The sequence below is a fragment of the Episyrphus balteatus genome, chromosome 2 (genome assembly GCF_945859705.1).
Source record: "Episyrphus balteatus chromosome 2, idEpiBalt1.1, whole genome shotgun sequence".
In the NCBI taxonomy this organism is placed as follows: domain Eukaryota; kingdom Metazoa; phylum Arthropoda; class Insecta; order Diptera; family Syrphidae; genus Episyrphus; species Episyrphus balteatus.
In genome coordinates this window covers 61,547,310-61,669,205 of record NC_079135.1, presented here as the reverse complement: position 1 = coordinate 61,669,205, position 121,896 = coordinate 61,547,310, and the positions used below count along the sequence as shown (strand labels likewise).

At 33.5% G+C, this 121,896-nt stretch overlaps 2 protein-coding genes across 2 annotated transcripts; both read left to right on the top strand.

Moving 5' to 3' along the window:
- The first annotated feature begins 349 nt into the window (after positions 1-349).
- On the top strand, positions 350-46,374 carry LOC129912758 (pyruvate dehydrogenase E1 component subunit alpha, mitochondrial-like). The gene is made up of 6 exons (XM_055991156.1): positions 350-538; positions 592-654; positions 36,295-36,484; positions 36,553-36,927; positions 36,983-37,305; positions 46,134-46,374. The coding sequence occupies exons 1-6, from the start codon at positions 485-487 to the stop codon at positions 46,317-46,319; spliced, it is 1,191 nt and encodes a 396-aa protein (XP_055847131.1). The 5' UTR covers positions 350-484; the 3' UTR covers positions 46,320-46,374.
- A 7,520-nt stretch (positions 46,375-53,894) lies between these two features.
- LOC129909466 (uncharacterized) lies at positions 53,895-55,024 on the top strand. Its single transcript, XM_055986546.1, has 3 exons — positions 53,895-53,956; positions 54,295-54,509; positions 54,552-55,024. The coding sequence occupies exons 1-3, from the start codon at positions 53,895-53,897 to the stop codon at positions 55,022-55,024; spliced, it is 750 nt and encodes a 249-aa protein (XP_055842521.1).
- The last annotated feature ends 66,872 nt before the right edge of the window (positions 55,025-121,896 follow it).

Below are 121,896 nucleotides of genomic sequence, written 5' to 3'. Positions count from 1 at the left end.
GGACACGAACACAACGATAAGTTCACGACATTCACCACACCTCGCAGCTTGTAGGCAAACGTCAGTTGACCACCGAGTTTCCAGTCTTGGTATTTTTTGTTTATGCGTTTGCCTACAAGCTGCGAGGTGTGGTGAATGTCGTGAACTTATCGTTTTTTCGTATCCGACGTGTGGTGAATGTCGTGAATCTATAAATGTGTGCGTGTTAACGTCATTTACCAACGTGGCGGCTTTCACATATATAAATACAGACAACACTGTACACAACAGAGTTTTGGGGGAAAGACGTACGAAAGTTTCCAGTCTTGGTATTTTTTGTTTATGGTATATATACTCCAGGACTGTGTGTACGTATTAATGATTTGACATTGACAGCAAGGTTTTCGATAGCCTCTGTAATACTTCTTCAAAGCAATCATTTCTTTAACAGTAAAGTGATCCGAATCAACTTAGAATAACTTGATTAAATATAACTCAATTAAATATGTACCGCGTTATAAGCACTGAATTACCAATAATTCTACGGAACCTAAAACCAGTGCGTAGGAAAAAGAAATTTTAAATATGCTCTAATAATTATTTTTTTCTTAGTCTAGGGCTGCCGTTATAAACCAAGCGAACAATTATGCAACCGAGGCTACGGTGGAAGTTAAAGTAAGAAAGTTGTACACTAAATTAATTTTAAGAATTCATCAATAATAGTCTAGGTACTATTTTAAATTCTGAGTGTTTAAATTGTGTCTTGTAAAGTAAATATGTGATAATTTCATGTCTCGTCAACTTGTGTTGCGTAAAGCCTAGTAGACCGCTGATGCCATGCCAAACGAAAAATTCCATACAAACTCGTCTGTTTTAATTACGCTGATGCATTAAAATTTTCAAAATTATTAACTCAATTAATGACTACTCACAGCTTTAGGAACATCTACATAGATTTAGGGAATGGTGCAATTTAAACAGACTTTTTTTTAATAATGACAAATGTAAAACTATGTTTTTTACACGCAAAAAAACAATTATAACTTATAATTATATATTAGATTCTTCTTCTCTCTGTAAGCTTTCCGAGTTCTCTGATTTATGAGTTATTCTGGGCACTAAGTTGACGTTTACTGCCCATTATAACTTTATAGTCAAAAAAGCTAATACAATTCTAGGTTTTATCAAACGATTTCCTCGTGATTTCCGTGATCCCTATGTCCTCAAGCTTCTTCATATTTTTTTTGTTAGACCTGTACTTGAATACGGCTGCGTAATATGGGCTCCTTACTATTTTGTTCATATAAATAGACTCAAAGGTATACACAGGAGGTTTTTGCGTTTTTGCCTTCGTTTTCTTCGATGGTCCCAAAGATCCATACACCCACCCTATTCTCACAGACTCTTATAAATCTCCCTTCACTTTTACAACATAGAAAATATCTTCAGCTTTGTTTTATTGTCAAATTAATCAATGGTTCAATAATATGTTCATCAACACTGTGTCGTCTAAATTTCAGGTATAGTCAAAATAGCATAAGAAGACAGTTGGGCCATTCCGCTAGGGACGATCTTCGCCAAAATTTCTAAATTTGTAATTTTTTTTGTAATAATAACAAGGAAAATAACTGTATTTAATAAAAACAAGCAAAAATGAGTCTAAATTTAACAGAAACATTTGTTTCTTTGCGCTTGGGCAGGCTTTAATGCAAAAGAGTCGTTAAAAACCGCTAATCATGGCAGGTGATATAGGTTTAAAATTTCCATTACCAAAAGCTTGTGGTTAAACTTACTTGTTAGACATGTGGCGCCACATGTAAGGTATTTATTTGTATACAAGAAAATAATGTTTTGTTGGTGTATTCCTTACCGTTACTTACTTTCGGTTGCTTAGCTTCGAATTTAAATTCCTCTTTGTATTTTTTCATTGTATTCTTTTTCTTGTTTATTTTTTATGTTTTAAGATTATTGATTTAACGTCATTCGACATATGTAAGTAAAAAATCAAAAGTGTTTGAAAATTAAAAGACTTTTATGTTTTTGTACTTAGGTCTAAAAACGCAGGGCTGATTTTGTTGCACCCGCGATAGCACTTTGCACCTTTCCTAGCGACGATTTACTTATTTAATTAAAATTTTACAGCTTAATTAAAAATTAAACAGCATTAAATGTACCCTCTCATGTTATAGTTTAATTAAAATATCTTTGTATTTGTTTGTAAATAAGCTCCGAATGCGTAAAAATGTTGCACCCGCGATAATGGAATCGCCCAGTTGCCTTTATGTCCGATTTTAAGCAGAACAAACTAAACTTTAAGTCAATTGATTTCAGTCTTCAATAAATATTACTTTTTAATCTCATCTGTAAACGACAATGTCAAAAACAAAACATTTAAAGAAAACTTTTTTAACATATCATAGTTATTATTTCACATTCTGAATAAAATGACTGGTGCTCTGTCATTTCCCCTATGCCTCAATACCCCAATATTGGTTAAGCGACAAATAGAAACCAAGATATACGGTTTTTTAACTTACCATATCAGTTCTCTTCTTGGAGAGTTTTGAATTCAAAATAACAAACAAAAAATTAAACAGAAAAGTCTCCAAAACAAAGCCGCTTAAAAGGCTTATATCTTATGTTCTATTGATCGCATCGTCAATATTGATGTCTTCAGGCTTAGGGGAAACGCCAGAGTATCAGTTCCTGTATATACAATTTGAAATAGTGTGAATTAAGCCTACTTATATGAATTGGAAAACTAATATTTTTCAACCCCCTGAAAACAATATAAGGCCGCGATTTAAAGCTGCCAGACTTTTGAATTCGTTTTTGAACGCATAAGGCTACAAAATTGCATACTCACATTTTGGTTATACTTCCACTCCCAAAATTTGCTGTGGGCTCTTAGACTAATATAAAAATCTTAAAAAATCGAAAATAGTTGAGCGTTTATTATTTTATTAATTCAGTTGAAATGAAAGAAATAAGCAAAGTTTATGTAAAACATATCGTCGGTCTCATAAAAGTCCAATAAATGAAGCTAAAAAAAGGGGGTTACCCTACAAAAGGTCCGGTAGTTCTAAATTTTTGATATGTTGTTAGGTATGGTTAGTAGATAAAAAAACCAAATTTCCACAACCACACCCCCTCCCTTCAGCATCACCGAAAAACGATAAAAATCTGGCACTTTTTTCACTTTTATGCCCATAACTTTCTTCTGGTGCATTTTATTGAAAAAAAGTTGTTGGTTGGACTTGTAAAAAACATAATTTCCTACGAAAATGACCTTGGTAGTATTTTTATACAACCAAAAACAACGAAGTTATGAAGCTTCCAAAAACATAAAATTTTGGATTTTGCAATATTTTCAGTTTCTTGTCACTTAACAGTGCTATAACTCTTTAACAATTGACTTTTACGCAAAAGTCTTCATAATCAATCTTATAGACAATTTAATTACCCAAAATAAAATGTAAACCACCTGATTTTGTGAATCAAATAACCGAGTTAGGGCTAAAATAGTAAAAAAGTATTTTTGATAGTTTTCGATACTTTTCGAATTATCCATTAAATGAAGGATTTGTATCCCGCAAAAGGTCGGGTGGTTCTTATTTTATAATCAGGTTTTAATGGTAGATTGAAAAAAAAAATCATAGCCACGCCCCCTCCGCCCCCTTAACCATACTCCAAAAACCAATTCTGCATTTTTTCAGTTTTATGAAGTTTCATACATGAGTTGATGAGTTGACAAGAACGATTGAAGGACGTTCAGCCTTATTGCTACATAGAATAGGGTGGTCCTTAGGAACAAAAAATTGGGGACGCCCCCTAGAATGGTTCCAAATCAGGAAAAAAAAGCCCTAATTTTTTCAAATTTGTATTCCTAACCCTTCCTGACCATATTTCATTAAGAAGTTTATATCAAAAATCCGCCATTTACCCAACACTGGGCACAGAATATCGCCTCGGAAGGGTCAGAGATAAAAATTTGAAAGAAATAGTGTATTTTTTTCCTGATTTGGAACCAATCTTGGGGGCGTCGCACTCAATTTTCGAAAAAGAGTAAAATAAGGACCACCTTAATATACAACTATCAATCGATAGTTGATACAAATTAAAATTTAATATCTTATTACTTAATTAAAAAAAGTTTTGAAAGCAGAGAATGGTCCTAGTCGTTATAAAGAAATCTAATTAGAAAATTCCAGTTGACCAGTTTTCCTATAATTTTGGTTTAAAAATCCCATATTTCAGTATATATCAACAATCGATTGACAGTTGTAAATCACAATACGGGTGATTATAAAATTGATAATAGACCAGTCAAATCCTGTTTGCCTAAGAAGTAGTGAGAAGGTTAAAAGGTTGAGAGTAGTCAAAGCAGCTGCAGGCACAGTTTTGGAAATCATTCTGTCTAAAGTTTACAATACAGATGAGCACCCATCCTTTTTTTTTTTGAAACTGTAATACTGAAGAATAAGAGTGGACCTTTGGATAAATGGAAAAGGAAATGTTTGGCCTTATCCCATGCTGTTATAGCTGCTGCTCGCCCCCGATCCTTACTTTCCCCCCTTCTAACGGGAATAAGTGTATGTATAGGAAGGTCCTAAGCTTCTCATTGATATGATTACATCCCTTGGCTTTACATCAAATCACCACGAGGCGCAGCTACTTGAATCTTCTACTGTTATGCAACCACAACCACCCCTGATTCAACTCAAACGTACGGATACTTTCTTCCAGTTGCGCCAGAATTAGTATCTAAAGCAGGTACCATAGAGCTTCAAAGATTTTTGAGGAAGACATCGACTTACTATACCTAGGGCCGAGAACGTGTACCTTCGAAAACGTGGGAGGATCAATTTTTCTGATGAATTCTCATTTTTCACATTCAATTCTATGGAGAACGTCTTACTCATTCATGCCATAAGTGAATGTGCAACCACCTCAAACATCTTTGGTTTTGGAAAAAAACAAATTTTGCAAAATGTTTCAAAAACCCCTCTGCACTGCAGAGCTGCAGAGAAATTAAGGACCCAAATACCAGAGTTCAGAAAATATCGGAGGGGGAAGAACATATCTTGTTGGCTTTTTATGGAGAGGACAGTGGTCAATCTCTAAGCTCTCTTCGATATTTCAAATTTATGACCAGTTCAACAAAATTTAATTTGTGCAAACTACCGCCTACAACAGATGCAGCACACTTTCATTTCCTCCTTACTTATCACCAGATCATGGCGTGGATGGGTATTGAGAAAAATCCTCTGGAATGGGGCTAGACGAGAGGATGCCACGTATTGCAACCCATTAAAACTGTGCAAGATCCTGCTCCCCAAAAATTGATGAAAGCTGTTTCATGCAAATACCTATGTGTCTAGATGCATGGGAGCTGGCAGATGCAGGAAAGAGGGACTTAAATGTTCACATTCTGTAAGTTTTGCTGTGGAAAATCCTGTCAAAATCGTCCACATGAATTTTTTATGAAGATGACGACGAAGAAGATCAGATATCATCGATCAATTTGAAGAAAAATTCAACGAAGCCAACTTTTCTCATAATTCACCATCTTCAACTCCACCTATTACTCCTATATTTCCCCACCTGCTACCCCTGCCCCTCATACCCCAATCCTTTTACCTTCGTCCACTCATAGCCCACCACTTTATAAGCGCATGAGATATTAAACTAGGTTATTAAGAAATATGACTTTTATTAAATAAAAATACTTACTATTACCTGGTTCTTATCAAAAGATAAAAGTTGTATTCATGAAAATGAATTCCCTGAAAAAGGATTTTTGGATAAAAATTAAAAATTAGGAAGTTATAGCGCTGTAAACAGGTAAGAAACTGAAAATAAAGAAAATTGCAAATTGTAACTTTTTTGAAAAATTCTTAGTTTGGTGGATAGGATGTGCAAGTTGTAGAAAATTTTGTGTTCTACAATTTTGCACATTAATTTTTCACATTTAAATGACCAGAAGGAAGATATGGGCATAAAACTGAAAAAATGCAGAATTGGTTTTTGGAGTATGGTTAAGGGGGCGGAGGGGGCGTGGCTATGAATTTTTTTTCAATCTACCATTAAAACCTGATTAAATATAAAATAAGAACCACCCGACCTTTTGTGGGATACAAATCCTTCATTTAATTGATAATTCAAAAAGTATCGAAAACTATCAAAAATACTTTTTTACTATTTTAGCCCTAACTCGGTTATTTGATTCACAAAATCAAAGTGGTTTACATTTTATTTTGGGTAATTAAATTGTCTATAAGATTGATTATGAAGACTTTTGCGTAAAAGTCAATTGTTAAAGAGTTATAGCACTGTTAAGTGACAAGAAACTGAAAATATTGCAAAATCCAAAATTTTATGTTTTTGGAAGCTTCATAAACTTCGTTGTTTTTGGTTGTATAAAAATACTACCAAGGTCATTTTCGTAGGAAATTATGTTTTCTACAAGTCCAACCAACAACTTTTTTTCAATAAAATGCACCAGAAGAAAGTTATGGGCATAAAAGTGAAAAAAGTGCCAGATTTTTATCGTTTTTCGGTGATGCTGAAGGGAGGGGGCGTGGTTGTGGAAATTTGGTTTTTTTATCTACTAACCATACCTAACAACATATCAAAAATTTAGAACTACCGGACCTTTTGTAGGGTAAAACTCCTTTATTTACTGGACTATAAGGAAACCTCGTAACTCCACTTTTTATCGAAAATGACTTTTGAATGCCATTTTTTAGAAAATATGTCAGCCGAGCAACCCAGAAAATTTGAAATCGTTCCTAAAACTCTAAATAGACCTAAATTCAAATTTTGCACAGCACGTTACTCCCCAACTACTCTGTAGTCTCCCTACTCTTTCGTCTCTCCTGTAAAATTTTGATTTTGGGAGTTACAAGGTTTCCTTATGAGGCCGACGATATTGAGGTTTCATGAAAACAAGAATTAGACTTAAGGGCTTATATCTAGTTGTAAGTGCGAAAAAACTTTCTTTTCTATGGATTTTTTGTGAAGAGGCATTTAATTATATAAACATAAAGAATACATGTACATGTACATATAGTAAATTTAATGTATTAAAAGAATTCGCTTTGTATTTAAAAAAAATATTGGGTTCCGATGTATTTGTAGTAGATCTCCTAGACGAACTCCAAAAAAAGGTGTTTGGCGGTGAGCAAGATATTTCTGATCCAAATCACCTAAAATTTAAAAAAACCAAAAGATTCATTTCCAGGATAGACGAATGCAGGTAATGAACGAAGGAATAATCAAAATCTTTATTTTTGACAAAATTTACACTTTAAAGTGCCTTAAAAAATCGAATTATTGTCAAAAACCTTACCTGGCAAAAGTATCTAAAAAAATTGTGTAAAAATTTCAAGTCGATCACTCCAGCCGTTTCGGAGAAATTTTGCTCACCGACTTTGAAAACTCAGGTAACAAACATAAAAAAGAAATAAACCATTTAAGAAGTTGACAGCAAATTTTTGGGGGTGGAAGTACAGTATATGGCCACATGATTATGACCGATGAAAATTTTGACAAATTTGTTAAGTTAAAAACTAATTTAATTTTATTTTTTCTGTACAGTTATTATTATTACGGCTTTCTACTGTAACGCTAAAAGTGTCACGTCCTTCCTAAATAAGAAAAATTAAAGAATAAACAGGCTTGGTAATTTTCCGGGGATGAATTCCACAAATAACGCTCTTGCTGCAGAAAACCTTTTACCAGCTGTTGGAAAAGCTTAGTGGCTGAATCATTAAAAGCATGGGACAACAACTCATTCAGGTAAAAACAGAGTTCCCGAAAGAATAAAGGCATTTTGCAACAAAAGGAAAACACACGAAATATTGAAAAAATCGTCATCGATTTTTTTTGACTTTGTCTATTAAAAAAAATCGTAGTGTCATAATGTTTTATACAGTGCTGCACAGAAAAACTTAAATAAAAATTAGTTTTTAGCTTTAAAGTTTAAGAATTAGTGACAATTGAACATTTTCATCGGTCATAATCATGTGGCCACCTACTGTATAACCAAAATGAGAGTACATATGCAGTTTTATAGCCTTATGGGTTATAAAAACGAATTTAAATGTCTGGCAGTTTTAAGTCGCGGCTTTATATTGTTTTCAAGGGGTTCAAACTCAAAAAAACACACCTGATGTTGTGCTTGTGTACCGAATTCAAAAATAAAACTAGTTAAGAAGTCCCATCACTATCCCAGCACACACACAAACCCACACATGGTTTTTCATTTTCAGAATATGCATGCAGCTGCATAGTATATAGCTGCTATCTTAAACTCTTTCTTTTTCATACCAATACTAATAGTTGTTACTTGCATATTTTCATTAGTAAGCTTGGTTTCTTCATAATGTTTTAAGCTTTCTTTTATAAGAATCGCCGATCCACCTCTTGCCTTGTCAGCTGGATGTGGAGCGTGGTAACATGAATAGTGTTCTATTACATTATCTAGACTTTGCCCATTGGAGAAATGAGTCCCGGACACCAGGCAAATATCTATATGTTCTAGATCTAAAAAGATTTTTAATTCGGATAAGTGTTGTAAAAGACCGTTTGCATTCCATGTAGCGATTTTTAGTGTTCTCACCATCATTTTTTTTTAAAAGCGACTTTTTCGCTTAACTGTTTGATATTCAAATCCTGTTTATCAATTCTTTGGAGAATGAGTTGTAGCATTTCTTTTATGGAAGTCTCTTCATTCTTCCGCACATTTTTTAGAATCTGAGAATAGGCTTTATTTTCATCGCTTTTACTTTGAACAATTTTTTTGGGCGGTTCATTCTTAGTATTGTTTTCAGCAGTTAAATCGGTATTTACTGTTTTTCTGGGTTTGTCTCTAGCAGATGTATTTTTGCTTCTGAACTCTTGGAATTTTTTGGCAACTGGGCAGCCTCTATAGCTTGCCGGGTGATTACCCTGACAGTTCACACATTTTGCTTTCTGATCTTTGCTCATCGGACAATTTTTAGTTGCATGTTTTCCTTCGCACTTTACACAAGCAAACTCGCGGTTGCAGTATTTTTGGGTATGACCAAAAGCTTGGCAACGTTTGCACTGCGGAACAACTTTAGATTTTCGGAGTGGTTCAATTTTAACAGCTATGCCCAAGATTGATCTTACTTTATAAATCTCCTCGACACTTTGTTTACTGTCAAAAGTTAGCATGAATAAAGGTAATAACCTTTTACTTGACGTGGATTCTCCAGAGGAGTTTTTAATTGTCTCATTTTTAAATAGATTGACTGCATCAAGGGCTTGGAAGCCTTTTTGTACAAGATCTTCCACTATTTCCACGGGAGAGCACGAGGAATGAAGACCTCTGGCTACTACTTTTATTGGCCTTGTAGCTTTGTTCTCATATGAGTGCCTTTGAATTTGGTGTTTGCTCAGTTCTTCAGTGACAGATCTATACTCGTCGGCTTCTTCGACTGTGACTTTCCAGTTGTCTTTGTTGTACGATGTGTATTTACAAGCTTTTTTAGTACAATTTTCTATTATTTTCTTAAGGTCTCCAAAAATTGGAAATCCTGAGATCATAATTGGTGGTGGTGTAATTTTTTTGCTGCCTTTAGCGTGAGAATTTGATTTAACAACAGCTACCACATTATTCGTTTCATTAGTTTCTGTAAACAATTCTTTATTATTTTCGGTTTTCGAGCTTTTCTGATTTCTTAAACAAATCTCAGGACTCCCGTTTGGTTTACGTTTCTTTGTGATACGTTTATTTTTCTTTTTTTCAGTTCCAAACAAGAGCTCTTCTTCATCAGTTTGATATTCACGCTCAATATATTTTGGACTTAACTGAAGCGTGGACTCTGAATCTTTCTTGTCAAGTAAGGAACTTTATCTTCGAGTTTTTTCACTTGCAGCTGAAGACTTTGAACTAGAACTTCAAGTTGTTTTCTTGTCGCTGTTTCCATTTGCCATTCTTCAAAGTAGTTCTTTGATTTTGATTGATCTATCTCTTTGTTTTCGATGGAATTCTGTTGATCTGTAATGTCGATCTCTTCATTTTTCTTGGTCCCTTTTTCGCTGATGTGTTTAACATCAATAGTATTGTTTGGGGTTGTCGATGATGTAACCCCTGAAGTAAATTTGTTTGGAGGAGTTCTTTGCATCTTTGAACTCCGTCTCTCAATATTTATAAGCAATAATTGGTCCTCCCCAGAATCCATAGGACCGACCTCTAAAGAGAGTGGATTTACCAGTTTAACTGGATTGCCACCTGGGGTATTTAATCTAGTCGTTTTGTTCATTGCCATAATTTTTTTAACTTTGTTTTCGTACCATAAATAGGTCAGTTACTTCTATCCATAGTTTATATTCAGCCGCCCCACAGGGTACAGACGCTGACAAGTGTGCCGCACAATATGTGTCAGACGCTCATGGATTTAATTGTGAGCTGGTGCATTCAGAGCAATATTTCTGTTCTTTTGCTCCTAGTTCCTGAAAAGATAACTCATTTTTCATTATTTTTAATGCAAGATTTAAGTCATTTTTATTTAATTTTATTTTTTACTTTAAGTCTGCATTAAAAATATATTGTTTTAAAGAAATGGCGAAATTTTAGAAAACCTAAGCTGTTGGCCTTAACAGATTTCAATGCGAGATCGAAATGTGGAACATTCAAAATATATGTGGAAAACACTTAAAATTCTAATATTATTATACATATACATTTTATTTTAACCCTTTGTTTTCCGGTGGTTACAATAAGAAACCACCTTTTAAACTTTATTTTTTTACTTTCTATCCCAATTAAATATATCAGCAATTACCTAGCTCAGAAGTTAACTAATATAATGAATGAAAAAACAACAAATATGTATTTTACAACTGCATTTTATTTTTTTTTTATTAAAAAAACATAGCAGGTTCAACCCCCAATGGGTGCCCTTTTTGTTTTTTTGTTTCAGTCAATTTTACTCTGTGCTTCTATTGTTGATAAAATTATTATATATTATCTTATAACTTTAAACGAGCTAAAATTGTTTATATATATATATATATATATATAAATATATATAAAATTGGGATCTCGGAAACGGCTCTAACGATTTCGATGAAATTTTCAGGGTTTGTTCATCTAAGCGAGTAAAAAGTTTTGGAAGTATTTTTGGAAAAATCCGCCCACTGCCACGCCCACTTTTTTAACATATAAGTTTTTTCGGGAACGGCTCTAACGATTTCGGTGAAATTTTCAGGGTTTGTTTATATAAGCGAGTAAAAAGTTTTGGAATTTTTTTTTTGAAAAATCCGCCCACTGCCACGCCCACTTTTTTAACATATAAGTTTTTTCGGAAACGGCTCTAACGATTTCGATGAAATTTTCAGGGTTTGTTTGTATAAGCGATTAAAAAGTTTTGGAAGTATTTTTGGAAAAATCCGCCCACTGCCACGCCCACTTTTTTAACATATAAGTTTTTTCGGGAACGGCTCTAACGATTTCGATGAAATTTTCAGGGTTTGTTTATCTAAGAAAGTAAAAAGTTTTGGAAGTTTTTTTTTGGAAAAATCCGCCCACTGCCAAGCCCACTTTTTAAACATAGAATTTTTTTTTGGTAACAACTTTAAAGATTTCGATGAAATTTTGAGGGTTTGGTCTTCTAGGTAAATACAACATTTTGGAAGTATTTTCTCTTATATTAGTTTTTTTTTTAGCGAAGACAGATTCAACGATTTCAATAAATTTTTGAGGGATGGTTCCATGTGTTACGCATTGTTCTTTTTCTTTTTGTTACAATAACTAAACAAAATTTTTTAGATCATGACTTTTTTGATCATGTATTGAAACTTTTAAGTAATTTGTTAATTTGGTATCACTAATTATCTTTGTTTTACGTTTTTTTTTTCATTTTAATGCGACTATTGTTAACGTATAAGAATAAAATAACTCACAAAAAGCAACACCGTTGACCTAATGTCAATCTTATAATATACAGGGTGTCCCAAAAGTAATGGATCAAACGAAATATGCTAATTGGTGAACTTAAGGGCTCTCATAATTTGGTAACTTGTTCATCCCAAATCCTTACGGTTTTCGATTTAATGCAATTCTTGTAAAATTTCGAAAAATGAAAAATCCCTACTTGGCAACAGTACTCTGCTTCTTGCGCCCATTATTGATTTTTGTTTTTTAAAATTCTTTTACGACATTGTCAAATAATTAGGAACAATTAATTAATCAAAATATTTTTTATTCCATAAGCCATTTCGCTGCAAATTAACTAACAGTTTCAAGTTTTATAAAAAAATCTATTTCTAACTTTTATTTGCGACCAACACCGCAAAAAAAATTTTTCGGTGTGAGAATGGTTTATTATTTTAAAAAGTTGCCCTCTTATTGTAGTTTTCAAAAAAGTATAAAAGTTTCCAAAGTTGCAGTTAGATCGCAAAATATTACACATTGAATTCAACAAAACAGGGTTTTTCAGTTGGTTGTTTTTTGTTCTGAAAAACCCTGTTTTCTTGAATTAAAATAATAATATTTTGCGATTATTGATTAATGGCCGCAGGAAGCAGAATATTGTTGCCAAGTAGGGATTTTTCGAAATTTCACAAGAATTGCATTTAATCGAAACCCGTAAGGATTCGGGATGAACAAGGTTCCAAATTCTGAGAGCCCTTAAGTTCCCCAATCAGCATATTTCGTTTGATCTATTACTTTTGGTACACCCTGTATACCTAAGTAAAAAAAAGAAAGGAGTAAAGCATCCACTGATACAGAAAAAAAACAGGGATAAAAATAGTATTTCTTCATACAAGGCTAAACTTGAAAAAAAGCATAACTTTATATTCACCATCCAAAACTTTCTGACCCGAAAACTAAAGTTTGAACAAAAAGAGATCTCATTGCTGTAAGCATTTTCGATAATGCAGATTCCTGTAACCCTTCTATTCATTGCTGATCGTATATTCAAACTTAAATAAACTGGATTATAAAGTGGGAATGTGGTGTTTTGTAACCCGCGAAAAAACTGGTCATTGCAAACTCAAACCCACTCCAAAAAATTGCTGTTTACATTTGAATTTTTTCACTGAAAGTTATAACATTTAAGGATACCGAGCAAAGCTCGGTCACCCAGGTACTTATATGTTATACGAGAAGCATTTCGATTAGATACCTTTCTATAACATATAAAGTTTCATTTTAATTCGAGTTTGCACTTTAGCTCTTTTTGAGGTAAGTACTGAAAATTTAAATTGATGACAATATTTCTTTTTATTAGTAAACTAAACAAGTTTAGCATCTGAGTTATGTGTAACAACACTACCTTTAATTGTATACATAAAAATAATCCCATCTGTTTGGGAGCTAGAGCTAATTTTCTTCGAAAAACAGTGAAAAAACAGAAATTTTTAATACTTTGAGCGAGTGTCGGCACCATTTAGACTTATCGAAATTTTGGCTATCTAAAAATCTGCAAAAACGGAACATTTTATGGGGTTCCCCCGAAAAAAATTCGACATACAATTTTTTCTATGGGAGTTGCGGTCACTCTAGTCGGGACTGTCCCGGCGAAATCGGGACGTCTGGCAGTCCTACATTATTCGACCATACGAACAGCCTACACTATGTAATTTTTCGGGTGTATTTTCAGTGTCGCACCGTGCTATTGATTGAAATTACTTGATTTGAAATTTAAAATTAATGTCGTTTTCTTTCACTCCAATGAGAGTACCCTTTTAGTACTTATGTCGTTTTCTTTCACTCCAATGAGAGTACCCTTTTAGTACTTATTTTTGCACTTTTGAAGGTTTTGTGTTCTTTGACGCCACAAAAGTGTAAAAAAAAAATTACTCCGGAGTAATTTTAGTACTACGGAGTACCCCGGATTTACTCCACATTTTTAGTCAGATTTACACCGATTTGCACACACACTTATGAATTTGAAGTTTGACATTTTAAAATTTTGTTTGAAACGTGAAAAATGCGAAAAGTTTTTTTTTTTTAAACTCTTTTGTTATTAACAAAAACAACCCTTATAAATATATTTTCTACTGTATTATATTCCGCCATATATATTTCTTCCATTTTTTCGTTAATTCTTCGCTTTTTCCAAAATGAAATTGAAAACCGAATAAAAAAAATTTTCAGCCAGTGTTCTTCATCAATAAAAAAAAATCCTGTGCCATATAACAAAAAAATCCCATTTTTTTCTGCGTTGATGGGATATTTTTATTTTACAATTTATAAAATCGAACTAAGGGTGTGTGTACATTAGGGTGAAAAACCGATCAGAAGCATAATGAAAAATATACCAAAAGTAAAACTAAGTCCGCTTCTACACCAACGATATTATTATGCTTCATATTTTTTTGAATATTATTTTTTTTTCGATTCATAAAATGTTTTCCCTATCACTATTTTTTTCAAGGAAATTATCCATTTTAGCCTTGTCACACACACAATTACAAAAAAAAAATTACTCTCATTATGTTCTTTCACTCCAGAAAAAGGATTAAAAATTTAGAGTACTCCTTAATAGAGTGAAAGAAAACGACATTATTTTTGCACTTTTGAAGGTTTTGTGTTCTTTGACGCCACAAAAGTGTAAAAAAAAAATTACTCCGGAGTAATTTTAGTACTACGGAGTACCCCGGATTTACTCCACATTTTTAGTCAGATTTACACCGATTTGCACACACACTTATGAATTTGAAGTTTGACATTTTAAAAATTTGTTTGAAAAGAGAAAAATGCGAAAAGTTTTTCTTTAAAATTCTTTTGTTATTAACAAGAACAACCATTATGAATATATATATGAATATTATGAATATATATATTATATTATATTCCGCCATATATATTTCTTCCATCATTTCGTTAATTCTTCACTTTTTCCAAATGAAATTGAAAACCGAATAAAACAGCCAGTGTTCTTTATCAATAAAAAAAAATCCTGTGCCAGATAAAAAAAAAATCCCATTTTTTTTCTGCGATGATGGGATATTTTTATTTTACAATGATCAAACTATGGGTGTATAGTCTGCTTTTACATGAAGACGCAAGAGTCAAGATTCAATGAAGAGTAAGGGAGAAAGAAAGTTCGAAAAAGAGGGATGGAAGATTTTTTACCCTGTGAGTCTCCCGTCGAAAATTTTGAGACTCATTTTGACGTCTCTCTTTGATCTTGTTCTTTTTTTTGCTGTTTTGCTTTAATTGATTTCGTCGGTGGCAGAGTTCGCTTCGTCGGATGTATATTATTTGGGTGTATACTAACTTTTATTAATTTATTTAAATGTTTTTGTTGCACATAGAGCCCCCTGATGTTGTTTTTTGTATATTTTGGTGCTTTTTTTTAAATAAAAATAGATACGAAAACGAGAACAAGATAAAATAAAAAAAATAGCTGTCAAATTTGCGTCTTATAAAAATTACTACGTGTAGAAGCGCGCGACTTACCGAAGGGAAAATCAAAAGGAAATTCGTAGATAATTTCTGCGCCTTGCGTCTTAATGTAAAAGCAGACATATCAATTAGGCTGAAAAAAACCGATCAGAAATATAATGAAAAATATACTAAAAGTAAAACTAAGTCCGCTTCTACACGAAGACGCAAAGTGTGAGACGCACATAAGAGCAAGGGAGAAATAACGTTCGAAAAAAAGGGAAGGAAGATTTTCTACCGTGAGTCTCCGGTAAAAAATTTTGTGACTCTTTTTGACGTTTCTCTTTGATCTTGTTCTTTTTTTGCTGTTCTGCTTTATTTTATTTCGTCGGTCGTGGAGTCTGCTTCGTCGGTTGTGTATTATTTGCGTGTAAGTAACGTTTTTAATTTATTCAAAAGTTTTCGTTGCACATAGACCCTACTGGAGTTGTTTTTTTTTTTTGTTGTATATTTTGGTGTTTTTTTTTTTTTTTAAATTAAAATACATAGTCCAGGGGCGTACACTCCCTTGGGGCAAGCGGGGCGGTGCCCCGGGGCCCCCGACCGACCCCAGGGCCCCCACTGGAGACAATGCAGAGAAGGAAACTGTTAGCATAAATTGAGTTACGAAGTAACCAGGGAGACAAATTATGTTATTCAGTGTAATGTATAATGCATTGGTAGCCACACAATATACATATGTTTATTGATTTTAAAAAAAGTGAGAAAAAATAAACTGCTTTTTTAAAAGAAAAATTATAATTTTATCTTAGGGCCCCAAAAAATATTACTTGAAAATCTTTGCCAACACAAATAATACATTAGGGGCCCCAAAAAAGCAAAAAAATATTATTTGAGGATCCTCAAAAGTGGTTCAAAACAATCAAATGGAAAATTAAATATAAATTCAGGGGCCCAAACATAAATACATCAGGGCCCAAACATAAATACATCAGGGCCCAAAATAAAAACATAACGTTATTGGTGGCATTCCGAATATTACTTCAGAACAGAGGCCCCAATACCTATTAATTCTTGGCTCCAAAAAATATATATTATATTTTATTGGCCTCTAAGCACTTAGTTTTGAGGCTCAAAAAATAATTTTTCAGGGGGCCCAAAATAAAAAAAATTATGTCTGATGATGGAAAATAAAATACGTATTTATTACTTCAGAACAGAGGCCCCAAGAACTATCAATTCTAAGCTAAAAAAAAATTTATTTTAGGGGTCTCTAAATATTTAGTTTTGGGGGCCCCTAGTACAAGTGTTTACTACTTTTATGAGAGACATTTTAAGTTAGTATAGCAAAGTGCATTACGAACATATTAAAACATTAAAATAAACCTAAAAATAAAAAATAAGCCATACAAAAAAAAAAGTATGGCGTATACGTAATTTTTTTTTTGTAACTAAGGGGCCCCAAAATTTAGTCTTACCCCGGGGCCCCGGCAACTCAACGTACGCCACTGACATAGTCTGCTTCCACACGAAAACGTAGACGCACAAGATACACAGAATACGACGTGAAGAAGCGCGCGACGCACCGAAGCGAAAATCAAAAGGAAATTTGAAGATAATTTCTGCGCTTGGAGTCTTCGTGTAGAAGCAGACAACGAACGCTTTTTATGCTTCTATGTTATGAATATTATTTTTTTTTTTTCAATTCATAAAATTTTTCCCTAGGGCTATTATCACTATTTTTTCAAGGAAATTAAAAATTTTTGCCTTGTCACACACACAATTACAAAAAAATAAATTACTCTAATTATGTTCTTTCACTCCAGAAAAAGGAGTAAAAATTTAGAGTACTCCTTAATAGAGTGAAAGAAAACGACATAAGTGTATAGTTCTGGCTTTTGAAAAAGGTATCTTAAAGTTGTAAGTGTTGCCGTTGTTTTAAAATATTTGTTTTTATCATTTTTAGTTCTTTTTTAGAAAATTGCCCATCCCTCCTAAATGGGGGGGGGGGGAGATAGACCCCTCTCCCATAGTAAAAAATGCTTGTATATGACTGTTCCACATAATTCCGTTACTACACTGCAAAAAAAATTTGATAATAACAGCTATCAGATTAACATTTTTGAGTGACAAAAGTCGTCTAACAATTAAAATATCAATTTTGATATTATTATCATATCATTTTTCTTTAAAATCAAACAAAACATTACTGAAAGTGAATATTCTTTATAAAATAGTGATGATATTATTTTTTTCTATTATAGCAGGTAATATAATTGTTTTGTTATTTTCTCCCAAACTATGTGCAGTAATATTGCCGATCAAATTTTATCAGTAAATCATACATTTTACTTCGAAAAAACACAAAGTACACATTAAGAGTTTTGTATTTAATATTTTTCAATAATTTGGAATGCGAAATTGATATGAAAAATTGATATTAAAATATCAAAAAAAAATTTCAAGAATGTGATATTTAAATATCATCCTGATAATAAAAATATTGTTTTAATATTTTAAATATCATAAAACACATTTTAAAGAGCATTTTTTGCTGATATTTAAAAAAAGTAAATTTGATATTTAAAAAATGTTAAATTAAATTTGGTTTTTTTGTTGGTGTATTTTTAACCGCCTTAGTTATCGTACTCTTGCCTTTTTGAAAAATTAGTTCAAAGCAGCTTTAAGTACTAAGCAGTAGATAAATATTCTCAAAGGAACGCAGCTAATATAATTACAAAATACGAACAATGAATATATACAAATACATTGGAACGGATTCCAATAGACAATTAAAGCTAAAGGGAAATATTGTGTTTTGTGTGCTTTTGGAGTTAAAATTCAATTATAACGGGCCTAGCGAACTGAGGAACTTTCAGGACTTTTCACAGATTGTATAACAAAAATCATCCTGTTACAAATTTTTATCATGGGGTCCATGGCACAGTAATTCTTGGGCCCTTTTCCGATGGTTTTTCAATATCATAATCTCTTTTTAAGTTAAGTTAGAAATTTGTGTAGGTAACTTACTAAAGACTAATCGGCTATAATCTGTGTCCTATCATGTCATTTTATAAATGTAAGCTAAAAGTTTTGAAATAACTATAATAAATATTGCAGTGATATTTCAACAAAAAAATTATAGCAACTTGATGCTTCACAGATAATTTCGATTAACGATAAGTTATTAGAAAATATTAATATGCCGACTTTTCACGAGTTGATTTGAGCCACATGATATGTCTCATGGCTAAAGTCGACTAGGACTCTAGTATGGGGATTGCCACTTTGGTCGCTTGCGGCTTACGTTCACACGACTCGACTGACGCCGAAAAGCTTCGCCGCACGGCGAAAATCGACTCGTGATAAGTCGGCATTACGGTTTCATTATAAAACTGGAGAGAGAAATCATACGAAAAAGTTTTAATTTTGATTCTATTATTATAACCCAGGCAAATTAGTCAAAATATGGGCATGCAATCACTTTTTTTCACGTTACAATATTTTTTTCATGCTAAACACAGGTTGTCCTTATCATAAAAGTTAACTTGTTTAGATGATAGGAGGTCGGGAGCAGCCGCCATCTTGGAAAAGAGATTCGTATCGTTTTTATTGAATAGCTCCATTGTTGTTCAAATAAACAAAAAATGACAAAGTTAAGATTTATTAACAATAAAGTTATCTAAAAAATGATATACAAACCAATTCCTTGAGTTGATTAAATCTAATATCAATTTGAGTAACTTTTCTGCGTGCACAATCTCAGATTTTTCTGACGTATCCTCTAATTGCAACATGAAGATCTTGAATGGCACCATCTCGTTACTAAACTGTGGTTCGATGTCGTTGGAATAATATTCGAATAGACTAGTAATAGTAATATTTTTTTTTTAAGAAGAGATTTACAGTTTAAATATTAAGGTTGAAGCACATGGGAAGAAGTACTTTTTTTTAAATTGTTATATAAATATGATGAATTTTGATTTTGTAAAAAGAACTTTTGGTATTAAAACGTGATATATTTTGAGCTGACTGTTTTCCCATTTTCTGGGTTGATTTTTCCTTTTCCCTAGTCAAAAATCCCGAAAAAACGGGAAAAAATCCCTCAATCTGTCATCGCTGGGTTGGGCCCTGCAGGATGAAATGGGAGTCATAATTCATTATAAACACATACATACATATATACAATAGCCCTGTTATATTGAAGGTGATAGTTTACTCGTGAGTAGAAATCTAGTACAACAACTACACATTCCTATCTCCTCGAGTAGAAGATTGTGTTATTTATAGTACTAGATCTACTCATGACTAACCACCTCCAATGGAACGGGGCTAATGTTTTAATGATTTGCAAACGTTTTTTTATTCTTCTTTTTTTTTGTTGTTCTTTTTTCTTATTTTTACAAATACAAATGTAATGCTGTTTTTAATTGAAGGTACTACTCCAAGAAATTTTGTTCGTTGTCAGGGCGAGGGGCCCCTAGGCAGCTGCCTAGGTTGCCTTGAGGCTAATGCAGCACTGGCAGCACCCACGAAAAAGTGACGCCATTTTCTTGCGTTCCACCAGAAAATTTTTAGCTTTCAGATGGTATAAAATTAATTATAGGTTATAATATAAAAAAAATGGCTTTAATGATGTTAGGAGAAAAAAAGTTAGATTTTTTCACTTTTTTTTCATGAAAATGATTGTTTTCAATAAATTATTTTTATACCTCTGTCGCATTGTAAAAATGTAAGTATGGCTTTATTCTTTACAAGAAATATTAAACTTTAATCGCGTAATTTTTTTGTCATGATGACAAAAAGTTATTCCGTTTTTCTACAAAACAAACAGGGTGTCCCGGGATGAGATAAGAAAACTTTGAGGGATGATTCTTGGGTATTTTCTAAGAAAAAAATAGTTCTACAGTAACCTCTCTATCTGCAAAGTTGCGCTACCCTTCAGCGATGATTTAAGAAAACGCTTACTTTGGTATGCCTTTACTCATGTTAATGTTAATAACTCCGTTATTACTTACGATAAACACTTCACTAATGTCTTGATTTTTAGAAGAAATGCTATTGTTTGTACCTGTCTTTAAAAAATATTAAAATCTTTTTTAGTTGCTCAGATATTAATTTTTAAATTGAATTATTTTTTTCTTACCCATGATAAATTTTGACTTTGGGGCCGATTTTCTTCGATAAATGTGTTATAAACATAGTGTTTTATAAATTTATTTTTATGAAGAAAACAATAATGAACAAAAATGTTCACAAGTTTGCCAGAAAACTCATAGATTTTATGATATTTAGGAAAACCTGCACCAGGTAAATTCTCTAAAAAATGTGTTTTTTTTTTTGCTTAGGTCAAAAATGGGTACGAATTAAAAATTTATTTTTGAATTTTAAGTTTATTTCTGTTTAAGACCTAGTAACAACAATTATTTAAAAAGTTTTTCTTGATTTTGTGTGCTTGATGGAGCCGGTTTTTTTGGATTTTATTCCTAATATTAATTGATATAGGTTCTCCAATATGATTTACCAGATACAATCCAGGATATTTCACTAAAAGCCTTATGCGTTCTTATAACGAATTTAATAGCCTGGCAGCTTTAAATCGCGGCATTGTATGGGTTTCGGGAGGTTAAATATCGCGAGTTTTTCAATTAATGTGAGTAGACTAAATTAACATAAATTCCCATTCTGAATATGAAAATGACTGATGCTATGTCATTTCCTCTGAATACCTCAATCTTGGCGATGGGACAAATAGAACTCAAGTTATAAGCTTTTTAAGGGGGGAAAACCCTCTGGACGACAGCTTTTTCAATAATTTTTTATGAAAAACTGAAAACACTTATTAAACTTTTTAAAAGAACAAGATATTACTGTCATTATTAAGTATTGATACAAATTTTTTCAAATCAAAAAATAACAAAATGGCGGCTCTAGAGCCCTTCAAAGTTGGCGCCTCTAGTTTGCGCCGTGCAACACCCAGGTCCAAGAAACCATCTTATATCAAAAGGGAATTTTTTTTCCGTTAGATGATATTAATACGCATTGCATGAACCTAAAATTATTTTTTTAAAATGAAAAATTAAAAATTAGAAATAAAAAAAAACGAAAAAAAAGGTGTTTTTCTTACAAAGAAGTGGTTAAAAAAAATATTTACTGTACAAATTAAAATCAACTTTTAGGTTCATGCAATGGCCAATGATTCAAGAAGTAATTTGCTTTAAATTTCAAGTCGATAACTTCATTAGTTTTTGAGTTACGTTGCACGGCGCGGAAAAAAATGTGTTTCGAGAAAAATGCGTTTATAGTTTTCGTTTTTGTACTGTGGTAGGCTCGGAACGCATGGGTTTCGGGACTATCTGGGGTCTTTAGAGGCATCATTCAAGGCTAAGACCAAAAAAATAGGTTGATAAATGAAACTTTTAGGGAAAAAAATAATAATGCAAAAATAAAAAAAATCCAAGGGGTTTTCCCCCCTTAAACTAACCATATCAGCTTTATTTCTGGAGAGTTCTGAATTAAAAAAAAAAAAAAAAAAAACAAACAAAAAATTAAAAAGAAAAGTTGTAAGACCAGGTTTTCGTCCTTGATGTTTGTGGGTGTGACTACACACTATTGTGTAGTATCAGTTCTCAAATTATCTGTCACAAATCTAGAAATCGCAGCTTTGTTTATTTATTCTGAGGCGCTTATACTGTCCGAAGACCGTAGTAAACGTTGAACAGATAAACGAACAAAGGTATTAAGCAAAAGAAAATTGAATCACCAACAAAGATGTATGAAAAGCGTTTTGTTGTATTTTCAAATATAAATATAAACAATTTTGTTAATAAAATAATTGAGAAATTTAAATTACGTTAAATGAAATGAGTTGGCAACCATAAACTGCGTTGAACTACTTTTTGTAAAATATTTAGGTGCTTTAAAGAAAACGTCGTAAATAATAAAAAAATAATTAAACGATTCAAGGTTGGCTTATAATTAAAGCCCCTCCCCCTAGTGTGATACTTTTTTGAGAACGTTAGCGCTAGGCAACCTTTGCTCAATGAAATATCAAACAAGAGTGATTTGTTTTGAATCAACCTCTGCCTTTTATATGATTTTTTTTGAAATAATTTTAAATCAATGAAATATATGATTAGGATTACAAACATAAATAATTTTAAAGTGATTAAACACGAAGTATTAATTTAGAATATTGAACATTTAAATGAGAATTATATGAATTAACAGTAAATGGATGTCTTATACAGTCTCCAAAACAAAGTCTTAATAGACAACTCATATCTTTATTTCTATTGATCGCATCGTCAAGATTGATGTCTTCAGACTTAAGAGAAATCACAGAGCATCAGTCCAAAGATCATATAACTAGTAAAGATGTCGCACGTAGAACAAATTCCTGTGCTTGAAATTTTCTACCATCAGATTTTACCCATAGGTCCAAAACATGTATCCAAGAATTAAATTGTTGAGAAACATTTTTAAATTTTTCGATGACTGCGTAGAAAAGAGAGGGTTGATTTTTATAGATGAATTTATTTAATGGGAGGAAGCGAGATAGTAGTTAAATGTTGATACGAATAAGGAAAAGTATAAAAAAATACATTTGTCTGCGAGAATGTACTTATGAATTATTTTTTTTTCTTAAATTATTCAGGAAACTCATAACAACACATGATTCAAAATAATAATTTGAATAAGAACAATTTTAGATATATATATGACAAGAGTGTATGAGCAAAATTGTCTGAAAATGAATTTCAACCCTCAAATTGTCAATAGAATAAAGCAGAAATCCTTCGCAACATTAAAAAAAAAGTTCTTATAATGAGTGGGAAAGAGAGAGTTATTTTTAACACATTTCTTAAATGTGAAGGACCGAGATGTAAGTTGAATAGAAACAAAAATGAAAACAAAAAGGATCGTTTTGTCGTGTGGGTATATACATAAACAAAAAATATTTTTTTGTTTATGGGTATATATTTTTTTTTCACAACTGGATTGCTTCGCACAAGCAGGGCGAAGACGAGATGGCTAGTTTTAAAGATTGATGAAAAAAAGAAGAAAAACAACTTTTGCAAGTGACTGGTGTGCTGGTGGGTAGGTATACGTGTAAGCAGAAGAAGGTTGATAAGTTTTTTTTTTTTATTTTAATTTTATTTTCGATGGAAATTAGATATTTAGGTATTTTTTTAAGTGGAGGGTGGTTTTCTATTTCCATATTTTTGTTTCCTTTTTGATTAATCGCAAGGCACAGGCGCATTGCTTTTAGGTGTAGGTACACACGTAATATGTAGGTAGGTCGGTTTTTTTTCCTTTGCGACAGCAATCGTCCTTGAAAAATGTAGTTCATTTTATTTTGGTTGGAAAAAGAAATTCAAACAAGTGGTAGGTAGGTAGTAGACCAGTGCCAATAATTTTTGAAAATAAAAAAATTATAAGCAGCATATGGGTGGTTGGAAAATTTAGGATAAATGGTATATGAAAGGGGAAAAGGTACCAGCGTTACCATTTTATCGGTAAAATTTCACAAAAACGAAAAAAAAAATTAATTTTTCGTTTAACACCAAAATAACAAAACAAAAAATTCACTCATTTAAAACACAGCCCGACCCCAAGCAAGAGTAAACTATTTTCCTGTTGAAATGTTAAAATGCATGTCAAAATATTGACATTAACTGTTTTCCTTCATACACAAAATAAAAAACAAACAGCCACCAACACCACGACAACACATAATTCTTTTTTTCATTTTAAAAGCTTGAAAAAGCATAAATCCTGAAAGCTCTTTCAGAAAAATAATAGAAAAAGGAGTAGTTTATGAAGGAAGTTTACCAATGGTAACTCTTATGTATTGTAAATACTTTTAATAAAAAAGTTTTATCATTGAGTTTCATTCTGCCACAGATCGTGTGGCAGATCGGTCATAGGAGGGTGTACTTCGCTTAGTAAAGAAATTACAACAACAATGCCATGGCACGTCTGTGGTTTTCTTGTGTGTTTCAGGGGCATATTTTTCGTGAATTGCTTTTTGTCAGTCGTTAGGTCCCACTGATTTTGAAAAAGCTCTCCCATAAGGCCTGTACTGCCAATTTTTATCGGACAGAGTATACCTACCTACCACTTGTTTGAATTTCTTTTTCCAACCAAAATAAAATGAACTACATTTTTCAAGGACGATTGCTGTCGCAAAGGAAAAAAAACCTACCTACCTACATATTACGTGTGTACCTACACCTAAAAGCAATGCGCCTGTGCCTTGCGATTAATCAAAAAGGAAACAAAAATATAGAAATAGAAAACCACCCTCCACTTAAAAAAATACCTAAATATCTAATTACCATCGAAAAAAATTTAAAACCAAAAAAAAAAAAAACTTATCAACCTTCTTCTGCTTACACATATACCTACCAGAGATCCAAATGAGTATGTTCGAACCTGTTCGAACAATTTCAATTTTTTAAAATGATCGTTCGCGCTCGATCGTTTTCTCTCTATACTCGTAAATCATCTTACTCATAAACAAAAATACTCACAAACAAAACCATACAAATTGTTTGAACTCATGAGTATACTCGATCCTCAATACCCACGAACAAAATTACTCGTAAACAGATCTACTGTTCATAAACACTAGGCTTTACTCGAAATGATCGAAAGTGATCGAAGTGTTCGAACGTGATCGAAAATTCATGAACAGTTTGAACAATGAAAAGAACCACTCCCAATTTCTACGTCCTATAGGTACCTGTTGCATATGTTTTTTTTCTTTATTTAGGTTTTTAATTTTTGGTTTTAGAAAGGGACTGAGTAAATAAAAAAGTAATTAGTCGTTAGGTAACAATACAAATAGGGTAGTGGGGAATTCCCAGTTAATTTGTGAAGGTAGGTGCGTAGTAGAAACGTATCCCTAAGAAATATGCAATAATGCGATTTGGGATGATTGTTTTTAAAACAAATTACTATTTTTTCGGGTAGGTATATTGGGGAAATTACAAATCAGCATGAAAGGGTTAAAGAGAAAGTTATGAATGAAATATTTTAGTTCAAAAGCTGATTTCTTGCGAGAACAATATTTAAATAGTAATCTTCTGAGTTCATTTAAAAAAGTAATAGTTTTATAAAAAACAATGGAAGAACAAAGTATTAGCTTAAATCTAATATAAATAATAATATATTTTCTATTTGCGACAAAAGAAACTGTCGAAGTAAGGTATGGGGGACTTTTGGCGAAATAAAAAATCAAAATGGTGATACTATACCAAACTTTGTGGCATATTTTTTCGGATTTTATGAATGAAAATACAACAACGAGCGTGAACTCTATTGATATTGAAATAGAAAGATACATTCAGTTTAATTCGAAAAGCCCTGTGGGTATTCTTCAATGGTGTTGTGAAAATGCATTTTCACATGCAGAAACATAATTACAGAAAAACCATCGAGGTTGAACCTAGAAACTGTAAATAATTTGATGATTGCGAATTCAAACTTGAAGATAAATCCAATTTAAATATTTTTTTTTTTCATTATAAATAAATATAAATTTTTGTATCTAGCATTAAAAAATTTTTCTTTTTTTTCTGTATTTAATTAAATTTTATTCTAATATGTTTTTCTTCATTTCATTATCTTGTCAAATTAATTAATTTAAATAAAACAAATGTAACTTGCTTTTGTGTACCAAACTGATTCTCTTTTATTTATGCTACAAGAAAAACCACCCTCGAACACTATGAACAATTTCCTATCCAGTTCGAGTAATTTCGATCATATTGATCATAAACATTTTGTTCACGATCATTTTACTCGATTTTACTCGAACAGAAAAATGATCGTTTGAACTCGTTTGAAATGTAGGATTACTTACGAGTCATCATACTCCTAAACAGGAAAGCTCGAACATATTTGAGTTGTGTTGATTCTGTTTGTTCGAGATCGTTTTTTTCGAGTAAGTACTCGATGTTCGTAAACAATACTCGACTCGTTTGGTTCTCTGATACCTACCCACCAGCACACCAGTCACTTGCAAAAGTTGTTTTTCTTCTTTTTTTCATCAATCTTTAAAACTAGCCATCTCGTCTTCGCCCTGCTTGTGCGAAGCAATCCAGTTGTGAAAAAAAATATATACCCACACGACAAAACGATCCTTTTTGTTTTCATTTTTGTTTCTATTCAACTTACATCTCGGTCCTTCGCATTTAAGAAATGTGTTAAAAATAACTCTCTCTTTCCCACTCATTATAAGAACTTTTTTTTAATGTTGCGAAGGATTTCTGCTTTATTATGATTTGGACCTATTGACAATTTGAGGGTTGAAATTCATTTTCAGACAATTTTGCTCATACACTCTTGTCATATATATATCTAAAATTTTTTTATTCAAATTATTATTTTGAATCATGTGTTGTTATGAGTTTCCTGAATAATTTAAGAAAAAAAAATAATTCGTAAGTACATTCTCGCAGACAAATGTATTTTTTTTATTCTTTTCCTTATTCGTATCAACATTTAACTACTATCTCGCTTCCTCCCATTAAATAAATTCATCTATAAAAATCAACCCTCTCTTTTCTACGCAGTCATCGAAAAATTTAAAAATGTTTCTCAACAATTTAATTCTTGGATACATGGACCTTGGGTAAAATCTGATGGTAGAAAATTTCAAGCACAGGAATTTGTTCTACGTGCGACATCTTTACTAGTTATATGATCTTTGATCAGTCCGATATTTAACCTACCGAAAACCATATAATGCCGCAGTTTAAAGCTGCCAGACTTTTTAATTCGTTATTAGAACGCATAACGCTATAAAACTGCACATTTTGGTTATACCTCCACTCCCAAAATTTGCTGTGGGCTCTTAGGCTCATTTCACACATACCCGGCGACCTGCTATCCGGCCCGGATACCCGGTTTTGTCAACAAATGAGTATGCCGGTCGGCTGCAGCTGCAGAACAAGGGATGAAACAAAAATTTTCCTTGTAGGTTTCACTTCCACTTGATCTTGATATACCTAAATAGAAAAAAAACAACCCCTATCTTACCTCACAATACGAACTGACATCAAAATATAAAAACACAAAACAACCCCTTTCTTGACTACAGCGCATGAGAAGAAAACCAGAACGGAAGCAAAGATAAGAGAAATATATATTTCTCCTGTCTGTAATTGTAGTAAGAGCAGTTGGTTTCGTTCCGGTAGCCGAACCGTGTACCCGGTTTCGGCCTAAGGCCCATTTCACACGTCACCGAGAACCGTATAAACGGATAAACACATTTTTTAGAGATTTTACCTGGTGCAGGTTTTCCCAAATATCATAAAACCTATAAGTTTCCTGGCAACATTTTTGTTCGTTATTGTTTTCTTCATAAGAATAAATTTATAAAACACTATTAGTCGTATTTATTAGATTTTTGTCTACTTATACACTACATAACTTTTTTCAAATTGTTGGAAATATGCTTTATTTAATAAAAATAATAATCACATTATTCGCGGTTAGGACAATCTACTCTTTTGTATAAGTTTGACAGCTATCAGACAATAATAAAAAAGGTTTTTGATCACATTTTCCAAATTTAAACAGTTGTATAAAGTTATACAAAGTTTATAAATAAGGTTGTATGTTTATAACACATTTTTCGAAGAAAATGCAGGTACTGCCGGTCATTAAGAAGCTTTCGTTCCTCGAGATATTTCTTTAGTTGAAAATTAATCAACGTTTACATGACCTTGGAAAGAAGGGATGTAAGTGCAATCGGTCGGTAATTTGAGGGTGAGGAAGATTCGCCTTTTTTAGGGACAGGCTGGACAAATGCTGTTTTCCATCCACTTGGGAAGAGACCAGTAGAGTAGGACAGATGAAAAAGCTTACGCAGCGGTTTTGCCAGCGTAGAAGAACACCTCTTCAGAACGATGGGGGGGATACTATCCGGGCCAGCGGATTTGTGTATGTCAAGATCTTTGAGAACTCTTGCTGCTCTACGAGAGCGAAAGAAGATTCGTCCCATGAGTCCGTTACGCGCTCAAGTACTGGCGGAGTCATGACACTATCTGGCAATGTGGAGTTGGCAGCGAACTGCCTCGCAAGTAGGTTAGCTTTCTCCAGAGAGCTAACAAAGGGAGTGTCATTGAAGACGAGCGTAAGAACTGATGACGAGGTAGTATTGCGTATGTTTTTTTACAAATGACCAAAAATTTTTACTACCTTTGGGACATTGTAGTATTTTTTGTCTTAATTCTTCATCATGCAAAAATTTGGTTCGTCGAATATGGGCGTTGCTGGCCTTTCTAGCTTGTTTGAACTTTTTTCGGTTTTCCTCAGTGGAATTGGCTTTATAACATCGAAAGCTTGCCTCGAACTTTTTTCTTTAACTGGGTTTGTTTGGCACGAGAAATTCGCTGATATGACACAATGGTCTGATGTGCCTAGAGGCGATAATACACTAACAGTGTATTTATCAGGGTCAGAGGTAAGAAACAAGTCTAGAGTGTTTTCAGCTCGACCATTAACGTCCGATATTCGAGTCGACAAGATGAGTTAGGTGGTTTACCTCAGCAAAGATCTCGGCATACCTTCCTTCGGGTGTTGTCTGACCAGAATTGTGTACATTGAAATCGCCCGTAATAACGATTTCAGTGCGAGGATAAAGGGTAACAATCCTTTGAATGGATTCGGACAGAGCATCAAGTTCGTTAGAAGTTGAATTATTGTCCAGATTGGGGCTCCGATAAATAAAACAAGTATGAATGATGCGCTTATTAACCGTGAATTTAAACCACATGAAATTAAAATATGTGTTTGTACATGGACCGTATTGTGGTTGAAGTTGGTATGCGACATCGTTTCTAATATAAACGGCGAGACCATGGTGGGAAAAGAATAATGGCACTAAGCTATACCCAAATAGATTAAATTCAGAACAGTCTGTATTTTCAACTATTTGTGTTTCACTCAGTGCCAAAACAGCTGGCCTGTTTTGTACAGTGTAAATATACACGTCACAGAAATTAGATCTTAGCCCACGAACGTTGCACAGTGGCCCGTTTTGACTTTTTTGCTTGCAAAATTAATCGCCACAATTTTTTTTTTTTTATTGAAGGAAATTTCCAAGGCTATAAAAATTGTGAGTTTCAAAAAAAAAACTTTAAATGGTGTTTCAGAATTAGGTGTTAAAGTAAGAAGTTTTAGATAAGGTGATAAACACTATGGTATATTGATATACAATCGTCAAAATCAATTTCTGAAGTAATCTAAGTGATGTGACTCAGTGGGGAAAAAGAACCAATTCGAGTGAAACAGTGGGGAAAAAAGTATTTTTTTTTTTTTGAATTTGTATGCAATTTTTTATTTTTCTTTGTACAAGAGTACATTTATAGTGTATTTCAGTGATATATTACAAGTCAAATAGTGGAAAAGGGTAAAAGTAACAAATTAACATATAAACAACACTAGATTTCTTGAAAACTATCATCTAAGTCCAGGGAAATTTTTAATAAACTCATCATTTCTGGAGAGTATTGTTCTTTCAGATCTTTTTGGGTTCTTACATGCCTTAAGGAAGAAATAAGTGGATCCGATGAGGTTGCAAGCATGTTAAATAGGTCTTCATTCTGCCGAATCCTTGAAACTTTGCACGTGTTTTGATATCTGTACTTCTTGTAGTCTTTATTTTTGCACTCTTGGGCTTCTTCTGACAGTTCTCCAAGTGGTAGTGATTGATATTCGATGATATTTTGACTATGCACCAATATTTTGTGAAGAGTAGGTGTGAGTAGTTTTTCAGGATAATTTTGTTTTAGAAGCTCTGCTGTTCTCTTAGTATACTCTCCAAATTTAACTGCATTCACTACTTCCCTACAATTCAAAACATTCAGTATTATTTTCAGCCTCATAATAACTTCTCCATTGAATCCAGTTATTCGAGCGGTTGCATCTGATTGTTCAAAAAATCTCCTTGAAGTGTTTCCATCATTAGTATTTCCATAGCCTTGCTTTGGTTTATCCAAATCAAGTCCAAGCTCATCTCGAAAACGCGTTTGGATCGCTTGTTTTCTTCTCTTTTCCATCTCCTTGGTGCCAATAGATTCATCATAGTTTTTGTTTTTTTGTGAATGTTGAGCACTCATCGACTGGTTTTCTTGGCCTTCCTACTGATAACCTTGATGTAGTTGGAAGATCACCCGTTTCTTCTGTTTGTCCGGTATTAATATGCAGAGATAAAAAAAGCAATTTATCATTCTTTCTGAAGTTATGTTTCGATCTATTGGCTGCGATCCATTTTTTTCTAATGTTGTAATAAAATACTTTTAATGTATGTTCAATTTTCAACAAATTTGCATCTGGTAGTTGGTATTCACTCACTACGGCAGAAATAAATTCTTCACAAGTCCTAATGTTGACAAAAATTTCAAACAAATTGTTATGCGATATATCCATTTTAAATATTTTTTTGAACTATGCGACTGCTCTTTTAAACTTTAAATGGTAATTTCATCTTAACGAATTAGAAAATTCGTTAATCCGGTAAAAAGCTCTTATCAAATTAAAGTACCTGAATGGAATTTAATGATATTAATTAAAAGTTTTATTAGACGTTTAAAAGAAATAAGCTATAAAACCCTTTCAAACAAATTAGGTAGTAAATATACATAAAATATGTTTTTCCTTTTAAATAAAAGTCATGTTATTGGAATCCATCACATACAAAACAAAGAACTCTAATTTTCCAAAATTTTATTTTTACACATGAGAAAAAAAAGTCGAAAAAATGACTGACTTTATCAAATCGCTCTAGCTCAGTTGGATGCAAAATGACGCAGCTGAGCTTTTGGATTTTTATTAAGAAATATATAAGGATTTTGAATCAGCTGAGCTTGGTTTGATTACGTAGGAATCTTTTTTTTCTATGAAATTTGAAGTCGAAAAAGTTTGCAAAAAACGGTGTTTCAAAAAACATTAAATTAAATAACTAAAAAATAAATTTTTTATTTTTTTTTTTCAATTGTTGGTTTAAATAATTATACAGCATATGAAAAAAAATAAAAATCAAAACGTTTTAGAAGTCCTTTTCCTAGTTTAAACACTCAAAGTTAAGAAAAAAAATAAAAAAACACATTTTTTTTTTCATAATAAAAAATTATTAACTTTGGCCTGCTCTATAAGGCACACAAATAACCCAAATTGAAAATTTTTTTCGAATACTCGAGCTCCAAACATTTGTGAATGCACTGATCTAAAAAGTTTTTCATTATAGACCCACCCGAAAAATGAAATGGCATAATCGACCCTGAATTCATAAACCATTAAAAATAACTCAAAACTATTTAAAATCTATTCGAACAATTACCTATAATGATTCACTTGTCTAAATCCCAATTGAAACTTCACAAAACAAATTGTCAGTAGTGTTATGCCTTAATGACAATTTGAACTGATCCGCCCCTGTTGGCTATTTAGTAAGACAATCAATAATCTATCCGAGTTAGATTGATAACAACTGTGATTATGTACGAAGGGTTTCTTCCCACAATACCACAGCTGCTATGCAAAACTAATTGCGAAAGAAGATGGGAAGGGAAATGAAAGGATTACTCACTGTGCTCATTGCCAATTTGCTTATCGCGACAAACATTTTTTTTTATCACTAAAACCGGTTGATGTTTGATTTTTGTTGCTGTTAATGCAGTGGTTGGTGTTGTTGTTGGTGTTTTGAGTGATGATGTGATGAAATGATGATTTGCATGCACTAGTTTATTAGGCATTTGTTGTTATTGTTTTTCTATTTTTTTATATATATGCAGCACTCGGGCGATATAGGTATTCACGCAAATTTATGTATAGGGTGTCCCAAAAGTTAACGTCGAAACGAAAACGGTAGATAGGGTAGGTGGTGACAGTTATCAGAAAAATAATAACAAAAATCGCATCCATATATTTTGTGAGTTATGGGCATTTGAAAAAAAGTAAAAAAAAATGGTCACGCTGTGACGGTTTTTCATGTGCCGTGACTACAAATCTTAATTTTTCTCATTGTTTTCTTTTGTTACGGAACCTTAAATAGCCCTGCATTCAAAAATTTCAACTCAGCTGCATCAGTTTTAAAGCAAATATTGCCCAACTTAGTACTGAAAATTTTACATGACTCTAATTAAATGAACCGTAGTGTAAAAAAATGCACTACGATGTTTCGGCATGTTATCTTAAAAGTTGGTGTGTTCAATTCTCTTTTCAAAATGGTATAACATTGTTGGGAATATTCCATAAATAACCGAGATAAAATTTATTTTCTTAAGAAATCCGACTTTTTTACTAGGTAATTTTTTCAAATTATATAAGTTTTCGTATTCTGAAAGGTTCTGAAAGGGTACAAAACTTAAATAATATGGAAAAATTACCTAGTAAAAAAGTCGCTTTAACACAATGTTCCATTTAGAATCTCACAAGTTTTTATATTTGCGAAGGTGGTGAATCGCGGTGAGATACATCAAAGCGTGACCGTGTCAGATAGTTATACTAAATAATTTAGTGAGAAAAATATAACTTTTTTCTTGTTAAAAAAAATATAAGAACTTACAGGAATGTAAATAAAACTTTGTTTCAAAATTTGAAAGCGATTGGCAAAGAACTTTTCGAGATTTGCTATTAAAAGCAAATAAACATGAGACAGGGGCGTATACAGGTTTGCTTCTTTGGGGGGGTCATGCCAATTTTTTTTTTTTTTTTTTTTAAAGTTTTGATAGCAGGCATAAACCTGAAAATGGGCTTTTTGAATTGTTTAATACATTAAAATTTGTGTGTCTTGCATTTCGAATCGAAAAGTTCCGAATGTAGTTCTAAAAATAACCAAACAAAAACGGTATGAGATTCGTTTAAGTTTAGCGTTAAGCCTTAAAGCCTAGAACGCTGCTGATGTGAAACGAAATTTTTGGTCGGTCTCCACGAGGACAACGAAATGCTTGCGAAATCTGGACCGAAAAATACTCAAAAATTGCAAAACATAAATGAAAAAAAAAGCAAACACGCATCGCAGAAAGACATGCAATGACAAAATGAACAACAAAAACAAACAAAAAAACTCAAAATGTCATTTTTCCACACACAATGAATGTCCCCGGCAATTGTTTGTGTGCTAAAAAGAAGTTTAGACTTTCAATTTCGTTGTGCCGAACAGCGTACTACAGAACGAAAAGTTGAACGAAATTTTTGGTTTACCATTTCGTTGTTTCATTTTTGTATGGGATTTTTCGTTTCTTATCAGCAGCGTACTAGGCTTTAATTTTGACCAATTGAGGCTATCCTCTCCTAAAAATAAAATGTACTGTACGAGTACTTCGATTGAATAATTTGCCTTAAAACAACTGTTCATTGTTTTCCGCTAGCCCATAAAGTTAATATAAAAATCGTTTTTACTTTATAACAGTTTTAATTTTTGAATTAAAAGTCTTCCTAACCTCAGGCAAACGAATCGCAAAGTTTTGTAAAAAAAATTGCATTGAAAATATAATTTTTTTTAAATTTTGTTTTAAAATTGTATGGGAATTTAAAATACCTCTATTAAAATAGTAAAGACAAAAAAAATAATTTTGGCGATATTTTGGAATTCGTCCGTTTTAGGTATTAATCAGCGGTTTACAACATAAAAAACATTCAGTTGTATTTATTAGATTAAGCCCTGCTTTTTCAATCGTCAGATAGACTATCAGAAGAATAAATGTCACTATAAAAAAAACTTTTATTCCTAGGAATAAGTTCTAACTTAGGTTTATCTAACTATTCAAAAAATTAGCCCTAAGTGATATTTAATAATAATATTTAAATTGCCTTAGATAAGGTTGCTTACATTGCTTCTATAATTGGCTGGCCATTGATGATTAACAAATCGATAGTTGTTTCAAAAAATGCAACAGATCTAGCAAATTTAGTATGTACAAAATACTGTTATATTCTGTAAGCAAACAAAATTCACCAAATTTTATCAGACGAATGTATTGAACTGGAACATTGCAAAAAACTAAAAAGATTTTAGAAATGATATCCTTCTTTAACATTTTGCCGATGACGAATTTTATCAACAGAATTGACCTCCACACAGCAAGGCCACAGACAGCTTCCCTATTTAAAACATATTTTATTCACTTCATCATATAAAAAAATAGAAGATATGGCTGCTTCTTTTATTTGCTGGTAAGCAGTGTCTTGCCCTTAAGATATTATTTTTGTGTACCTACTAGATTCAATTTCTTTTAAAAAGCTTTGAAAATAATACTTATCCGGATTTTGTTTCCATACAAAACTCTACAGCTCAACTAATATTATCGAACGAATCAAAATAATCCTAATCCAGCATAGCGTTCGCTAAAAATATGACCACATCCCCAAAATATGGTAAAATAGTTTGTTTGAATACCAAAAATTTTGTTTACTTTTAATTTTCGTTCATGTTCTAAAACTTCAACATTTTGAAAATAATCTTACTCAAGAGATTTCAGTATCACATAACAAATTCTTTTTTAAGTTCTGAGTTCTTGGGGGGGGTCATGACCCCGTGACCCCCCCCTTGTATACGCCGTTGACATGAGATATACCAAACACGTTGATTTCAACTTAAGATTTCTCAAAGAAGAAAAGAGATATTTAAAAGATTAAAACGGATTTAGAAAGACATGATTTAGTTTTTTTAGAAACCGTTACAAATGTATTTATAACAAACAACCAAACGCTAAGAAATAACCTCGAAAACTGGTAAAAAGTGGCATTTTCGATTTTCTAACGGGATTATCTCAAAAACGTGATGTGATAGAATTTGTTTGACTTCGGATTCGAGCTCAGCACATCAAAACTCTATGGAAAAGTATACCTTGGTTTCTGTAACAAAAAAAAGTTTAATTTTGTTGATCAGTGTTATTAGATGGCTCATGTACATCCTCATAGGTGCGACTAAGTAAAATCTGATTTAAGAATAAAGTTTATTAAATTAATGTAAAGTTAGGAAAAGGACTTAAAACATGTTTCAATATTCCCTAGATTGCAGAACTATTACAATTCTTTGCTTGCATAACACAGCCACACACAAAAATATAAAAGTTCTGGCCTGGGGTTGCGACTAGGTTTTCCATATAGTTTTTAGGTCGCTGAAACCGAATCCGAAGTCCGTTTTGCCCCATCACGTCAGGTTTTCGAGATAACCTAAAAAAATGTCACGAAAACAAAAAATTTTTTTCTCTGATCTGGATATGCGAATATGTTAATCATATAGTTTTTGGACCGCTGAATCCAGATTCGAAGTCAATTTCGCCCTATCACGTCAGGTTTCTGAGATATCCTCAAAAAAATGTCAAAACCAAAAAAACTAAATTTCTTATCTGAGGTTGCGACTAAGTTTTTCATATAGTTTTTGGGTTGCTAGAATCCGAAGTTTTTTTTGCCGTATCACGTCAAAAAAAAAGTTCTTATCTGACATCTTTTGAGAATATCTCAAAAACCTGACGTGATACGGCAAAATAAACTTCGGATTCGGTTTTAGCAACCCAAAAACTATATGAAAAACCTAGTCGTAACCCCAGATAAGAAATTTTGTTTTTTTGGTTTTGACATTTTTTTGAAGATATCTCAGAAACCTGACGTGATAGAGCAAAATTGACTTCAAATCTGGATTCAGCGATCTAAAAACTATATGATTAACATATTCGCACATCCAGATCAGAGAAAAAAATATTTTTTTTTCGTGACATTTTTTGAGGTTATCTCGAAAACCTGACGTGTTGGGGCAAAACGGACTTCGGATTCGGTTTCAGCGACCCAAAAACTATATGGAAAACCTAGTCGCAACCCCAGGCCAGAACTTTTATATTTTTTTTGTGTGGCTGTGTAATTAATTTGGAATGTATTTAAACTGAAATCATTTTGAATATTTTTAATGAGTATATTTTGTTTTACTATAGCCTTATAAATTACATCGACTAGACAATGGACCAAGTACTACGGTAACTGTAACAAGGGATCAGGCGAAACAGTACTACACTCAACTACAAACTATCCGTCGTATTGAAACATCTGCTGGAAACTTATACAAGGAAAAAATTATTCGAGGTTTCTGTCATTTATACTCTGGCCAGGAGGCATGTGCTGTTGGTAAATGATTTTCAAGTTACATTTCTCAATATTTTACCTTGTATTCTGTTTTAAAATAAATCGAACAGGCATGAGGGCAGCGATGCGTGATGTTGATAACATTATTTCGGCTTACCGTGTTCACGGGTGGACTTACTTAATGGGTGTGTCACCACTTGGTGTTTTAGCTGAACTAACAGGAAACCAAAGTGGATGTGCTCGGGGAAAAGGAGGTTCCATGCACATGTATGCTCCAAATTTTTATGGTGGTAATGGTATTGTTGGAGCTCAAGTCCCACTTGGTGCTGGAGTTGCCCTTGCCTGTAAATATAAAGGAAACGGTGGTATGTGCTTAGCGTTGTACGGTGATGGAGCTGCCAATCAAGGCCAAGTATTCGAAGCCTACAACATGGCTTATCTTATGAAATTGCCCTGCATTTTCGTTTGTGAAAATAATGGATACGGTAATAATAAGGCTTCAGTATTATGAATAGCATTTTCTTAATTTCTTTCACAAAGGTATGGGTACCAGTGCCGAGCGTGCTTCCTGTAACACCGACTACTACACTCGAGGTGATGCTCTTCCCGGTATCTGGGTAGATGGAATGGACGTACTAGCTGTAAGAAGCGCAACAGAATTTGCCATTGAATATGTGAACAATGAGGGTCCATTGGTAATGGAAGTTTGCACTTATCGTTATTCTGGCCATTCAATGTCCGATCCCGGTACCAGCTACCGTACACGTGAAGAAATCCAGGAAGTTCGTCAAAAACGTGACCCCATCACATCATTCAAAGATCGGTGCATCGAATTAGGTTTAATGACGGCCGAAGAAATCAAGGTTAAATGATAATTCTAATGTTTTAAGTTTTTAGTTCTGATTTTTCGAAAACAAAATTCTTATCACAAATGCGACTAAACATCACAGATACCAACTAAATCATTGCATATGTACAATTTGTTTGTTTTGCTTGCTTACTTGCGTTTTTTCGCATTTATTCAAAAAAGAAAAACACTTTATTTGCGTCACTTTAATAGAAATAGGATTGCACTAAAAATTGTACTATCACTGATGAAAGTGAACAAAGTGCTTAAAATTATTGTTATGAATGTATGTATCTTAAAAATTAACAAAATAACGTTAACATTAAAATCGGTCATTTCAAAAGCCACTTAAGTCACACCGTACAAATTTTAAAGGTGTCATTAAAAACCTTCATTCGCAGCTAAAATGAGATAAGGATTTTTTTTTTAGATGAATATTGTATGGGCATATAGCAAGCACTTTAGCAAACAGGAGGTCCGTTCCATACTCAGTCTGATACTAGCGAATTAAATATTTTTTGGTATCGAGTCTGTTCTCAACTTTAAAAATTTTGCTAGCATTACATCTCTGATCTCTCTATCAAACGTCAAACTGTTCACTTTGAAGACACTGACATTTGATACTCTATGTCGTTTTCCTTCACTTCACTTTGAAGAAGATTTTGTGTTCCTCCATGCCACAAAAGTGTAAACAAAAATTACTTTGGAGCAATTTTAGTATTACGGAGTACTCCGGATCATTGGGCGCATTCACAAACCTAGGTGCTACGTAGTCGACTCGTTATGATTGGCTGAAAACAACTACAAATTTAATTAAAATTTCCCCTCCGACGTAGGTTAAAAATTTTCAGCTTCAAAGCTGGTTGACAGTTCTCAGTCAACTGTTTGACGGAAACAAATTCTATTTGAATTTTAAATTTGGTGGAATTGATGAAAAAAGCATATAAAATAAAGTTAATTGTACAGTATGTGAATATAAATCAGGAAATTGAGGAATTTATAAAGAAAAAAAGCTATTTAAACCACTCAAAACACATTTTTTTTATTGCATCTTTCACCTAGCTTTGTAGTGCAAATTCGCATTCAAAAAGTTAGTTGAAATTCGACTACGTAGCCGCTAGGTTTGTGAATGCGCCCATTTTAAGTGATAAATGCGAAAAGTGTTTCTTTCAAATTTTGTTGTTATTTAGAAAACCACCATTAGGAATAAATTTTCTATTATATTATATTCCGCCAAATTTCTTTCTTTCATTATTTTCGTTAATTCTTCGGTTTTAAAAACTTTTCCTAAAATCAAAATGAAAACCGAATAAAGGAATTTTTCCTGTGCCAGATAAAAAAATTCCATTTTTTCTCCGCAGATGGGATATTTTAATTTTAAAGTTATAAAATCAAACTAAGGGTGTGTGTCACTTAGGCTGAACAAACCCGATCAGCAGCATAATGAAAAATATAACAAAAGTAAAACTTATCAACGAACGCTTATAATGTAAGGATAAAGGGTATTCAAATTAAAAAGTTTTTAAAATTTAAAAACTATTTCTTTAAGCCTAGAACGCACATCACTCTAAATTTTAGCTGACATTCTTTTTATCCGTTCTTTTTGACTTATTTTTCGTACACTCAATTGTTACAGATAAAAAATGTATCGTTGAAAACAAATGTGTGATTTTCTAACTGAATCTGCGCACAACTCAGCTGAATTTTTTAAATATATGTTAGCTCGGCCAAACTTTTGAGATAGTTTTGTATGAGAACTAAAATGTAGGTCGATCTGCATACTAGGGCTAAGAAAATAACGAGGATAAATAAAAATTGTTGAAAGTATTAACATGAATTCTTTCTTAGGTCACCTAAAAAATTTTTGCAGAGTTAGTAGTGACAAACAGGAAAGCGTTTTTGTATGAAAAACGTTGACGCTATGGTTTTTTTAGACCCTATGTAATTAAAATTTATTTATCTTTGATACTGTCTTAATATACGAAATCAAAATTTTAAATAATGCATTTGGATGAAATAATAGCCCTCTTAAAAGTAAAAAAAAATATTATTAACTTCAATCCCAACACCCACAATAATAATAATAATAATTCTTCTCATAGTATTTTAGAATCTGTCCCTAAACCGAAAACGATATTTATCTCCCGTCTTTTACCGGCTACATTGTCTAAGGATATAGTCGAACACTTAATTGCCGCCAAATCCATTCCAAATGCTTCAAGTATCAAATGTTCTAAAATAAGTAAGCCCGATAGTTTTGTTTCTTCGTTTAAAATCACTGCACCTAGTGCATTTTTGATTCAATAATTACCAGCCCTTGACCATGTAACACTTTAGTAAATGAATTTATTGTCCCATCCAAACAGAAATCAATTAAGAAACCTAAAAATAATAAAACTTCAAAACGTAAGAGGGCTTCGCAGTAAAACAACTCAAATTTATAATAACTCTCAAGCTTTTCCATATGACCTTTTCGCCTTCACTGAAACTTGCTTGACCGCTACTGTTTTAGATACAGAACTTTTCGACAAAGAGTTCTTAGTTTACAGGAAAGATCGTCATGTCGACGTTAAGAGCCCGATTGGAGGTGGAGTTCTCATAGCTGTTCGAAATAATTTCTGTTCATCCCTTGTAACATTTCCCTTTAAACTTAACATTGAACTAATTTGCATTAAAATACTAGTAAAATCAAGACATCTATTTGTTTTAAATGTTTATATCCCACCCAAAACTTCCCCTTCTACTTTTGCCGAACTTTCAATAGCACTAGATTTTGTTTATGGAATTGGTGATCTAGACAGTTCAATTCTTTTATTAGGTGATTTTAACCTCCCTAATATAGACTGGGTCCCATCCGAAGACGAATCCTACTTTGAAGCTTCTTTGACTTCATCTCAACAGGAGCTTCATTTGTTGGACAATATTATCTCTACAGACTTACAGCAAATAAGCTGTATCAAAAATTTTAGAAATCGAATACTCGATTTAGTTTTTTCATCTGAAGCTGTTAATACGGTAGTGACAGAAGCTTCCACTGCCATATCTAACATAGACATTTACCACCCTCCCCTTGAATTTTTTTTGGATTTGGGCGATCATTTACTTGAAAATAGTAATCCTCAAGACACTTTGTATGCCTTTGACTTTCGTAAGGCTAATTATCAGCAGCTTTCCGACATTCTCAATACATCTGGTATTGAAAACTTACCCACTTCGGACGACATTGAGATAACTGTTTCTCACTTTTACCGTGTTTTAAACAATTGTATAAGCGAAATAGTCCCACAAAAAAGATCGAAATATTCTAACATTTCTCATCCTTGGTATACAAAAGAGCTAAAGATTCTTCGAAATAAGAGAAACAAAGCTTGGAAAAATTATGTAAGAACTATTTGCCCAAGAAATAAAGAAATTTTTATGTCACTTTTTGAAGAGTTTAAAACCCTCTCTAATAACTTATATGCAGATTATCTTAGTTCTATGGAAAGTAGTCTCAAGCAAGATCCTAAATATTTTTGGAAATTTGTTAATATGAAAAAGAAATCAGATCCAGTCAATTTCAGTTATAAAAACAACATCTTAAAGGGTACTTCAGATATTTGCGAAGCTTTTGCGACTAACTTCTGTCAATCTTTCATTGACATATCCGCCAATGTGGACGTAGATTACTTCCGTTATTTAGAAAATTGCCCACAAGTTACATTTAATAATATACAAGTTACATTTAATAATATACATGAAGATTATTCTGTCGGACCAGACGGTATTCCTGCAGCAGTTTTGAAAAATTATAAATCAATTTTATCTCTTCCACTTAAACTTATTTTTGAATTATCTCTCAAGTTAGGTAAATTTGCTAGCATTTGGAAACAAGCGTTTATTACTCCTGTTTTTAAAAAAGGAGATAAATCCAATATAGTCAATTACACTGCCGTGCTAAGCAAAAAGGGCGCATATCCACTTTTGTAGTTTTTAGTAAATTGAATTTTATTGTTTCTGGTTTTCGCACCTTTAAATTAAATATTTTAAAAAAATTTAAAAGAATATGGAAAAACCTACGCCCTATTTTAATAAGTAAAACACATGAAGAGTGCAAATATGCACTTTTGGCCAAATGAAAAGATTCCGAAAAATTGCCATAATCTTGTAATTAACTTAAACCAATAAAATAAAAGATGTTTCATAACATTTCATTAGCAAAAATAGACATTAATTCATAATTAAAAAACAAAATAACTTAAAAAAAAAAAAAAACAAAAAAACATCAAAAATAATAATTCAACATAAAACATACTTATTAATTTACTAAAAATGGTTTAGCATTTTACTAAATAGTTTAAATTTTTTCGCTAATGTATCTCAGTCATTTTCCAAACAAAACGGAAAGTTATTTGTTAAATTTGACCAATTTTTTGGGTAGCAATTTAATTAAAGTACCTGATACCCAGCTGTGATATAAGTGTCATATTTGAATTTTGCCGTCTCCGGGATTTTTGCAATAGGAGCAAAAGGGAAGCAAATTATACATTATGTTTTAGAATAGTTAAATTGAATAAATACCCCTGATGAAGTAAGGAAGCACTTACGAAACGTTGGGAAAATAATGGGATAAATTTGTTTTTATTCGCATTTTCTTTATGTGGACCAAAACAGCCTAACAACAGTGGAATAAAACGGAAAGTGTTTTCCAGGCGGAATATAGCCGCTTAAACACACACTCTTGAAGTATTCGTCGTTAGGGTAGTAAGCCCCAAAAATGTAGCTATTTGAAGAGGCCATCGCTCTTGAAACGTGGCCACGAACAAGCTTCAGCATAAAGTTATCAATTCTATTTATGTTGGCCCTATTGTATAAAACCTCATTGGAATAGTAATGCGTGTAATCAGATTCGGGTGTTCTGTGCAAACCAAGGCAACGTCTAAGACACTGCCTATCAAACACCCGAAACTTTTCCATTTGAGATGGAGCAACTTTGAACCACACAGGGCATCCATAGACAATCATCGGCCGGATGAGGGCCATGTAGCAAATCACCTTAACCCTGGTGTCAAGCCGACTGCTATAAAACAGCCGTTTCGTCAGGGCAAAAGCTCCCCTAGCCCTAGCCAGAGCAGCATCCATATGTCTATTGAAACGTCATCTACCCATTCCTCTGTGCCATGGCCACCTGCACTTCTTCGTTATATTTTTGAATATTTTTTCTATATACAGAATCTAGCTTATTACGAATGTCGACATTTCCTAACACAGACAAACTCATTTCATTTTGTAAATGTATTTGCGAAGAATCAAGTTTTTATACTTTTTCTCTCAAATGTGTCAAATCCTTGATTCCCGTTTCCGTCCAAATTGGTTCTCCACCAAAAATAATGCAAGGAAAGCAAAACAATGCATTAAGACGTTCACATCCACACAACCATTTCTTTCTATTATACTTTATACATTTCACTTTTAAAACATCTTGTTTTAATTTTAAAAAAGGCCTTGGTGGACCGGCCAATTTTTTATCAACTTTATTTTTTAAAGTTTTACTATATTGTCTTTAATATAATCAATATTCACTTTGACTCTTATTTCACATCAACCAAAGCTAAAATAAAAAAAGAATAATAACTAAATAAAAACAAACACTATTCTATTCAACTCGTTACAGTTACAGCGAAACTACTGCTTCATACAGATAATGAGAAATCATCCCTCAAAAGTCAAGTTGCAACTTGCAACTCGTTGCCACAGGCCACACGCCACACAAGTAAAATATCAATCGGTTGCTCAAACTCAAAGTAATATTCGCTTCGCTCGTGCAGGCTCATTTCTTGGTATATTTCAATGAAATATCTTTTGTTTCACGTGTGACGTGTGAGGAATATTTTCCTGTAACCCCCCATACAAGTTATATAAGCAGTCCTCGTGCGCCCGTCGGTCGGTGCGTACGAGAATATTTACTTTTTAAGGGTAAATAAGTCTTGGTTGTTTGGTAAAGCTTTTCAATTGTTTCGTTATAATTGAAATTGTATGTTGTATGTATTTGTATATATAAAATTCGCACTACCTGTAAAACGATAAGTATTACTAAAGCATTATCTTCAGCTATTTTGTGGAAAACGTTATATTCTATGCCAGGCATGTCAAACTCAATGGTTATAAGGGGCCAAAACAGCGAGATAAAAATTTGTGTGGGCCGCAGAACATGTTAAGCTACAATTTTTATATGTAAAACAATTTTGTAAAAAAAAACAGCAAAAATGATGAAACTATTTTTTTTCATTTACCATTTTTTTCTCAGACCAAAGTTAGTTATTCAGGATTTTATAGGTAACTCATTCTTCTTAGGGCCATTTTCTTCACTATTGCTCAACTTGAAGCAAACTCTAGAGTTGGCGAACTTGAGAGTTGACTTCAACTCGAAGGTTGAAACACAAGTTGAACATTTGTTTTCTTCACTATTTTTTCTCAACTCTCGAGTTTTAGAAACAGAAGTTGGCCAACTTCCAGTTTGAAAAATATCTCTGGGATATTTGTGACATTTAACACAAAGACTTTCATTAAAATTTGAAAATCAATCGTTTATGTCATTTAAAACGAAGTTTCGGATTTTTTTTAGTTCGAAACGTCAAATTTATTTTAAAATTAAAAAATAAAATAGTATAAAATCGGTGTTTAGAATGCATTTTTCTTTGTTTTTTTTTCCTATAAATTAATTTTAAACAAATCTATTTTTTCTTGTGTTAATATGTGTGTGCCGTTCAATAATTTTGAAGTGATTTAAAGCAAAATCGGTGGTAAATGTTTATCATAATTTTGTATTGAATCAGAACTGTCTGCTTATGGAAAAATACATATATTTTTACTAATTTGATTTCAAGTGCATTATTCAGGGATTTAAATAAAAGTGGAAGTAAACCCTTGGATGTACATAAATAATATGTATGTATGTACTATGTATGCACGTTTCTTTTAAAAAATCAAAATTCCTTGGAGCCATTTTATTAGCTATTTTTTAGTTAAATTTCCAATTTTCCATAAATAATGTTTCCTATCAGCGTAAAATAATGTTTGAAATAAAATTTATAGAAAAAAACATGACATTTGATATAAAATCTAAAGTTTGCTATCACAACTTCTGCTTTTTCGGAAGTTGAGAAAACCAGAAGTTGATCAACTCGAGAGTTGAGAATCGAAAGTTGAAACTGTCAACTTTTAGTGAAGAAAAACAAAATCTCAAGTTGAGAATAAAAATCCTCAAGTTGAGTTCAACTTCTAGTGAAGAAAATGGCTCTTAATGACTGAAATAACTGCTCGACAGGTACCTACTGTGAAATTTGCAAACGATTTTATATGTCAGTTTTCAAGTGCACAAAAATACTTATAAAATCGGGTATTTCAACGAATTTAAAACTTACTTCGGAGTCAAATTAGAAATCTTTTTCCTCCATTTTCACTTGATTAGGCATTAAATCTATGTTTATCGAACAAATCGAAAAAAATCAAACGAACTTGTCTTTCAAGAAATATTCTGCAAGCCTTTTTCGTATTCAATTTTATAGTTTAGATTGTTTGCGTAGTATTTTTGATACGTCAAATCCTAGTTTATATTCTAATGTTCCAAAAGAGCTAGGTTGCATTTGAATGCACATTTGCATTTGAATGTTGCATTTGTTCACATATTCGTTATATTATGAATTTTCCTCGCAGTTTTGAGATTAACTCTGATAAGTTTTTTTTGCTACATATAGGTAGGTATCATGAATTATAAACTGTGCAACCATTTTAGATAGCAAGACATGCTGGTTTAAAGACTTTTATAATTAAAAACTAAAAAATTCCAAAGCCCTAGAATCGTTGGTAGGTTAACTCAGAATATTCGCTTCCTAGTTCACTTTAAGAAATCACATAACTTACCATGATTTAACCCACGAGATCTTATAAAATTTGTTATTTTTGTTTGTTTTGTCCCATATTTATTTGTTGATTAGGAAAAAAAGGAGGTGCATGAGCATGTGTGTCGAAAGCTGTGAACATAAAATCTTAATTATAATCTAGAACTCAAAATTAATAAAAATGTGGACTGGGCCGCAAAGTTATTCGTTGTGGGCCGCATGCGGCCTGCGGGCCGCAAGTTTGACATGCCTGTTCTATGCTATGAGTTAAAAAAACCTATATTTTCGACATTAAGACTTGACTAACTTTTTATGCACACATGTGACTTTAGCGACTTTTACTTTAATCGGCATTAAAATGCTCTGCACCAATTTTCAGCTTTATGCGAATTATTTCTGGGTTTGCCCTTTTTTATGTTTATTTTGTCTGGATTATTTTTTAAAGTTAGTGTTTTTATGAATATTTCAACTTATGTTTCGATTTTGTCAGCGATTCTGAAGAACTTAATAATCCACTTATAAAAGCAAAAATTCATAACAATTTGACCAGTTTTCAAAAACATGATTAAAAAGAAAACTTATTTATTTTTTTAATCCAGAAATGAATTTTTTGGAAATCATATTAAAATTTTATAAAAGCTTTTGTATAAAGAAATTTCATTGAAAGTGAACAAGTAGGTTCAATAATAATAATTTTTGAAAAAAAGTTCAAAAATTCGATACATATCAAGTTTATACATAGTGAATCGAACCGTCCGTTTAGCTTTAGCTTCATATGTAGGTGAAGTTGCTCTACCCACTTTTTCGCATTTTCCATCACCGTTATGTAATCTTTGATTGCTATGTTAACGAATGTATAACATGATATTTATGGTTTTATGATTTACCTTCAATTGTATTTTTTAATTTTCGGAAAATATCTCACACTTTATCTTTTTTTCAATGTTCACCTCAAATTCTACAGGAAATCGATAGTAAGGTCCGCAAAGAAGTTGATGCTGCCACTGCTGCTGCCAAAGCAGACAAAGAAATTCCACTAGAGGAACTCTGGACCGATGTGTATTCAAAGAACCTTGAACCAAAGATTCGGGACATTATTGGTTACACTTTGCAACATAAGGTACTGGGAAAAGGAGGAGTAAATAAATAAACATTTTTTCTGAATTATCTAATGTAAATAAATAAAAAATAAAACCAGAAATTAATCTGTGTGTTAATTAATGTTAAACAAAGATACCATGAAAGGTTCTTATCAGTGTGGCGTGTCCAGGAAAGTCCACTATTGTTGTTGTGATTATCGACCAAATATTCACATAATTGCAGATCATGGAAAAAACCCAGGAACATCAAATGGATACCCATCACCTATTCATCGGTTTCAATGTTTTATAACTTGAAAAATATAGATTGTTGTTTTTATTTTTCGTATGTTTCCATATAGTACAGGTAAAATAGTACATAAAATCAAGAAATAAAAAAAATTGTTCCACTCATGAAACTTGGCAAAAAGTTTGCTTTTGGGATAAGAACCAAGTACAAAAAAAGTCTATAAAAAAAAGTTGGGTGGAAGGGTGTTTTTTCGCGGACAAGAGGGAGGAGCTGAAGGTCAAAAATATACTGAAAAAAATTGTTTGTTGAATATCATCATATGATACATGTTTTCAAGGTATTTTTTGATGCTGAATCTAATGACATAAAAATAAAGTAAATACGATTGCTCTAAGAAAAGTTATTTCCGTTTAAAAACCAGGGTTCTTGTTTTTTGACCTCAACAGGTAAAATGTAAACGAAAAACATGCTACATTGACAAAATTCGGGATGAAGGTTTAAGATAAAACAGGGACAAAGGATTCATAAAGTTTTTAAAAATATTTTGGGTGAAAGGGTGTTTTTTTGATAGGTTAAGTTGTGTGTGAGAAAGGTATCATAACAGCTAACTTATATTTTACTAATTTTTAAATCTTGGTGAAATAGTTTTGGTTGGTATAAGAATTAAGAATCTATAAAAAGTAAAAAATTATTTTGAGTGAAAGGGTGTTTTTTTTCAAGAAATGATGAAATTCGGAATTATTACCACAAAAACTGGGAACAAATTTTTACACCAATGAAAATTGGTAAAAAAGTTTCATTTATAACAGAAAGCAAGAACTCAAAAAGTCTATACAAATATTTTAGGGTAAAGGGTGTTTTTTTTTGGGAAATAGGGAAAAATCCGCGATAAGTCCGATAAAATCAATGGTATAAATGGTACCCTTACGAAATTCATTAAATATGTTCTCTTTCCCATGGGAACTACGAATAATGTAAGTCTATAAATTTTGTTTATGTGAAAGGGTGTTTTTTTAGAAGTAAAGAAATTATGGGTATATTTGAAAAAGTGTGAAATACTAGAGTAATATTAGTGGTACCCTATTGAAATTTAGCAATTATGTTACTTTTAAGATAAGAAACAAGAATCTTAAGTGTCTATAAAAATATCATGGTTAACAGGGTGTTTTTTTTGAGTGAAAACAAAAATGATGGGTCACCCCAATGAAATTTGGTAAAAACATTGATTTTGGGATAGAAAGCAAGAATAAAGAGCTTTCATAAAAAAAAATTTTGGTGAACGGGTGTTTTTTTCGAAGAGACTGTAAAATCTGTAATTGGTCCCAAAAAGCCAATGATTCATTTATTTATGGGTTTGATGACAAATTAAACATTTATAAATAAGTTCTTACACGTTTTACGCGAATCATTGGCTTTTTGGGACCAATTACAGATTTTACAGTCTCTTCGAAAAAAACACCCTTTCACCAAAATTTTTTTTATGAAAACTCTTTATTCTTGCTTTATATCACAAAATCAATGTTTTTACCAAATTTCATTAGGGTGACCCATCATTTTTGTTTTCACTCAAAAAAACACCCTGTTAACCATGATATTTTTATAGACACTTAAGATTCTTGTTTCTTATCTTAAAAGTAACATAATTGCTAAATTTCAATAGGGTACCACTAATTTTACTCTAGTATTTCACACTTTTTCAAATATACCCATATTTTCTTTACTTCTAAAAAAAACACCCTTTCACATAAACAAAATTTATAGACTTACATTATTCGTAGTTCCCATGTTAAAGAGAACATATTTAATGAATTTCGTAAAGGTACCATTTATACCATTGATTTTATCGGACTTATCGCGGATTTTTCCCTATTTCCCAAAAAAACACCCTTTAACCTAAAATATTTGTATAGACTTTTTGAGTTCTTGCTTTCTGTTATAAATGAAACATTTTTACCAATTTTCATTGGTGTAACAATTTGTTCCCAGTTTTTGTGGTAATAATTCCGAATTTCATCATTTCTTGAAAAAAAAACACCCTTTCACTCAAAATAATTTTTTACTTTTTATAGATTTTTAATTCTTATACCAACCAAAACTATTTCACCCAAGTTTTAAAAATTAATAAAATATAAGTTAGCTGTTATGATAGCTTTCTCACACACAACTTAACCTGTCAAAAAACACCCTTTCACTCAAAATATTTTTAAAAACTTTATGAATCCCTTGTCCCTGTTTTATCTTAAACCTTCATCCCGAATTTTGTCAATGTAGCATGTTTTTCACATGGGTTTCGGTTACATTTTACCTGTTGAGGTCAAAAAACAAGAACCCTGGTTTTTAATCGGAAATAACTTTTCTTAGAGCAATCGTATTGACTTTATTTTTATGTCATTAGATTCAGCATCAAAAAATACCTTGAAAACATGTGTCATATGATGATATTCAACAAACAATTTTTTTCAGTATATTTTTGACCTTCAGTTCCTCCCTCTTGTCCGCGAAAAAACACCCTTCCACCCAACTTTTTTTTATAGACTTTTTTTTGTACTTGGTTCTTATCCCAAAAGCAAACTTTTTGCCAAGTTTCATGAGTGGAACAGTTTTTGTTTTTATAAAAGCCTATTTTACCTGTACTAATACTTTATGTTAGGCTTCTATTTTCCATCAATTATCAATTCCATTATTTAGCCTAGTCAAAATAGACTTTTAGTTCCGAATAATTCAGACAAAGCTAGAAAGTCGAACAAGTTTTAGCATCGATTAAAGATCAAAAAAATTAATTTCGGCCAAGCTGCTGTTTGGTCAAAATGATCAGTCAGAAGTAGTAAAATTTTACTACTTTGAATGACAGGAGGTGTATAATAGTCCCCAGTTTCAAAAGTTTTTTTAAAACGGTTATTGCAAATATGGTTAAATGCATATATTATGTATTTTTATATACATATCGTCACCCTAGTATTGAAGTGCCGTATACGCCATTTTTACATTTTTGGGAAATCGCATTTAAATGTTCGGAAGATAATTGCGAAAGAACTAACTGCTGGTATTTTTTGATATTTTAGTATGATATGTAATTAAAATATGTCTTTTATATACCTGTTATTGGACATCTGTAATTCGTTTAGTTTTCCAAATATTTAAATTTTTGTCCAAAATGAGTTTGCCGTATACGCCATGAAAATCAAAAGTTTCTTTTATTTATATACGCACATACGTAAAAAAAACATAACGTACGTCAAAACAATTCTCAAAATTTTCTTGCATTGCATGAAAAATTTGACGTAAATGCCAAAATTTCTTGTTTTTGTCAAAACAATAGTTAATATCTCGGCAACGAAAAAAGATAGAAAAAAACGGATAGCAGATTTGAAAAGAGCAACTTCGAAAACATACGACTGCATACCTAGTTAAAAAAAATGCAATTTGGCGTATACGGCACTCCAATACTAGGGCGACGATATATGTATTTTATACACTCAGTCGCAAAAGTAAGTATACACCCCTAACTTAGTTTAACCAAGGCCGTTTAAAATAAATTGCACGACTTGGGTCGCACGTACTTGCTCTTATGCTTAAAGTAACTATAATGTTAAAGCTTTTTATTCAAGAAATTTAAAATTTGGTATTTTGAAGAAATTTCATAAGTAGGTAGTATTAATTAAACTCCGTTATAAAATATCTTAAAAAAAAAAAACAAATATGCCATTTTATTTCTTGTAAAGGTATTTTTAGAAAAAAAAATTCGAAAATTGTAGGAGCCGTTTTTAAAAAAAATAATTTTTTATATATAAAATTTTTTTAACATTTTTCAAAAAAAAAGTTGGTATGCCATTTTGAAGAAATAATTAATTTACACATAAAAACTAAATTTCAAAATTTTTCATTGATCCGTTTTCAAAAAATTGATTTTCCAAAAAAAAGTTTTGAAATATTTTTAAAAAAACCAAAAATGGGTTTTTTGAAAATTTTCTAAAATTTTAATATTTTCTTTACTTACACACTTTTGTATAAAAATTTTCATTTCAATCGGGTTAATATTGGACGAGATATTCAGAAACGAAAAAAACCGTTCTATGACAGGTACCGTTAATAACGGTACAAAAAATATTTTTTTTATTTCAAAAGTTGGCTCTTATGTGTAGTACTACACACAAAAATTTTAATCAAAATCGTTAGAGCCGTTTTTGAAAAAAATTAACTTTTCTATTTCCGTTATATGGCAGGTACCGTTAGTTTTGGTCATAAAAAAAAAATTTCAATTTCCCCTCTAGGGAATCACCAAAAACTGCTAACTACCAAGTTTGAAGAAAATCACTTCACTCGTTTAGGCTGCAGCTCCAGATAGAGACAGACAGACAGACAGAATTGCCGGACCCACTTTTTTGGCATTCTCCATCATCGTAATGTCATGTAAAATTGTTATCTCGAGTTCGATTTTTTTTACGAATCCTAAACTTGCCCTATAGTACCTATATCGCAAGTAAAAATCTAACACATTTTCGAAAAAAATTAAATGTGGTGTTATTTCATTAATCATATTTACAAAAAAAAGTCAAATAAAAAATACTAGATGTAAAACTGACAAAAAGCTAAACACAGTACAAAATTTATATCACAAAAGTAAGTATACAGAGAAAAAAAATATGAAAATCGATATTTAAAGTTAAAATTCCAATTTTTTTTGGGAATTAATCAAGCCTATTACCGAAGACGCAGTGATTTACTCCCCTGGAATCTACTCGATCCGCAACCCCATCAAATTTCAATCCGTGAACTCCCCGGGATAAACTGTATTTTCGTGTAGCAGCTATACATAATATTATCATAGATTTATTTAACTATTTAAAATTTTCATTTCACTCAGTTTCAAATCAATATTTATTTATCAATGTATTCGAATCACTCTATTCAAATTGACTATCGTAGTAAGCTTTGAAATTTCATTTCATTATTGAGAATTTTACCTTTATTATTCGCTCTTAGATTTTCATAGAATAATCTTGTTTTCTTTAAAATTAATAAATAATTTGTTTATGTTTTTTGATACGCTTTCGTCTTTTAATTTTTTAACCTGAATTTTATCGAATGGGTGTTGGTCAAGTTTGAATCAAGACCCATTATACATATTGGTGACCCCTACGTTGAAAAAAGTACGCATAGCAAGAAAATAGAAACATTGTTGAATTTCTCGAAAGTTCTACAGAAAATAATGTAAATGCCAGATGATGTCCAGGACAGACAAAACGTTAGCGGCGAATTGCATCGTGTTTCTATCAAGCCATCACCATTTTTGCAAGACCAAACCGACCTATTTTTTATTCAGATGGAGGCGCAGTTCAACATTGCTAATATCAAATGCGACATAATAAATATCACTACTTCATTAGATCAAAATGTCAGTGATTCACTTAGAAATCCACAAGAAATCCACAAGAAATCCACAAGAAATCCACAAGAAACTGACAAAAGTGATAATAGCAGAATTTACTGACTGATCAAAAGAAGTTGCGTAAATTGATAAGCAGTGTTGAGCTTGGTGACTTGGATCCATCTTAGCTTCTGAAAAAAATGAAAGAACTTGCGAAAAACCAACTTTCCGATGATGTACTCAAAACATTGTGGTTGGAAAGACTTCCGGACAACATAAGAGCTGTTGTTCAGGCGATCTAACGACGCTTTCCAAGCAAGCTGACACGATGGCTGAAATGCAGAGCATCTTAAACAGTTCAGCAGTTGGAAGCCAATCTGAAATTTTATCAAGAATCGATGCTCTTCAAAAACAAGTCGAAGAACTAAGAACATCAACATCGACTGCCGGCGAGGGCTTGGCCTCGAAAGAGGCTAAGTCGCCAATGAAAAAAGTTAGCTCGGCGGAAAAGAAAAAAACCGCTGACAAAAAGAAAATGAAAGGTGAGTCGACCTCAGCCTCCAGAAAGACTTCAAAGTGCAAAACTGGAAGCCGGCGAACAACCACCAATCCAAACCCTGCTACCTTGGGTAGCGTTAACCCTACTTCGCACTCGAAGGAATTAGCTCCCACCAGTGGAAGTACGGCTGTCTCTTACAGTACTACTGACACCCCAAACACTAATGTAGATAATTCTACGGGCCCTGAAGGGGATGCTATGACTGAAAAACGGACCGTCTCTTACGAATCCACCCTCAGTCAAAGCAAACCCCTTCAGAACACATTGTTTACTCCACTCCCTGACGGAAGTAAGGCTGTCTCTTATAGTCATGCTTCCGCCGAGGAACATAGTAACAGAATTGCTACTCCAAATACAGAAATAGTTAACTCTGTGGGTCCGGAAGGGGCTGTTTTGACCAGTAATACGTCTGTCTCTTACAGTCTCACCTCTAGTCAAGGCAGACCTCTTCCTGACTCTAAAAGTGCTCAAATCCCCAGCGGCAGTGTCTCTTATAGTCCCACCTCCGCTGGAGAGGAAAGCAAAAGAGCGTCCCGTAATGACATAAGGAACGCAAAGGGGATCTATAGAGCATTAAGTTTGATACCTATAGCCGAACGTTCCCCAGAGCAATCCAGCAAGTTAGAATGGGCTAAAGCTATTCTCAGTAAAAGATTGACCAGCAGCTACTTAACGTCAAAGCGACAAAGGTCTGTTGAAGATTCCGTCTCGGAATCTAAAAGACAAAAAGTGCATAATTCCAGCACTCACACTAGGAAAGACCTGTCCTTTAGTGACGTTCTTAAGGACAAGTCTATCCTCGCAGTTATCGATAAAAGTAATGTCGATGGCATGATCTCTTTTGACCGTGGGACGATGGTCTCAAACAAACTGCAGATCTCCTACTGGACTCTCATGATGGAGAACCCGGGTGAGCCTGCAGCTGTTTCGGACGCAGGCTGGTACCAAGGCAGCGTCAAGCTCGTCGCATTCGGTGACAAGAGATCATGCGATCTATATAAGCTTGCTATCAGCAGACTAGAGGGGCTATGGCCTGATGCCAAGCACTAGGTCTGCAAGGAAGACATTCCTTGCAGACCTAGAGCTCGCATCAGTATCCCAGCTGAACTAGCCTGGAAAGATACTGTCCTTAAAATGATCCAGTTTGGAAATCCATCCCTACCCACTCACGACTGGAAAGTCGCAAAGCTGGAGGAACCAACGGGCCCTTATAGTTCGGCAATAATTGTCATCAATAAGGAGCCACGAACCAAAGTCAGATAAGGTTTGGATGGACTTCCACAACCTTAAGGATCTACAAAAAAGATGAGGAGAGTGCAAAAGCTGCACCTCCAGCACTTCCGGCACCTTAGGTCCCCTTTTCGGAAGGGGATATTGCCTTAAATATCGACCCTCCATCAATGGAGGTTGATACGCAGGTAATCTCCCCAACTGAGGTGGTCCCCTCGGGCTCTAAACCGCTAGCCATAATGGCTCCAATCTCAGATAGTTGCGATGGAAACAGAGGACTATCTCAACAGGATTCTACTCAGTGAAGATGAACTCCTACGTTCATCTTCTGGGTCAGAATCCGAAGAAGACCTCGACCTGACGGTGGTGGGGGCTGATCTAACTAACAGTAGCATTCATGTTCCAGTTGGTGCAGATTAACCTTCACCACTCCAAGCAGGCTTCGGCCTCCCTTCTTCTCCGAATCCACAAGAATGGGGAAGACGTGGTGCTGGTCCAGGAACCATGGATCTGCAAGTCCATGGTTCAGGGACTCAGGACTCCTGGGTATAACTTGCTACATGCATCGGACAAAGGTGACCCCAGATCATGCATATTAGCAAGAAGTAACACTAATGTATATTTACTCCCTAATTACAGCGATCGAGATGTAACCGCAGTCAGATTGCAAACTGACCAAGGAACAATCTGGATCGCGTCGGCATATCTCGGCCATGACCACCTCGGCCCTCTCCCTTGTGATAAACTTCGGAGACTCATAGCTGACGGTGAACGGCAAAAGATCTGCCTCATGATTGGTTGCGATGCAAACGCCCATCACACGGTCTGGGGAAGTACCGACATAAATGATAGAGGTGAGTCACTTTTTGATTTTATTTTGAGTACTAACCTGATAGAAAGTAATACTGGCAATGAACCAACATTCGTTACCAGAAAAACGACAAGAAGTACTAGACATTACTCTTGTCTCCAATTCGATTCATCAAAGGATATTGAATTGGAAAGTATCATAGATCATAGATACATCCAATTTAGTATTAATGATGTAACTACTAAACAGTTAGCATTTCGAAACTATCGCAAAACTAACTGGCAAAAATACAGGGAAACTCTGAAAAGCTTACTTAAACCCGAATTTCTAAGTTATCCCTCAAACACAATCGATCTCGACAACAAAGTCAATGATCTCACTTCTGCCCTTAACCTATCAATGAATAACTCCTGCCAACTCATACAAGTAAGAGGAAAGCAGAAGCCACACTGGTGGAACTCAGGGCTAGAACCGCATAGAAAAGGTTGTAGAAAACTTTTCAATCTCGCCAAATCCACTAGAGATGTTCAGACTGGGACCCATACAAAGAATCCCTGAAAGTCTACAAAAAACAGCTAAGAAAATGTAAAACATCTTCTTGGAAAAATTTCTGTGAAAAAATAGAAGACTCTTCAGAGGCCTCTAGATTAAGAAAAATTCTCTCAACAAACCCTTTAATGCCCAGTGCCTTGAAAACAAATAACGGGGCCTGGACCAACCCCTGTGAAGAATCACTCAATTTGCTACTAGATACTCACTTTCCAAGTAGCTTAAACATTATAAACAAAGTCGACTCATTAGGGCCAGACACAAATTCAAAAAACAAACTCGGTACTTTCTCCACTCCTGTGGAACTTAGTGGAACTACTAGTCAATCTAGAAGTAGATGGATTCAAAGTGATTGCATACGCTGACGACGTCGCCATTGCTGTATCAGGAAAACATCTCCATACTATAATAGAACTAATGCAAACTGCTCTCAATAAGCTTAGTAGCTTGGGCAACAAACAACAAAAAACAGAACTTGTTCTCTTTACAAAGAAATATAAAATTCCACAACTAGACCCCCCTCTATTAATGGTGTTCCACTTACTTTCGCCAGCGAAGCCAAATACCTGGGTCTTATTTTGGATAGCAAATTAAACTAGAAAACCAACATACAAGAAAGAATAAGAAAAGTCACAGTGGCACTCTTTTCTTGCAAAAAAGCTATAGGGAATAAATGGGGACTGTCCCCTAAAATAACTCACTGGCTATACACTGCGGTCATCAGACCTATTCTCACTTACGGGTTAGCAGTTTGGTGGACTGCTCTGGAAAAAGTAACATATCGCTACAAGTTAAGCAAACTCCAACGTTCAGCCTGCATGTGCATGTGCTTATTGTCTCTAAGCAGATTGCATATCAGCTCTGTAATAGGTGTCTTAACAGGACACTATCTCATAGGTAGACACGCCATAAGACGGCGTAGTCTCTAACGCAGAAGTTGCCTTGATGAGGAAGAACTGGTTTAATTAGTTAAGAATTTCCTTGCAAAATCATGGTATCACAACGGACCAATAAGTCGTCTAAGTGTGTCATTCGTTTTCCTGACAGCCATTTCTACCTAACCTAACCTAAGAACAACAAGACCAGGTGGAAGCAGAAAGCATGACTCACAAAAGAGAGATTTAAGCAAAAGTCGCAATAAGTCTAAACCACTCTTCCACTTTGTCACTATCATTTCAGGTTCGACAAGGATGCAAAAAAATGCGTTGAACCTTGCCAATTCAAAAAATGCGACCTCTCGGAAAACTAAAGGAGGCTCTGTCATCGGAAGCGACACTGCATACAGCTGACACAAATGATAGCCGTCGCTTATTTATCCGAGATCGAAAAACAAATAAGGATATCTCGTAGACACAGGTTGCAGACTTTTCGGTCTTACCTCCCACCAAACGTGACAAACCAGACAACAGATATTCCTTATTTAATGCCAATGGAACTGCAATCAAAAATCATTCAAATCGACTTTGGACTTAGAAGAAAAATGGATTGGATGTTTATTGTTGCGGATGTCACTCGACCAATAAGGAAAGAAGGAAAATAGTTTTTATAGAAACCGTTACTAACAATTTTGCTTATATTAAAGAATAAGGTCCGAAGTAGGCAAAAAAACGTTTTTTTGCATTTTCTAACGGTAATATTTCAAAAACGGAAGCTGATCAATTTTTTCTGACTTTGGATTCGAATTCAGCACACCGAAAACCGTCAGAAAAGTATATTTTTGTTTAGGCAACAGAACCCTTGTTAACCAGTGTAATCGGAGCAGATTTTATTCACGAACAGTGCCGGTTTAAGCACTACCGGCGCCCCTGGGCAAGATTGCAAGTGGCGCCTCTAAAAAAAAAATCATCTAAAAACAATTTTTTAAAATCACGAAAAAAAGCAATAGCAGATTATGTCTTACCTCTCATATACTTGTTAATGCATTTATTAAAAATGTGCAGTGTATTAACTTAAAAAGGTTAACTTTAAAAAAAAATTAATTATTCATGTCATTTAGGCTCAATTGACAAGACTACCTTTATCTTTGACTTTTTTGTTTAAACACATTTAAAGATTAGGTACAGTTGGTTTTATTTGAACAATATTTTTTCAAAAACTTTTTCAACTAGGTACATTAATGTCGTTTTCGATTGGAATCACTCAATGATTCACTCATTCTGAAATCCAATAAAAAACTTTGAATCGCTTCCACCCAATTCTAAAATTTAATATCTGTATTGGTGAAAAATCAAATATTTTGTTTTTGTTTTTTTACTAGGAGAATAAAAAAACTTGCAGCACGCTTCTTAATGATTCCAGGCGCTTCCGGACTGCCAATCGAAAACAACATACCTTTATAAGTATAAGGTTTGTTCGTTGTGAGCTCTAGGGCACTCTGGGTCGCTCCGAATTCGTTGTCAATCTTTTTTTGTAGCTCCTTTTTCAACCAGAGTTATTTCCTCTGTGTTCGATGTTCGCTGATGAAACTAAAGCTCTGAGGTGTTCGATGTAAAATGAAAACCCGAGAAACTTTTCACAGTTAATTGAAATGACTTACGAGTGCCCTGGAGGGGGGAGAGGGTTTTCTGGATTTTGGGCTTTCTGGATTTTTAATTTTGGGATTCTGTCCGTCTCCCTTCTCTTTCCTTATTCATTATTATAGGGGCACCTTTGAAAAAATTAAATTGGTAGGAGGAATATTAGGATTGCTTTAGTCTTTCAAAAGAAATTGGGGCGCCTTGTTCTTCAAAGATGAACGAAGATTTTGGACACCATTGTCCTTCCGGAAGCCAAATAAATTAACCCAAAATTGGGGGGCGCCTTCATTCTTCAAAAAGTTTAGGACAAACAATACGAGCGCCGTTGAAAATGTAAAATAGAAACAAATTGGGGCGCCTTTGTGAATGTAAAAAAAAATAAAACATCGATTGGAAAGACTTCGTTATTTATATAACTTTTGTAAAAGTTCGGGGCGCCTGCGGCGCCCCTCAATTCTTGCGCCCCTGGGCGACGGCCCAGGCTGCCCCCCCCCCCTAAAACCGGCTCTGTTCACGAATTTGGTCTGCTAGTTGATCTACGAAGAAAAAAGCTCATCGACACAACAACAAGACTTGGGGTAAGTGCAATTGCATGTAATAAAAAAATCGAACAAATTTTTACCTTTGTACAAAATTTGCCACAAAATATTAAGTCGTTGGTAGAACAATACAAAGAGTTAACACAACCATTCAAAGCTTCAATTTCTCCGTCATAAACAACACTTAGGCATCACATAATAACAACAGGTCCACCAATTTTTTCGAAACCTCGCCGATTAAATTTTGAAATGTGCAATATAGCGAAAGCCGAATTCAATTACATGTTGAAACATAACATCTGCCAACCAAGTAGTAGTCAATGGGCTACATTCCTTCACATGGCTCCCAAAAAAAAAAAAAGGTGAATGGCGACCATGTAGTGATTATCGCCGCCTAAACGCAGTTACCATACCTGACCGGTATCCTATTATTTTTTAGCTGTTTTCGTGTTTACATAAACATAATGCATGCAAGCAGTATGCCCTCTTGCAACGCCCCTGCTGGGACAGGAAACAATTAATTGAAACAATTTGATTTAAAAATTAGAATCAAGTGTACAATTCTCGCTTTTGAAAAAGGTATTGCTCATAACCGTAAGTGTTGCTTTTTTTTCTAATAATTTTATACCTACCTAACATACCACAAAACATATTTATTGAGAACGCTAAAGATAAGTATTATTTTAATTTATATTAGCATTTTTTAAGAATTATTGTATTCTTAAGTCTTGAAAAAGTGTGTAACAAGCGAAACGCCGATGAAAATATAAAAAAAAATTCGAACTTAGACCTAGAACCAACGAAGAAGTTAACTTATTCAACTTTATGAACGACAGTATAAAAATCGTAGATTTCAGGAATATTTTATTACTAATTATTATAACAAAAACCAACATAATAAAAATTTAAATTTTCACATTTAAAAGGCCTGCGTGATTTTGATATTTTTTTTAAAATTCCTTCCATATTTCAATAGATTGTCCAAAAGTCATTTTGACCGAGAGCCCCCAGCAAATTTTGGGAGTTGGAAAACTCGTGATATTTAATCTCTCGAAAGCATACATATAAGGCTGCGATTTAAAGCTGCCAGACTTTTGAATTTGTTATTAGAACTGCATACTTACATTTTTGTTATCACTCCACTCCCAAAATTTACTGCGGGCTCTTACGGCCATATTATTCACTAGTTTAAAAAATACATCTGGATGTAAAGAAATTGAAATGTCAAAAATAAATCCATATCCATAATATTCACTATCACACAGAAAAAAATAGTCATTTTTAATTATTTTTTAACTATTTTCATAGTTAAAATCGGGATAACTATTTTGGATTTGGATTTATTTTTGACATTTGACAATTTTACATCCAGATGTATTTTTTAAACTAGTGAATAATATGGCCGTTAGACTATTTGTTTTTAATCAAAAGTGATTGTAGCCATTTTTTAAAAATTAATTTGATGTTTATGGACTTTTTAAGAAAGATAGCAATTAGCAATTGCAAGTTTAATTTGACTTTAAAGAAATAAAATGCACGACTGGGTCGCACGAACTTGCTCTAAGAGTTAAAGTTGCTTAAATTTTTAAGACTTTTTATATAGAAATTAGGAAAATGTAGTTACCTACTATACAGGGTGTCCCAAAAGTTAAAGTAGATAGGGTAGGTGGTGACAGTTATCAGAAAAATAATAAAAAAAATCGCAACCATAAGTTTTGTGAGTTATGGGTATTTGAAAAAAAGTCGAAAAAATGGTCATCCTGTCACGGTTTTTCATGTGCCGCGACTACAAATCTTAATTTTTCTCATTTTTTCTTTTGTTACAGATCCTTGAATAACCCTGCTACCAAAAGCAGCTTTAACTCATATTCATCAGTTTTGAAGCAAATATTACGATGTTTCGGCAAGTTACCTTAAAAGTCGGTGTGTTCAATTCTCTTTTCAAAATGGTATAACATTGTTGAGAATATTCCATAAATAACCGAGATAAAATTTATTTTCTTAAGAAATCCGGCTCTTTTACTAGATAATTTTTCCATATTTTTTAAGTTTTGTACCCTTTCAGAACCTTTCAGAATACAAAAAATTAAATAATATGGAAAAATTACCTCGATTTTTCAAAAAATTTTTTTTTTTTAAATCCAAAAATTATTTTTTTTTTAAATTTTTGGCTTATATTTTGCGGGTTGCAATGGTGCAGTGGATGTAGTACTTGACTGCTAACCTGAAGGTTGTGGGTTCGAGCCCTACCTCAGGCAGCATTCTTTTCTTAATCCCCCAGCTTGGAAGCCACCCGTGGGACTATATGAGATAATAATCATCTTATTCTCAATTCACTGTACCAACAAAAAATCTTTCCTATCTTTCTATTCCTTCTAACTAGGTCTTACAGGCATATAGTTAAATTATTATTATTATTATTATTTCACATGAAAAAAATTATACACTTGTTTTATTCGTAAGTCCTATGGGAAAGACAACATTTTTAATAAATTTCGTAAGGGTACCATTTATACCACTGATTTTATCGCACTTAACGCGGATTTTTCCTTATTTCCCAAAAAAACACCCTTTAACCTAAAATATTTGTATAGACTGCTTAGATTCTTGGTTTCTGTTATAAATGAAACATTTTTACCAATTTTCATTGGTGGAACAATTTTTTCCCAGTTTTTGTGGTAATATTTCCGAATTTCATCATTTCTTAAAAAAAAACAACCTTTCACTCAAAATAATTGTGCACACTTTAAAATATTCTTAATTGTTATTAGAAACAAAACTTTTTCACCAAGTTTTAAAAATTAGTAAAATTTAAGTCAGCTGTCATGCATAACTCAACCCATCAAAAAAACACCCTTTCACCAAAAATATTTTTAAGAACTTTAGAATTCCTTGTCCCTGCTTTATCTAAAACCTTCATCCCGAATTTCATCAGTGTAACATGTTTTTCACATGGGTTTCGGTTATATTTTACCCGTTGAGGTAAAGACTGCTTAGATTCTTGGTTTCTGTTATAAATGAAACATTTTTACCAATTTTCATTGGTGGAACAATTTTTTCCCAGTTTTTGTGGTAATATTTCCGAATTTCATCATTTCTTAAAAAAAAACAACCTTTCACTCAAAATAATTGTGCACACTTTAAAATATTCTTAATTGTTATTAGAAACAAAACTTTTTCACCAAGTTTTAAAAATTAGTAAAATTTAAGTCAGCTGTCATGCATAACTCAACCCATCAAAAAAACACCCTTTCACCAAAAATATTTTTAAGAACTTTAGAATTCCTTGTCCCTGCTTTATCTAAAACCTTCATCCCGAATTTCATCAGTGTAACATGTTTTTCACATGGGTTTCGGTTATATTTTACCCGTTGAGGTAAAAAAACAAACACCCTTGTTTTTAATCCGCAATAACTTTTCTTAGACCAATCGTATTGAGTTTATTTTTATGTCATTAGATTCAGCATCAAAAAATAGATTAAAAACATGTGTCATATGACGATATTTCACAAACAATTTTGTTAACTATATTTTTGACCTTCCCCCTCTCCCTCTTGTCCGCGAAAAAACACCCTTCCACACTTTTATAGACTTTTTTATCCTTGGTTCTTATCCCAAAAGCAAACTTTTTGCCAAGTTTCATGAGTGTAACAATATTTTCTTTTTTAAATGCTTATTTTACCTTACTAACTGTAATCAGTAATAAAATTAGGTACATTTTTTTTTATTACGGAACCATAATAAAAAAGAAATATTTTGAAAAAATATTTAAAAACACAAAATTAACATAAAAATAATTCATAATTTAATAAAAATTGGAGCATAATTTGTTATAGGTAAGGAGTCTTAGAATACAATCGAAAAAAATAATACCTAATAATGGGTGTTCCGCTATAAGATAAGGATAAGATAAGGGAAATTAAAATGATTTCTGGGTAAATTCTAAGAGAAAAATTGTTTTACAGCGATGATTTAAGAAAACATTAACATTGTGCACCTATATCCATGTTATTGATAATTTTATTGTCAATAATAATGGTAAGAACTAGGTAAAGCTCTTTATATTTAGAGGAAATATTATTCCTTGTAGGTGCGTTTACAAAATGTTGATATCTTTTTTGGTTGGCCAGATATACATTTTACAAGGCTGTTTATTTTTTCTTGCCCATGATAATTTATTAATTTGACGCTAATTTTCTTCGAGAAAAGCGTGATTAACATAGTGTTTTATTAATTTTAAATAATAATAAACAAAAAGTGGTTAACAAGTAAACCAGAAAACTCATATGTACATTTTAAGATACTTGGAAGAAGAAAAAATACTTAAAATTATTTTTATTTTAAGTTGAGCCCACTTTCGTTACTGGGCGAAACACTTTGGATTTGGGGTCACATGAATTTTAAAATTGAATACTTGGAAGATCTCCACCAGTTTAAATATTAAAAATATGTGTTTTTGGTTTAAGTCTTAAAATGCTATAAGAATAAAACATTTATCATAATATGTATTAATTTAAATGCAGTTACAACAGTTAAGGGTCCCCTCCTTGATTTTTTATGCAGGTTAGATCCCGTTTTACTACAGTCATTCATTTAAAAATTGACTAATGAAGAGTATTCTTTGGATAGGAAGAAATGGACCTATGGGTCCTATGGACCTATTCAAAATCTACAAACCCAACCTCCCAACCTGTATTGACTCTTTTTTAAAGTGATATGAATGAAAGGCATTTACTGAAAATTCAACAAGATTTATTCTTGTAGGTACTTAAACGTTCTACAAATAAGTCCGATGCATCAAATTGATTGCTTTAACCGTTTAGAAGATATTCGTATCCAAACCAATGCCCACTGATTTCAATAGCTTTCTTATAACCCGTTTGCATTGCGATTGGGATACGAATATCTTCTAAACGGTTGAAGCAATCATTTGATGCCAAGGACTTATTTGTAGAACATTTAAGCCCCTACAAGAATCCTTCTTGCTAATATGAAAATAATGAATTTTCAGTGAATTGGAAAATGTTTAAATGTAAAAAATGTTTTTATTATTTTTTTTAACTTTGACCTCGAATATCTTTAGAATGGTTAGATTAATGAAAAAAGTTAATAAGATCTTTCTTGTGGAACAATATATTTTCTACAAGAATATGTCATGCTCGTTGATTATTATAATTTTTCAATTTTTTACAAAATTAAGAACAAAAAACGAATTTTTAAAGATTTACTCGATTTTTGGACCTCAAATATCTATTATGCCTTTTTTGTAGAGCGTTCAATTTCCTACAAGAATATGTACTTAAGGAAACTTGCTAAAAAGCCAAATAATAAAAAAATCATTTTTTATTTTTATTTTTATTTTTTAAGAAGCTTAATGTAAAAATAATGTAATGGAAAATTATGAAGCGGAGGACCTTCCTATTAATGTAAAGAGCTCATATTTGGTATGTATATTCTAGAGGTGTCTAGTAATTTTTTTTAAAGTCGCTAAAGCAGCCAAAGCAGCGGAACAACAACAATAATAGCAGCTTCTACAACAGCAAATGCAAGTCCCACAACCCCAGCGACAACAACAACAGCAGAAACAGCGGCAACAACAACAATTGCCTGTACAAGTTGCACAACAACAACAACAGCTGCCTGCACAATTGCCAGAGCAGCACCAAGAACAGCCACAACAGCAACAACAACAACAACATCAGTCAGTACAGCAAAGTACACAACAACAACAAGCATCAGAGGCAAATAAGCCAAGTGGAAGCAAGCGGCAGGTGCACCCAACTGCCGCAGGCCCAGGAGCAGCAACTAGGGAAAGTACACCAGCAGCAGCCACAGACAGCCAAAGTAAGGAAGGAAAATGTGCCACCCATTAATGTGTTCAGGATGGACCTAGAGGACACTATAAAGTTATGTAAGTCGGCCATAGGCGAACATTTTTTTTATTAAAAGACTTATTAATAGTAGACATGCTATCCACTGCAACACAGTGGAAGATCATAAAAAAATTAAATTTGTACTAAAAGAAGCCACCATTGAGTATTTCAATTTTACCCCTAAGTTGGAGAAAATCCAAACGGTCCTCCTAAAGTGCATAGATTCCTGCACGGAACCCCAGGCGCTCTATGATGAGCTCTGCCGCAAAGCGAGTGGTGATCTCGAGTTCATCAGCGTCAAGCCATTCCAAACGGCTTTGTCCAGGCGGGAGAAAAGGAAACTGCCGATATTTTTAGTGCAGCTCTCGCCCAAAAGCAAACTGGATAGTTTGAGGAATATCACCGTCCTCAACTACCAGGTTGTCACTTGGGATAAATTACAAAGGCGCGGTGACACGCTTCAATGCGTGCGCTGCCAAAGGATTGGCCATGCCACAGCCAACTGCGAAATGCGCGCTGTGTCAAGTGTGGAGAGAACCACAATAAGGGGGAATGTAAACTCGGGGAGGGGTCGAAGACAAGGCCCAGCTAAAATGAACAGTCTGCGGAAGCGTCGGGCACCCTGCTAATTATCGGGGCTGTCCGAGGTTTCAGCAAATGAAGCAGCAGAAAACGGCAAAGCAGGCTGTCGTTGAAAAACGTCCAGAAGGACGTGCTCCGATTGTCAACCCAAGCATCTCTTTCGCCCAAATGGCGTGAAGAGCAATGCCATAGGCGACACAGAAGCCATCAAAGGTGTCCCAACAGGCCTCCGTGCCTAAAGCAACGGCGGCAGAATCAGAGGTTTTGACCTTGTTACTGAGCATTCAAGCACAGTTAACAGGGCTTCAAAGCCAGATAAGGGAGCAGACAGGACGCAACCTAGGTCGTAATGGGCGCGCTGTCAGACAGGCCCCTTAGGATCCTACCTGACCCCCTCGTCGGGTCTCCACCTTGACGTTGGTGAGGGGGCTTACGCTCAAACCTCAAACGGGCTAGTAACGGTCTCTAGTTCTCGAGCAGTTTCCCAGCTACCAGCTAGGGTTTGGGCAAACTAAGAGAGGCCCACCCCTATGAATATATGGAAGAATTTTACAAAATGAATACAACCATAGCGGGGATATACGCTAAACGGTCGGTAGAAGTCACGGCTGCCGGCATAGGCTTTGCCAGTGACAACATTTTTTTTTTATATTAACTTTTACTTTATAATTTACCTGCTAATATTTCTAAAACTTTTTCTTTTCTCTTTTTCTTTTTTCCTTTTTTTGTTTTCTTTTCTTTCTCTTTATTTTCTTCAAGAACTAAAAACTAAAAACTAGAACACACAATGGAGAACACCAAGAACCTTCAGCTTACTGAGGAGGAGGAGAATTTTCTTCGCCATCCGTTCTCAAACCTTGACATGGAGGACGGAGCTAGTGCGATAGACGTCGATGATTGCTCCAGGAAGATATCATCGGTCGCGAGCTCCAACTTTTCGAACTCGTCAAGGCGGAGCAGAGTCTCCACCTGTAGGAGGACCATCCAGAGATTGGGAAAACTGGACTGGGACCAGATGTCCGATGCGGACAGGATGAGGTTGTACAATGCTCGTGCCTTTATGGACAGTTAGGGCTTGGGAAAAGCTAAGCTTGTACTAAATCCCCCCTCTTCAAAAGGTCCGAGTAAAAAGACCGTGATGGGACCACCTGCTCCCCATGTTTCAAAACAAGGGAAAGAGGACATCCCATCTACGTCGAGTGCTATCGCCTCGATCGTCTGGAAAGGAAAAAACGGACCTGATCGTGAGGACACACGTCGTTGCGTCTGATATCTCATCAGCCAAAACAGTCCTATCGTCTAGTGGTGCGAATGGTGAAGCAGATGGGAAAGACACAACTGTCGAGGGAATGGATAAAATGGGCTGCAAGGATAACTTGGTAGACCGTAGCCCACAGGTTACCCAAAACACCACCATCGAATCTGAAACCGTAAACCGTACGATCAAGAGCCAAAAGAAAAAAACGGATCTGATCACGCGGACACACGCCGTTGTGCCTAGAATCCCATCTGCCGAGACAGCCCTATCGCCTGGTGGTACGACTGGTCAAGCTGGTGAGATAGACGAAACCGTAGAGGGAAAAGATAAAGTGGGGTGCAAGGCTAACTTGGTAGGCCGTAGCCCACAGGATAACCAAAACACTACCGAATCCGAACCCGCAAACCAAACGATCAATACGACGTTTCAGAGCCTAGCTACGGTCATACACAAAAAGACCAAGCAACGGAAAGCTAGAGCAATCAGTGAGAGCGAATTACGTCGCCGACAAAATCGAAACGCTGAAAGGATTGTCCGTCGCTTTGCCAAAAGGACTCCCGAATCCCTTACGGTAAAAGAGCGAATAGCACTGGACAAATCCCAACAGCGCTTGCGTGCAGCGGCAGAACAGGGAATCACGGACACACCTTGCACCTCCAAAAGAGCAAGGAGTGACGCTGATTCGCCAACCAAATCTTCACCTAACAAGACGAAGAAGAAATTAAAGACCTCCTGGGCTAGCGTAAAAGGCCACCAAGTCGCTATAGCTGACTATGGTAAGCCCACACGCAAGCTGACTGAGGATGAATGGCAACTCATTGAACTAAGAATCCTGGAGGAAGTCAATGAGGCTATCGTCAAGAGCTGGACGGTTTCACTCTTCGGTAACCTTACGACTGTCCATGGTTTCAAGGTGATGAACTGCGAAAACGCCGTAACTCTTGAATGGCTTCGAGAGTTCATAAAGAAAACGTCAGCTCCATGACAAGGCGCCGACCTACGTCTATTCAGAGATATATCCTATCTCTGAATAGTGATCTCTTGAGCAAAGAATGGGAAGTGGTCAAGAGCGAAAGAACAGAGGATGGCACCGAAGTGGTGGTGGGATTGATTCACAAATCTTTGCCACTCCTGAGGAAGGCTGACTTCAAGGTATGCGTTGGTATCACCAGGTGCAAACTTAGGTTAATTCGCAACGATAGAAAACAGGTTAGTAAAGCGATTAACTTAAACTTATATATATAAATGGAATTGAAAATCTTACAAATCAATCTTCATCATAGTAAAGTCGCAACTGCTAACCTTGTCTACCTCATGGAGAGTAGACAATACGACGTAGCCCTGATACAGGAGCCCTGGGTTGTAAGAGGGCATATCAAGGGTCTACACTCTAAAGAACTACTGCTTTACAAGTCAAATGTTGACAGCCAAAATAGTAACCCTAGAACATGCATAGTAGCTAAGAAACAGTTTAATCTTTTTCTTCTAACTACTTACTACTACAGTAACATTGACCAGACTACGGTAAAATTGGAGCGCGATGGGCTACCAATGCTCATCCTCTCGTCCACTTACATGCCGTATGACAGTACAGAAGGACCACCAGCAGATATCACTAAAACGTTGGTATCTTTTGCAAGTAAGAACAAATTTGATATTATTTTAGGTTGTTATTCTAATTCACACCATATGCAATGGGGAAGCACTGACATAAATACTAGGGGCGAGTCCCTCTTCGAATATATTATTGAGAACAACTTGGATGCAACACCCCCACCTTTGTTACAAAAACAAGTGAGGAGGTTCTTGATATGATATCACTTACTTGCCTATTAAAAAAATGGAAAGTCTTAGATGAAATCTCTTTTTCCGACCATAGGATAATAGAATTTTATATCCCTGATGCTGCTAGGCACAATAAGCCCTTTAGGAATAATAGGCGTACCGATTGGCATGTATTCAATAGGGAAATAGTTAAGAACATCAGTCACCTGAGGACTGATAATAATCTAGACCCAAATGGCCTAGATAAATTGACAGAGGAATTCACAGGAATTCTATGCGATGTACTGGACAAAAGCTGTCCTCTTATTACCGCGACAAAGAAAAACAACAAACCACCCTGGTGGACTGTTGAGCTCAGTAACATAAGAAAAGAAACTAGAAAACTTTTCAATCGTGCTAAACGCCCAGCCGAAAGTGACTGGGAATCCTATAAAACCAGTCAAAGAAAATTTAAGACAGAAACTCAACGAGCCAAACGATGCTCTTGGAGAAACTTTTGCAGTACTATCGAATATACAAATCATTCAGCAAGACTAAGGAAAATCCTTTCCAAAACGATTACTCCTATAGGCTCCCTAAAAGGGCCTGATAATCAATGGACAGAATCTTATCAAGACAACTTAAAACTCCTGGTGCAAGCTCACTTCCCAGGTTGTGACTCTGAATTGGAAGATGATTCTACAAACTCTTTGCACTCATTTTGTGAAATTCCTAGAGAAATTATTACGAAAGGAAAGTTGATCTGCGGCCATCAACTCCTTCTTTCCTTATAAATCTCCGGACCTAGACGGCGCGCCGTCTTCCCCTTAATGTTGCAAAAAAGTAGTGAATTCATTATTCCATACCTGATCACAATATTTCAAAATAGCCTTCATTTGGGATATGTCCCTACAACATGTCGTGAAGTCAAAGTTGTCTTTATACCAAAAGCTGGTAAATCCAGTTACACAGAACCCAAAGATTTCAGACCTATCAGTCTAACTTCTTTTACACTCAAAACACTTGAAAGGTTAATCGATATACATATCCGCAGTTACTTAAGACCGGAGGCTATATCACCCTTTCAGCATGCATACACGAAAGGTAGAAGTGTAGAGACAGCTTTACACTGTGCAGTCAGAACAATAGAAAAGTCACTTGTGGTTAAAAAATATACCTACCCTCGCAGCATTTCTAGACATAGAAGGAGCATTCAATAATGTTCATAATAGTGCAATTGAAAAAGCACTCACTGATCTTAAAATAGAAAACACGGTCATAAAATGGATCGTGTGCATGTTGAAAAACAGGCAAATTAATAGTGAATTAGGTGGGTCACATATAAAAATGTACGCATCTAGAGGAACCCCACAAGGTGGTATTCTATCACCTCTTCTTTGGATCTTGGTGATGAATGAGATTCTCATCAAACTGAATAACAGCGATGTCAAGGTTATAGCCTACGCAGACGATCTAGCTCTTCTAGCGACAGGTAAATACCTTCCCACTGTAAGCGAACAATTAGAAAACGCATTATCGAAGGTCAGTAACTGGACCAGGAAATGCGGTCTTAAAGTAAACCCCCTTAAAACAGAACTGGTACTTTTCACAAACAGAAGGAAAATTCCTCCTTTTGTAGTGATCTTGGATAAGAAACTTAACTGGGGTCCAAACATTCAGGAAAGATATAAGAAAGCCACGTTTGCACTTTACTCATATAAAAGAATTCTTGGCAGAAACTGGGGACCAAATCCTAAAAGAATCCTGTTGATGTATACCGCCATTGTCAGACCCATTCTGACATATGGGGCATTTCACGTGAAACCAGCAGCGAAAAATGTTGTGGGTCGCCAAATTTGTTCATATTTGGTATATGTATTCCTCAATCGAATTAAAAAATACATCTGGAAGGATTTTGAATTTTAAGCCTTGATAGCGGAGTTATGGGCTTCTAAAGTTTTGGAAAAATGTGGGAAGAGTTTATTTGAAAAATTTATATAAATTAAACGAAGCTGTAACAAAATTATTTTAATGATGGATCATATGCAAAATTAGACGTGCTTTTCAAATATGAAATCTAAACCGGAAATAGATTTATTTTTTCGAGAGAAAACCGGAAGTTGGCACTTCAAATCCAAATTTAAGAAACTTCGACCATTTTGATATTTTTTTAAATAGTCTTAAAATAAAGCTTATACAATTTAGAAACTACATGCCAAATTTCAGAGTGGGATTTCAAGTCGTTTAGAAGATACATAGGTTTTAGTGAGGGGTCTTCGTGCATGTAAAACCGGAAGTACCCAGTTTTCTCTGCTCTGACCCAGCAGTTTGTACCACCCCCAAATTTTTTTTGCCCATTCGATAGAGCATTGGCTGAATATCATTATCCTGATTTTTCGCACTCGCGAAATTCACCTTTCAGCCGCCATCTTGGATTTTAGTTTTTGTTGAATATCTCGATTTCTATTTATCCTACATAAAAGTTGTGTATACAAGAAACGTAGGAAATGAAATTTCGCGTCTTTTATGTTAAGAGAACTTTTTCGGTATTCTTAATATTAAAAAAGTTGCAAGCCAAAAAAGAAAAAAAAAACGAAAAAAATGACAATTTTAAAGTTTTGAGCACTTTTTATCAAAATTATGAAAAAACCTTCCGAGAAAAGATTATTCACCTTAAAATTCTCTACAACTCTCCTATACAACTTTTTCTTGTAACGCTATAAACACAAACGTTATTAAACTTTTTTTGTTAAAAAATGCTCTTCTTTGTTTGTGTTTTTATCTTTACTTTTTTCTTAATTTTTTTTTTACCAAATATTGAATTTTAAATGATTTGTAAGTATTTTAGAGATTTGTTACAAGAGAAAATTCAGGACCTTTTTTCATAATTTTGATAAAAAGTGCTCAAAACTTTAAAATTGTCATTTTTTTCGTTTTTTTTTTTCTTTTTTGGCTTGCAACTTTTTTAATATTAAGAATATCGAAAAAGTTCTCTTAACATAAAAGACGCGAAATTTCATTTCCTACGTTTCTTGTATACACAACTTTTATGTAGGATAAATAGAAATCGAGATATTCAACAAAAACTAAAATCCAAGATGGCGGCTGAAAGGTGAATTTCGCGAGTGCGAAAAATCAGGATAATGATATTCAGCCAATGCTCTATCGAATGGGCAAAAAAAATTTGGGGGTGGTACAAACTGCTGGGTCAGAGCAGAGAAAACTGGGTACTTCCGGTTTTACATGCACGAAGACCCCTCACTAAAACCTATGTATCTTCTAAACGACTTGAAATCCCACTCTGAAATTTGGCATGTAGTTTCTAAATTGTATAAGCTTTATTTTAAGACTATTTAAAAAAATATCAAAATGGTCGAAGTTTCTTAAATTTGGATTTGAAGTGCCAACTTCCGGTTTTCTCTCGAAAAAATAAATCTATTTCCGGTTTAGATTTCATATTTGAAAAGCACGTCTAATTTTGCATATGATCCATCATTAAAATAATTTTGTTACAGCTTCGTTTAATTTATATAAATTTTTCAAATAAACTCTTCCCACATTTTTCCAAAACTTTAGAAGCCCATAACTCCGCTATCAAGGCTTAAAATTCAAAATCCTTCCAGATGTATTTTTTAATTCGATTGAGGAATACATATACCAAATATGAACAAATTTGGCGACCCACGACATTTTTAGCTGCTGGTTTCACGTGAAATGCCCCATATGGCAGCTTAGTCTGGTGGTAAGCTCTGGAGAAATCCACGAACTTGAAGACCCTAACCAAAGTACAAAGAACAGCATGCATTAGCACTACGGGGGTGATGAGGTCCACTCCAACCGCGGTTTGGAGGCAATCCTTAATCTCACTCCCTTAGATCTATTTGTACAAGAATTAGCAGCAAATAGTGCCCTACGACTCAGTCAAACCAACATTTGTAGTACTAGTCAAAGCGGTCATACCACGATCCTTTCTAACTACGTTGACAAAAACGTAAGTAGGTACAGACTACATAATAAGTGGTCAACTTCAACAAGTCTTTTAATGTCAGTTTCCCCAACAGACAAGATTGGGAAAACAGTGTTCCTTTCTCAAATGAGTCGACTATCGCCATCTTCACTGATGGCTTGAAAATGAACACTGGGGTTGGTGCAGGTTTCTACTCAGAAAACCTCAACCTTGCCAGTTCTTTCAGACTCCCCGATTACAGCAGTGTCTTCCAAGCCGAGATACTGGCAGTGAAAAATGGTGCTACACAAATATCCATGATGGCGATATCACCTGCTGACATCACCTTTTTCATTTATAGCCAAGCGGCAATAAAAGCGATTTCTGCCACCTTAATCAAGTCAAAGCTTGTTTCTTGCTGTCGCGAAGAGCTTAGGGTTCTTGGTATGCAGCATAATGTAAGACTCTGCTGGGTTCCCGGCCACAGTGATGTGTTCGGCAACGAAAAAGCGGACGAGCTTGCAAGAGAAGGCTCAGTACTTGATCCTTCTCTCATAGACCATAACATCAGAATCCCACAATGTGAAATGAAACAAAAATATCGTCAAACATATTTTTCAAAAAACCAACGAAAGATGGAACCTCCTAGATACCTGCGGTCACACCAGGAAACTTTGGCAGAATTACGACGAGAAAAAATCTAATAAGATCTTACTATTCAGTAAACCTTCCTTAAAATCCCTTATAGGTGTTTTAACGGGACATAACCTACTGGGCTACCATAAAAAGAAAATAGGGCTTAGCACAGAGGACATATGTAGAGGCTGCGGCAATGAGGACGAACAGGAAGAAACAACTCACTTCCTGTGTCACTGTCCAGCACTCTGCCGCACTAGAAAAACATTTTTAGGGAACTACTTCTTTAATGAATTAGAAGAACTATCAGAACTGTCAGGCAATAGCCTACTGAACTTCGTCAAGTCTACCGAATGGCACGACAAACCATAGGATTCATAGGATTACACTTTTTTAATGAGGTTATAAATACTTCAGGGTATCACAAGGGATCTACATTGATCTAAGTGTGACGGTAACAACATCAACTGTCAGCCCATTTAACCTAACCTAACCTAGGATCCTAGCTGTGAATGTAAATTCACTGATGAGGGTCGAACGTAGAGCTAACCTTTTCTAATTGTTGAAAGATCTAAGTCCCGATGTGTTTATGGCTAGCGAAACTAAGCTAAACCAGAAACATAAACTGACTAATAATAATTACAACATCGTAAGAAGAGACCGGCCCGACTCCACTCAAGGGGGCGGTGTTGCAATCTTCATACGTAAAGGCATTAGTTATAAGCAGGGATAGGATCTTGTGGACCTAAAAATTAAAAAAAAAGGCAAAATAAAACTCCAAAAAAGGCAAAAAGAGGCAAAAAAAAGGCATTTATTGAGAGAAAGCATGTAATGTAAAAATTAATTGTAGTAATTTTGAACAATCATGATTTTTTTTTAATTTTCGGGTACAAGCGCCAAGCTTTTCAACTCTATATCGCGCGGGTAAAATCGACTCGTGAAAAGTCGGTATAAGAGTGCTTTAAAGAAGCTAAAGATTAAATTAATTAATTAAAGCACTCGACATCACCCACTTCAAAATTTGGCGGGAGCTCTTGATTTGTGTCCCCATTTATCACTCAATTTACTTGTTCAACTCTCTGGAGTCCCTTATTGCCCAAATAAACTGATTTGTATATCTTAACAACATCTTTTGCGACTGCCCCTTTCTCGGCTTCCAAATCTCTCTTGATTGTCAAAATCTGGAGACCTTCTCCAATCGAATATTGTAAATTGACTAAGTTAGCTTTTGAACCGTGATACGTGTCGGTTGCAGGCCGCGCAATTGAACATAGACCAATAAATTGTAGCAATAGCAGACAAACAAGTTGCATAGGTAGATCTTTTCATTCGAATTTCTTTGTGTGGGGTAATTAGCGAATCCTTAATATAGATATATTGAGTAAGTTAGCTTTTTGTTTGTATTTGAGTGTTTTGTGTGAAGAGATTACTTTAACAGCGGACTCGCCGCCGCATTACAACTTCCAAACCGGAGCATTCTTACAACTACGGTAAGATGCGCTGGCCACGCTTCACCAACGCCTTAGCAAGAGAACTGCGTTTGAACAATATAGCCCCTCCAAACGACAGAAATCTGTCGAACAGTGAGATCGATGGTTATCTCCAACAGATGGACGATACCATCTTACAAACGATGAACAGAACGATACCTAAATACAAAGAACGTGACCAAAATAACGTTTACCGAAACGCGACTATTGACGCACTCCACAGACAAAAAAGTGGACTATTGACAAGACTTAAACGTTTATACCGGCGATTTACCGACCCACACGATCTGGAGATTAGAACACTGAAGTCGTCGATCAAACAGAGACATCAACCAGTTGATCAAAGAAAATTATAGGTTGTCTATTAATTTTTATTGGGACAAAAAATTAGGGCCATCAATTCTAGCGACCCGAGTATGTTTCCGCAGATTAATAAGATTTTTAGACAGAGTGATCAAAACGACCTTCCGTGTCTTAAGCTCCAGAGAACTGTGGAAAACAGAGACGTACTCCTGACCGCAGGCATAAATCCAGGGGAAGCCATCTTTGACGACGACCTCTTTATAATCGAAGATCCGCTAGAGAAAGTGGAGGCGGTGGGTGCTGCCTTACAGCAAGTGTACAAGGTAAATGCTAGCATTAACCCGAATCATGACCTGGAAAACAGGGCCCTCCTTCATCACTTCTATCTACGTAATGATATTACGCAATGGCGATCTGAGAATCGCGGTTTTACCGGGTTTAATGAAGAACACTTGGCAAACGCCATCATTGCTGAGCATGCTGGGGCTAACACCCTGTTAGTTACGAAGGTGAGCTCAAGCTCATCTTCGATTCATTAAAGAAAAAGAAAACAGCAGGAATCGATGGTATATTCAATATTGTACTACGACATCTACCGCAAGAAGCTATTGACATTTTTGCCACTCTGTTCAACAACGCTCTGAATAACGCATATTATCCAAAGCGTTGGAAAACAGCAGTGGTACATCCTCTACCGAAAAATTGAAAGGACAACTCCAATCCGGCAAATCTCCGGTCGATAGGTCTCCTTCCAAGTATCAGCATTGTATTTGAAAAAGTTATCAATAGGGCTCTGTCTCAGAGGGCCGTCTCTATCTTAAATTAACAAGATTTGGTATAAGTAAACCACTTTTATATATGCTTTATGACATGCTCAAACGTTTGTTGTCAAAAGTGGCAATGTAACTTAACTTCGTTATTAAAAATGGTCTTCAGCAGGGAGCAGTGAACTCACCGATTCTCTTTAGTATTTACACCAGCGATCTGATAGGAAGTCCAAATCAGGCAATTGCGTATGCCGACGATCTAATTGCGTACAGAAAAGCTCCAAAAGTTGAGGTCATCAGAATTCTTTTGCAACGTGACTTTGACGAAATTCAGCGATATTGTGATGACTGGAAGTCGAAAATCAACTTTCCGAAATCAGAAATGATTTTATTTAGGACCCCCTTGGCTAGGTCCTCAGGGGATACGCTACTGAACTGGAGGAAGCTGGCGATTACTGGACCACACGGACATCCACTGCCAAGTAAAAGTGTAGTAAAGTACCTTGGCATCTGGCTAGATCAATATCTATATTTCAATGGACATATGGATGCTGCTCTGGCCAGGTCTAGGGGAGCTTTTGCCCTGACGAAACGGCTGTTTTATAGCAGTCGGCGTGACACCAGGGTTAAGGTGATTTGCTACATGTCTATGGATGCCCTGTGTGGTTCAACGTTGCTCCATCTCAAATGGAAAAGTTTCGGTTGTTTGAGAGGCAGTGTCCTCAACGTTGCCTTGGTCTGCACAGAACACCCGAATCTGATTACACGCATTACTATTCCAATGAGGTTTTATACAATAGGGCCAACATAAATAGAATTGAAAACTTTATGCTGAAGCTTGTTCGTGGCCACGTTTCAAGAGCGATGGCCTCTTCAAATAGCTACATTTTTGGGGCTTACTACCCTAACGACGAATACTTCAAGAGTGTGTGTTTAAGCGGCTATATTCCGCCTGAGGCATTCTTCTATCTAGATAGTCGGGGGTTTGTACAGGATAGATTGGCAGTTCCGCTAATCTACCACGTCGGGCGAAGAACCGTGGACAGGCGACTGCTGTATGACAGGGACATCCTCGCGTTAGGCGGAGAAGGGCGTCTTCGGTTCAGTAGGACTGTGTCCGATCGGGACCGAAGAGATAGGGTAAAGCAGGAGAACCAGTTTTGGGGGCTTAGTAATGGTATTCATGTGTAGGTAAAAGTGGTCTTCGTCTTGTATGCCTTGGCCGGCTTACATAGTTTTAGGTGTTGACTTTTGAGTAGGGACAGTCGAGGTGGCACAAAAAAAAAATACAAAAAAAAAATACAAAAAAAAACAAAAAAAAAATATAAAAAAAAAAATCAAAAATATAGGTACAAAAAAAAAAAAAATACAAAATTGCTTCCTGTGGCTGTTAAGTAGCTTTAATTAGTTTGTAAGTTTTAAAATAAAAAAAATGATATGATAACAAAATTTTTTTAAAATTTTTTCTTGGTGAAAAATAAAAACCTTTAAAATATTAGTTATAAGGCCGAAAGGCATTAGAATTAAGAAAAATGAAATATAACCTTTGTATATCAATTCCATAGTACTATTTCCACTCAAGATTTTGTGTTCCTTGTCTGAACCACCGGGAGCGCTCTAGTCGCGCTGTATTTTCTTGCAGTTTTTTGTCAAATGCTGTGTGCAGAATAAGGGAGGAGTAAAAAAAAATCTGTATTTTATTCTCTTTTGTTTTGTTCCCATTCTTTTGTAGAGGGGTATTTTTTTTCATACATTTTCTTGCTTCTTGGGAATGAGAGAACTGTAAAAATATTAAATAGAGAGCAAAAAATGTATTCATGTGTTTTCTTTTCGTTTTCATTTGTATGTATTGTATATGAATTCATATACATGATCTTGATGTAGGTTATTTTGATTTTTCTGTTTTGAAACTTTTTTTGATCTTCTTAAATTTTTAAAGAAGTAAAGGATTGCAACATTTCATATCAATTTCGGAATTGATATACAATAATTGCAACTTTTGTTCATGTTTGGCATTATTGTATTGAATTTTCATTTTTGGAATTATTTTTCATTTTTTTTTTGTTGGTTATTTTGATTTTTGCGTTTTGAAACTTTTTTAGCTTTTCTTAAATTATTAAGGAAGTAAAGAATTAAGGTGAATTGGGTTTAGCCGAGGAAAAATTTAAAACTGAGGTTTGGTCGTTGGAAAACTAACTCCACAGGTATTTTGTGGCAAAGTTTTTACGTTTGTTTTAATTTTTTTCTATCTGATATTATTATTGACTTTCTTATCTTCACTTATATACCTATCTATCCCATAAATTTCATTTACCTATATTTGAAGAAGATTGAAAAAGGTAAGGAATTGAGGGCGAACAAACGCCCCTTTAGTGTTTAACCGTCTTAAACACCAATAGAAAACATCTTTTAATTAAAATAAGGTGTTTATTCATTAACTTTAATGTTTTTTTAGGAATTCTCATCATTAAAAAAAATTAAAAGTACCGAACAAAAGATAATACTTAAAAAAAATAATGTAACAAAAAACGTCTTGCCCCCACATGGGGGCAAGACCACCCTATCAACTTCTGTTGATAATAAAACCGTTTCTATCTTAAAACTTGGAATCTTGTTGCAATTATCACAAATATATGCTCTATTTTCATCAGTTCCCAACTTTTATTAAAAAAAAAGAAAAAGTCAAGACTTTTAAATATTTCATTTAAAAAAGTACAAATTTCTAGTGTCCGACCGAAGGTCGATTTTCAGCCGAAGCCTAATCCGAATTATTAGGCTGAAAGAAAATGTTCGGCCGAAGCCGAAGAATAAGGTTGAAAAAAAGTCAAGAATTCTCCTCCAAAATTCAAAATTTGAAATTTTGTTCGACGGCTACTATGATGGCACACATTTGTTTTGAAATATTTGAATACCTTCCGAAGAAAAAATTGCAATCTTTACTTAGATATTCAAAAATTTCAAAAATTGAAATTTTTTCCAGTGCCTAGTACGATGCTCGATATAATAAACAGAACCTTCGAACGTTTTGCCGAATGTTGCTTTTTGGGTGAATTCGGCCGAAGCCGAAGGCCGAATCCGAAGCTTCGGCCGGACACTACAAATATCTTTTCACACAAAACATGACGATTTGATGAAAAATCACAAAATTTACTATACCTAACTTTTCGGGATTTCAACCAAACCTGCTCATACTTACAGACATAATCGATCTTACCAGAAGCCATTTATTTTATATTAAAAGTCCTGCCAATTTAATATTTTTTCATGCAACATAGTACAAAAACCGTCTTGCCCCCATAGGCGATCCTGGCCCCACTTCCCCTACATCATATACAATACCTATATATTAATACCTGACGTAATAATTTCTCAAATGAAAATGAAAGCTGCATCAGCCTACATCTTTATTTAAACAAAAAGGAAGAGAAACTAGTTTTTTCTAACATGGGAATCGAGTTTCAATAAAAAGAAGATTATTCCGCCTGGTCAATAACACCAAACAAATTACAACATTCAAAAGCAATGCCAAACGATCCAAGAGTAAAACTGGTTCAAACATTATGTATGAATTTTTTATTACAAATAATCATTTTATCCAAAAAACAAAACCGACTCCCATGCACAAAAACTTGGTGCCAAATTGGTTCACTCAGTCCAAAGTTATGAGGTAACAAACATATAAAAACAAAAAAAATACAGACGAATTGAATACCTCCTCCTTTTTGGAAGTCGGTAAAAAAGAATAAAAAAGAATCCCTCTTGCTAATATGAAAATAATGAATTTTCAGTGAATTGGAAAATGTTTAAATGTAAAAAATGTTTTTATAATTTTTTTTTAACTTCGACCTCGAATATCTTTAGAATGGTTAGATTAATGAAAAAAGTTAATAAGATCTTTTTTGTGGAACAATATATTTTCTACAAGAATATGTCATGCTCGTTGATTATTATAATTTTACTATTTTTTACAAAATTAAGAACAAAAAACGAATTCTTAAAGATTTTCTCGATTTTTGGATCTCAAATATCTTTTAAACGGTTAGATAAACGAAAAAAGTGTATGAAGCCTTTTTTGTAGAGCGTTCAATTTCCGACAAGAATATGTTAGGAAATTTGCTAATAAGAAAATTAATAAAATAGGCTATTGATTATGTCGAAAAAAACAGGGTAATAAGGAACTAAGACGTTCACGGGTTTTTATTGCAGGAATAAAAGAAGATAAAACCGCGGAGTGCTATTAAATGAGAGGGTGGAAAGATAGGCGTGCAAAAGCCCCCTTTTTGGTTTTTTCAATATACCTCGTAAACCAAGCAAAATTTTGATATATTGTATATGCAACTTTTTGTAGAGAATTAAATTTCCAATTGGAATAATGTTTTTTAAAAATTGAAAAAAAAAATTTCCATACCAAAATAGTCGAAACAATCATAAAAAAAATATCAAAAAAATCGATTGTTTGAGTTTTTTTGCTTTTTTAGTTGTACATTTTTTTTTGGGTTGAGAAAGACATAAACATTGCTCCAAAGAAAAAAAGAAAATTAAATCTCCTTCAAAATGCTGTACTCACTAAATTTTTTCATTGAAAATTGACCGAAGTATGGCCATTTTAATCTATTTTTTTTTTCGCATTTTTAGTTTTACTTAAGTAAAACAGAAACATTTGAGGGGAAAGTACGATTACTTAAGGACCAAGAACTGATAATGAGATTTTGTAGAGGGGTTGAATACAATCATTGTTTACTATGGGAGGGAGGGTCAATGTCCCCCCGTTTTGGAGGGAGGGGCAATTTTCTAAAAAAAATACTTAAAATTAAAAAAAATTATTAAAAAACAACGGCGACACTTACAGTTTTGATAGAAACTTTTTTCAAAAGCTAGAATTATAAACTTAATATTAATTTTAAAATGAAGTTATTTTAATCAATTCTTTTTGAAATACCCGATTTCAAAGTCAAAACTTGTAAAAAAAATGTTTAAAAAGCACATTGAGTACAATTTTCACAAAGACTGTGGACGACAAAGTAAACTGCCTTAATTGATTTCTTATCAAATCATGAAAATCATAATGTTCCTACGCCTTCTACTTTTTGAGAAAATTGAAAAATAGACAAAATACATACTTTCTTTATCGGAATCACTCGTTTATTTCAAAAAGAATTGATTATCAGTTCTTGGTGCTTAAGTAATCGTACTTTCCCCTCAAATGTTTCTGTTTAACTTAAGGGGTAATAACACCTTGTAAACCACGAAATCGAGCGTCATTTTCATCAGCGTATAAAACAAAGAAGAAATATTATTTTCTTTTGGTGTTTGTTTAGTTTAATTAAGTATATTAATACAATTTTAAAGTTCAAGTGACCTCAACTCCAAATTTATTTATAGGCTAATGTAAAATTTTTTAATGATGTGAAATTTTTTAAATGGCGGTGTAGTTCAGGATGATAGTAAAATCCTGTGCTCCCATCGGGCGACCAACTAACTCCTACAGTTTTTAACCGATTGGGCTGAAATTTTCTGTGGAGCTTAAAAATACTATTCTCTAGTGAAGTACGTAGGATTTTTTTGAAATATTAAAATTTAACGATTTTATGGTCTTTTTTTCAACGATTTTTGTTTTTGGAATGAAATAATTTTTTTAAACTAATGCCATTTCTTTAAAAACTAATATTTCAAAAAAATCCTACGTACTTCACTAGAGAATAGTATTTTTAAGCTCCACAGCCCAATCGGTTAAAAACTGTAGTAGTTAGTTGGTCGCCCGATGGGAGCACAGGATTTTACTATCATCCTGAACTACACCGCCATTTAAAAAATTTCACATCATTAAAAAATTTTACATTAGCCTATTCTGTTACCTATTAATATACTTAATTAAAATAAACAAACACCAAAAGAAAACAACTTTTTGTAGAGAATAAAATTTCGAATTAGAATAATGTTTTTTTTTTAAATTGAAAAAAAAAATTTCCATACCAAAATAGTCGAAACAATCATAAAAAAAATATCAAAAAAAAATCGTTTTTTTGAGTTTTTTTGCTTTTTTAGTTGTACATTTTTTTTGGGTTGAGATAGACATAAACATTGCTCCAAAGAAAAAAAGAAGATTAAATTTCCTTCAAAATGCTGTACTCATACTCATGAGCGTCATATTCATCAGCGTATAAAACAAAGAAGAAATATTATTTTCTTTTGGTGTTTGTTTAGTTTAATTAAGTATATTAATAGGTAACAGAATAGGCTAATGTAAAATTTTTTCATGATGTGTAATTTTTTAAATGGCGGTGTAGTTCAGGATGATAGTAAAATCCTGTGCTCCCATCGGGCGACCAACTAACTCCTACAGTTTTTAACCGATTGGGCTGAAATTTTCTGTGGAGCTTAAAAATACTATTCTCTAGTGAAGTACGTAGGATTTTTTTGAAATATTAAAATTTAACGATTTTATGGTCTTTTTTTCAACGATTTTTGTTTTTGGAATGAAATAATTTTTTTAAACTAATGCCATTTCTTTAAAAACTAATATTTCAAAAAAATCCTACGTACTTCACTAGAGAATAGTATTTTTAAGCTCCACAGCCCAATCGGTTAAAAACTGTAGGAGTTAGTTGGTCGCCCGATGGGAGCACAGGATTTTACTATCATCCTGAACTACACCGCCATTTAAAAAATTTCACATCATTAAAAAATTTTACATTAGCCTATTCTGTTACCTATTAATATACTTAATTAAACTAAACAAACACCAAAAGAAAATAATATTTCTTCTTTGTTTTATTGAATATGACTATGACGCTCATGAGTATGAGTACAGCATTTTGAAGGAAATTTAATCTTCTTTTTTTCCTTGGAGCAATGTTTATGTCTATCTCAACCCAAAAAAAATGTACAACTAAAAAAGCAAAAAACTCAAAAAATCGATTTTTTTTGATATTTTTTTTATGATTGTTTCGACTATTTTGGTATGGAATTTTTTTTTTTAATTTTTAAAAAAACATTATTCTAATTCGAAATTTTATTCTCTACAAAAAGTTGTACATACAATATATCAAAATTTTGCTTGGTTTACGAGGTATATTGAAAAAACCAAAAAGGGGGCTTTTGCACCCCTATGTTTCCACCCTCTCATTTAATAGCACTCCGCGGTTTTATCTTCTTTTATAACCCATTGAACGATTCCTGCAATAAAAACCCGTGAACGTCTTAGTTCCTTTCTAAACTACATAATCAATAGCCTAAAAAAGCTTAATTAAAAAAGAAGCTTAATGTAAAAATGGAAAATTACGAAGCGGAGGACCTTCCTATTGATATAAAGAGCTCATATTTGGTATGCATATTCTAGAGGTGTCTAGCAATTGATTTTTCGGAGTACGAAATAAAAAAAAAAAGAATTTCGATTTTTTTGACCCACCCTAATCCACAGCTAAGACACGCAAAAATTAAGTTTCAATGTGCTAGTAAAATGATAGGTTTCCTACAACTTAGTTCTCACTGAGTTCTCACGACTTTTCAACTCGCTTTGCGGATGTTCAAGTCCCGCAACTTCGTCGCTCCACTCAGCTTATGCAAAGTGATCAGAAATTCGCTGATGACAAAAGTGTTATAACAAAACTGTTGACATTCGCGGGTTGACAAGCGATCATTCATAGCTACAAGTAGTTTTCCTTTTCCCACTGTTGTTTTTGATTATTTATTTATTTTTTTTTGTTTTAAGACATTTTTTGTGAACAATTTTCACCTCGGCCTAAGAGAAAGAACTCCACCTCCAATAGTAGAAAATGCTTATTGTTGAACTCTCTAAAAAACCAATCAATTTTTGGCGCCCAAGTTATCGTACTCTCCCCTAATATCTGACTCTGGAGTTTTTAATAAAAGCTCAACGCAAAAATTCATAAGAAAAACCATAAATTATAAGTACGAACGTGAATCGTGAACATTTACAATTAAATAAATTTACACAAGATAGATAGATTTACACAAGATTTTCAATTAGAAGAAGTGGGGAAAGACCGCCCCTTTAGTGTTTAACCGTCTTAAAAACCAATAGAAAACATCTTTTAATTAAAATTAGGTGTTTATTCATTAACTTTAATGTTTTTTTTAGGAAATCTCATCATTAAAAAAAATTAAAAGTACCGAACAAAAGATAATACTTAAAAAAAAAAATCTAACAAAAAACGTCTTGCCCCCACATGGGGGCAAGACCACCCTATCAACTTCTGTTGATAATAAAACCGTTTCTATCTTAAAACTTGGAATCTTGTTGCAATAATCACAAATATATGCTCTATTTTCATCAGTTCCCAACTTTTATTAAAAAAAAAGAAAAAGTCAAGACTTTTAAATATTTCATTTAAAAAAGTACAAATTTCTAGTGTCCGACCGAAGGTCGATTTTCAGCCGAAGCCTAATCCGAATTATTAGGCTGAAAGAAAATGTTCGGCCGAAGCCGAAGAATAAGGTTGAAAAAAAGTCAAGAATTCTCCTCCAAAATTCAAAATTTGAAATTTTGTTCGGCGGCTACTATGATGGCACACATTTGTTTTGAAATATTTGAATACCTTCCGAAGAAAAAATTGCAATCTTTACTTAGATATTCAAAAATTTCAAAAATTGAAATTTTTTCCAGTGCCTAGTACGATGCTCGATATAATAAACAGAACCTTCGAACGTTTTGCCGAATGTTGCTTTTTGGGTGAATTCGGCCGAAGCCAAAGGCCGAATCCGAAGCTTCGGCCGGACACTACAAATATCTTTTCACACAAAACATGACGATTTGATGAAAAATCACAAAATTTACTATACCTAACTTTTCGGGATTTCAACCAAACCTGCTCATACTTACAGACATAATCGATCTTACCAGAAGCCATTTATTTTATATTAAAAGTCCTGCCAATTTAATATTTTTTCATACAACATAGTACAAAAACCGTCTTGCCCCCATAGGCGATCTTGGCCCCACTTCCCCTACATTATATACAATATATATTAATACCTGACGTAATAATTTCTCAAATGAAAATGAAAGCTGCATCAGCTTACATCTTTATTTAAACAAAAAGGAAGAGAAACTAGTTTTTTCTAACATGGGAATCGAGTTTCAATAAAAAAGAAGATTATTCCGCCTGGTCAATAACACCAAACAAATAACAACATTCAAAAGCAATGCCAAACGATCCACGAGTAAAAATTGTTCAAACATTATTTGTATGAATGTGAATAGCAGTTAAGTACCTATATACTTCCCTTTTGGTTTGTCTACCCGTGATTACTTGGTTATGTATGGAGATAATTATTACGGTGATTACACAGCCACAAAAAAAAAGTTCTGACCTGGGGTTGCGACTAGATTTTTCATATAGTAGGTCGCTGAAACCGAATCCGAAGTTTATTTTGCCGTATCACGTCAGGTTTTTGAAATATCTTCAAAAAATTTCAAAACTAAAAAAAAAAGTTTCTATAATTTTTTTTTGACATTTTTGAAAATATCTCAAAAACCTGGCGTGATATGGCAAAATAGACTTCGGATTCGGTTTCAGCGACCCAAAAACTATATGAAAAGCCTAGTCGTAACTCCAGATAAGAACTTTAGTTTTTTTTGGTTTTGACATTTTTTTGAGGATATCTCAGAAACCTGACGTGATAGGGCAAAATTGACTTCGAATCTCTATTCAGCTATCCAAAAACTATATGATTAACATATTCGCACATCCAGATGAAAGACACATTTCGTGGCATTTTTTGAGGTTACCTCGAAAACCTGGCGTGATGGGGCAAAACGGACTTCGGATTCGGTTTCAGCGACCCAAAAACTATATGAAAAATCTAGTCGCAACCCCAGGTCAGAACTTTTATTTTTTTTTTTGGTGTGGCTGTGTTATGACTATCCGTATTTGACATTAAATGATAAAATGGTTCATAAAGAGCGCTTTGCCGAAAGAATTTTACCAGAAAATGCTGCTAAAGTGTTAGTATGGACACCATTGAATAGTTACAAATAAATTTTGACACTCGTGAAAAACGCCGCTATGATAGGAGTTCAGCTATACAATAGCCGAATACGGATTTTAAAAAATCCCAAAAATTTCCTCACTAACACTAATTTTAAGTCTGTTGAATTATGTAAATATGTAATCAGTTTGTGATTGACTCTCTGTATGTACATGGTTACTAGAGTGACCGCAAGAAATCGATTTTCGAAATTAAAATAAAATGTTCCGCCTTTGCAGATTTTTAGATAGCCAAAATTTCAGCTCGAGTGGATAAGTCTAAATGACTTTCGCTCAAAGTATCAAAAATCTCTGTTTTTTCACTGTTTTTCGCAGAAAATTAGCTCTAACTTCCAAACAGAGGGGGTTATTTTCACTTTTTATATATTAAATTAAAGATAGTGTTGTTACACAAAACTCAGATGCTACATTTGTTTAGTTTTACTAAAAAAAAACAAAATATTGTTATCAATTTAAATTTTCAGTACTTACCTCAAAAAGAGCTGAAGGGCAAACTCGATTGTTATAAACAAAAATAACCACTATGAATATATTTTCTATTATATCTATTATATCCGCCAAATTTATTTCTTCTTATATTCATTAATTCTTCACTTTTTAAAACATTTTCCAAAATGAAATTGAAAACCCAATAAAGGAATTTTTCATCCAGTGTTCTTCATCATGATGGGATATTTTTATTTTACAATTATAAAATCAAACCAAGGGTGTGTGTTGATTAGGCTGAAAAATAGTCAGAAGCATAATGAAAATTAAACCAAAAGTAAAACTAAGTCCGCTTCTACACGAAGACGCAAAGCGCGAGACATAAGAGCAAGGGAGAAATAAAGTTCGAAAAAGGGGAACAAAGATTTTCTACCGTGAGTCTCCGGTAAAAAATTGTGTGACTCTTTTTGCTTCGTCGCACATAGGGGTATTTACCTTCAAAAACCGCTCATGAGAATTTTATTCGCTTAATAAAGTTATCCTTGACTTAAACCACTAATTAACAGTATTAAAGCTTTTTTCTAATGAATTTAGGTATAAATAAAAAATTTTGGATTTATAGGTATACACTGAAAAAAAAAAATAGTGAATTCTGATATTTTTCAATATCAATAAATATTTGATAGTTCAAATGTCACGGTTATATTTGTTTGATTGATAATAAAATTTCAATTCGTTAAAATTTTTTGTTTATTTAAAACAGTCAATTACTTTCTCAAAACTAGGTTCACATAAAAGACGATAAAAGCTAGACGGGCAAAAACGGGCAGACGTTTTTTTTTTATTTTTGCTTTTTGACATCTTCCTCTTTAATATGATACCAAAACTGTTACCGAATAACACCGAATGATATAACAAAAAGTCCATTGAAAAAGCAGCAATTAAAAAAAATAACTGTCTTTTTACTTACATACATTTAAAATAAATTAATTTAACAATAAATTAAAGCTTCAAGTACAACAAATATATTTTTTAAATAAAGTACACACCTGCAACATAAAAATTTTATATAAAACAATAGAAACAAAAAAAAATTAATTATTGCCGATGTAAATTTTCAAACAAAACAACTGAACCATATTAAATGATTACAATCAACGACTTTCAACTAGGCTGGTGTAGTTCGCGAACGAACTAGTTCATTTTGGTGAACTATGGAACTAAGTTCACTTACTTAGTTCAATTTAGTTCGCTGTTAGCAAAGAAGATTTTTTCAACAAAATAAAAAGCAACCTAGAGCAGTCGTAATATGACATGACTGAACAGCTTGCGATCACCTTACACCATAATTATTAATGTTTATGAGTTCTTTGGGCGAAAGGAAGTCCCATATGTACAAGGAATTTTCAAATGTTGTCACCAACAGCACCCTTTTTTTAGACCGACGAACGTTTAAAGAATAGTGGTTCAGACACTAAAGTGCATATGAAACTGCATCCAATCCTTTGCGGAGCGAAATCGGTTCATCTGCTCTACTTCAAGATTTAGATGTAAAAGTGCACAGTCGCTTATGCATGTTTCAGCTTTCTGAGTAAGAACAAAAAACAATACAATAAAAGCAAAACGACCTTCTCCTACATTTCTAGCAGAAATCGGAAAGCTTGACAAGTTATGGACAAAATTAAGAATTTTTATAAGAAATAAAATGTTTATCTATTATTTTTAACTTGATGTTTGTATTATATGTAGAGTACTTAAATTTTACACAAATTCGGATACATTTTGAAAAAAGTACCTAATTTTGTCATTGAAATAAATTGAACTAAAATGAACTAGTTCAGAACTAGTTCAGTAGCGTGATTTGAACTAAAATGATCGATCACTCAGATGAACTAAAATGCCCAACTCTACTTTCAACTGATGTTGTGGCTAAGTGCATGCATAAAAACAAAAACAAAAAATACGGGACATTATTCCGCGGGTATTTAAGAATAGCCAAAAAAAAAATCACTTCTCAACTCCACATTTTGCAAAAAAGTTATATGAGCGGATTTTGGAGGTGAATACGCCAATGTGCGTCGGTTGTGTATTATTTGCGTGTATAGTAACGTTTTAAATTTATTCAAAAGTTTTCGTTGCACAGCATAGATCCCACTGGAGTTGTTTTTTCTATATTTTGGTGTTTTTTTTTGGAATTAAAATGCATACGAAAACAAGAACAAAATAAAACCAAAGAAAATATCTGTCAAATTTGCGTCTTCAAAAAAATACTACGTGTAGAAGCGCGCGACGTACCGATACGAAAATCAAAAGGAAATTTTAAGATAATTTCTGCCCCTTGCGTCTTCGTGTAGAAGCAGACTTATCAACAAACGCTTATCAGCTTCATGTTATTAATTGGTGTGTTTTTTATTACCACCGGTCTTAACTGGGCAAAAAAAACGCCTCGGGGCTTAACCTGAAATTTTGGCAGCATTGTATATTGAATGTTCCGAAAACAGCAGACACAACACAAGTTTAGAGTTGTCATATTTTTCGCTTTCACGTTTTTCTTGTATTTTTCGTGTATGTTTTACAAAGATATACAAGAATGAATGCTAGCAAAAATAGTTTAATACATTTTATCATTCCAAACGTCAGTTTTCATGTTTGTAAGTAAATTCTAAACAATTTATGAAAAAGTTAGTTTGGTATCACCGATTTAAAACTGTTCAAAAAGTTAAGCCCAGAGAAATCTCCGGGCTAAACAACTAAGCCCAAGGGGCTTAAGTGTTGTTGCATTTAACATGTAAATTGCTTAGCCCAGACTGCGTTTTTTTTGTCCAGTTAAGACCGGTTGTAATAAAAAACACTCCTAATATTAACTTTTTTTCAATTCATAAAAAATTTTCCCTATGCCTGTATCACTATTTTCTTCAAGGAAATGAGCCATTTTTGTCTTGTCACACACACAATTACAACAAAAAAAATTACTCTCATTATGTTCTATCACTCCGTAAAAATTAATGTCATTTTCGATTGGAAGTCCAGACGCGTCCGGAAGCATTCAGAAGTCTTATGAAATCGTTTTACTGGCGTGAAAATGACAGCTAGAACGCTTTTTAGAAGAGAAATTCTCTTCTCGATTTCAAATCAGAATCCACTCAAGAAGCACTAATACATGAATACTTACATGTCAAACAAACTCTCAATCATTGTTTTTTTTTTATTTTCATTTAAATTTTTTTTTTATTTTCTGAAATTAATTTGTAAATTTATTTTCCCACAAAAAAACATATTATACGCATTTAAAATATTTTGCAAAACGATTTCCACATTAATTTATCTTTAAAAATTAATTATGTTTCAATTTTTATGCCATATTTGACATTTTAAATTTCACAGAAAAACAAACACAAACACAAAAAAACAGAATTGAGTGGAAGCGATTTGACCTGTACCTGTTCCATTCAATTTCAGAATGAGTGAGTCCTTGAGTGATTCCAATCGAAAACGACATTAGAGTACTCCTAAATAGATTGAAAGAAAACGACATAAGTTCTTCAATATATATTAATCTTAAATTTCTTAAGTACCTAATTATACCACGACTAGTGAGTTCCAAACTTGCTAGTGTTTTGTGGTACCGTAACATGGGGTTACTTTGACCCGGCGCACAGTGTGGTAATTCGGCAATCTGACTGAACAAAATAGAAAAAAAAGAGGTTGTCCGTAAAGCCGGTTTACGGACGATGATTTGACCTGATAACGTCGCACACTGGGGCCTACTATATGGGCGGGATGCCCATAAGTCCATTTCTTAAATTATAACTTTTACGTTTTTTGTTTTGTTTTATTTCATGAGTAGGTATATGTGCTTCCCTATCTATTTCTAAGCTTTATATCATGAATTAAGCACAACAGCTGAAAAAGTGAAGCATCAAAGTGCAATGTTTGATACCATTGATTTCATCCAGTTTTAGTGGTTAATCATGGATATAATTTTTTTCTTCGTATTAAGTGAAAATAAAAATAACCAAAAACTATCAGATGGGCCAAGGTAAGTAGAGTTCACTGAAGTGTTTTTTAGAATTATACTTTTTAAAATATCAGAGATATTTGAGGCTAAAGTCGGAGGTCTTTTTTCGAGAAATTATCGATTTTCATGGAAATGCGCAAGGTTCTTTTAAAACTATTGCCTGTTAATAATGCATAGGGGTACTCTTAACATAAAACTGAACTCAAAAGTAAAAGCCTCCTGCGCATTTCCATGAAAATCGATAATTTCTCGAAAAAAGACCTCCGACTTTAGCCTCAAATATCTCTGATATTTTAAAAAGTATAATTCTAAAAAACACTTCAGTGAACTCTACTTACCTTGGCCCATAGCTGATAGTTTTTGGTTATTTTTATTTTCACTTAATACGAAGAAATAAATTATATCCATGATTAACCACTAAAACTGGATGAAATCAATGGTATCAAACTTTGCACTTTGATGCTTCACTTTTTCAGCTGTTGTGCTTAATTCATGATATAAAGCTTAGAAATAGATAGGGAAGCACATACACTCCGCTTCAACTGAATAAGCACACAAATTTTCAAAGGTATTTTGTTAATTTTTTCCTAAGATTGAGCTTTCATGTAACATTTGATGATATTTACAGTTAGCTTGCGATGTTGAGAAACCAAATCAGAAAGAATAATTCTCAAAGTACCGCTATTTTTTTTTCGTGTTCTCTTAAAAAGCGTCCCATATGGAAAAATGCAGTTTTTTTTGCGTCAACTGAATACACACACGGTCTTTCAAGGTCAATATCTTCGTTGTTTATGAGATTTTTGAGGTGTTTGGCATACCAAATCAAAGGTTGAAATGTTCTCAGTGAGATTTTGTCATTTAATTAAAATTAAAAAAAAAGTAGTAGATTAAAAGCTTTGAATACTGTCGACAGAGCTAAAATTAATTTGTTAACGGAACAAGTACTGACCGGGTCTGCTATAGCTACCAAAATTGATCGGAGTTTTAGTGTGTTGCCTATTCGTACCTCAAAAATAAAAGTTCGTACAGGAAAAATATTAATTAAGGTAAGAAACGGCAAAAATAGCAGTTAATCGATGAGAAATTTTGAGATCTGCCTCCAATTCATTTGACTCTGGGGCGAAAATCAAACAAAAAGCTGGTGTTTCTGCTAGTGTTTCAACACTCCGCAGAGTAATTAACAGCACGGATCATTTTAACCCATTAAAAGTCCAAAAGAAACCAACTTTAAACAAGCAACAAAAAGGTATTCGTTATGAATTTTCTAGACTCCATAAGAGCTGGAAAAATGAGTGACGCAAAGTGGTTTTTCTCATTTGAAAAAGTTCAAATTTGATGGATTCATAATTGAAGTCATCGGGGCCATCAAAATTGACCTTTTTCAAATGCGTTCACGTACTGATCCAAGGGTATCCGGATACCTTTGTGTTGTTGTAATCCTATATAAAATCTCAGCTGATCGTGTTTTTTTTTTTTTAAAACAATACTAACTTTGCTTCAGCTCTTTAAATACAGGCAGTATAGTTAAAAATTTCAGGTGGAGCAAAGTAACCCCGTCCCTTGGACTACTTTGCCCCACTTTTCAACTTAAAAAAACAAAATATTTTTACTGTTATTTGAATGGTTTTTTTTAGAGTTAATGCATTATTTCATGTCTTAGCAATGAATTAAACAAAAAAAAAAACAAATAGATAAAAAAATGTCTCTACCATATTCAAGAGGTTTTCTAAAAATAGTGCAAAAAACGGAGCAAAGTAACCCCATGTTATGGTATCACAATGGATGTATAAGGGTCTAAGTGTGCCGGGTACTTTGCCTGACAGCCACTACAACCTAACTTAACATTAAGAATTAAAAATTCGTTCGTAAAGTCCGTCTGTATCCTAAGCTTTGCTTGCCTCAATACTCCATTTCTAGCAGAATCAGGAGTAAACCGTCCATTTGTAAACACTTCCCCGCTACGTCTTTGGAGCATTTCGTGGTGACAAAGTTTTGAAGAATCCCGAAGAGGTTTCGAAGAGGTAATTGGTCAAAAGAAGTTTGTGCCTTTGAAATTGAGATTTTTGATTGTTTTTTTTTTTTCTATAAGCCAGAAATACTTTTTTTTGTAAGCCAACTTAAGTCTGTCTGCGTCTCGGGTCTCGGCCCGTGCCCGCCGCACATCGTCTTTGCCTGCGGCTACACAAAAAAAAACGCCAAACCCGCCTCTAAACTGGTAAAATCCACCCTAATAATCTCAGCCCAAATAAGAGAACCAAAAAAGTAAGAAAACTAAAAAAATCAATTTTTTTTGATTTTTTTTTATGTTTGTTTTGACTGTTTTGGTAAGGAAATTTTTTTATCAATTTTTAAAAAACATTATTATTATAGGAAATTTAATTTTCTACAAAATGTGTTAAGTGCAATATCTCAAAATTATGCTTTGTTTACGAGATATATTGATATATTGAAAAAATCAAAAAGGGAGCTTTTGCACCCCTATCTCCAATTTTCACCCTCTCATTTAATAGCACTCCGCGGTTTTATCTTTTTTTATAACCCTTTGAACGATTCCTGCAATAAAAACCCGTGAACGTCTTACTTCCTTTCTGAAAGACATAATCAATAGCCGTAATTTTGGCTTTGGTGAAAAATAGAAGGTTTCGTAATTTTCAGTTTTCGCAAAAAGTAAAAGAGATTTTGACTTCTAGTTTTCGGTGTTTGACTCAAAATATATAAGAGAAATAAAAATTAAAAAAAATAGTACTTAATTGGGTAGATTTTTTGAAAAAAAAAAAAACAGTTTGAACTTTTCTTGTTTTTTTTTTATTTAATCTTTTATTTAATTTTTTTTTTCCAATTTTGTTTTTTCAAAAACTATTGATCAAAAAACATTTACTTTTAACTTTGAAAAAAGCTATCGTTTATTTTCGTAAATGTTGCCTTTGTCTTAAAATATTTTTTTTTTTATTTAAGGTAGATTTCTTAATTTTAAAATTTTTTGCACCTTCATGACAAATTTTACACATGTTCCCCACACTTACGGACAGGCAGACCAGCGGTTTCTTATATAACTCGGTGAAGACTATCTAGGGGTATGACTCTGAATACTTAGCAATTACCTACAAACTTTAGGTCGCTGGCTCTCGGTTTATATTTCCTTACTACTCTTCAGAAACTTTTCAATAGAGCAAAAATGAGCAAATTAGAGAAAGATATGAATTCATATAAAGCCGAACTTAACCTTTACACCAAAGAACTGAGGAAGGCTAAAAAAGATTCATAGGCTAGGCACTGCGAATCCAATGAGAACATAAGTGAGGCGGCTAGGCTTCGTAAAGTCCTTGCTTTTAACCCCACGACACCGGGTTACATTAAGCATCCTGACGGATCATGGTCGAACTCGAGCCAAGAAACACTTGAACTCTTTATGGAAACACACTTCCCTGGCTGTAAAAATCCTGATATATCTGGATTCACGCAATCAAACTAGCTTGAATCCACACACCAAGAATCAGACAAAGAACGGATTATTACAGAGCAGAAGATTATCTGGGCAATCAACTCGTTTAAACCCTATAAATCTGCGGGACCAGATGACATAATTCCAGCTTTTCTTCAACACGCTTTAAATGTATTAATACCATCGCTTAGGGTTATCTTCATTAGTTGTATTAAACTTAGATACGTTAAGAGTTGGAGAAAGGTTAAAGTGGTCTTTATTCCAAAAGCTGGAAAACCGACACACTCAACCGCAAAAGATTATAGACCAATAAGTCTCTCCTCGTTCCTCCTTAAGACACTGGAGAGAATCATTGATCTGATTAAAAAAAACTTGCTTCCAAGATAATCAACAAAAATGGTCAAGTGCTCAAAATATATGCTTAATTTTGGCTAACATACAAAATTCGATCCAAAATCTTAGATCAAATGTTTCGGAGCTTAAATTAAGCTCAATACTATGCATACCTAAGTAGTCAACTTGATTTATTTCATGAAGAAGTGTTTTTAGAAACATACATACAAGATTAAAAAACTACGATTCAAAATATAGTTTGCATACCATTTGTTGTAACTGCAATTGTTTGCACACTACATAAGGCACACATGGCAAAATCACTAGTTTAGGAGACCGAAAAGCATTTTATCAACATAAAGATAGAGCCTAAATTATGATGTATTTATTTAGTCACATACTCGGTTAATCACAAAGCACATATGTAAGTCGCCTTTATTATGTTTAAGACAAAATAGTGGGAAGGCCCGGCAAATATGTGAAGTTTGCATTATAAAACGTTAAGCAACATTACGCATTATTTCTTTCGTCTCCCGCTTAAATATCAAAAGTTATTCAAAATATGGAAGCTACATGTATGTTCATTTTATAAATACAGTTAAATAAAAAATAATGTGACCGGAAGTATTAAAATACAAAATTGCGGCTGTAGACTTATTTCTCATTCAAACTGATGTTTACTTACACTTATAAAAAAAGTTCCGCTAGGTACCGCTTTCTGTCTTTGATATTTGTATTAAGCCGTTAGTTATCTGTTATTAATTTAAATTTTGGGAACTCAAACCAACTCATTGTGACACTATCTTCTTTTATATACAGGTAGTCGGAGTGATCCAAGTCAATACAAATTAATTGTTAGAAGAATTGATCTGATTTTAGTGCTACAAAATGAAAACTTTTATAAATTATCATCGTCTAATTGTGTCGAACGGTTAATTAGTTATATATTTTACAATCATAGTGTTTATAAACAATAAAACAACAGTGCTTTATAAATAAAATGTGCGTTCCATGCCAGAAAGACCTCCAGGATCAATACCAACGCCGACATTGGGCCCTAATAAAAAAAAAAAAAAAAAACAATTCGCTAAAGAGGTTTTGGAAATGCTGGAAAATCCTTCAATAGAAAATCTGTGAATATTGTTTTCGATTCTTATGGATTTTCAACTTTTTTCATCATCAATAAAGTGAAATATATCAAATAATATTATTTTCCCCTTGATATACTCTCATAATGTAACAACAAACAACACTCGAAAAATTGGACAGAGAAATAAATCATCGACAAGCTTTGTCTTTGAATTAGGAAACGTTAACGATGTAACGCAACGGTTAAGAAACTCAAGCATATTTATTAACAGAGACCTCACGTACAATCATTGAATAATTATATATAGAAGTGACACCGGAAAAAACGTCCGCTATGTTTGAGGGGTGGAGCCACAATCGTTTGAGGAGTGGCGCCACAATCGTTTTAGGATTGTGTATTTGATGGCCGAAAAATCCCTGAAAAGGACTTTTGGTTACTTAGTAACCACATCTATAATATTATTTATATTTGGTGTATTTGTGTTAGTTTTGTTTTGTGCTAGTAGTGTGTTTGTTTATTTTTGTTTCTGTAATATTAGTCTATTTAATAGACCCGAGCTCCAGAGCAAAAATAGAACAAATTCGTTCAAGACTTTTTATTGGCGATTATGATTCCTTGCCATACAAGAATACTCCAGCCAAAAGTGCTACTAAATCCGTTGGTGCATTTCTGAGAAAACGGCAACACTGGTCGGTTTTCAGTTTTTTTGATTTAACTCGAAAACCAAGCCTGACTTTGAAATGGTTCAAAGACACTTTTCATAGCAAATTAAATTTTCTGTCAAGTTAAGATGGTTAATAAGTTTTAAAAATTATTTTTGACTAAAATTCTAACCTAAAATCAAAGAAAAAAAAGTTAAAAAATTGACAATTTTATTTTTTCTTACTAAATCAAGGGGCATTTTGTGTATCTAGCCGGGACGTCCAAACTTTGTACTAATGAAATAAAGTAGAGGTAAAATCCTTTGATAATATGCAATTTTAATTTTTTTTTGTCAAGAAACAACTTAAATGTACCTATTCAAAAATTAGCACTTTTTCTAAATTTCTGACTTTTTTAGTTAAAAGCAAGTTTTTAAAACTCGATAAAATCGTATTAATTGGTAACTTTTTGACTTTTAAAGTAAACATACTTCGAAGGATTGATTTAATATAAACTAAATATGGCAAACAAAAAAATTTATTTGCATCCTTATGGCCTTTTGTGCAATTTTGTGTATGTGCATTTTTATAAATACGGGTTGAATGGATGGACGGAGAGCCATTAGCTTTGGTCTATTGCATAGAAGAACATTTAATACCAACTCTTTTACTGTTTTCAATGGCCTGAAAAACAATTCTTGAAAAATCTGCGACCAACGAAAAGTTTCTCTTGAAAAACGAAAACAATACTCTAATGAGTTTGAAACAAAATAGCTCAGGCAAATTAGTAAATCCAATTGCACTTTTCGCGGGATAAATTTTTTTCATGGAACGTGTTTAGGTGAATGTCCTAATAGTAAAAGTGAATTTTTTGGGATGATAAGATATCGGAAACAGCCGCCATCTTGGAAAAGAGGTCGGTGCCGTTTTTATTTTATAACTCCATTTTTACTCATTTAAACCAAAAATGTCCAAGGATAGACTTATTATAAATTAAATTATCTAAAAAATGATATACAAATGAATTCCGTGAACTAGTAAAATTCAATTTTATAGTCGGTCAAAGTCCAGGTTCTTCTCGCAAGGTTAAGACAATATGACATTTTTTCAAATATCCGAAGAACTTTTTATTTGTTTGGGATTTTCTTAAAGAATGAATTATAGCACTTTTAAATATCTATAAAATGAGCCCTTTCTCGTAACTGTAACCAACATAATGTATGAGCCACCTAACGTCGAAGTTCACATTCTACTAGTCAAAAGTGAGAAAATAACAAGTTTTCTTCTATTAGATCGAGCAAATTTTTGAAATGGAGGCATAACCAAAATATAAGTAAACAGTTTTTTAACTATATTCGTCTTAATATTGAATTCAAAGTTTGAAATCTTTAATGTTAACCTTTATATGGTTTTCGAGGTTTTAAATGAAGTGAATTTTCCAATTAATGTGAATAAGCTAAAGTGACATTATTTATAATTCTTTATATAAGAACTGATGCCCTGTCATTTTTCCTAAACATGAACACCTCAATCTCAGCATTACGATAAGTTTAACTCAAGATATGAGGCGTGTAAGCCGTTATGTTTTCGAGATTATTGTGTTTAATTTTTGATTGTTTATTTGAACTATTGAAATGTTCAGTTAAAAAATCGCATATCATGACTTCGACGTTTGGTTGCTTCTGCAATGTGATGGTTACAAAAACAATAAATGGTTCATTTCATCGATAATTAAAAGTGCTATAATTCATTCTTTAAGAAAATCCCAAACAAATAAAAAGTTCTTCAGATATTTGGAAAAATGTCATATTGTCTTAATCTTGCGAGAAGAACCTGGACTTTGACCGACTATAAAATTGAATTTAACCAGTTCACGGAATTCATTTGTATATCATTTTTTAGATAATTTAATTTATAATAAGTCTATCCTTGGACATTTTTGGTTTAAATGAGTAAAAATGGAGTTATAAAATAAAAACGGCACCGACCTCTTTTCCAAGATGGCGGCTGTTTCCGATATCTTATCATCCCAAAAAAATCACTTTTACTATTAGGACATTCACCTAAACACGTTCCATGAAAAAAATTTATCCCGCGAAAAGTGCAATTGGATTTACTAATTTGCCTGAGCTATTTTGTTTCAAACTCATTAGAGTATTGTTTTCGTTTTTCAAGAGAAACTTTTCGTTGGTCGCAGATTTTTCAAGAATTGTTTTTCAGGCCATTGAAAACAGTAAAAGAGTTGGTATTAAATGTTCTTCTATGCAATAGACCAAAGCTAATGGCTCTCCGTCCATCCATTCAACCCGTATTTATAAAAATGCACATACACAAAATTGCACAAAAGGCCATAAGGATGCAAATAAATTTTTTTGTTTGCCATATTTAGTTTATATTAAATCAATCCTTCGAAGTATGTTTACTTTAAAAGTCAAAAAGTTACCAATTAATACGATTTTATCGAGTTTTAAAAACTTGCTTTTAACTAAAAAAGTCAGAAATTTAGAAAAAGTGCTAATTTTTGAATAGGTACATTTAAGTTGTTTCTTGACAAAAAAAAATTAAAATTGCATATTATCAAAGGATTTTACCTCTACTTTATTTCATTAGTACAAAGTTTGGACGTCCCGGCTACATACACAAAATGCCCCTTGATTTAGTAAGAAAAAATAAAATTGTCAATTTTTTAACTTTTTTTTCTTTGATTTTAGGTTAGAATTTTAGTCAAAAATAATTTTTAAAATTTATTAACCATCTTAACTTGACAGAAAATTTAATTTGCTATGAAAAGTGTCTTTGAACCATTTCAAAGTCAGGCTTGGTTTTCGAGTTAAATCAAAAAAACTGAAAACCGACCAGTGTTGCCGTTTTCTCAGAAATGCACCAACGGATTTAGTAGCACTTTTGGCTGGAGTATTCTTGTATGGCAAGGAATCATAATCAGCAATAAAAACTCTTGAACGAATTTGTTCCATCCAAAAGGGTCTATTCAATAGACTATATTGAAATTGAATTTATTTTAAATTTTTGTATTATTTTGAATTGAATTTTTATTTTTGAATGTTTGATTCTTATTATTTGAAAGGATTTTGTTTTTTGTTTTTATTAACGACTAGAAGATTTTCTTCAGTTATAGAAGTGTTTATTTAATTTTGATTAGGGTGCTTTTTGTAATAACATCTAGGCCAAAGTAGTAGTAGTAGTTCACATTATTTGAATGTTTTCCACTGCACTGTGGCATATACTTACTATTTTCTTAAACCGCATAATGCAAGAGTAGATTAGGATCAAGTTCATACAATATGGCCATATTTCACATTATTTTAAAGTATTTTAATACAATACGAAACAACCTCGTTTATTTGCTTAAACTGATTTATGTTTGCGAACAAGAACTTTGTTCAAATTTGCAACTGTAAATGAAAATTTAAAGTTTTTATAAAATGTTAAATTTTGAAAAACAAAATCTTTTCGCCGCATTTTTGGATACTTTTCTTTTTTTTTAATTTATTATATTTTTTTTTATCTTAAATTTAAACGATATTTATTAATAATATGTTCAAATAAACTCAAAAGGTAAAAAGGCCTATTTTGACCGCAAATGCAAGACAATGTGGTTTTTGGATAGTTCCAATGATTTTTCTATTTCACCATTTGAAATAAAATATTTGGTTCTAAGATCCTAAAACTAGAAGAACGTAGCTTTTACATGCTTTTTATCATAGAGGAAGGAATACCTAGAGACGCGACTTCGGTTGGTTTTTCTCTTCCACTCTACAAGCTGCAATGAGAGGAAAAACTCCACAGTGCTTATATGTAGTAGTTTTCCCGTGCATTTTAAATGGCACCAACACATTCAACTGTGGAGTTGAGCTCAAAACAATTAAAAACAATTTAAGTGCTCAGTAGGAAATAAATTCATAAAAAAATAATATAATAAATTCAAAACACGAACCTTTTTTTTTTATTTCTGTACATATTTATTGATAGGTGGGTGTCTGGAGTGAGCTATTTGAGCTATTCAAGTTCATGTACAAACCAAAATCATGTTTAAATTCAAAATTTGTGAGGACATCTACTGGTGAAAGGAAGGTATTAAACGAATTGTACTTTTCACACGTATTCACAGATAGGAAAACAAGAGAAAAATAAGAGAGATTATCTGAAATTAAATTTGCGGGTGTTTTAGGTAAGGGGGGTACGAGTCGGCTCTCTAGGTATTCCTTCCTCTATGCTTTTTATTTTGTCATGATAATATACATAGGTATATAGTCAAGCTATGCATTCGTACAGAAAAAAAAGTTGAGATAACAATCAGATATGGGATTATTATAGCCCTGTTCCACTGGAGGTGGTAGTCTTCTAGTAGTAGATTTTTTGTTTAATCTAGTACTATCATCTACCTACTCAACTCATGCTCTTCTTCATAGAGGAAGGAATACCTAGAGAGCCGACTCGTACCCCCCTTACCTAAAACACCCGCAAATTTAATTTCAGATAATCTCTCTTATTTTTCTCTTGTTTTCCTATCTGTGAATACGTGTGAAAAGTACAATTCGTTTAATACCTTCCTTTCACCAGTAGATGTCCTCACAAATTTTGAATTTAAACATGATTTTGGTTTGTACATGAACTTGAATAGCTCAAATAGCTCAAATAGCTCAAATAGCTCACTCCAGACACCCACCTTTCAATAAATATGTAGAGAAATTAAAAAAAAAAGGTTCGTGTTTTGAATTTATTATATTATTTTTTTTTTATGAATTTATTTCCTACTGAGCACTTAAATTGTTTTTAAGTGTTTTGAGCTCAACTCCACAGTTGAATGTGTTGGTGCCATTTAAAATGCACGGGAAAACTACCACATATAAGCACTGTGGAGTTTTTCCTCTCATTGCAGCTTGTAGGGTGGAAGAGAAAAACCAACCGAAGTCGCGTCTCTAGGTATTCCTTCCTCTATGCTCTTCTTCTCGAGTGGATACGATTTGTATTGAATTCGTTGAAAGTGCGTTCCATTGAAAATCGCTAGTAAACTACTAGTAGTACTTTGCCACCTCCCAAAGGAACAGGGCTTATAATAGAAAATGCAAAAAAGTGGGTCACGGAATTTCCGTTTGTCTCTCTGTCAGTCTGTCGGTCTACAGCTAAACGGATCTACCGATTAAAATCAAACTTGGTATGAAGCATTTTTTGGAGACTCTCCAGAGGGGTTCTTAGAACTAATTTTTTTTTTACCAAAAATAACGATACCTGTCATATACCAATTTCGGAAATGTTTAATTTTCTCGAAAACGGTACCAGTGATTTTGGTTAAGAAAAATATATAATAGTTTTTGGGCAAACATGGAAATTTTTAAAAATTATTGTTATTATCAACGAATTTTTTATACAACACAGCATTTATATGTGCCCATGATTATGAAAGTGGACTAAGTCACTTTTTGCATTGTTTGAAGATAAACTTACATTATAATTTTCTTATAACGATTTAATTATATTTGTTTTATGAAAGCGCTAGAGGAGCAATAAAGAAGTTTATTTACTACAATTTCGTTTTCAAATAAACTTTAAATAATAATTATTTTTAGGCTAGATTTGATGCCATTTTTAGGAGTGACTTAGTCCACTTTCATAATTAAGGGCACATATAGTCATGAATTATAGTTATCAGGTGTAGGTTAGCCTTATAGTAATTAAATGTTTAAGAGTGGTCGAATTTTTGGTATTCGGCCGAATCATTATTCGCAGCATCTCTAGATGGTACCGTTAAAAAATTTCAATTTTCCCTCCTTGGAATTAAAAATAAACAAAAAGTTTTAGCCAAATCGACTTACGTTGAGTTTATCTTAACGCTTTTCTTTTTTTTAAGGGCCATTTGCTGAAATGAACCTTAAATAATTTTTTTTCAACATAAACTTTCATGCTCTACTTTTTCTTCGGTGTAGACTGTCACATAAGGATTTATGTTGTAATTAAATGCTTAAGATTCGATTCAGCAAAAAACGGAGCTAATTGTTACGCATTTCATTATATTGCCAAAAAAATATAATATAAAAAAATAGCAATCTCTGTGGGGATACGAACTCAGAGAGCAAAATTAAAGAGCAATCACCTTGTCACCTACGCTAATAGGACTATTGAAATAAGGGTAACTTTCATGCCCTATAAGCTATAACGTGCCTAGGATATAAACAATAATATTTAATTTTGTTCAAATTATCGTCGTTAATAAAAAATTTCTTGTTTTAGTTTCGAGTTACTATGGATACATTTATAATGTCAACTAACTTTTCAATATTTTTGTTTGATATTAGTGTGATTTTGTATGTATGAGTAAAATTTCCTTATTTTATTTTTTCATTTATAGGATGTCGATGTGTCGATACGATTTATTTTTGTTTGATATTTGTTTTATATTTTATGTGTGAGTAAAATTTCCTTATTTTTTTTTTCTATTATAGGATGTCGACGTGTCGATACAATTTATTTTTATTTGATATTTGTTTTGTTACGTTTGTATTAGTGAAATTTCCTTTTTTAAAAACAAATTTTTGGAAAAATAATTTTCTAAGACAAGCCCCATTCTCTGTGGGGATTTTTTAGTACATCTAGGTAATTGCCGAAAAAAATAAAATTCTGTGGCGCTAGAAACTATCGGTGTCACTTCTATATATAATTATTCAATGGTACAATGAACGAAAAGAAAAATTTCACCTTCGACAAATAGCGTGGCAAAATCGCATCGTCACCTCCTCGCGGTGCCCGCTGGATATCCAACTAACGACGAGCGTTGGATCCTTTCGATCCACGAGCTGAGTCACCTGAGTTACCTTTTCAGGAACTAGGAGCAAAAGAACAGAAATATCGCTCTGAATGCACCAGCTCACAATTAAATCCAAGAGCGTCTGACACATATTGTGCGGCACACTGGTCAGCGTCTGTACCCTGTGGGGCGGCTGAATATAAACTATGGATAGAAGTAACTGACCTATTTATGGTACGAAAACACAGTTAAAAAAAAAATTATGGCAATGAACAAAACGAATAGATTAAATACCCCAGGTGGCAATCCAGTTAAACTGGTAAATCCACTCTCTTTAGAGGTCGGTCCTATGGATTCTGGGGAGGACCAATTATTGCTTATAAATATTGAGAGACGGAGTTCAAAGATGCAAAGAACTCCCCCAAACAAATTAATTTCAGGGGTTACATCATCGACAACCTCAAACAATACTACAGATGTTAAAAACATCAGCGAAAAAGGAACCAAGATCAATGAAGAGATCGACATCACAGATCAACAGAGTTCCATCGAAGAAAAAGAGAAAGACCAATCAAAAAACTACTATGATGAATGGCAAATTGAAATAGCGGCAAGAAAACAACTTGAAGTTCTAGTTCAAAGTCTTCAGCTGCAAGTGAAAAAACTCGAAGAGAAAGTTTCCTTGATTAGCAAGAAAGATGCAGAGTCCACGCTTCAGTTAAGTCCAAGAAATATGGAACCTGAATATCAAACTGATGAAGAAGAACTCTTGTTCGAAACTGAGAAAAAGAAAAATAAGCGTATCACAAAGAAACGTAAAGCAACAGGTAGTCCCGAGATTTGTTTAAGAAATCAGAAAAGCTCTGAAGCTGTAAATAATAAAGAGTTGATTACAGAAACTAAAAAAGTGAATAATGCGGTAGCTGATGCTAAATCAAAATCTCACGCTAAAGGCAGCAAACAAATTACACCACCACCAATTATGATCTCAGGATTTCCAATTTTTGGAGATCTCAAGAAAATAATAGAAAAATGTACTAAAAAAGCTTGCAAATACCCATCGTACAACAAAGACAACTGGAAAGTCATAGTCGAAGAAGCCGACGAGTATAGATCTGTCACTGAAGAACTGAGCAAACACAAAATTCAATGGCACTCATACGAGAACAAAGCTACAAGGCCAACAAAAGTAGTAGCCAGAGGTCTTCATTCATCGTGCTCTCCCGAGGAAGTAGTGGATGATCTTGTAGAAAAAGGCTTTCAAGCCCTTGATGCAGTCAATCTATTTAAGAACGAGACAATTAAAAACTCCTCTGGAGAATCGACGACAAGTAAGAGGTTACTACCTTTATTCATGCTAACTTTTGACAGTAAACAAAGTATCGAGGAGATTTATAAAGTAAGATCAATCTTGGGCATAGCTGTTAAAATTGAACCGCTCCGAAAATCTAAAGTTGTTCCGCAGTGCAAACGTTGCCAAGCTTTTGGTCATACCCAAAAATACTGCAACCGCGAGTTTGCTTGTGTAAAGTGCGAAGGAAAACATGCAACTAAAAATTGTCCGATGAGCAAAGATCAGAAAGCAAAATGTGTGAACTGCCAGGGTAATCACCCGGCAAGCTATAGAGGCTGCCCAGTTGCCAAAAAATTCCAAGAGTTCAGAAGCAAAAATACATCTGCTAGAGACAAACCCAGAAACGTAGTAAATACCGATTTAACTGCTGAAAACAATACTAAGAATGAACCGCCTAAAAAAGCTGTTCAAAGTAAAAGCGATGAAAATAAAGCCTATTCTCAGATCCTAAAAAATGTGCGGAAGAATGAAGAGACTTCCATTAAAGAAATGCTACACCTCATTCTTCAAAGAATTGATAAACAGGATTTGAATATCAAACATTTAAGCGAAAAAGTCGCTCTTAAAAAACAATGATGGACAGAACACTTAAAATCGCTACATGGAATGCAAACGGTCTTTTACAACACTTATCCGAATTAAAAATCTTTTTAGATCTAGAACATATAGATATTTGCCTGGTGTCCGAAACTCACTTCTCCAATGGACAAAGTCTAGATAATGTAATAGAAAACTATTCATGTTACCACGCTCCACATCCAGCTGACAAGGCAAGAGGTGGATCGGCGATTCTTATAAAAGAAAGCTTAAAACATTATGAAGAAACCAAGCTTACTAATGAAAATATGCAAGTAACAACTATTAGTATTGGTATGAAAAAGAAAGAGTTTAAGATAGCAGCTATATACTGCCCACCAAGGCGCTCCCCGACAGAAGATGACTATACAGATCTACTAAATCTTCTTGGGCATAACTTTCTTGTTGGTGGAGACTTCAATGCGAAACACACCCATTGGGGTTCAAGACTTATATCAACTAAAGGCAAAAGACTTTTCCAAGCAGGCCGTAAATATAATTGCAAATTCTATTCCTCCAGGTCGCCTACTTACTGGCCTTCCGATACTAACAAAATACCAGACCTTATTGACTTTTTCGTAGCTAAAGGAATCAAACGAAATCACATTAGTGTCGAAGGTAATTATGACTTGTCATCAGATCATACTCCAGTGATTCTATCACTAAGTGAATCGGAAGTAATAGAAAAAAGTAATCCAAAGCTTGTAAATAAGAAAACAAACTGGAGTGATTTTAGAGAAAGGCTTTTAAGTTTTATAAATTTAAGATCTCCCATGGATACAATCGAGCAAATTGACCATGAAGTGGAACAATTTATTGCTGATGTGCAACAGGCCGCTGAAGAAAGTACTCCAACATTTTCTAATAGAAGACAAAGTGAAATAAAATATCCTTTAGAGATAAGAGAGTTGATAATAGAGAAAAGAAGAGCTCGAAGAAAATGGCAAAATACTAGATTTCCAGATGATAAAACAACGTTTAACCGTATAAGCAACAATCTTAAAAAACAAATTTATAAATTAAAAAATGATTCACTCAGTACATTCCTAAAGAATTTAACGACTGATGCTTCAACCGATTTTTCGCTATGGAAAGCAGCCAAGCGCCTGAAAAGACCGCAGTTACTAAACTCTCCCTTGAAATCTCAAGATGGGAAATGGATCGGTAACCCAAAAGAAAAAGCTAACCTTTTCGCGGAGCATCTTGCGAATGTTTTTAAGCCATACCCAACAAACGCGGCTGAAAATAGCTTACAGCTTGTTGATAAGATAGATGAAAGTGAAATACCAATTGTAAGATTAAAAGAAGTAAAAAGTATGTGTTTACATCAACTATCAAATAAAAAATCACCAGGTTACGATCTTATTACTGCTCAGGTTATGAAAGAAATGCCTTTGAAAGCCTTCATAAAACTCCAATATATAATAAATGCATGCCTTAAGCAACGGTATGTCCCACACCATTGGAAAATTGCTGAAGTTATTGTCATACCCAAGCAAGGTAAGCCACCTACAGAAGTGACGTCTTACAGACCAATATCGCTTATACCAATTATGGCAAAAGTTTTTGAAAAACTGCTTCTGAAGAGACTTAGCAAAATTATAGAAGAAAGAAGGTTAATCCCAAATCATCAGTTTGGCTTTAGAAATAAACATTCCACGATAGACCAAGTTCATAGAATAACGGATGTAATAGAAAAAGCATTAGAAGAAAAACAAGTCTGTTCAGCTATTTTCTTAGATGTTGCTCAAGCCTTTGACAAGGTTTGGCATGAGGGACTTGAGTACAAACTGCAAAGGGATCTTCCCAGACAGTACTATGAAATATTAAAATCGTACATCTCAGACCGATTGTTTAGAGTAAGGTACGATCAAGAATATTCGGAATTGAAGAAAATAGAAGCCGGTGTACCACAAGGAAGTGTCCTAGGTCCTACCCTGTATTTACTATACACAAGGGATATCCCAGTTGGGAATCACACCATAATGGCTACTTTTGCAGATGATACCGCAATTTTGGTACCCGACAAATGTGTCTCTAGGGGAGCAGTAAAGCTGCAATATGCCGTCGACACAGTCAGAGATTGGACCGAAAAATGGCGTATCAAACTCAATGAAACAAAATCTTCACATATAAACTTTACAAATAAAAAGATAAACAATATTCCAATATTCATTAATAATCAAGCTGTACCTAACGCCAATACGGCCAAATACCTTGGAATGACTTTGGATGCAAAGCTAAAGTGGAAAGAGCACATCAAAAAGAAAAGAGAAGAACTAAACTTGAAATATAGAAAAATGTACTGGTTACTTGGTAACAACTCTGATTTATCAACCCAAAACAAAATAATGCTGTATAATCAAGTACTAAAGCCTGTTTGGACCTATGGTATCCAATTATGGGGCTGTACAAAGAAAACAAATACCGAAATCATCCAAAAATTCCAAAACAAAGTCCTTCGTGGAATAGTTAATGCACCCTGGTACATAAGAAATAGCGATCTACATCGTGACTTACAAATAGAAACGGTTACAGAAGTTGTTAAAAAATACGCTGTATCCCATAATCAGAGACTGCAATGTCATACCAATTCTGAAATGGTGTCCGTCTTGAATACAAGAAACCATGTTCGGAGATTAAGAAGAACCAAGCCTCATGAGCTTATGGTCTAAAAAAACATGGGAAAGTATTAAAAGTTTAAACTTCCCCCAAAGTGATTTTACAAAGTTAAGAAAGAAAAATCTGATGTCGATCTCTCAAGATTGGTCCTGATAAAGAGGTGGTTTTAGTGGTTAAGAGTCCCACACTACTTGGTGTCGAATACTGCCAAGTGTCTTTTGAAGATTTCCTCCCGTCAAAAAAAAAAAAAAAAAAAAAAAAAAAAAAACCTTCGACAAATCAAAAAATGTTTAGCCCAAACAAATTCCAACCTTAAAATTGAAATAAAGCGTTGGGCAATTGAAATAAATGGTCAAAGATATAAATGTAGCCCTGATGGAACAATCACAGCCTTTAGTCATAAAAGCAAACAATTTATCGAAAATTTATTAAGTAAAGTAGAATGCAACTATGTAGTTATTGAGAAAGAGCTAAATAAAAATAATTTAAGATCAAATAATCTTGTAAATAGTGCTTAACAATTAGGTGCCTGTCAGGTTTTATCATATAATATTGCTGGCCTCGGAAATAAAACTTTTTTATGCAACTTTTTTAAATTTGTGTGTAATTTTGAAATTTTCTTTTTATTTGAAACCTTTGTAACAGTCGAAAACTTTAAAAAATACGAAAAATTTTTCATGGGGTTCAAACTTGAATGGATCCCTGCCACAAGATCAGAGCAGCAAACAAGAGGAAGAGCAAGTGGTGGTTGTTTATATGTATACAAAAAAAGCTTAGAAACAACTTACAAACTCAGTTTCATCAAACACCTTGCAGTGGCGAGGCGTGAATGATTTCAAATGGTAAGTCGAAGAAAAATTAGTCACCAAGAGAACCAATTCCAAATTTTTAATGCATTTCTGCGTTTTAAGCCATGACATTAAGCAATTCAAACCAATTGTCAAAAACATAAGTATATACCAACATATATATTTTTTTTAATAAAGTTTCCATTAAAAAGTGTGCAAAGTTCTACCGTTTTCTTTCATAAAACTCAGCAAGAACTTTTTCTTAAAAATCAAGTTTACTTTTAGTAATTAGAATTAAGAAGAAGTGTTTTTCTACCTATAGATATACATAAGTGCTTGATCAGAAAGTCTATCTTCTATGCATGAAATCGCCTTAGAACTAAAAGATCTCTCGACGCCGACAGAAGCAACTGTTATCTAGGTGTATACAAAACTTTAAGTAAGAGCGTCCTTAAACTACAATTTTGTTTTCTTCATAAAACTAAACTGATTAAAATTATTTGAATCTTCTAAGAGAAAATAAGTTACAAAATAGAGCCTGAACAAAACCATACCTTTCTAAAAAAATTTCCCGAAGTGAAAATTGGATTGGAACGTCACGTTTTTGAAATACTTGAATATTAACTGGTAGAAAACGTTATTTTTCGGTACTTTTGAAGTGGAATTCTACCAACGTGTAATGTTTTAGAAAACTAATTTTTGAATGTCAAAAAGTCATACTCGTATTTTATTGTATAAAATATATTTATTTCTTTTCAAAATTATTTGTTTTCAAAGATTATTGCAAAGAGAAATTTATATTTCAAAATCTTATAGGTTAGCAAATGACAATTTGTGCCTTCTGAATTCAGAACGCTAAAATAAAAAAAAATCACAAAGCAAAGTTCTTGCTCTCGACTTTTTTGTTTGTAGAAAAATGATATTAAAGTCATAATCAAAACACTAAAAATCTTACTATCTAAAAACTTTTCACAATGTTTGCATCATCTAAATTTTTATTATTTTCAAAATTGCACTGCGTTCTGCTTGGGATTTGGGACCTCCTGAATTCAGTTGGGGCAGTTGTGCCACTTTATGGAAATTGCACTTTCTGCCAACAAAAATGCCTTATGACATTAAATATAACATCCACGCATATTTCTTATCATAGTGGAAACCTTTGACACAGTCGCCCAGTGGAGAGATACATACAAATTCAGATAATAAGTCGGAAAGGAGCGTGTTATTTTCTTGTTCTATACCTTTTATATTTTCCTAACTGATTTTCTTCAAATAAAACTTACCTCACCCACAACCTGCGCAGCATAATTTTTGACTCATCAGCTAAGCGATTGCGCGATACACACAAGTTCCCCAAATAAGTCGGAGGAAACCGTCTTATTCTACCTTTTTTTCTTCTTATGAAAAATGAAACCTACCTCAAGGCTCAAGCAGACGACACTGACATGCCCACTACGATTCATTAACTCAGAGCGAAAATTATGAGAGATACAGTGCGGTTCACATGGTTAGACGCACCAATTTTCGTTTACATACATTTCATTTTTTTTGTGTGTGTGCAAGAATAACCAAAAAAATTGTGTTTATTAGAATGGTTATTTAGTTCTTAATAGAAAATCAAAAAGAAATAGTGGGTGAGTGGAAGTTAACGGTACTTTTTAGTCCTTTTTGTCTGAGATGTAAGAAAAAGGGCAGCTTTTTTCGGTTCACATGATTAGACGCACACCTTAAATTAGTTAGTTTGGCGAGATCTATTGCGCTGATTTGATTAAATTTGGAAGATTAAGCATCAAGAAGTTATTTGTTAGTGATTTTCATTCAAAATCTGTTAAAAAAAAGTTCTGAGAGCGAGAGAATAAGGGAAAAATGACGCGTTGGATTCCAAAGGCCTTTCCATAAGCCCCATTGCCAAAAAAATAGGATGAAGTGACTATTTCGAAAGAAATTATTTAAAAAACAGTGCCTCCTACGAAAAAAACTTCAAAGGAGGAACAATAGAAGCTTTAACACCCCAGGAAAAATGAAAATTTATGAAAAAAGCGTCAAAAACAGCTCTTTCCCCTAGCAAAATTAAAGAAAAAGCTCGGCTAACGGGAAGAACATCAAATTTTCGGTGAATTTTTTTGAATGCTGAACATCCAAGATTAAAATAAAACTTAAAAATAGTTTTTAAAAAGCACAATTTGAAAGAAACAGCGGATGGAGATCGCACGTCTTCACATAATGTGGGAAACAAGTTTTTGAAGTTTTTTTTTTTTAAATTGGCGAAATGTGTTTTTTCTAATGAAGAAGAATTTAATTTGAATTGTTCTCCTGGGTATTTCCACAAATTTCACGATTTTCACAAGGAGGAAAAGTTTTTGACACTTCAACATTCAAGAAAAGGAGGAGTAATGGTTTTGGGAGCCATTTAATATAACATTCGATTTAGTTTTGGTTTCAAACCGCTCTTTTTTTCAAATGGCGTTTTTTAAAGACTATTTTTAAGTTTTATTTTAATCTTGGATGTTCAGCACTCAAAAAAATTCACCGAAAATTTGATGTTCTTCCCGTTAGCCGAGCTTTTTCTTTAATTTTGCTAGGGGAAAGAGCTGTTTTTGACGCTTTTTTCATAAATTTTCATTTTTCCTGGGGTGTTAAAGCTTCTATTGTTCCTCCTTTGAAGTTTTTTTCGTAGGAGGCACTGTTTTTTAAATAATTTCTTTCGAAATAGTCACTTCATCCTATTTTTTTTGGCAATGGGGCTTATGGAAAGGCCTTTGGAATCCAACGCGTCATTTTTCCCTTATTCTCTCGCTCTCAGAACTTTTTTTTAACAGATTTTGAATGAAAATCACTAAAAAATAACTTCTTGATGCTTAATCTTCCAAATTTAATCAAATCAGCGCAATAGATCTCGCCAAACTAACTAATTTAAGGTGTGCGTCTAATCATGTGAACCGAAAAAAGCTGCCCTTTTTCTTACATCTCAGACAAGAAGGACTAAAAAGTACCGTTAACTTCCACTCACCCACTATTTCTTTTTGATTTTCTATTAAGAACTAAATAACCATTCTAATAAACACAATTTTTTTGGTTATTCTTGCACACACACAAAAAAAAATGAAATTTATGTAAACGAAAATTGGTGCGTCTAATCATGTGAACCGCACTGTACATAAAAATTCACCAAAAAGTAAGACGAAGAATATCGTCTTATTTTCTTCCATAAGCGTGTATTAAACAAAGAGGTCACAAGGGCAGTAATAAGTAAATGAAAAAAGAGGAAAGAAAACAAATTTGTTCTATTGTTTATAAGACGACATTTTTCGGGTTACCTTTTTTTGCTCTAGTTACTAGTTTTGTGTTTGTTTATGGAGTGAGTTGAAAAGCAGATAGGTGTGTAGAGTAGAACTGAAAGAAGAGTATTTGAAATAATGTTGACAGCGTATGCAGGTGTTGATTGAAATTATATTCATGTTGCCAGAAGTTTATGTTGTTGAAATGTTGAGTTTGAGAATTTCAAAAGGTAAGACGGAAATAATCGACTTATATGAGCCCTTCGCCACTGACACCTTGATACCATTTTCGTCAGAGGATACTTTGGAGGATCTTGGGTTAACATTCTACCAGCTTACGTTAAGTGCAACCACTGGAGAAACGACTTCAATTAATAATAAATTAACAAATTTTTTCTACGAAACCCAATTGGATAATTTTATTTTGGTGGGAGATATAAACGTAAGAACTGGGAACAAAGGTAGTATTGATATTCAATTATGAAATGGATCACAAGTCACACTAGCCAGAATTTCCAAAGACAATATCCATGATCGAAATTGTAATTCGTTTATCGAATTTGTAGAAGAAATAGGTGGATTCATCTTGAATGGAAGAGGATATGGAGATAATACTGGTGAATATACATTTGTGAGTAATAGAGGCTCCTCAGTCACTGGCTGCGTTCAAGTACCGATCCAAGGGTATCCGGATACCTTTGTGTTGTTGTAATCCCATATAAAATCTCAGCTGATCGAACACATGTTTTGACAAGCAAAAAAATCCAAAGGTATCCTAAAAATTTCTGGATTCTCGTGTATCTTATGGGAGATTTGATGAACAGCTGATTCGTGTTCACAAACGTAGCGGATACTTAGGTATCTTGGATAGGGTATCTGTGCGTACGTGAACGCACCCACTGACTACTAATGTCCATCATATGGTGCTGTGGGCGTAATAAATAACTTTTCTGTAGGATGTGAGAATTTCTCCGATCATATGCCCCTTATAATTAAATTAAATTCATCAGAAGTGATAACTAACTATCATAGAAAAGAACTTTTGTCTAGACATAAATGGCGCGATAGTCAGAAAGCAACGTATACTTGCAATCTAGATTCAACAATACAAAATAAAGTTATAGCAAATTCCTCAGTAGATTCAAGATGTCACGCAATCAAAGAATGCATATACAGTGCAAACAATAAACGACTTTCAAATTTTGAGCCAACGAATCCATGGTTTGATACTGCTTGTTATTACGCGAGAAAAGAAGTATTCAAACATTTGAAAATGTATAGGAAACATATGTATAGAACATAGATTTGTTTAAAAAAAATTATCAAGCATCAAACAAAAAATACAAGCAACTATGTCTATCGAAGCAACGCGAATATTATGAAAACATTGCGAGGCAACTTTCATTAGTTACAGCATCGGGTGACTGGTGGAAGCTGGCTAAAATAATGCGCGGTAGTAATAACTGTACGAAAACGGATATAACGGCAATTGAGTTCAAAGCTCATTTCCAAAACCTCTTTACTCCAAGATCACAACTACAAACGTCATACGAGCTGTCAACCCTTGATAGATACATACCTTTGTGAGATAAAGACATTGAAATAGATGAAGTAGAATCTGTTATATGTTCAGCTAAGGACAATAAAGCTCCTGGCATCGATGGGATTCCATCAGAGTTTTATAAATATGCAACTCCAGCCCTTATCAATGAAATTTATCACCTTTTTTACGATATCTTCAGAACCGGAAATATTCCAGAGTCATTCAAAAAATCTATTATATTCCCTATCTATAAGAAAGGTGATCCAAATGAAGCAAACAATTATCGTGGTCTATCATTTATGGATACTATCTATAAATTGTTTACAACAATCCTTTTAAAACGCATAAATACCTGGATCGAAGAAAACCAAATTTTAAACGAGTTCCAAGCAGCATACAGACCGAATTACTCAACTGTAGACCAAATTTATAATTTAACTTGCCTCATAAAGCTGAAATTAAACCAGAAGAAAAAACTTTATGCATATTTTATAGACCTAAAAGCTGCATTTGATAACATTAATAGAGATGCATTGTTTTATAAATTAACACTTCTTGGAATGTCTTCAAAGATGGTCTCTATTATTATTAAAGCTCACTATAACAACAATAGCGCAACTGTTTGGAATGGAACTGGAGCCAGTAGTTTTTTCCCTATCAATCAAGGAGTTAAACAAGGATGCGTTCTTAGTGCTCTATTGTTCATCCTTTTTTTAAATGACCTAGACTCCGTACTTCCAGGGGGAATAACAATTGAAGATGTATCAATCAAAGTTTTAATGTATGCAGATGATATTGTTCTACTCTCTGATACCCCCGCCGGCCTTACAAGCAATGATCAACAGCTTTACAAACTACTGCAATGAATGGAATCTACTTGTCAATCAAGATAAGTCGGAAATAGTGATTTTTAGAAATGGTGGCCGTCGTGCAGTTGGAGAAAAATGGTTTTTTAACAAGTCTCGCTTCTGAATCATTTGAGTAGTGCTTTAAGTCACTGTTGTTTAACGAGATCCATCTCTCAAGATCGATGGGTAAGCCTAAGAAGTTCCAATACTTGGATATTTGCTCTTAAGGAGGCTGTAACTGGTTTATTGGTGTGTGAAGGAATAACAAAAAGTCTTACCCTAAGTGACAGTGGTTTTATAGAATTTTTGATACCATGTATTTTAAAACTTCCACACATAGTGATAAATGGTCGAGTCTTTAGCAATACCACCTTAAAAAACTCATTTGTTCCCTCTATTAAAATTTCTGAGTCAATTAAAGGTAAAATTCCGATGAAAAATATGAACATCATAACATCCCCGAGCAATGAGACTAATTTTAAAGAGATAGAAGATTTAAAAGGCAAAATTAGTGAAGTTGATAAAGACCTAGATAATGATACCTGGGTAAATTCTATAAATACGCACGATTACCATCATTATAGCATGAGCTTCATATTATTCCTTACAATGATTGGCTTCATTATTTTTTATTTTATTAAAAAAAGAAAACCCAAACCACTTCCTAGAAGAAGCGCTCCTCGTTTTGAAATAGACACACAATTTTAAATTTTTTTGAGGGATTAGATCCCTCAAAGGGGGGGAGTATGTTAAGTAAACATTTTTAGTATCATTTTAAGTAACCATATGACCAATAGTATTATCACATTGCATTGTTGCTGACACGATGGGAAATGATTTCTTACCAGTTCCCACTGAGTGTTCTTTTTAAGTATAATTATGTATTTTTTTGTATTCTATCACCCATTTTTACCTTTCCTACCATATCATATTTCCACCCAACTCCTACTTCTGCGTGAGACCAGACGAAATAAGATCATTTAATAAAAGTTCAATGTTTAGTCTCACGCGCTGAGTGTTCATTATGCTGACTTGTCATTTTTGGCAAAGTACCTTTAAATGATCGGCATAATGGGCACTCGCTGTCCAACCACTTTCAAGTGAACATCAAATAAAAATTGTAATCAATAATAATAAAAAAAAGGTGTTTGTATTTTCAAGGTTCTAAAGTTTAAAGAACAAGGAAATCAAAATCACCAATAAATTCAAATACCTCGGTGCTATACTAACGTACAACGTGTCTTGGTCAGAACATTTATCGGAAAGGCTCACGATCTCCAAAAATTCAATAAACGCAACCTGGTCTAATTTCATCAAAAACAAAAACAATGCAATCTTCAAAATACAAAATATACGAAGCTGTTTCAAGATCAGTTATGAACTACCGTGCACAAATCTGGGGCTATACTGAGCATACTGGAATAGAAAAACTACAACGGTTTTTTGTAAAAAGATGTTTCTTTCTGCCAAATAACACACCCAACTATGCAATCAATATAGAAACCGGACTTCCCAAGGCCTTTCTTACTAAACTAGAATTGCACTTCAGATTAATTCAAAAAATATACACTCTTCCTGAGTACAGATTAACACGTAAACTGTCAAATATTATCATCAGGGAACAAATATTTTGGGCAAGTGAATGGTCCACAATCTTCAATCAAGTTGGAATTGTTTTCAATTGGTCTGCAAAGTCTGAGTGGAGTAAAATGCACATAGAAGTTTGCTCTAAACTTAGAGAAAAACACTGGATAGAACACACACAACGAGCTACACAATCACAATTTCACGACGAGTACTGCAACCTTAAATACATGGAAGTTCCAAATTATTTCAATGATCAGAACTCACGGGAGATGATTAGTTTGGTTTTCAGGGTTCAATGTGGACTGCTCAATCTTAATGCACGAGCATTCAACAGAGAATCTGTAGGCATTTGTACAATCTGTAATCTCGATGCAGCCGAAAATACATACCATTTTGTAGGAGTCTGTCCCATATTCAAGACGTATAGAAAGAAGTTTCTAGGCAGTGAGCATCTTAATCGTGATCATTTTCTTAATATCCTCAATAGACAAAATTATACCAATCTATACAACTTTCTTAGAAATGCACTACGTTATCGAAGTTTAATTATAAATGAGTATTCATAAAAAAATCGCTAAGCTGAAACTAATTATACAAATTTATTAAAACTCTTTACCTGACAGGAAACTTTATAAGTTAATGTCATCAAATTTATCTATCTATCTATCTATCTATCTATCTATCTATCTATCTATCTATCTATCTATCTATCTATCTATCTATCTATCTATCTATCTATCTATCTATCTATCTATCTATCTATCTATCTATCTATCTATCTATCTAACTAAAAAATGCTATCTATCTGTGAAATATTTAACCTTTGAAGATAAAAATTTAACCAGGTCTCAGAACAGGTTAAATTTTTAGCAGCATTTTTCCATATCTATGATTTTTGGTCTCCTAAAGTAGTAATTTTGCCGTGTGAATTGATTTAAATATTTAGCCGAGGTTAAATTTTTGACAATACATTTTTGAATTAAAAAAAAATTTGCAGCTGTCAAACATTTACCCTGCTCTGGGAAACGGTTAAATTTTTATCTTCAGAGGATAAATTATTTGCAGAAATGAACGTTTTATTTTAATAAATAATCAAAAACTGAAAATAAAGAAAGAAAATTGGGAAAGTAATGCAACATTATGAGTGTGTATTAGGGAAAATCAATATTTTTCAATATATTTCACTTTAGCTGTGTTTTATTTTCGTCGTGATCCAGATCAGTTCATTGTTTTTATTAGCTTTACAACAAAAGCAGGATTTTGTTTTGTTATTGTTTCGCAAATAAATACATTGATCTGATCTGGATCAATATTGAAAAAAAAATTGTAAGTGAATGTAAACTCAAAAATTAAATTCACAGTTCAACGCTTGGTGGAAGTTTGTAAATTGTAAATATTTATAAATGTCTTAAATACCATTAATTCTTTTGTTTTGCAACTTTTCATCTATTTTCAAAGATGTGCTCCAATTCTCTAAGCTAAATAAGGCCCAAGATAAATTCTTTATTCAACAGACATAGATACAAATGTTCTATATTAAATTTTTAATTAATACAATCAAAGCTTTTGTTTAGAAAAAAATCTGTTGATATTATTGAGGTTGTCATTTTAAACAAAGTTAGAAGCTAGTAACCGTTCTACATTGTTTGAAACTTCAACCTAGTTAAAATAAACGGAGACCAATTTGATTTAACTGTTTTTCGGAATGATTTTGCGTTGAAGACCATCATTTAAAAATGTATTTTTATTCAAAATTGAATCAACCTATGGTATGCTATGGTAAATTATGCTGCCCATAATTTCGTAAAGGCCCTAACTACAAAATTTTCGATTTGGACTTTTTGCATATTTGGAGCTAGGGAATTGTCTCTGATTTTGCAACTTTTCATCTATTTTCAAAGATGTGCTCCAATTCTCACAGCTAAATAAGGCCCAAGATAAATTCTTTATTCAACAGACATAGATACAAATGTTCTATATTAAATTTTTAATTAATACAATCAAAGCTTTTGTTTAGAAAAAAATCTGTTGAAATTATTGAGGTTGTCATTTTAAACAAAGTTAGAAGCTAGTAACCGTTCTACATTGTTTGAAACTTCAACCTAGTTAAAATAAACGGAGACCAATTTGATTTAACTGTTTTTCGGAATGATTTTGCGTTGAAGACCATCATTTAAAAATGTATTTTTATTCAAAATTGAATCAACCTATGGTATGCTATGGTAAATTATGCTGCCCATAATTTCGTAAAGGCCCTAACTACAAAATTTTCGATTTGGACTTTTTGCATATTTGGAGCTAGGGAATTGTCTCTGATTTATTCTCATTAATTTTTTTAATAAGTCAGAAAATTCAAAATGTACTTTTTCATTTTTATTTGAAAATTGCAATATTAGTGTTTCCCTCTATAACTCAAAACAACAATCGTGTTTTGGATAGAACTCGCCTGGTGCGCTTCACTTAAAAAAAAAAACTTTGAAGTTTCGATATATTGATGTTTCCAAGAGCGATGTTTCAGCATCATTATTTTTTTGCGGAAACATCAAACCATAAATGTTTTTTTCTATAAAAAAGTACCGAGTAAAAATAGTATAATTATATGTTTAATTTGATACATGTAATCATGTAAAAGTTATATCATGGAAAATTATATGATTTTCATCTTTTAAAAGTTTTCATTAAAAAAATGTGTAAGAAATCGAAAATTTTTTTCATGCCCTCAATATTTTTACAACTAAAAAAGACTTCTTGCTAATATGCCCATGAATCATTTCCTAAGGCATAGTCCATATCAATAAAGAAACCCTTCGTATGGTTTAAAAGCTCGTTTCCAGCTTTTGCCTTATAATTTTCATGACACAAAAGCGGCAGAATTGGTACACAAAGAAAAACTAATCTCCTCGGAGATTACATTCTTTTTGGACAGCCAGGCTGCTATCAAAGCTTTAGCCAGTGAGACGATAAGATCCAAAATGGTTTTAAACTGCAGAAAAAAAAAATCAATAGCATTTGCTACACTAACCAAGTAAAACTCTGCTGGGTTCCTGGGCATAGCAATAGGTATAGAAGGGAATGAAATAGTGGATGAACTAGCTAGGTTAGGGTCAGCATCAAAAGAGGATAGCAGAACCCAATTAGTAAAGGGACCAGATATCCCTATCGGTGTGCTCAAAAGGAAAATAGACCTAATGACTGAAGAACAAATCAATAACACCTGGACAAACTAGGAACGATTGTATTATCTCTAGAAGCTTATGGCCTAAAAACAATGAAAAAGGAACTCGGTATATTTTATCCCTGAGTAAAAAGAATATTAGAGTGCTGATAGGTGTACTAACGGGTCATTGTGCCATGTACATTGTACAATGGCCATTAGAATGGGTGTATTTGCACCTGATTTATGCAGAAGCTGTCAAGATGAAGAGGAAATAGAGTCCTTTAAACACCTGCTCTGCGATTGTCCAAACCTCCAAACAAACCGACTCCGTTACTTCGGAAATAGGTTCGTAGGAGAACTGGACGATCTAGCGCAAGTGCCAATGGCTAACATGAGAAAATTCATTGAAAGTACAGGATGGTTCGTAAATGAGCCAGTTTTTGTAAACCGATGAACAGTTTAGGAACATCAATGCGATTTTTTAAATAAAAGGGGATCACAATGGATCAATAGGCCCCGTGTATGCTGCAGCTTAGCTGTGCACTACCCTATTTACCTAACCTAACCTAACCTAACCTAACCTAACCTAACCTAACCTAACCTAACCTAACCTAACCTAACCTAACCTAACCTAACCTAACCTAACCTAACCTAACCTTACCTTACCTAACCTAACCTAACCTAACCTAACCTAACCTAACCTAACCTAACCTAACCTAACCTAACCTAACCTAACCTAACCTAACCTAACCTAACCTAACCTAACCTAACCTAACCTAACCTAACCTAACCTAACCTAACCTAACCTAACCTAACCTAACCTAACCTAACCTAACCTAACCTAACCTAACCTAACCTAACCTAACCTAACCTAACCTAACCTAACCTAACCTAACCTAACCTAACCTAACCTAACCTAACCTAACCTAACCTAACCTAACCTAACCTAACCTAACCTAACCTAACCTAACCTAACCTAACCTAACCTAACCTAACCTAACCTAAAGCAAAGTGGGTGCAAAATAAACATGTGTCTTAATTATTCAACACGTTAAATACTTGTTTGTGATATAAAGGTAGTGTCCAATACCTCTTGTCGGTTCTGTGTGACAAAGGTAGGTTCATTACCAATATTACAAATAAGGAGACTAGTACTAAGAATAAAATCAAAAAGTGACTCACCTCTTTCATTTACCTCATTCACCACACTGTGTGATGAGCATTACAATCACTACCAATTAAAAGATCTACTTTTTGGCTCGCTGCCGCTGCGATCATTCGCCCAAGTGTCTCCCTAGGAAGCGGCCCACAATCGTGGCCGAAATAAGCAGACGTAATCCAATATGTTCCTATGGCGGTCTGCAGTCTAGCGGTTATGATATCATGAACAAAAATTCGGTAATGTGTAAAATTTTACGGTTAAAACAAAACTTTGGCAAGCTTTCCTGGGCTAACGAATGGACATTATTTAATGGAATTGAATCAGTACTCTTACTTTTCAAAACTCTAAATGTGCTATATCTTACTTTTACGATTTTTTGCTTAGATCATTTGGCAGCTTATAACTTTCTCAAACTATTTTTTTCTTAGAATATACCCAATAATCATCCCCCAAAACGCCCTTATCTCATTCAGGGACACCCTGTATATGTATATTAATATTAATATACACATCAGTTAATCTTTTATCGGTTTTTCACTCAAGTTGTGAAAAAAAATTACACTGTGCAAGTCGAAATCTTTGACAAGTGCGCTGTTGACTGTTTCCCCCTATTTTGGACCTGAGAAATCGATTGGCATCATTAGTTTTTCGATTTATCGGTACGACTTCGAACAAAATTTTTTTCGGAAGTTTTTTTCAATAATTTTAAACATTTTGCTTGGTTTAAAGTAATTTTACTTGTTTATATTGCTATTTTTTCTGATCATTCTGATTTAAATTTTAGAAACATTTCTTGTGCGATTTTTATAAGGGTCGAAAATGATTTTTTTCCTGCAAATTTAGATTGAATCAGAATTTTGGTTGGGGCACCGTTGTTTATAAACTTTTTATTTATTTTTTTTTGTTTTATAATGATCAAATGTGTTTTCATGCAGTACGCGAAACAGTTTTTTTTTTTTTTTTTTTAAGAAAAAAAGCTTCGTTAATTTGTTGTAATTTCATGTTTTTTTACTCACTCTTCTTAGAATAACTTTACCGTTTATTAGTGTTTTTAGATGAAACAAAAAGAAAACAATAAAGGGAAATTAGGAGAATCCAATAAAATTTCTAAAATTTAATTTGAAGTTAGTTTGAACTGTTAATTTGAAGGAAAGGTGTCAAAATGCACTTTTTTAGCATTTCAGTCGTGGGGCAAAGCGTGATTATTTTTTAAAATGTTTTTGTATTTTTTAATGAGAAGTTAATAAAGTTGTTCATGTAACCCGTTTGCCAAAAAAAAATATTTTTTTTATTTACACACTAAAAATTTGATTTTAATAAACCAATATTTGCATTCTGTTTTTGAGGAAGGGGCAGTCAAAGCATCCACAATTTATTTTTATTATTTTTTTTTTCATTATATTTCAAATCAGTTTCAAAAAAAAAATATATATATTTGCTCACAGTATTTTTAATATAAATTGATGAAAAAGTGTCTATTTTAGCTTTTTTTACTTTGAAAATTCCATTGATCACGCACACATGCAAATTTAGTTCAAAAGAATGCCACGCATAAGCTAGCGCTGATGAACTCTTTTTTTCTGTTCTTTTCTATTTATTGAAAAAAAACTTGCTCTTGCGCTCTTATTTTGTCGTTATATTTTGTTTTTGTTATTTGCGTTTACATAATACTTTTTTTTTTTGTTTCCTATTTCCTCACTCAGGCAGGCAGAAATCATTCATGAAATTATGAAGATGCTGCAGAGAGTAGGTAGATACAAAGTAGATATTTTTTGCAAGATCATTATCTTTTGTTTTCAAAAAGGGTTGTTTTGTTCTTGTTGACTCTTGGGTTTTTTCTAACAATTCATTTCGTGTTTATAATATCGCACCCGCGGTTGCGAGTTGACACTTTTGTTTTTTTTTTTTTTGTGTCAGCGAAATTCTTTGCATTGTGTAATATTCACATCGCTCGTGTGGGGATATAGGTAAAGGATTAGATATGTGGTATGCATTTGTTTGTGTGTAAAAATGTGTATTGACATTTGACATGTGCTTGTGCACAATGATTGATTTCTATATTTAGGTTGATTTCTGGGTTGTATTGTTTATTATACTACACTCGCGCGTGCGTGCGGGGTTATATAATATAAATATGTCGTTTTGTTTTTCATTGTCTTTGTTTATATGTTGCGGATTCGGTTTTTTTTTGTAGGTTTGTAGGTATAATAGTTATATTTTCGCGGGGGAATGGGTAAAGGGTTATATAAGTGTATTTGTGGTTAGAATGCACTTGATGGTATTTATATACCCTGTTTGTATGACCGATTTAAAGATCGAATTGAAACTGAATCGAAATTTCGATCCAGGTATATGGAAGTACCAGATCGAGGAATCGAATTGAAATAGAATCGAAAACACAATTTTTCTTTTAAATATATTTGCAGTAAAATAGAAAAATCTAACCAAAAACAAAGTGCAAGTAAAACTAGATATCATAATACATACATACAGTAAAATTTTCAAATAAGAAGACAATCACACACAATTTCCACCATAAATTATATCTCGAGTATTCAATTCGTTTGGTATATATTGTAATGTTTTATTCCGGGTTCACAATAAAACTTATTTAATTTCCACTTATATTTCCGTTCAAATAAGAACACACTTTATTTCAACTCAATTTACTTTTATTATTCGCTCAAACAAACACACTTTTAAATCACTTTATTTACTACTAACAATTCGCAACACTTTATTTCACTTTGTACTGTACTCTTTCACTTTCAAGATTAAACTGTCTCCGGTCGGTGTCTACGTTGCCCTTTTATACCGGAATCTCGAGACTCGAGAACGTCCTCGAAGGCTCTCGTCCCTGTCTCTCGAAACTTCCTTTCCAGGAAGGGCACTTCATACTTCCAGTCTAGTGGGATATTTTGAGATGTGTTCAGTGAGATATTTTTAGATGTGTTCAGTGGGATATTTTTAGATGTGTTCAGTGAGATATTTTTCTTAATTACTAAAGGTCCGTTCACATTTCTACCTTTGCAGTAGTAGGTAGTGTGTTCAGACTTTTATCTTAAAAGTAGTTCAGTAATTCATCGTTACATTGCCCCCCTCTTAGGATTGTTCGTCCCGAACAACTCCATTGCTTCTATCACCATTATAACGATGTAAACGGTCACAATGAACTACCTTTAGTTTGCCTCTTACCCCTCTTTGTATACGGTAAACCACGTCGTTAATTCTGGTTATTACTGTGTAAGGGCCTTCCCAGTTTTGTTGTAGCTTCGGTGATAGTCCCTTTTGTCGGTGGGGATTGTAAAACCACACAAGTTCTCCTTCTTGAAACCCTGTTGCTGTCGCTCGTGCGTCATATCTTGTTTTCATCCTGTCACTAGACGCTTTTATATATGTCCTTGTCCGTTGGTGAATGTCAGCCAGTGTTCCTTTCAGGTTATCTACGTACTCATCCATTTCATGTGGCTCGTTTGGAACACTTCCAAATTTTATTTCACTTGGCAGGCGTATTGTTGAGCCAAATAGGACTTCCGAAGTAGTCCATCACTACAAGGATGTATCGATTT

What these genes read in the sequence shown, in the direction of transcription:
- LOC129912758 (XM_055991156.1), top strand. Translation starts at nt 485, where the DNA reads ATGTACCGCGTTATAAGCACTGAATTACCAATAATTCTACGGAACCTA. An exon ending in TTCTACGGAACCTAAAACCA is followed by an intron (nt 539 to 591) that starts GTGCGTAGGAAA and finishes TTTTTTTCTTAG; the next exon opens with TCTAGGGCTGCCGTTATAAA. An exon ending in TGACGGCCGAAGAAATCAAG is followed by an intron (nt 37,306 to 46,133) that starts GTTAAATGATAA and finishes CAAATTCTACAG; the next exon opens with GAAATCGATAGTAAGGTCCG.
- LOC129909466 (XM_055986546.1), top strand. Translation starts at nt 53,895, where the DNA reads ATGGCTCCAATCTCAGATAGTTGCGATGGAAACAGAGGACTATCTCAA. An exon ending in TCTCAACAGGATTCTACTCA is followed by an intron (nt 53,957 to 54,294) that starts GTGAAGATGAAC and finishes CCCTAATTACAG; the next exon opens with CGATCGAGATGTAACCGCAG. An exon ending in TACCGACATAAATGATAGAG is followed by an intron (nt 54,510 to 54,551) that starts GTGAGTCACTTT and finishes CTAACCTGATAG; the next exon opens with AAAGTAATACTGGCAATGAA.